Source organism: Equus przewalskii, chromosome 1, assembly GCF_037783145.1.
Source record: "Equus przewalskii isolate Varuska chromosome 1, EquPr2, whole genome shotgun sequence".
NCBI lineage: Eukaryota > Metazoa > Chordata > Mammalia > Perissodactyla > Equidae > Equus > Equus przewalskii.
Genome location: NC_091831.1, coordinates 33,953,774 through 34,075,843, shown reverse-complemented (window position 1 = coordinate 34,075,843; position 122,070 = coordinate 33,953,774). Strand labels below are relative to the sequence as shown.

At 36.9% G+C, this 122,070-nt stretch overlaps 1 protein-coding gene and 1 pseudogene across 2 annotated transcripts; one reads left to right on the top strand and one right to left on the bottom strand.

Moving 5' to 3' along the window:
• Positions 1 to 14,173: 14,173 nt before the first annotated feature.
• Positions 14,174 to 19,185, top strand: LOC103563729 (SWI/SNF-related matrix-associated actin-dependent regulator of chromatin subfamily B member 1 pseudogene; annotated as a pseudogene).
• Positions 19,186 to 39,842: 20,657 nt separating this feature from the next.
• LOC103563727 (cytochrome P450 2C19) lies at positions 39,843 to 118,173 on the bottom strand. Of its 2 annotated transcripts, none has more exons than XM_070561381.1 (9): positions 118,000 to 118,173; positions 74,531 to 74,693; positions 74,209 to 74,358; positions 61,987 to 62,147; positions 60,738 to 60,914; positions 48,151 to 48,292; positions 45,338 to 45,525; positions 41,138 to 41,279; positions 39,843 to 40,406 (listed from the first exon to the last, which is right to left on the bottom strand). In XM_070561381.1, the coding sequence occupies exons 1-9, from the start codon at positions 118,111 to 118,113 to the stop codon at positions 40,225 to 40,227; spliced, it is 1,419 nt and encodes a 472-aa protein (XP_070417482.1). In that variant the 5' UTR covers positions 118,114 to 118,173; the 3' UTR covers positions 39,843 to 40,224. The 2 variants fall into 2 exon arrangements, with proteins under 2 accessions (XP_070417482.1, XP_070417473.1); XM_070561372.1 differs by lacking the exon at positions 118,000 to 118,173 and adding an exon at positions 81,837 to 82,261.
• Positions 118,174 to 122,070: the final 3,897 nt, after the last annotated feature.

Below are 122,070 nucleotides of genomic sequence, written 5' to 3'. Positions count from 1 at the left end.
GTCTGCCTTGAAACTCCCCATTGCAGTTTTCATTTCAGTCGTTGTATTCTTCAATTCCAGGATTTCTGTTTGGTTCTTTTTGATGATTTCTATTTATTTATTAAATTTCCCGTTTGTTCATGTATTGTTTTCTTCATTTTGTTTAGTTGTCTGTGTGTGTTTTCTTGCATTTCATTGAGATTATTTAAAATGATTATTTTGAATTCTTTCAGACAATTCGTAGATCTCTATTTTGATTGGCTATCAGATCCTCATTAGTTTCCTTTGATGGTGTTATGTTTGCCTGATCCTTCATGATCTGCATACCCTTGTGTTTGTGTCTATGCATTTGGGTAACAAACATGCATTCTGATCTTCACATGTTGGTTTCAACAGGTAAAGATCCTCTTCTATTTGGTCCCTAGGCTGATGGGATTGCCTCTGTGATCTCAGGTGAATGGGGTTGGAATTACTTATTGTGGTTACTGCTGGGTCTGCACTGGGGTCTGTGATTTGTTACCAGGTGCTTAGGGGAATGTGCATCCTGCTTGGTCCTTGGGCTTATGTGATTGCCTCCAAGAACTTGGTTAGAGGGGCTGGTATTGGGACAAAGGTCTGCTTCAGGGTCCAGTGTTGATGGTGTGTCTGTTACCACATGCAAGGACAGGTGTGACTCTTTCTAGTTCCCTTTGATGGCTCTTGCTGACTCACTGAGTGGATCCCTTGGCAGCACTATTCCACAGATTGTGACTGAGAGGGACTAGAAACAAGCTGCAGGGCTGCTTCAGTATCTGCCACTGGACTAAGGTTTGTGGGCCAACCTCTTGGATCACAGTCAGGTGTGTCTTTTGTCAGATCCCTAGGTGCACAGGACTGCTCCGGGGTCATGACTACAAGGGGCTGGAGATGCGTCATAGCCTACTTCGAGGTCCACATTTGGGACAAGAGTTGGATAGCCTGTTACCTAAAGCATGGGAGTGCGGGGTTCCTCTGGGGTCACTTGGTGAATGCTGCTGAAGGGTAGGGCTGTTGCTGATGGTGTTCTAGCTGAGTCCACAAGGAGATGGAACTGTTTTCAGATCTGTTGTCAGGACCATGGTTGGCAAGCCTGCAACACGGGTGCAGGTCTACCTTCTCAAAATGGCCCTCTTCTGTCTTGGGCTCCAATGAGCTTCTGTAACCCCCTTCCTGATTCCTAAAGCTCCTACAAAGGGAGGTTTGTCCATGAATTGCTGCCAAATTATTGTGTCTGTGTTGGGATATGTGTGGGATATCTTCTATTCTACCACCTTGCATATGTCTGGTAATAACTTTTTAGATACAACACAAATGGCACAATTCACGAAAAGAAAGAATTGATAAATTGGACTTCATTAAATTAAAAATTTCTGCTCTGTGAAAGACACTATTGAGAGAATGAAAAGACAAGGCACAGACTGAGAGAAAATATCTGCAAAAGACATATCAGATAAGAATTTTTATCCAAAATATACAAAAAGCTTAAACCTCAACAATAAGAAAATGAACAACCCAACTAAAAGTGGGGAAAAATTCTGACAGACACCTTACCAAGGAAGATATACAGATGGCAAATATTCACATGAAAAGATATTCAATGTCATACATCAATAAGAATTGCAAATTTAATCAACAATGAGATATAGATACACAACTCTAGAACAGCAAAAATTTAAAACATTGACAGTCACAAATGTTGACAACATGTGGAATAAAACGGAGTCTCATAAATTACTGGTGGGAATGGGTACAGCCAATTTGAAAAACATTTTGGCAGTTTCTTAGAAAAACTAAACATAGATTTACTATACAATCCAGCTTCACACTCCTTGGTTTTAACCAAATTAGTTGAGTGAACCTAAAATTGCTCTAAAGAATAAAGTCTATTAATTTAAAAAAATAACAGTCTAACCCACAACTCAAGCCCAGCTGAAGTTTGCGTTACTCTGTGACTGTAGAAGGCTTCACACTGATACTCTCCTGTTCATCCATTTGGTCAGCAATGGAAAATCTCTTCAGTGTGAGAAGTTACTGAACTGGGAGTAGGGAAAACTGGATTTTAAGACAAGATCGTGAACGGATGCATTAGTGACACTTCACTTCACTGAGTTACGAATTGCTCCTTCCTAAAAATAAAGATCACACTAGCTGACCTCAGAGATATCTTCTATCTCCAACTTATCTATGACTCTTTTCTTCTAGTAAGTAAGGCCAGGTAGGACCCCCAGCAGAGAGAAGGAGGAGCAGAGCAGGCATATTTGTCTCTCTTGGAACAAAACAATTACTCTAAAGAGTAATTTATCTAAAATAAGCTAGTGAATATCTCTTAGAGTTTAGACCTTTGTGAGTCAAGCAGCAAATTACTGCTTCTCTTTTTCCTAGATAAAACATTCACCAAGACCTGGACTCATTCAGGGTTTAAAGGTTACAATAGTAAACTTTTCTGAATGCCATTTTCATCAACAGTTGCTGTAATTATTAACTAAATTATTATTTATTTTTAACATGAGTTTTTAGAGTGAATCACAGAATGCCGAGTCATAGCGCACACTCAGGAAATGTGGGGAACTTGCTTGAACTCAATGTTTTGCTTGGAGATAGCATGCGGGACTCAGGGGATATGGGGCCTGAGCTCTATCACCTGCAGTCTGTGTGTCCTTAACCACGGTGCTGAAACTCCAAGGCCAGCTTCCTCATCATTAAAATGGGAATAATTTTACCTTAAGTAAAGTTAATTTAGAGAACCAAAAGAGTTATGATGGGTGTGAAAATTCTCTACTTGTCAGTCTCTCTGTAAACATGAGAACTAAAACATTTTGTAACTGAGGTCTTGAAAAATCTTATTGTTTCCCTTCCTAAAAGAGTTTAGAATGCCTTTATACAAGCATCGCCATTAGTTATCCACTAATGTATACCATTACAGTAATATTTAGATCCTCATGAACACTAAATGTCATCTCCTGTCAGATCTACATGTTGTGGTGGTTCTGTACTGTGGGTCTGTTTAATGAAGTCCCTGCCTCCCATCCTCCGCTGAATCTACACCTGTTGTTCTGTCTACACTCTCCATCTGCATGCTGTACTTCATTTCATTATTTCGGACAAGCACAGGTCAAAAAAGCACAGAGGCAGCTGTGTCTGGAGGTGACTGGGAGGCAGGGGAAGCCACAGTTTCTCAAGCCCTCCCCGACTAAATTCTCTGAGATTGACTCTCCCCTCAGTTATGCTGAGCAAGTTTCACTGCTGCAGTGATAGAATCTATGGTCCTTTTATCCTTGGAGTCAAATAAGGGACATGTATTTAATGTGAAACCTGTTATTTTGTGAACAGGGTCAATGGGGTATACATTCAGAGTAACTAATATTTTGGAGGTTTTGCTTTGTTTCTATACAACTTTTCTTGAGGCAGCTTTGGTATAAGCCATAGTGCACCACAATGGACATCAGAAAGTCTCAGTTCTAATCTCAGTCCTACCACCTATGACCTGTGAGATCTCAGAGTCTCCCTTTACCTATTTTAAAAATAAAAGATAATAAACTCTATTTTCCTGTGATTTTTAGGAGGTTTAATGGTAAAAGGTGTGTATATTTACTCAGCTATTTACTTGATATATATATATATATATATATATATATATATGGCTATTCAAGATGTGAGTTATGCTAGCTATTTTATGTTTAGGTGACTATAATCTTTGTACAGTACATTAAAATATTTAAAAGGTTTCCATTTTAAAGGAGAAAGTATATTAGTGTTTGATAAAACATTACAAGATACACATCTTTTATATACAAGAAATAGAGGGCACTGATTTCCCCTAATGTAGTAATTTCTCAACTGGTCATCAATCTGAGAATCTAGAGTATTGTACAATATTAAGGACCAATCATTTACTGCAGTGGCTCTTTATCTTGGCTGCACTTGAAACCACCTGAGGATTTTTGTTTGTTTGTTTTTTGATTACCACTTCCTGGTCCTATCCCAGACAAACTAAACCAGAATCTCAAGGATAAGAGATTGGAAAGAAGAAGAGCAAGACCAAAGAACACCTTATTTTTATGTTTATCAGTGGGGCAAACATCCAGTCAGAACGGATATGAGTTGATTTAGCTGATTGATTTGTCACTTTATACATCAAAGAGGCACATATTGAATTAGGAGGAAGTGCTATAAAACTTTATATTTCATGCTCACAGTTGTCTGACTAAGAAGAGACAATGGATGTGGTTATGGTCCTGCTGCTCTGTCTCTCTCGTTTGCTTTTCCCTTCACTCTCAAACTAGAGCTCCGGGACAGAGAAGCTCCCACCTGGCCCCACTCCTCTCCCTATTATTGGAAATATCCTGAAGTTAGACGTTAAGGACAGCAGCAAATCTTTAACCAATATAAGTAGGTTTTATGATCCTTCTGTGGCTTGCAAAGGTAAGTAAATTAATCTTTTTTTTCTTTTTGGTGAGGAAGAGTGGCCCTGAGCTAACACCTGTTGCCAATCTTCCTCTTTTTGCTTGAGGAAGATTGTCCCTGATCTAACATCTGTGTCAGTCTTCCTCCATTTTATTATGTGGGATGCCACCACAGCATGGCTTGATGAGTGGTGTATAGGTCCACTCTTGGGATCCAAACCCACAAATGATAGGCCACCAAAGTGGAGCATGTAAACTTATCAACTATGCAACCAGACTGGCCTCTTAATCTTCACCTTTAAATAAAATATATTCCTGATGGCAAATGATTAAATAGATAATTGCACGGAAAATACTCACTGTGCATTCCATTTTTTCCATTCCTTATTTTTAGTTTGTCATTGTCAGATTGTGGAATGAAGTAATGCATTTTGGAAAAGGAGAAACATTTAAGTCGTCATAAGATAGGATCAAAATAATAAAGTGGAAAATGTCTGGAGTGCTGCTGCCCTTGTTTCATAGTCATTTGCTGTGATTTTTTGCGTGGAGGTAAAAAGGATTAGAGATTTTATTCAAGGAGTTACCTTCTTTATGAGCTGTGGGTTTTGTTCAGATTAGCCACGAAAATTAAGCTTCTCTGAAGAAGAAAGTCATGTCTAATGTCAAGAAATAGCTATGGGCTCAGAATCAGAAAAATTGAGTGAAATAATGAATCATTCAGAATGAATTTGATGGCAACACAGTCCTTTTGGATTTTCACAAAGCTGTTGTCTGTACCCTATCAATGCTGCAGGATAGAAGAAATTGTTCTTCCATGATATGCTATATGTTCATGCATTGCCTCTGTGATGCTTCCTCTCCTTCTGTGTTAGTAATACCAGTGGTTTCAAACTGGGGTAGGTGTTAGATCATCTGGGTTCATTTTCAAAAATATAGATTTCCAGTGTTCATTACAGGCATACTAAATCAGAATTCCCATGAGAAGAGTTCCACAGGTAATCCTCAAGCTAACAACTTTGCATTGTTCCAAAGGTGGGAGGCATTGGGGACTGATAAATTGCTCAGTCATCAGATGTCAACAAGACATAAATTCAAATTTGGAGCTTCTATTTGTTAATCGTGGTACACTGCAAAAGATTTATAATTCTCTGACTTCAGTTTCTTCATTTGTGAAACAGGGAAAATAGTGTTGTGTGAGGATTATATGTAATCTGTGTTCTCATCAGAGGACATGTGTCAAGTGTGAATAATCTTTCACAGCCTTATGTTGGTGAACCAACTGATGTTCTCTCACCTAATTGGACTATATTTGTACGGTCATCTTCACTGACAAGTCTGATGGTTTTTTCCAATGTCCTTGCCTACAGTTCTCACCAGTGACAATGTTATATATGGTTTATAATTTAATATATGATTTTAATTGCTTTGGATTATTTCTGTGCAGTTCTCATTAATTATAATTTTCATGTAAACAAAGCACGATTTAAAAACTACCAGCATGAATTATTTCATGATACCCACTACTTGCTATATTGAGTTACATATATCATGAATAGACATGCCACAGAATAATTCTGCAAAATATCAAGTAGTAAATGATTTATTTAACTGGAGTTTAACTATTATTAATCCCTCTCCCTAACTATAATTGGCTCTGCTTTCAATTTTGCTTATTTTTTCCCCTTCTTTATTAGACTTTGGATTAGAAATAAACGGTAATTATTTACCTCCCACTACCACCTCTTGTAACCTATGAAGTGCTTTTCACAATTACTCTGATTTTATGCTTGGATTCCAAATTGCCCTCTTTTAAAATTTATCTTCCAGTGGAAAAAAAGGACTACAAATCAGATTTTACCTGTGAATCTCTCTCTCTCACACACACAAACACACACACACACACATCCTCTAGGTGTTGCAAATTACTCTCCACGTCCTTAGCAAAAACAAAACTTTTTTTATGAAAGTTTAGAATACTGGACTGTGTGAAGGAACCTGTCATAGAAGCAGATAAATCAGCAGATTTCCTATTATTCAATGCCCAATTACTTCTTCACGTCATTTGTGATTCAAGTTACCTTTAAATCTACAGGTATGAATTTGGGAGCATTTTACATATAAAGTTTATTGATCATTTTATTGCAATTTCATTTTACAGTTCCCCACCAGAAAGAAAACCTTTTCTCTACTTTAATTTCTTTATCTATAAAATGATAGAATTGACAAAATGATGGTCAAATTTTAAAATTTATTAATATTCACTGTACTGTTGATGGCTACGCAGAATAATATCCTAGAAGTCCAGAAGAGGGCGGTTTTGCCCAGATAAATTTGGGGGCTAATTGGAGATGGTGGACTCTACTTCCTAAAGTAGAAAATTATTTTTGTTTTCTATATATGAAATAAAGAAATAAAAGGACATCATTTATCAATTTAAACTTTTTTATTTGTCTTACCTGAGATTTAGTTTGAAATAAAAATTTTTTATTTTACTTTCATTTTAGACAAACATATCTACCTTATTATTTTTTAATTACTTTATTAAGGTATTACTGAATTATAACATTGTGTAAATTTCAGTTTCTGTATAGACTGCAACATGCTCACCGCAATCATTTAGTTGTTATCCATCATCATACATATGTGCCCCTTTACCCCTTTTGCCCTCCCCCCAGCCACTTCTCCTCTGACAAGCAACAATCTATTCTCCTAAATATGTGTTTTTGTTTATCTCCCACATATAAGTGAAATCATCCGGTATTTCTTTTTCTCTGTCGGACTTTCCTTAGCATGATACACTCAAGGTCCATCCATGTTGTTGCAAATGGTACAATTTTGTCTTTTTTGTGGCTCTGTAGTATTCCAATATTTATATATACCATATCTTCTTTATCCATTCACCCGTCGATGGGCACTTGATTTGCTTGTGAATAACGCTACAATGAACACAGGGATGCATAAATCTCTTTGAATTTTATTTCATGTTCGTTGGATAAATATCCAGTACTGGGATGGCTGGACCATATGGTATTTATATTTTTAACTTTTTGAGAAATCTCCATACCGTTTTCCATAGTGGTTGCACCAGTTTGAATTGCCACAAGCAGTGTATCGATGGTTCCCTTTTCTCCACATCCTCTCCAACACACTCTTTCTTGTCTTGTTAATTATAGCCATTCTGATGAGTATGAGGTGATATCTCATTGTAGTTGTGATTTTTATTTCCCTAATAATTAGTGATGTCAAACATCTTTGTATGTGCCTGTTAGACAGCTGTTTGAATATATATATATTTAATAATTTTATATGCTTTATTCAGACTTCTTCTGCCATACAAAACATATCTATGTTTTATAAAGTTCTGTTAAGGAAACCAAATGTAATGAAGTAAGAGACTAAATGTTTTTAATATACTCAATAAGAGTATTGGAAATTTCCAATTTATTTCATGTAATATCTGCTCTGGTAATTACTAGTAGTCAAATAATACCATTATATAAAATGTTTACTGTTCAATTATTCCTTAATAACTAAATTGGCTTGTTTTCAGTGTCTTTTTTTATTTTTTTAATTAAGGAAATTTTATTTTAAATCTGGCTTACTTTTCTTTTTTTGAGGAAGATTAGTCCTGAGTTAACATCCACCGCCAGTCCTCCCCTTTTTGCTGAGGAAGATTGGCCTTGAGCTAACATTCATGCCCACCTTCTTCTACTTTATATGTGGGACACCTGCCACAGCATGATTTTGGGATCCTCATTGACAAGACAACTGGGTTAGGAATGACAAAATGATTGGGTTTTATGGTGTATGAACCCTAAACAAACAGAATTTCACCCTATGCTAAGCTGACATGACCTGTGTTCTGTCTAAAAAATAATTGTGTGATCTTAGAGAGGTCATTTAACTGCTCTTGTGCACAGTTATTTTATGCATAAAATGCTCAATTGTATTTATTGGCATTTTAAAGACTCTCTCCATTCTAAAGTACTGATTCTGTCTGTGAGGCTGCTTGATGCAAGTGAGAAATAGCAGAGCCTAGCTTATGCTCTTTATCAAGTTACTCAAACTCCCTTAACCTCCACCCTCACCTACAAAATGTGAATCATAGCAATTCATGCCACCGTGTATTTCCAGGTTATAGGGAAGACTTGATGTAAAAAATGAGAGATTTGATATAAACACCTTTTTTATTTTTGAAAATAATGTATGAGTTTAGGAAATAATTATCATCTTCATCCTCTGGTCATAGTTCTCTTCCTGAAATCTTTGTAAGCAAAGAGAATTACTATATATGTGCAGTGAAAATGCTCCCTTTAAGGTAGACACCACATTTCATTCATTTTTATAGTAAACATTTCTACCCAGGACTCTGCATATGAAATACATTGTCTTTATTAAGTGTTATTTATTTATTTATTTATTTTTCGCTTTCAGGTCTACAATACTTTCCCTGCTGTCAGGGATTATTTACCAGGGAGTCATAAGAAACTATTTAAAATTTTGCTTATATAAAAAGATATCTTTTGGAAAAGTAGTCTCTAAAAAAGGACCTCTAGACATTAACAATCCTTGGGACTTCATTGATCATTTCCTGATCAAAATGGAACAAATAAAATGTTAACAACAGGGGCTGGCCCAGTGGCACAGCAGTTAAGTTCACACATTCCACTTCTGTGGCCCAGGGTTCGCTGGTTCTGATCCCGGGTGCGGACATGGCGCCACTTGGCAAGCCATGTAGGCATCCCACATATAAAGTAGAGGAAGATGGGCACGGATGTTAGCTCAGGACCAGTCCTCCTCAGCAAAAAGAGGAGAGTTGGCGGCAGATGTTAGCTCAGGGTTAATCTTCCTCAAAAAAAAAAAAAAAAAAAGAAGTATGCTTCACTTAGAAGGCAACATTCCTTGAAATTAATGCAAAAAATTAAACCATCTTTTAAAAAAATGTTAGCAACAGCTCAATTATTTGATTGCTTGTGCCATTTGTGGTTCATTGATTAATGCTGTAGTTACTAGGGATGTTTAAATGGTCAGGCAAGAAATGCTTGACAAGCACTTTAAGCACTTATTGTAAGGATGGATCTGCACCAAGCATCAGGAAAATTTAAAATTGAATTGTTAAATGACTAGAATACATGGACCCTGTTTTTAGGTCCTAATAATATACTTGAAGAAGGACAGGATGTACAACTCAGATGAAATGGATACAATTACAAAAATGTTACAAAACAAAATATTGAGCCATAAAATGAAGACGGAAATGATTATTTGTCCTCAGTATATGGATGAATGAGAAGGAAAGGTTTGACCAAGGTGGGCTTCCTGAATGTTAGGTTTGAGGAGATCTTGAAATGTTTTCAGTGAGAGACAAGGTAGGGAATTTCAGGTGGGCTGAGAGGTGAATGCAGAAGTTCAGAGGTGTGTGTTGGCAAAAAGATTAGGTAGATAAAAGAGGGAAGCCTCAACTGAGTGTAGCAGAAAATGAATTTGGACAGATAAGGTGTCAGAAGTTGGTGTTTCTCAAGTAATCTGTAAGCATGAATGCTGATATGGAAAATTTTGATTTGATCAGGAGAAATATGAGCCAAAACAAGAATGGAATTCAGATAATTATTAGGAAAAATTATCCTGCATGTCCTGCAGAGGTATCTATATGATGAGAATGGAGTTCAAGGACTAGTATGGAGATTTTTCATTTCTTTAAACTTAAGGCTTCGTGGCACCCTGGACCATAGAAGTGGAGAGGAGTCTCAAATAAAATCAACATTGTCTATCTTATCATATTCTCAGAGGTCTAAGAAAAGAAATAAATTTGGCTGTGCCACAGAAGTCAAAGTAGAAGCAGCATTTTAGAAGAAATGAAACAGATAAAATTTGGAAATAAAGAATGCTGTCCTGGGAAAGGTCTTGGATTTGATTAGACTTTGTGTCAGAGGAGTTCTATAGACAGTGGTTTTAGTAGAGAGGGAAGGATTGGAGACAAACTGTGTAGGAAATTTCAGGGATGAGACCAAATGTCTCATATGGGAAGTTCAACCAAGGTGGGAAAGATTTGAATGGTGAATTTAAATAGAGGAAGAGGCAAGTTGAAAAACTGAGTAAAAAAGGTAATAGATACCATGAAGACACTTGTGTTGATACAAGGTTCTCAAGGCTGTGAGGTGAGGTAGACTCCAGAATAACTTGAAAAAAGCTAACTTTAGAGAAGAAAATTGTTCCCCCTGAGCTCACCATTACTTTATTCAACCACCTTGTAGAACTGAGAAGATATGAAAAATCAGTTACTAAGGCAAGATGTGAAGTGAGTCAAAGATGCTGAAGGGGGTGATATTCAAAGAATTATCCATATAATTTGAGCTAGACCTTCAAATTATGTGTTCTAGATGCAATAAAGTGAGAAGATAAAATAATTTGAAGAAACTGGAAGAGGGAAAAAGCAAATTACTTTTACTCTCTGCCTTCTCTTCTGTTAGAGCAGTGACTCGTTCTTTTTGGGGTCCTGTTAACTTGAGAATCTGATTAAATATGTGGACACTTTTCCAGAGGAATGCACCTATGTGAGTTCATCAGTTATGGGGGTTTCCTTGATGCCATGAAGCCTCTTCATTAATCTCAGGTCAGGGTGAGCTCTAAGATCTCTAATACTTCTATTTCAAGTGGTTATTTCCTGAATACTATATTTAAAAACAATGTTGTTTCTCTGGCCTCAGAATGTGTTTAAGGTCCTGATTAATTTATTTTTGTGACAGACTTATTGATATGTTATTCACATATCAAAGCACTTGCCCACTTAAAGTGCACAATTCAATGTATTATAGTATTTTCAGAGTTCTGAAACTATCATCACAATCAGTTTGGGAACCTTTTCGTCACTCTACAAAGAAACCTCATACTCTTTAGGAGTCATCTCCAATTTTTCCCCAAACATCCCAGTCCTAGGCATCCACTGATCTGTTTTCTGTCTCTGTAGATCTGCCTATTCTGCATATTTTATATCAGACAAATTTACAATATGTGGACTTTCGCGAGTGGCTTTTTTCACTTAGCATAACTGAAAGAATTGCTTCCACTTATAAGTGTTCAAGGTTTATTATCATTGTAGCAGGTATCAGTACTTCATCCTTTTATGGATGAATAATATTCCATTATAAGGGTGGACTACATTTTATTTATTCATTCATCAGTTGATAGACATTTCAGTTTTTCCATTTTTTGGCTTTTATGAATAATGCTTCTATAAACACTACTGTACAGGTTTTTTTGTGAACATATATTTTTATTTCTCTTGGATATATATGTAGGAGTGGAAATGCTGATCATATTGTAACTCTATGTTTAACCTTTAGAGTAAGTTTGGCTGGATCAAAAATCTAAATGGAAGAGCTAAAACTACAAAACTCAAAAGAAAACACAGGCAGAAAAGCAGATGTACCATTTCATATTCCGACTAGTAATGTAGGAGATTTTCAATTCCTCCATATCCACATCAACACTTGTTATTAGCTGTAGTTTTGATTATAGCAATCCTAATGGGTGTGAAATTGTCTTTCATTTTAGTTTTGATTTGCATTTTCTTGATGGTTAATGATGTTGAACATGTTTTCATTGACCATTTGTATATATCCTTTGGAGTCATTTCTCTTCAGATTATTTGCCCATTTATTCTCAAGTTACTTGGTTCATTTATTCTCAGGTTATTTGTTTTTATTTATTTTTGAGTTGTAAGGGTACTTTTGTATTCTAGATAGAAATCCCTTATCAGATATTTTGCCAATATTTTATCTCATTCTGTGGGTTATCTTTTTACTTCTTGATGTTGTCATTTGAGCTTTTTAAAATTTTATGAAGCCCACAGTATCTGGTTTTTTTTTTTTTTTCCTCCTTGGTTGCTTGTGCTTTTGGTGTCACACTGAAGAAAAATTACCTAATACAAGGTCACAAAGATTTATTCCTATGTTTTGTTCTAACAGTGATATAGTTTTAGCTGTGTCATTTAGGCCTACAATCCACTTTAAATTGAATGTGTATATGGGCAGATGTTGAAGATGGTGATGTAAGAAGGTCCTGGACTCACCTCCTCCTGAAGACACCAAATCTACATCTACATTTGGAATAATTCCCCCTGAAAGGAATCTGAAGACTGGATGAACAGAGCCTCCACAACAAGTGATAAAAGGGCAGCATCAAGACAAGTAAAAAAGGCAGAATCAAGGGCTCACCAAAGAAAAACCACACCACAGCTACAGCAATCCACAATTGGGAGAGATCTCAAATTATGAAACACTTCCCCAAAGAGCAAGGTCACCACAACATTTAGATCGTGCACAAGAGAGACAAGTCCCTCAAACACTGGGCTTTGAAAATTAATGGGGATTATGTCCAGGAAAATTATTAAACTATAAGGAATGGGAAACCAGCTCTTAAAGTGCTTGCGTGCAGATTCACTCAACCTGGAAACCAGCTCAAAAACACAAGTTTGAAAAACGCATAGAACACAGGCAAAGGAGACTCATTTACTGCCTTTAAAACATTGGCTAGAGATGCATGAATCAATTGAGACTCCCCATGGGGGCTGAGACACTAACGGGAGCCATTTTTATCATCTTACTCTACATTGCTAATACCACACTGGTGGGTGCTATTTTGGAATTCTCCCTCTAATCTTCTTGTGCCAGTGGGTGCACCACAGTGAAAAGCCCACCCACCAAATCACTGCAGCAGTCACAGACATGCCTCTCAGACAGGCAATGGACCAGTCCTGCCCACCAATGTGTAACAGCAGTCGCAGACACACCTAGCAGACAGCCATGGACTTGCCCCATTAACCAACGTGCCAAAGCAGTCATAGATGCACCTAGGAGTAGGCTTGAGGCCAGCCCCACTCACCATGTGCTGCACCAGGTGTGGATGCAACCAGAAGTTGGGCCAGGGAACTGCATCGCCTACCAATGCACCACAGTGGTCCTGACTCCACCCTGCAGCAGGCTGAAAGCCAGCCTCGCCTACCAACATTCCACAGTTACAGCCTGGCTGCAAAAGCGGGGCTCATGCAGGCCACATAGGGGATGCTTCTTGAGTGCTTGGCTCAGGTGTCCAGGGATGACTGAACTTCAAGATCCCACAGGAAATCTCCTGTGTAAGACCACTCCTTCAAGACTGGGAGAGGTAGTTGATTTAGCTAATATATAGAAACAAACACAGAGAGTTAGGCAAAATGAGGAGACAGAGGAATATGAACCGAACAAAAGAACAAGACAAACTATGTGAATGACTGAAACCAAGTCAGAGGAACTCATGGGCTCCAGGAATCAGGAGACCTCATGAAGGAGAATGGGAGTGCCAGGAAGGGTGCTGAGCACCAGGCCTAGAAAATGTCCATTTCAAAGTGGACTAGGTGAATAAAGCAGGTCTGAGGGGAGACACCAAGAGCAAGAGAGAAGTGGTTGGTAATGTGAAGTTTAAGCATTTGGAAAATTATTACTAGGAGTTTGACACATCTACCTGAGCATTTAGGAATTATCACAAATCTGCATCTAGAAAATAGGAGTGAAATAGGCTTTCAACTCCAAATATGTAAAAAAAGAAACATAATCAAGTTATCTCACCAATGGACAACATTTATGTAGTCATAGTATTGTAAACATTTATTATTGATATTACCAAATATTGTGATGTAAATATATGGGGGAAAATTGAGTAAGGGGAAGTATGTGTGTGTGTGTTGTGTGTATTTCTTGGTTTGAGGGAATGTCTGTGTGTATTTTGGATGGGTGGAGATGGACAAGTAAGTCCTCATATCCCATCAGAAAGTCATTGGATATTGTCTAACTATGGATAAATCAATAAATAGAAATATAATAATTATTTTAAAGCATGAACATAAATTTCAGAAGAATCTGCTAAAATGGGTCAAAGTGGCTCTCTTTGTGAAGTGGGGAGGAAGAGGGTACCATTGCACACTGCACACACTTACACACATACACAAACATACATAGATATACAACTATTGGTAAAATTTAGTTTTTAAAACACTATATATTATTTTAATATAAAAATTTTGATTCCTGTTTTCCTTTCTGCAAGGCAGTGATTTCTTGGCTTAATTATATACCGACCATATTTTCAAACATTTCATCATTTCTATATGTATTACTTATCATATGTGCTAATATATAAGTATGTACAAATATATCTAATGCTTAGCTTGTAGGAGAGTTATATGTATCTTTATTATAGCAATTCTCTAAGTCTAGGTCTACTTCTTGGCATATAAGTTATGCTTATAATGATGTTGGGACACCTTCATAGTGCTTAATGCAACCCTGAATTGCTGTGGTAAGTCGGCCATTTTGTTTCTTTTCCATCAGTCTTACTTGTGTCCTATCAACTAAAGTGCAGGAGGAGATTGACTGTGTGGTTGGCAGACACCAGAGCCCCTGCATGCAGGACAGGAGCTTCACAGCATGCATGGATGCTGTGGTACACAACTTCCAGAGACACATTGACATCATCTCCACAAGCATGCCCCTTGCAGTGACCCATGACATTAAATTCAAAAACTACCCCATCCTGAATGTGAGGTTTGTTTCTCATACAGTGACCTCAGCACTCTTGAAGTTCCTGATTTCACAGTATAGTGCCAACCTCTACCAACACAAGATGAGAGAAGAGCAAAAATCATACATGTGGCACCTTGAAGGATATATATAAAGCTTCATATTGAGTTATAGTTTACCACAGATTTTTGTCCCAGAAGGTTTCTCATCCCTCTAATGCATGATCATTATGTTTATTGAGAATTTCTAGTTAGTATGCTGCAAGCTATTCAATTATGTTTAAGCCAGCACATATTATTATAACAAAAAATAAGATAACTCAAAATTCTATTTAGGGGGGAAAATGGTTGTGAGTTTGTTATGGTTGCAAGTGCTGCTGCATCTTCTAGGGAAGAGACAATTGAGAACTTACTAATAAGTAATGGTCCTTGCCTCAATTAGAGATACAGTAAAAGGGTTAGGACTCCAAGTCCACTCTTTTTTCAACAGAAAACACAACTAGGCAAAGAGTTTTCTTTTTCATGTTTGAGTCTGAGGGGAAGAATTATGACACTTGTTTCTCCCATTTAATTAACTAAATGGCAACTAGACTGAGGAATCAGATAGGGATTGCCCATCTCTTCCATCTGCCACATCAGTTTTGTGGACCTGCTTGAAAGGAGCATTGCATCTTCTGAGCTCACACCCGTTCACTCCTCTGCCCAGCAGTACTGTTTGAGCCTAGAGATGCCAGAGCTTGAGGAATGACCCATTCATTCTCTTCTACATGGGACAAGCCAGTAACCAAATATGCAACACTGGCTGGCTGATTTTACCATTCACATCAGTTCGGGAAAAAATTTCAAATTTCATTTACTACATCTTAAAGCCACTAATATACATGTATATATTTGATGCAATTCATTTGGTGGCCAGATCTTCACTTGTACTGAAGAAGTGTTATTTATATTCCTTTATTTATCCCACTTTGTGTGACTAATCATGTACTTTGCAAAAGAAATATCTATGTATTTGATTATGTGGTACCATCCCACAATCCATCTGGAGGATCATAAAATCCATGGTATATACATAAAAACACCTTTTTTAAAAGTTAAAAAATTGGGTTCCAGGGGCTTGAGATAAGGGATTGATTTCTTACACTTTTGTGAAGACAAATATTCATGTTTTATAAGCCAAAGCAGAAAAATAGGAAAAGGGTAAAATTGTTCCCCTACAGACCATTTTGAAATGATTGATAAAAACAACATTGGGGAAGGAAGACTTTCTGTGAGTAGCACAATGGTTATTTGCATTTCAAGTGCCCAGATTATATGCCTTTTCAGATTTTCAGGTTATTTCCCAGCCAGGAAAATGCTTGATCAGAATCACAGTTGCATGCTTAGGGAAGAGGGGTGGAAGGAGTGTCACTTGTGCAGAGAGGAATGTTTCCTCTTTGGCTTTTGTAAGTGAATCAGGTATCACCTTCTGCCAAATGTGTCCTGAAAGTGGAAAACTCCAGTAGGTTTTCAGAAATGTAAGTTACTTGATATAAAAATCCAGAGGACCTCAGAATGAACACTAGCTCTGCTAGTCTAAGCTATTATTTGGGGTAAATTTATTATCCCTTTGAGCCTAAGTTTTCTTATTTCTAAATTGTCGATAATACCTATCTTATTTATCTCTGTAGGATGTGGCAAGAATTAAACCAGGCAACAAATGCAAAATGCAAGCTAAAACTATGAGATGACATTTTCACCCTTTAGGTTGATGAAGACAAAAAAGGAGAAAACATTGTGTTGTGAGGATACGTGGAAATAAGTACTTTTACATACTGCTGGCAGGATTATAAAATAAATCTATTTTATAGGACAATTCGACAACATTTATAAAAATACAAAATGAAACTTCTTATAATGCAAGAGGTCAAAGTCTTGGTACCTACTCCATGTGCAAATGAAGACATGTCCAATTTTTTTTATCACTCTTAATAAAGAAATGTTGCAAACTACCTAAATGTACATCAGTAATGTATTGACACATTCATATAATGCAACACAAATAAGGCAGATGTATATGTGCTAATATCAGCAATATCCAAAACAGTGCTTGTCATTTAGGTAAAAAAAAAAAGAGGAAATATATTTTCCCCCACTTTTGTCCACGACTCTCCTTCCTTAACAGACACCAAATTACCAAGCATATTTGCTAAGTGATTACTTTCATATTTGAAAAAATTTTATGCTTCATATCAGTATAATTATTTTAGATTTAAAAAAAGAGAAATGACTGTCATTCAGTTAACATATATGACAATTCTCCATTAATACTGAAAGTATATTACACAACAGTTTAAGGGAGGCATTGGATATTTTCAAACAGAAAAATGATAATGCTCTACAACTAGAGTTTAAAGCATATTAACATATTTTAAAATTAAGAAATAGACAAAAGTTTTAGTGCTTTTCACAGCTTAATTTTCAATTTATTTAAAAAATTGCCTTCCTACCTACACACAATCTAGACTTTGTAAGTCATAGTTCCCACTAAATGGTCATCATATATGTGACCTGTCAGTGGAACCAAGACTTCTGGAAGCTGAGACTTGACAATTTCAGACTTTGTTGCAAATGGCAAAAAAAAAAAGGATTCTGAATGAATAGTTTTGGTAGGACCATGCAGAGAGAGTATGACATGAGCTGATAGTTGAAAAACCTGATTCAAAAGTTTGTATGTGAAACACACGGATATGTCAAGGAAGTGAGGAAACCAAGTCTATACGTTTGAGGTGCACATGACATAAAGAATAAGTGTTGTAGCTGATGGTATGGCAAAGCAGAGAAGGAAGATAATAAGTAACTTGTGCCCAAAGTCACCTTAAATGTCCTTCTGTTTGGAATGCCCTTTCTGGACAAAACTTTGACCTATTAAATCAGGAACCTAAGGTGGGAAAACATAGTCTCTGCCAATTATTCTTGTAAATGCTTTTACATCACTTCTTACCACATATACAACTGTTATGTGTTTCTAAAGTCTGGAAGAAGGAAAAAAATGGACATTATCTTTGAACAAAAGACATAAGGAGAGGCCAGATAGAGCTATCAGGCAAAAAAATGAGGTGATCAGTGCCAGCAGTTACCATGAGGCAGAGAGCATTAAACCAAGATCAACAAAACTATAAGCCATCATAAAGGCAGCATAGCACACAAAAAAAATTGTTTTCTCTTTACTTTCTCCAGTGAGATCTAGTAATTTCTCATTCTAGCTTTATTTACCTTGTCAGAACCAAGGACCCTCTGTAATATCTGATGATGCCCACAGCACTGTGATGAACAAAAATTGGGAGTAGTCATTTCTGACTTCCATATTGATATCAGGGAAAAGGTAAATTTATGTGTTTCTTGTACATAATATATAAATATGGCCATTTTAAATATATTTTTTATTTAACAAAGGCTATTCCAACTATTACTTATCTATCCCTCTCCAAAAAGAAAAAGAAAATCCATCTACACCATTTGTTTCTCTAATTTCAAAAAGTCAGAAAGATCTCAAAGGTATTTTCTGAAATTCTCTGTACAAAATATATCCCTCATTCTGGAGGCATCTAGCTAATGTGGAAGCAAATAGTTGTGTTGTCACACAATCATGGATGCATGATCCTGGCCACCAGCGTAACTCTGTTAAAAGCCTCAGGGGTGGAAGAGATTCTGGACAGCAAAGATGAGAGTACAAGGTATGTGTCCATCAGCACAGAACTCCCCACCTAACTCAGGTTACAGAAGACCAAGAGGAACAGCCAGTAGGTACCCACCCTGCCCAACAGCACTCACTGTCTGAATGCTGTGCCCTGCTCCAAGACCATCAACAGGAACCACATGGGCTGGGGTAAGAAGAGAAATTTACCTCTCTGCTTCAATGATAATGTCCTACCTGTGATCCATGAAAATGTGTCCAGGCTGAGGTGATGGTCCCCTTCCAGCAGGATCTGGAGATGGATAGGCTGAAGTTGCAAGACACCTTTACCTGAAACATGAATGAGGAGCTTATGACTCCTGAGATGTTTTCAGAAATTCTCTGTGACCACCTTGATTTGAACCCATTCACATTTTTCTCAGCCAGCAGATCCAGTCCAACCCACGGACAGCATCCTAGAGGACCAGTCAAACCAGTTCATCATCATCAAGCTGAAAATCCTGGTGGGAAATATTTCCCTGGTGGACCAGTTGAGTAGGACAATAAATAATATGTGATAAACTTAGAAGATGGAATTTTCCCTACTCTGGATTTTAAAATGTATAAACAAATTGTAACAATATAAATATGGTTACATAAAATAAATATGAAGGGTGTATATATATAATTTTTATATTTATGAATCTATGTGTCTATTACATTTAACATCTAAATATTTAAGTATGTCTTTTCAAAGAACAAAGTATTTCTTCTACATAACAATAATTGCATTTACACTAAAGGAATTATGATCCATTCAATAAAATCAACAGTATACTTGAAAACTGGGTGAAATCTTCAAATGGCAATGTACTTAAAGAAAACAAGTAACAAAAGAAAGGGAACTGTTCCTGATTACAAGATATTAAAGTGAAAAGATAAACAAATTTAATATTTGTTCCTTGGTTGGACACTGAGTTAGAATTAAAAAAACCTTTAAGGAATATTTTATGAGAGTCAGGAAAATTTAAATAAGGCTATGTATTAGATTTTAAAACAACAAACACTGGGGAAGAAGGAAAATATGATTTCCAGAGACCACATTATAATATCAAATGTTCAGTTTTCAAGAAAAAATCAGAAGGCATACTGAAAAAGAAGAAAGAGCAAAATATGGCCCACTGAGATGAAGAAAGTAAGTTGATAGAAACTTTCCCTGAGGAAGTCCAGACACCAGACATACAAGACAAAGACTTTTTTCCCTGCTTTTTCTCCCCAAATCCCCCAATACATAGTTGTATGTTTTAGTCATGGGTGCTTCTAGTTGTGGCATGTGAGATGCTGCCTCAGCATGGCCTAATGAGTGGTGCCATGTCTGCACCCAGGATCCAAACCAATGAAACCCTGGGCTGCCAAAGTGGAGCATGGGAACTTAACCACTTGGCCACAGACCTGGCCCCAAGACAAAGACTTTAAAACAACTGACTTATATGTGCTCAAAGAGCTAAAGGATAACAGGGGCAAAGAACTAAAGTAAATCAGGAAACTATATATGAACAAAAGGAGACTATCAATAAAGAGAAATTATAGAAAGCTACTACACAGAAATTCTGAAGATGAAAAGTGCAATCATTGAAGTGAAAATTTAATAAGGGGTTTAACAACAGATTTTACTAGGAAGAAGAAAGGAAAAATGAATGTAAGATAGAACAATTAAAATCGTTGAGTCTGAGAAACAGAAAAAAAAGAATGAAGAATAATGAACAGAGTCTAATAGCCCTTTGGAATACTATCAAGCATACCTACATACACGTTATGGGAGTCTCAATCAGTGAAATCAGAGACATAGGCAGAAGAGATAATGAGCAGAATCTTCTGTAATTAGATGAAATACATGAATACAAAACCAAGAAGCTCAACAAAGTCTAAGTGGGATAAACTCAAGGAGATCTGCACTAATCCACATTATAATCAAACTGTTAAAAGACAAAGATGAACAGAAAATCATGTAAACAGCAAGAGAGAAGTGATTGTCATGGACAAGATCAACATGCAATTTCTCTTCAGAAACCACAGAGGCAAGAAAACCGTGTGAGCACATATTTAAAATACTGAAAGAAAAAAAATACTTGTCAATAAAGAATTTTATATTTGACAAACCTGTTCTTCAAAAATTATAGAGAATTTAACACATTCCCAGATAAACAAAAGTTAATAAGCTCATTACTACTGGAATTGCCCTAAGAAAATGCTAAAAGGAATCCTCCAAGTTGAAATAAAAAGACATTAGACATTAACTCAAAGCCATATGAAGAAATTAAGATCTCAAATAATGGAAAATACATGAGTAAATTATTAAAAGCAATATTATTGTATTTTTAGCATGTAAGTATACTTTTTATTTTATACAAAATGTAAAAGATAAATGTATAAACATAATTATATATCTATTTTCCTGGGCATAAAATGTATAAAGACATAACTTTTGACAATAACAGTATAAGGTGGAGGATGGAGTTGTAAAGGAGAACAGTTATTGAAACTACATTGATATCAATTCCAACTAGATTGTTATAGATTTGTGATGCTAAATGTAATGTCCATGGTAAACACAAAGTACATAGCGAAATATATATACAAAAGGAAATGAGAAAGGAATTAAAATATTTCCTGCAAAAGAATCACTTAAACACAAAAGAAAGCAGTAATGAAGCAAATGAGGGGGAAAACTAATAAAACATATAGAAACCAAATAGTAAAATGGCAGAAGTAAGACCTTAATTATCTGTAATTACTTTAAATATAAATGGTAAAACTTCTGAGTGAAAAGCAGAGATTGGAGAAATGGATAAAGTTTTTAAAACATAATCCTACAAAATCCTGTCTATAAGATGCTCACTTTAGGTCCAAAGACTCAGAAAGATTGAAACGGAAAGGATGAAAAGATATATTCCATGCAAATAGTAACAAAAATAGAGCTGGGATGACCTTACTGATATCCGATAAAATAGTCTAAGTCAAAAACTGTTAGGAGAGATAAAGAAGGACATTATATATTGATGAAGTATTCAATTAATCAAGAAGATAGGCCAATTATAAACACATATGAAACAAACAACCAAGCTCCAGAATACATGTAGCAAACACTGACATAATTGAAGGGAGAAATAGACAGCCCTACAAGAATAGTTGGAGGCTTCAATACACCACTTTCAATAATGAATAGAACATGTAGACATATAAATAAGGACATAGAGAATATGAACAATGCTGTAAACCAAATAGACCTAATAGACATATACAGAACATTCCACCCAACAAAATATACATTCTTCTCAAGTGCACATGGGACATTTTCCAGGATAGACAATATGTTAGGAAATAAAGCAAGTCTCAATAAATTGAAATGAATGAAATCATACAAAGTATCTTCTTTAACCACAATGTAATGAATAATACAAGAAAAACTAGAAGATACATAATTATGTGGAAATTAAATGACACACTCTTAACAATAAATGAGTCAAAGAAGAAATCACAGGGAAATTACGAAATACTAAAAAGATGAATGAAGACAACACCACAAGCCCCTTCTTTACCTTAGAATGTGAAGTAATATATGTAGAAGAAATGATAATGTTAGGAAATTACCATTTTGCCACCATAAGAGTAATAATCAATTTAGACAATTATCTTTAATAAATCCTAAAATGGAGAGAAAATTTCATGTGGTACAGGATATTTATAGAGTCTCAAATCCTTGAAAGAAATGAAAGTGGGAAAAAAATCATACCATAAACTATGGGATACAGTTAAAACAGTACTAAGAGGAACTTTTAGAGCAATAAATAGCTACATTAAAAAATAGAAAGATATCAAATAAACAACCTAACTTTACACCTCAATAAATTAAGAAAAATATCAAGTAAAACCTAAAGTTAAGCAGAAGGAAGGAAATAATAAAAATCAGAGCAGAAATAAAAGAAATAGAGACTAAAAAGATAATAGAAAAGATCAATGAAACTGAGAGCTGGATTTTTGAAAAGATAAACAAACTTGACAAACCTTTAGCTAGAGTCACTAAGAAACGAAGAGAGAGGCCTGAAATAAATAAAATCAGAAATTAAATAGGAGACATTACAATGATTACCACAGAAATACAAAGGATTATAAGAGAATACTATGAAAAGCCATATGCCAACAAACTGGATAACCTAGAAGAAATGGATAAACTCTTAGAATCAGACAACCTTCCCAAACTGAATCAAGAAGAAACAGAGAATTGGAATAGATCAATCACTAGTAATGACAGTGAAACGGTAATCAAAACTCTCCCAAAAAAACAAAAGTCCAGGGCCAGACAGCTTCTCTGGTGAATTATATCAATGAGTCAAAGAAGATTTAATATCCATCCTCTTCAAACTCTTCCAAAAAATTGAAGAGGTATAGACACTTTATAATTCATATCACTAGCCCAAAATTACCCTGATACCAAAACCAGACAAAGAGAACAAAATAAAAGAAAATGACATATCAATATCATTCATTAAACACAGATGCAAAAATCCATAACAATCTACTACCAAATTGAGTACAACATACTTTAAAAGGATCATACACCATGATCAAGTGGGATTTATTCCAGAGATGCAAGGATGATTCAACATTCACAAATCTATCAATGTGCTACACTACACTAACAAAATGAAGATAAAAATCACACGATCATCTCAATAGATGCAGAGAAAGCATTCAACAAGATTTATCATCCATTTATCATAATAACTCAAGATAAAATGGGCACAGAAGGAAAATACCTCGACAGAATAAAGGCCATATATGACAAACCCACAGTTAACATCATACTCAATAGTGAGAAAATGAAAGCTATCCCCTTAAGAACAGGAAGAAGACAGGGATTTTGACTCTCATCACCCTTATTCCACATCATGCTCAACAATATGACACTAAAAACTATTCTTCTAAGATCGGGAATAAGACAAGGGTCCACTTATGCCACTTTTATTCAACATAGTACCACAAGTCCTAGTCAGAGCAATTTGGCAAGAAAAAGGGGGAAAAAAGCATTGAAATTGGAAAGGAAGAAATAAAACTGCTTCTATTTGCAGATGGCACAGTTTTAGATATAGAAAACCCTAAAAATTCTACCATAAAGCTCTTAGAAATAATAAACAAATAGAGTAAAGTTGCAGTATACAAAATCAACATGCAAAAATCAGTTGTGTTTCTATACACTAACACCAAACTGGAAGAAAGAGATATCAGGAATAAAATCCCACTTACAAACGCAATAAAAAGGATAAAATATCTGGGAATAAACTTAACCAAGGAAGTGAAAGATCTATACACTGAAAACAATAAGACATTATTGAAAGAAATCAAAGAGGACACAAAGAAAAGGAAAGATATTCCATGCTCATAAATTGAAAGAATTAACATAGATAAAATGTCCATATTTCCTAACACAATCTACAGATTGAATGTAATCCGTGTCAAAGTCCCAGTTCCATTTTTTATGGAAATAGAACAGAGAATCCTAAAATTTATATGGAACAGCAAAGGACCCTGAAGAGCCAAAGCAATTGTGAAAGAACAAAGCTCAAGATATCACACTCCCTTATTTCAAAGAATAATACAAATCTGTAGTAATCAAAACAGCATGGTACTAGAAGAAAAGCAGACACACAGTGGAATAGAATTGAGAGCCCACAAATGAACCCACACATTTATAGATGGTTAATTTTCAACAAACAAGCCAAGAACATACAATGGAGAAAGGAAAATTTCTTCAATAAATGGTGTTTGGAAAACTTGAAAGCCACATGCAAAAGAATGAAACTAGACCACTATCTTACACCATACACAAAAATTAACTCAAATTTTGTTAAGGACTTGAATATGAGACCTGAACCTATAAAGCTCCTAGAAGAAAACATAGGTAGTATGATCTTTGACATCAGTCTTAGCAATATCTTTTTGGAAATGTCTCATCTGGCAAGGGAGACAAAAAATAAATGAACAAATGTGACTACATCAAACTAAAAAGCTCTTCCCAGAAAAGGAAACCATTAACAAAATGAAAAGACAACCTACAGATTAAGAGAAGATATTTGCAAATCATCTATCCAATAAAGGATTAATATACAAAATATACAAATAAATCACACAATTCAACCAAAAAAAGCCCAAACAACCCAACTGGAAAATGGACAGAGGATCTCAACAGACATTTTTCTAAAGAAGCTATACAGATAGCCAACAAGCACAGGAAAAGATGTTCAACATCACTAATTATTAATAGAAATGCAAATCAAAAGTACAATGAGATATCACCTTATGTCTAAATGTTAAATGTATTTAAAAGACAAGAAATAAAAAGTGTTGGAGAGGATGTGGAGAAAAGGGAACACTCATACACTACTAGTGGTAATTTAAATTGGTGCAGCCACTATGGAAAACAGTATGGACATTGCCCCCAAAATTAAAAATAGAACTACTGTATAATCGAGCTTTGCCACTTCTATCCAAAGAACACAAAACCGCTAATTTAAAAAGAGATATGTATGCCTATGTTCATTGCAATATTATTTACAATAGCCAAGATTTGGAAACAACACAAGCGCTCATTGACAGATGAATAGATAAAGACAATGTGGTGTATATATACAATGAAATGCTATTCAGCCATAAAAAAGATGAAATCTTGCCATTTGCAACAACATGGATGGACCTTGAGGAATTATGTTAAGCAAAGTAAGTCAGATGGCAAAAGACAAATACTGTGTGATTTTACTCATACATAGAAGATTTTTAAAAACCACACACAGAGCTACAGAGGATACATTGGTTGTTACCAGAGGGGAAGGAGGGCGGGGGAGGGAAAAAAGGGTAAAGGGGGAAGTTTGTACATTGACAGGTGGAAACTAACATTTGGTGGTGAACACAATGTAGTATGTGCAGAAGTCAAAATACGATGATTTACACCTGAAATTTATATAGTGTTGTATACCAATGTTACCTCAATAAAAATTACCGATAAATAAATAAATAGCATAGCCTCTAAAAAGCTCTTTGGTCAAAGAAGAAAACTGATATTACAGAATTATTCGACAGCAGTGACAACCAGAATGGTATACAATAATTTTTTTAAATTTTTCTTCCAAAATATGCATAACCTGAATCTAAAATGTTAAACACAAATTGAAGGACATTATGCAAATGCCAGGTTTGTACGCATCAAATTATAGTTCTATTCTAAGGGGGAAGATGCCATCCCTGAGTGGTACATTCCCAAGAAAATCCAGGTTTCCAAACTCATTATTTGACCTCAGCTTTGGCCTAGGAGCTTCTACCAGGATTGAGGCAGAGGCAAAATATTAGATGATCAGGTGCTATAGAAATGGCCAGACAAAAGGATGCCTGCTAAATCATTGCATCTGTCCATGCACGCTACCTTCCCCATAGAGATGTAATGACCTAATCTATCTGTTGACAAATTGTTTCCTGAGAACTATTCAAAAATACAATAAGACAGAAATCATCTGTGGGAATATCATCCCTCTTTAACTGATTATAGTAAAAATAGAGCTCAAGGCATTCTTTGATATTATTGGGACATTTGAGGAAGTTTGAATAAAGACTGAGTAAGAGGTAACATTAGGAAATAATTAATTTTTATGATGATACAGTACTAGGGAAAGGTCCTCATTCTCAGATGATTCATGCTGAAGTCTCTGTGGGTGAAGTGTCATTTTTTCAAATGTTTAAATTCAAATGATTCAGTAAAATCATTATATATAAAATTATGTAATATGTAACTATACAATGTACAAATTTACACAGACTTGAATATTTACATTTATCTATATACATATGTGTATTATGAGAGATAATGTATTATGTGAGATAATTAAAGCATATATGAGAAAATATTAACAAGTGTTGACTCTGATCAACTGAAAATATTAACCGTTTAATCTAGGTGGGGGATATATGATGGTCATGATATTCTTTCAACTCTTCTTTAGGCTTAAATTTTCCAAAATAAAAAGTTGTAGGTCGCTAGAGTCCTCTCCACAATGTTTAATATTTTTATGCTGTTTCTGAAATAGCAATTTTCAGAAGTACTATCATTTATATCCGTTTTGCCCTGGTTTACTATGACCCCAGGCAGCACGGCGTCCATGAAAGGAAGACAGCCTCTCTTCTCAAGGAAACTGTTACAGAGAATCAACCTCAAGTGATGTCAAGAAAAGAGAGAGTCCTGTTCATACAATATTAAGTGAAAAAGGAAATTTACACAAAACTAACTGCATTAATCAGTTTTGTTTTCATGATAGTAAAGAAAACAAAGAAGCTATATCAAAAGGTTAACTATTATTATCTGTGTGCGATAATATTATCAGTGGTTTTTAAAAAGTGTTAATCTGTAGTAAATGCATATTCTACTTTCAAGGAAAAGAATTAGGGAAAAAAATATTGAATCAGGCTGGTGGGCTTTATTCGTAGCCCAGGCAGCCTCCTAGAACTCTAGTGTACACAACAGCAGTCCTGAGAACTAAGCTCACTTACATCTCCTGTCTACATATTAGCCCTTTCAGTGCTTCAAGGATGACTACAGGGGTATAAACTTGGATCAGAAAATAGCTCAAGAAGTTGAAACCCTACATGCTACCTACTTTCCTCCTCCTACCAGCCCCAATAACTCCTCCAAATAGGGTAAAAATATGTGTTTCTTGAGTTTTTGTCAGTTCAAACCTCACTTGACAAACCCACATAAATTTATCTCATTTTAAAAAATGTGATAATCCCTAAAATGGTTCAAACAATTACGTGAGACAAGCATTGTTAAAGAGATGAGAAAATTTACCAAAAAATTATCTTTTTTTATTTTTAACTCCCCCTCCATTCCCTAGATTTTCTCTGGAACTCAGTCCTCAATACTCCTCTTCCCCATCCTGCAAATCCACAGGGTTATGACAGAAAAGTTTTGGAATTTGCTTCCTTCTCTCTCTACTCCTAAAAATCATTTCAACCAAGGACAAGAATACCAAGTAAAATTCTCCAAAATAAGGAATTACAGAAGGTAGATGCTTGGAAGGGGAAATTTTATTGACACATAAGACAGCAAGCCAATATATCGTCCTCATCAACCTTAGTCTTAATATTTCCATGATTCCTCCCAGTTGAGTCCTGGAATCTCTTTCCTTGCCTACTACCCTTCCATCTCTCTCCCTCTCTCTCTCTCTGTTACATACATACACACACACCCTAAATGACAGAGACATAACCATACAGACAAAAAAATAACCAAGAGATTTGTATTAGTATTTATATGTCTTTCTCATTCACTGGTTCATTTGAACATCATAGTCTGGAGTTATAATACCCATGTGACAGCTGAGGATCTGAGTGTGGAGAGTAGTAGCAGAATATAGAAAATAGCAGATAAATCTGTTCAGTGAAACTCAGGAAACTCTTTTTAATGGAGGTTGGATACTCACTGGATATTGAAGGAATGGGGAAATGTGATGGGAGAGATCAGAGAAGGCATTCCTGGGAAGGTGATGAAGTAGGAAGTAGACGAATGATGCCTCTAGATGAGAGGGAGTTGCAGATGACTGCAGGGTTTTCCAGATTTACTGTACATTAAATACCCTACCATATTCCCAATATTTCCCTTACCCTATATTTAGTTGACAGAAAGTTCTTCCTCCTTGGTCTAGAGCAAATGTCTTACTCCTGTGGTCCATTACCTCCTTAAAAATGTCCTTTCTGGGACCGGTCCAGTGGCATAGTGGTTAAGTTCATGCACTCCATTTTGGAGGCCCAGGGTTTATGGGTTCAGATCCTGGGAATGGACCTAGCATCACTCATCAAGCCACGCTGTGTCATCATCCCACATAAAACAGAGGAAAATTGGCACAGATGTTAGCTCAGTAACAATCTTCCTCGAGCAAAAAGAGGAAGATCAGCAACAGATGTTAGCTCAAGGCCAATCTTCCTCACACACAAAAAAAGTCCCTCCTTCTCTACTTTCCTTTCTCTCTGCCCTATGTGAGGCAACTCAAATATCATTTATCTTATCAAAATGTTGCTTATTCCAGAGTGACGTAAGCATCATAGTGGAGTGAGCTCTTCCCTTAGTCACTCTCTCCTAAGACACAACAAAAAAGACATTCATAAACCAACAGAGGACATTCACATAGCACAATGGGCATTTGAGAGATCCACACAGCCATTAATCTGAAGGTTGGGGTGCTTGACCCACCTGGGAGGCAGTAGGCAGAGGTAAGGAGACCCTCTCTCACCCCCTGGAAGGCAGTGATCTAGGGCAAGGGGCTTTTCAATGACCAGCACAAGACACTGAGAGTAGAATGGGAAAAAGGCAGCCCTCTGTGGGAACACTTTTGTTCTCTGAATTGCCTCCCAGCCTGTGGGAATGCACCACACCAAGGCAGCTAAGCAATTGCAGGGGTGGCCACACCAAGCTGAGAAGCCAAATCAGGCAGGCAGTGAATGTAGAGTGGGGGGAGGTGTGGGATCATGCATGCGAAAGAAAGTGTTACTCCCCCCTCCCACCTGGTACCAGTACAGCCAGTCAGCCAGAACAACGGATCCATGCCAGAGGGCCTGCACATACGTGTGTAAAGCAGCAGCAACCAGTGGGCAAACACAGGGGGGCTTAGTCAGCACAGTTTCCAACAGACAGGCACATCTTCCAGGGGTCACAGAGGGCTCAGAAGACACAGCTGGTGTCCCCCTCCCCCAGTGGTGGCAGGTGGAAACTGTGATCAGATACTACCACTATGTGACAGTGCAAATCCACCCCACCAAATAGTACGAGAAGGTATATTACCACTCCAAACCAGAAGGAAAATGACAAGTACCCAGAAATCAATCCTGAAGTCACATAAATTTACAATCTAAATGACAGGGAATTCAAAATAGCTATCATAAAGAAACTCAATGCATAACAAGAAAACTCAGAAAGTTTCATGATCTCAGGAATAAAATTAATGAACAGAGGGAATTCTTCACAAAAGAGATTGAAATTATATTAAAAAAATCAGAAGTGTTGGAGATGAAAAACAATGAATGACATAAGGAAAATCTTGATTCCTAAAAAATAGAGCTGATATTATGGAGGACAGAATCAGTAATTTAGAGAACAGAAATATAGAAATGCTTCAGATGGAGGAGGAGAGAGAAGTAAGACTAAAAAGAAATGAAGAAATTCTCTGGGAAATAGCTGGATCAATTAGGAAATGCAACATAGGGGGGGGTGAATGTTGCTTATTCCATTTTATGCCTCACCATGAGATTGGACTAATCAGAAAGGAGGCAGTTTTCACCTCATGTCCCCAGAGAACCCTGTTTTTCCTTCTCTCATAGCACTAGCTGTACCGGATTACAATGGTCTGTTTACTCTTCTTCCTCACTAACAGGGATGTGATCCTCTGGGGGCGCCTATTCTGTACTTCAAGATGCTTGTTTCCCCAGATCTCCTCAGTGAGAAGATCCAGGTTTTGAGTTCACTTTAGATTGCGGATCACTGCAAGAAGGGTGTGGTTTTTGGTGACATTGTGTCTCAGTCTCTCCTACACACTTTGACATGGGTTTTCTCTCATTTGCGTATTGTGTAGGAATGGCTTAGCTAGCTTTCAGGGCTTTTTTCAGAGGATTATTGTTCTGTATGTAGCTGTAGATTTGGCATGCCCATCGGAGCAGGTGAGTTCAGGATCTTCCTACATTGCCATCTTGAACTGGAACTCTTGGGAGATTTTTGATTACTCAATCAATATCTCCTTTATCATTTCAAACCTGTTCTGACTTTCTGTTTCTTCATTGTTCAATATTGGTAGGTTATATGTGCCTAGAAATTAATCCATTTCTTCTAGGTTATCCATGTTGCATGCATATAATTGTTCATGATAGTCTCTTACGATCCTTTTGATTTTGTGGCATCAGTTATATAGCTTCGCCTTCATTTGTGATTTTATATATTTGAATCTTCCTTTTTTCTTAGTCTAGCTAAAGATATATCAATTTTATTTTTTTCAAAATATCAACTCTTACTTTCTTAGGTTTTTGAAAATTCTGTTTCTATTCTCTGTGTTGTTTATTTCTCTTCTAGTCTTTATTATTTCCTTCCTTCTGCCAACTTTGGATTTAATTTGATATTTTTTCTAATATATTGACTGTAAAGTTAGATTGTTTATAAAGTAACTATTGCTATAAGATTTCCTCTTAGAAGTACTTTAACTGCATCCCATAATTTATGTTGTGATTTCCATTTTCATTTATTTCTCCTATTTTCGTGTCAAAATTTGAGTGAAGATTTATTTCTGAGGGTGTTTGATTACAAATGCTTTTTCTTGCAGTAAGATTGATTATAACATTGTATAACTTTCAGGTGTAGATCATAATAAATTTCAAATTCTGGGTAAATTGCATCATGTTCACCACCCAAAGACTAATTACAATTCATCACCACACACGTGTGCCTAATCATCCCTTCACCATCCTCCCTCCTCCTTTGCCTCAGTTAACCACCAATCCAATCTCTGTTGCATTGTGTTTGTTTGTCATTGCTTTTATCTTCTACCTATGAGTAAGATCATATGGTACTTTACTTTTTCCTCTGATTTATTTCACTTAGCATAATACCCTCAAGGTCCATCCATGTTGTAACAAATAGAAGAAATGGATTTCATCATTTCTTATGGCTGAGTAGTATTCCATGGTGTATTCATACCACATTTTCTTTATCCATTTGTCCCTTGATGGGCACCTGGGTTGCTTCCAAGTCTTGGTTATTGTGAATAATGCAGTGATGAACGTAGGGGTGCATGTGTCTTAAGGCATTTGTATTTTCAAGTTCTTTGAATAAATACCCAGCAGTGGAACAGCTGGATCATATGGTAGATGTTCGTAATTTTCTCAGGAAAATCCATATTGTTTTCCATATTGATTTCAGGAGTTTGCACTCCCACCAGCAGTGCACAAAGGTTCCCTTCTCTTGACATCCTCTCCAACACTTGTTGTTTCTTGTCTTGTTAATTATGGCCATTCTGACAGAGTGAGGTGATATAACATTGTAGTTTTGATTTGCATTTCCCTGGTAGTTAATGATATTGAATATTTTTTCATGTGCCTGTTGGCCAGCCATGTATTTTCTTTGGAGAAAGCTCTGGTCAGATCTTTTGCCCCTTTTTCATTGGGTTGTTGGATTTTTGTTGTTGAGACATATGAGTTCTTTGTATATTTTGGATATTAAGCCCTAATCTGAAATATGGTTTGCAAATATCTTCTCCCAATTGTTAGCTTGCCTTTTCGTTTCGTTGATGGTTTCCCTTGCTGTGCAGAAGCTTTTTTAGTTTGATGTAGTCCCATTTGTTCATTTTTTCTATTGTTTCCCTTGCCTGGTCAGACATGGCATTTGAAAAAATGCTGCTAAAATCGACGTCAAAGAGCGTACTGTCTATGTTTTCTTCTAGAAGTTTCATGGTGTCAGGTCTTACATTCAAGTTTTTAATCCATTTTGAGTTGATTTTTGTGCATGGTGTAAGATAATGGTCTACTTTCATTCTTTTGCATGTGGCTGTCCAGTTTCCCCAACACCATTTATTGAAGAGACTCTCCTTTCTCCATTGTATGCTCTTGGCTCCCTGTCGAATATTAGCTCTGCATAGAAGTGTGGATTTGTTCCTGGGTTCTAGATTCTGTTCCACTGATCTGTGCATCTGTTTCTTTTTTCCTTTTTCTTTTCTTTTTTCTTTTTCTTTTTCTTTTTTTTTTTTTTTTGCCAGTACCACGCTGTATTTGTTACTATAGGTTTGTAGCATATTTTGAAATCAGGGAGTGTGATACCTCCATCTTTGTTTTTTTCCTCAGGATTGCTTTGGCTATTCGGAATCTTTTGTTGTTCCATATAAATTTTAGGATTCTTTGTTCTATTTTGTGAAAAATGTTGTTAGATCTTTTATAGGGATTGTATTGAATCTATAGATTGCTTTAGGAAGTATGGACATTTTAACTATGTTAATTCTCCCAATCCAAGAGCACGGAATATCTTTCCATTTCTTTGTGTCTTCCTCAATTTCGTTCAACAATGTTTTGCAGTTTTCAGAGAAAAGATCTGTCATCTCTTTGGTTGAGTTTATTCCTAGGAATTTTATCCTTTTTGTTGCAATTGTAAATGGGATTGTATTCTTAATTTCTCTTTCTACTACTTTATTGTTAGTATATAGAAACGCAACTGAATTTTGTATGTTGATTTTGTATCCTGTGACTTGACTGTATTCTTTTCTTATTTCTAGAAGTTTTTTGGTGGATTCTTTAGGGTTTTCTACATATAAAATCATGTCAGCTGCAAATAGTGACAGTTTCACTTCTTTTTTTCCAATTTGGATCCCTTTTATTTCTTTTTCTTGCCTGATTGCTTTGGCTAGGGATCCCCATACTATGTTAAATAAGAGAGGTGAAAGTGGGCATCCTTGTCTGGTTCCTGATCTTAGAGGGATAGCTTTCAGTCTTTTGCCATTGAGAATGATAGAAGCTGTGGGTTTTGTCATACATGGCCTTTATTATGTTGAGGTGCTTCCCTTCTATACCCATTTTTTCAGAGTTTTTGTCATAAGTGGATGTTGTATCTTGTCAAATGATTTCTCTGCCTCTATTGAGATTATCATGTGGTTTTTATTCTTCATTTCATTAATGTGGTGTATCACGTTGATTGATTTGCAGATGTTGAGCCATCGCTGCATCCCTGGAATGAATTCCACTTGATCATGGTGTATGATCTTTTTAACACATTGTTGTATTCTATTTGCTAGCATTTTGTTGAAGATTTTTACATTGATGTTCATCAGTGATATTGGCCTGTAATTTTCTTTTGTTGTTACGTCCTTTTCTAGTTTTGGTATCAGGGTAATATTGGTTTCGTAGAATGTTTTAGGAACCTTCCCCTCCTCTAAAGCATTAAGTCTTCTTTGAATATTTTGTAGAATTCACCCGAGAAGTCATCTGGTCCTGGACTTTTATATTTTGGGAGGTTTTTCATTATTGTCCCAATCTCCCTACCGGTGATTAGTCTATTCAAATTCTCTCTTTCTTCTTGATTCAGTTTTGGAAGGTTGTATGATTCTAAGAATTTATCCATTTTTTCTAGATAATCCAATTTGTTGGTGTATAACTTTTCATAGTATTCTCTTACAACCTTTTGTATTTCTGAGGTATCAGTTGTAATTTCTCCTCTTTCAATTCTGATTTTATTTCTTTGAGTCTTCTTTCTTTTTTTCTTGATGAGTCCAGCTAAAGTCTTGTCAATTTTCTTCATATTTTCAAAGAATCAGCCCTTGCTTTCAGTAATTTTTTCTATTTTTTGTCATGATTTTATTTTTATTTTTTTGCTCTGATTTTTATTATTTCCTTTCTTCTATTGATTTTTGGCTTTGTTCTTCTTTTTCCAGTTCCTTTAAGTACACTGTTAGATTGTTTATTTGGGATTTTTCTTGTTTGTTGAGATAGCCCTTTATTGTTATAATCTTCCATCTTAGAACTGCCTTTGCTGTATCCCATAGATTTTGGCCTGCCGTATTGTCATTTTCATTTGTCTCCAGGTATTTTTTTATTTCTCCTTTGATTTCTTCATTGACTCAATAATTCTTCAGAAGCATTTTGTTTAATCTCCACATTTTTGTGGCTTTTCTGATTTCCTTCGTGTAGTTGATTTCTAGCTTCATACCTTAGTGGTCATAAAAAATGCACAGTAATATTTCAATCTTATTAAATTTATTGAGACTTGTTTGTGGCCTAATATCTGATCAATCCTGGAGAATGTTCCAGGTGCATTTGAAAAGCATGTGTATTCTGCAGTCTCTGTACAGAAGGTTCTGCATATATCTCCTAAGTCCATCTGGTCTAATGTGTCATTTATGGCAAATGGTTCATTATTGATCTTCTGTTTGGATGATCTATCCACGGGCATAAGTGGAGTGTTAAAGTCCCCTACTATTTTTGTGTTACTGTCTATTTCTCCTTTTATGTCTGTTAATATTTATTTATTTAGGTGATCCTATGTTAGTGCATGGATATTATGTCTTCTTGTTGGATTGTTCCTTTTATCATTATGTAGTCCACTTCTTTGTCTCTTGTTACAGTTTTTGTTTAAATGTCTGTTTTGTATAAGTATTGCTATCTTAGCTTTCTTTTCTTTGCCATTTGCATGAATTATCTTTTTCCATCCCTTCACTTTCAGTTTGTGAGTATCTTTAGGTCTGAGGTATGTCTTTTGTATGCAGCATGTATATGGGTCTTGTTTTTTTAATCCAATTGGTCACCCTATGCCTTTTGATGGGATCATTTAGTCCATTGACATTTAAAGTAGCTATTGGTAAATATGTACTTATCACCATTTTGCTAATTGTGTTCTGGATGTTTTAGTAGTTCTTCTCTGTTCCTTTCTTCTTCTTTTGCTCTCTTGCTATGTGATTTGATGGTTTCTTTAGTATTATGTTCAGGTTCCTTTCTGTTAATTATTTGTGTATTTATTATAGGTTTCTGTTTTGTGATTACCATGAGGTTCATATTTAATAATCTACTTTAGCAATCTATAGTGAGTTGATGGTCTCTTTAGTTTGACTTCTTTCTAAAAGCTCAATTCTGTTACCCTCTCTCTCACATTTTATGTTTTTGATATCTAACTTCTTTTTTGTGTTTGTGTATCCATTACCCTCTTATCATTGAAATAGTTAATTTTAGTACTTTTGTCTCTTGACCTCCATATTATCTTCATAGGTGGTTGATTTGCTACCTTTACTGTATTTTTGCCTTTACCAGTGATTTTATTGACCTTTTTTTGATAATTTTCTTATTCCTATTTGTAGTCTTCTCTTTCCACTTAAATCCCTTTAGTATTTCTTGTAAAACCGGTTTCTTGGTGATAAACTCCTTTAATTTTTGCTTGCCTGAGAAATTCTTTCTCTCTCCCTCCATTCTGAATGATAACCTTGCCAGGTAGAGTATTCTTGGCTGTAGGTTTTTTCCTTTCAGCAGTTTAAATATACCATGCTAATCCCTTCCAGCCTGTAAGGTTTCAGCTGAGAAGTTGGCTGATAGCCTTATGCTGTTTCCTCTGTATGTAACTTGTTGCCTTTCTCTTGTGGTTTTTAGGATTCTGTCTTTAGTTTTTGACATTTTAATTACAATGTGTCTTGGTGTGGGCCTCTTTGGGTTTATCTTGTTTGATGCTCTCTTTGCTACCTGTACTTGGGTGTCTTTCCTTCCTTAGGTTTGAAAGTTTTCAGCCATTATTTCTTCAAATAGATTCTCTAGCCCTTTGTCTTTCTCTTCTTCTGGGACACCTATAATACGAATGTTAATGTACTTGATGTTGTGCCCGAGTTCCCTTAGACTTTTCTCATTTTTTAAAATCTTTTTTCTTCTATCTGTTCAGCTTGGGTGATTTTCTCTAGTCTTTCATACCACTTGCTGCTATGTTCTTCTGTATCGCCTACTCTGCTATTGACTCCCTCTAGTGAATTGTTCATTTCTAGTATTGTAGTCTTCATTTCTGATTGGTTCCTTTTTATATTTTCCAATTCTTTGTTGACATTCTCACTGTGTTCATCCATTCTTCTCCCAAAACCAGTGAGCATCCTTAGGACTTTTGGCTTGAACGCTTTATCAGGTAGATAGTTTATTTCTGTTTCATTTAGTTCTTTTTCTGGGGTTTTGTCTTGTTCCCTTGCTTGGATGTATTCCTTTGCCTCTTCACTTTGCCTCTTTCTCTGTACTTATATCTATGTATTATGTGGGTCAGCTATGTCTCTTGATCTGGGAGAACTGGCCTTATGTAGGAGACACTCTTTGAACCCCAGCAGTGTATCTCCCTCTCATGACCAGTTCCAAATGTTCCAGGAGTCACTCCTGTGTGGGCTATGATGTGTGTCTTTCTGTTGTGGCAGGGTTGCTCTTGCTGCAGATGCCCAGGGAATCTAGGCTGTCCCCCTGATCAGCTGGTTGTAGTGCTCAGCTGTGTGTGGCTGCTATAGACCCTTCAGCCACTTTATTGGGTTTGGGGAGCCCCAGCACAGTTGGATGCAAGGTCTAATAGCACATTCTTGTTGCACTTTTTCTGTTAAGTGAGTAAGCTCCTAGCATGGCTGGTTGTAAGGCTCAGGGGCTTACAATTGCTCTAAGCCTCAGGTCTACAAGGCAGTTGTCAGCTCTCTCAAGATTGCAGCTGAGTGAGGCTGCCCCTAGGCACAGGAGTACCCAATTGTTTCAGGCTTTGGAAGGTGGTGCCATCCCCTAAGTAGTCATTTGAGGAGCACAAGTCTTCTGCCACTGATAAGCCCCACAGCCCACAGGTCCACATGGACCATCAACACAGCCCTGGCCCATGCACATGTCCAGTCCCCTGGAGCATACCCAGTTGTCCCACTGCAGTGGCCCCACAATTTCCATTGATTCCTCACACTCTCCACCCACTCCTCACACAAACCCTACCACACAGAGGCAGGCCCACTCACCTCCCTGCAGAGGACCCAGGTACCCAGTCTATGCAGAACAGAAGTTGCCCCAGTGCTTGCTATTCGGTGAGGTCAGTCCCTGGGGCTGGCTGTCTGCCCTGGTTGAGCTGGGTTAAATTGTTGCTCTAGTGGGGAGGGCAGACCCCAAGCAAAACTAAGAGACCAGGGAAGTACTCCAATGGTGTCTACCAGTGTCTGTGTCAGCACACCTGCACTAGGGCTGTGTTCTTGGAGAGGTCTCACCTCTCACCAAGATGCACCCAGAACCTACCAGGTGAGTCTCTTTTTACCAAAGGGCTGTGTACCTTCCTTTATGGTGATTTTATGTTGCTTTCTGAAATGTGTGAATTTGTGCATGGCTCCTTTAAGAGCTGGCTTTTTCCCACTTATGTCCAATAACTTTTCTAGGGGTATTCCTTGTTGTAGTTAATAGCCAGTAAAGCCAGATATTATGACACTCATCTCAGTTGTGCTGAGTCTGAAGGATGCTTATAGCAGCAACACTCTCCTGCGCAGGTCCCCTACTCCTCCAAGGAAGGCTGCATATCTTAGATTGACCCCAGCTGGCCAGCCATGAAACTCTATGGCTTGTGAAGTTGTCATTTTTCTCTCCATAGAGAAACTTATGCTTCTTCTGCCTCAGTCAGGACTATTCCTTGTTGTGGGGATTCCTTTTCATGCAGTTTTCAGCTCTCTCTTAGGGTAATTGTTCCAAAAATAGTTTTAACCTGGTTGTGTTCATGAGAAGAAGTGAGTTCAGAGTCCGCCTATGCCACCATCTTGACACCCTCTCTCTCCTTCATTTTTGAAGGATAGTTTTGCTGTGTATAGATTCTTGGTGTTTTGTGTTTTTTTTCTTTCATAACATTGAGTACATCATCCCATTTTCTTCTTTCCTGCAAGATTTCTGCTTAAAAATCTGCTGACAGTCTTGTGGGAGTTCTCTTGTATGTGATAAGTTGCTTTCTCGTGCTGCTTTCTCTCACTGTCATTGACTTTTGATAATTTGATTACAGTGTGTCTCAGTGTGGATTTCTTTGATTTTTTAACTATCTGAGGCTCTTTATACTTTCTGGGTCTGTATGTCTACCTCCTCCCTGCTTTGGGAAGTTTTCTGCCATTGTTACTTTGAATAAGCTTTCTCTTTCTTGCTTCCCCTTCTAAGACTTCTATAAGGCATATATCGGTCCACTTGATGGTGTTCTGTAAGTTCCCTAAGCTTTCTATCCTTTTTCCTTCTTTTTCTTTTTGCTCCTCTAATTGAATAATATACAGTGACCTGAATTTTGGTTGAATGACCCTCTCTTCTGCTTGATATAGTCTGCTGTTGAACACTCCAATGACTTTTTCAGTTCAGTTATTGTATTCTTCAGCTCTATGATTTCCGTTAGCTATTTTTGCATTGTCTATCTTTTTGTTGAAATTCCTACTTTGTTTACTTATTGTTTTCCTGAACTCAGTGATCTTTATGACTGTTATTTTGAATTATCTTTCAGGTAAATCATATATCTCCTGTATCTTCATTTTTCTTTATTCTCCATGTTGCTGTCTGCACATTAGACAAAATAGCCATCTCTCTTAGTCTTCACTGACTTATCTTGTCCAGCAGGAAATCTTCACCAATCAGCCCAGCCAAAGATTCTGTAGTTCTCTCAAACCTGCATGTTAGTCCAGCCTCCTTTTTCTGTTTTAGCAGCCACCAGCTAGCTAGAGTATGTTGAGTCCTGTCAGTGTTCCAAGCAAGCAAGACAGAAGCCAGTTCCTCATGCATCCCAAAACAGTTTTGAAAGTTTTGAATGCCAGATGTGCATTACAACTCCTTTGCTCCTCAGGGAGAGGCTGGGAGCTACAGGGTTCCTGACCAATTATACAGGATTTTGCTAGGGTTGGTATTTATGGTAAGAGTAAGTATCTGCATTTATTTGTGGCTTTCATGTGGCTGGATTCACATTCACTCAGGGTACAGCAATTTTTCAACTAGTTTCTGGACTTTTTACAAAGGGAATTGATTCATGCGTGTTGTGAATCAGTGTATCCACTGGGGGAAGGAGAGTCTAGAGCTTTATACTATGCTATGTTGCTTATGTTACCCCTTATTGTGTAAGTTTTTACAGATTGAGTACTTAAAGAATTGGCCCATTTCATCTAAGTTATCAAATTTGTGGACAAAGACTTGTTTATAATATTCTTTTTTATGCTTTTAATATACATAGTATGAAAGTGATGAACCCTCTTTTAATTCTGACATTAGTAATTTGTGTCTTCTCTCTTTTGGGAGGGGTAGCCTAAGTATGGTTTTATCAATTCCTTTGAACTTTTCACAAAAAACTGCTTTGGCTTCATTGATTTTTTTCTATTGATTTCCTGTTTACAAGTTCATTGATTTCAGCTCTGATTTTTATATGTAATTTTCTGTTGTTTACTTTGGATTTAGTTCCTCTCTATTGCTGATCTCAATATTTCCCTAAAGGATGATGGTGCTCCTGAACACAATTTCTCTCATTTTAAAATCCAAACTCAAGCAACTCTAGGTGATGTGCAGCCAGTAGACCATTTCTGCTCTTACTTTGTCCTTCTCTGTGCTTATCATCATCAGGACCACCATGACCTCTTAAGATTATTTTCTTTCATTTCTTACTGTATTTGCACATAGGAAGGAAAGTCTGAAAACTGGATCATCAAATTATATATTTTATTTAGAAAATGCAGAGGAGAAATGGCTTTGCATTGGTATACACTAATCATCTTGCTTTATTTCATATTGATGACATAGCACTACTCAATATTAGATAGGTATTAGCATATATGATGGCCAAAACAAACGTTGCAGAGTATAGAGAATAGCAGATAGAGTATGGAGTATATGCAGTGAAACTCAGGAAATTCTCCTTTAATGGAGATTGGATATTCCTGGATCTTGAGAGAATAGGATGATGAGGAGAGAAGAGGTCAGCGAAGGTATTCCCAGGAAGAAGGTGACGAAGAAAGGAGGTGGACCATGTCCCAAATGAGAGGGAGTTGCAGACATCATCATAGGAAAAGTCAGGTGTTCAGACAGTCTCACACAGGAATGAAGTAAAGCTGATAAGAAGGTGGCACAGAAGCAAATCCATTTGCAACAGGTGTGGTGTCAATGTCCTTTGGATCAACCACAGATTTCAAGTTAAATTTTTGTAAAATGGTGGTCAGGAATAAAAACAGCTCCATGCGGGCCAGGCCCTCTCCTGCACACACCCGTTTTCCTGAAAATAAACATAGAGTAGATACTCCTTGAACACTGTGTTCTGGCTATCATAAAGAGCATATGCAGTAACTATTTGATAAATGGTTGAATGGATGTATGGAAGGCAGGATGGCTGGATAAACAGATGGACAAATAATGGGCACACATGCTATACAACTAATATTTTATTTTAACAGATATCCTTTTTTCAACAAGTATTTATTGAGCATCAGTACTATTCCAACCATTTCATTAAGTATTCTTACATTATAACTGCTCTTTTGATATTTCAAGTTGCCATCAAGCTTTCCCAGAAACACGCACACATTGGTTGCACTTTCTGTTCCTAGTCATACGTTCCATGATCTTTCTTTCCATTCTTCACATCCTCTGTTCCCTGCTTTAACTATACCTACTCTTCATTAATCTCCAACACACAATGAAGTTTCAATTTTTATGTCACACTCCTAATTTTGGCTAAGCTACACTTCTCATATTTTTTCAGTACCTAGCTCAAATTTCTTTTCTGAATTTGGAAGAACTGGGTCAACTCTTCAAAGCTCCCATGATGTGGCCCAATAATGAGGATATATCATGAAGAGGGAAAGTGCATAAGCATTGAGATTAGTACTCCTGACTGTGAACAAAGTGCAATTCCACCAACCCCAGGGTGGGTACTATGTAAGTTACAACTGATCACATAAAGCTATCCTGTCTTTTGAAGTACCAAAGGAAATAAACTTTCATTACCTGCTGAGAAAGCCATGAAGTAGTCGCTCTTCTTAAAGTTGCCACTCTCATCCAGGAAGTGACCAGGGTCAAATACTTCTGGATTGGGGAATTCTCTGTCATCGTGCAGCACAGAAGTCAGTGATATTAATATGGTTGTGCCCTGGAAAGAACAGATAAAGATAAATAGAGTTATCAAAAAGTCACGGAGCTGGAATATATGTAAATAATTTAGTGCAATCTTATGATCTATAGAAGAGGAATCCTAAGTCTAAAGAAACATAGTGGCATTTTGAGCCAGACAGAACAAGGAGTAAACAAGGATAAGTTTAAGTTTAATGGCAGTGATGTTGCTAAAGTGAACTCCAATAGCATTTGAAATACTGAGTATATGGATCCTATGGTACCAGACCTTCTGAATCCATTCTGTTTATCACCACGTGTGGACACTAGTGTATGTCCCATCAGCTCTTTATTTTATCTTTTCATTTTTCACTACTCTCATATGTGGATTATGGTTTAAAGTGGAAGTGTCTGTTGGAGCTTGAAACACCTGGAGTTATCTGTTCATAGGGCTTTTGTAAACAGACATCTGATCTAATTAAAAATAATCTCTTCTGAGGTAATAACAATAAGTACAGTAACAACTATTAGTGCATATCATTGCCAAGCAGCTTGTTTGTCTTAATTTAAAAATATGAAGTAGACTCCATTACAGATTAATCCTAGCTTAGAAACACAGAAACGATGATAAAATTAGAACAATCATTTTGTAATAGTTCAGCTTAGGATCATCAATTGAGGCAAGTTTTATCAATTAATGTTAAAACTGTTGGGTGAATGAATGGAAAGCATGATATTCAATAATCCTAAATTAGTATGCCATAGATTTTGATTAATTAAATGCAAAAACAGAACTTCTGCCTTGGAGAGATCTGCCAGATACCACTTTATTGTGTGAGAAACATAGCACAACCAATAATGGGATAAGTGACATTATGTGACCCCCGCCTCACCAATGACCTTCAGTGGGACATACAAAGCACACTTGTGTAGTTCTCCTGCCAAAATCAAAATGTAAAAAAATATCACACAAAACCAGCCTGAGGAATATTTTACATGACTCATGGCCTTGGCTCTTCACAAAGTTAAATATACTGAAAGAAAACCTAGCAAGGGGAACTGATAATAGGAGACAAAAAGAAAAGAAAACCAAATTATGTGCTTGTTCCTTGGCTGGATACTGAATTGCAAAGAAAGAGAAAGCTATAAAGGATATTCTAGGAAAGTTGATAAAATTTAAATAAAAGCTGTACATTAGATAATATTATTGTATCAATGATAACTCTTGAGTGTGAATGCTATTATTAATCTGTATACAAAAATTATTCCTATTGAAATATACTGACTGAAGTATTAAGGTGTTGACAGATAAATAGATACATGGATATAAAAGTAGACATGTATACAAATTTATATACTACATATATATGCACATGTTTTAATGTTTTTAGATTAAAAAAATTTTAATGACATGTTGGGGTGAAATTACACCCATTAAATTTATCATATAGAAGGTCTAAAACTTTATTTTTAAAATTATTTGGTTGTATATTTTTTAACAATATAGGAATTTCTTTCCTTAAGATATAAAAGCAAAAAAGAAAGATACAAAAGCCAATATATTTTTATTAAATCACTTGAACAATTGGATATTCACAAAGAAATAAAAGGAGGCATGACCATTACTCTGCACCATAAGTAAAATTTACCTGAATGGATCAATGATCTAAGTATAAGTGCTAAAACTGTAAAGCTTTAGAAAAAAATAAGAGTAAATCTTTGGGATCCTGTGCAGGCAAATATTCTTTAGATAAGGCAAAAAAAAGTGCGAATAAACCTGACATCATTGCAAAGTGTTCTATTAGACTGATTGTTTTATAACAGACATCAACAAAAAATAACCCCTGTGGAAATCCAGCCTACTACCTGTTTTTATACAGTGCACGAGCTAAACATTTTAAATTGAAAAGATCAAGGAAGAATAAAATTTTGTGACACTAAAATTACGTGAAATTTAAATTTCAGTTTCAATAAATATTGAGATATAGCCTTTCTCATTTGTTTGCATATGCTCTATGACTGCTTCCATGCTACAATGGCAGATTTTAATGCTGCATCAGACACTTCAAGGCCCATGAGGTCTAAAATATTTACACTCTGGCTCTTTATATAAAAGGTTTATCAAAACTTGTTTTAGACCATTATTTCCACCTAGCTCAATGGTCCCAGCCTACGATAGAAGAAATCACTTATCTGATTCATAAGAAGGTAGAATCAGCCACGCAATGTTGCATATTTTTCTACTGGGATGCCCTATACAGGATGGAATGCTCATTTCCAAATCTGATGTAATGGATAGAAAAGATAGGCAATCTCATTCTCATATCTACTCCATTATTTCCCTTTTACTTAGAAATACAAGGAAAAATAAGTTTGATTAAGTATTTCCCTTAGACCCCAATATTAAAAAAGAAAAGTCTTCTCCTCATTGTGTTCTTTGTTGAAAAAAATGAGTGGGCTTGAAATCCTAACCCTTGTACCAAATCTATAATCATTGAGGTAAGTTTCAACACCTCTTGGTAAAGTCATCAATTCTGTCTTCTCCAAAGATTGGCATTAGTATTTGCAGCCTTAGCAAAGCCATTGCTTTCTTTCTTCAACAAAAACAAATTTTGTAATATTATTTTTTAAACATAATAGTAATATGTCCTGGTTTCAAGTGAACTGGAGTAGCTTGTAGTATATCAACTAAAAAGTCTGAATATATACAGAAATTGTAAATCTGCTGAGACAAAAATTTGTCTCAAGATTCCATAGTTGGGAGAATCTCAGAGAGGTAAGCTGATACCTACAGTTGATTTTAAGTCTGTGTCAATGTCCAAATTTTAATCAAAACAAGAGTGTTCCATCATTCTGACTGCCTAGTAGGAGAGGGATAAACCCTTTCTGGAAGAAGATAAAAACATCATCTGAAACTGCATTTTTTCATACATAATAATTAGCACCTAACTAAAAGTTATTAAGCATTTTAAGAACACAACTAAGTGGCCAGCAGAAGAGGATGAGACAATAAAAATAAATCCATGTTAGAGAACATTTCTCACCTACTTTATAAGGCCAGCATTACCTTGACACCAGAAATGTGACAAGAAAATTTTGATGAAGGAAAACTGCAGGCCAAAAATCTCTTATGAATATAAATGCAGAAGTTCCGAACAAAATATAGCAAATTAAATCCAGCTGTGTGTGTATACTGATAATATGACTATTTAGTGGGAAAAATGAGGCCAATGCATACAATCATACTAGTAGATGCAGAGAGTCAACATGAAAAAATTATATACACATTCATGACCAAAAAATCATAAAAGATAAGAGGGTAAACTTCCTAATCTGAATAAGAATATCTACCAAAGTGTACATAAAACATCGTTATCAATAGCAAGACGTTAAACCTCCGATCTCCTACAGATCAGAAGTGAAACAAGGATGAAACAGGAATATTAACTCAGGTAACAGAATGATGTATATAGAAATTGCAAATTAGTCTAGAGACAAATTATTAGCAATGATTTTAAATTTAGCAAGTTTGCTACATACAAGGTCAACAAAATAATAAAATGGATTATATTTCCATATATCAAAGAATTGGAAAAGCCACTTTAAAAATTTACAACAATAATATTAAGTATCTAGGAAAAACCAAAGATTTGAAAACAAATGCATTGAAAAAATTATTGAGAAAATTAAAGAAAGCCCTCCAAAATTGGGAGCATATAACATGCCCATTAATTAAAAGATTCAATGTGTCATGACGTTAAGTTTTTCCAAATTGACCAAATGTCACCTTGATAAAAATTTCAGCAGAGTGTTTTGGTAAATTAACAAACTCTTACTAACATTCATTTGGAAACGTAGACAGCTAAGATTAGCCAAACAAAGTTAAAGAAGAACACATTTGGAAGACTTAACACTGCCAGCTCTCAAAACCCACTATATAGCATATAGTCTAGACGTGAAGCAAATCAAAATCCATAATGCTGCCACACAGTTGACTTTTGTACTTCTCTCATCTCGTATTCATAGAGGACTGGACCCATACTGTGAAAATTGGAACTTCAAGACCACTAGGGTCAGTATAAGAGAAACAAATGTTACCTTAGGGATAAAGTAGTTTCTGAATTTAACGTCACGAGTCACTGCATGGGGCACATTGGTAGGGAGGAGGTCAATGTATCTCTGGATCTCATGCACCACAGCATCTGTATAGGGCATGTGGCTCTTGTCCTGCATGCACGGGCTCCGGTGTCTGCCAATCACACGATCAATCTCTTCCTGGACTTTAGCTGATAAAACACAAAGAAGACTGATGGAAAAAGAGAAAAATGCATACCACATTTTCATGTCAATTCAAGGATACATGAAGCATTAGGAAAGTGTCCCAAAATCATTATAAACATCAGTTATACACCCAGGAATACACCTAGACATAGAGAGATAATTGCTATAATATAGATAGATAGAACTCTCCCACAAGCTAGGTTTAAGATCCATCTATAAATACCTATATATCAGCATACATGATAATACAAACAGAAAAGATGAAATGTTTCAAAATATAAATGAAACATAATTGTCAAGAAATTACAGTCCTTGCATAAAGAAAAACAAAAGCAAAATATTAATTTATACCAAAATAATATATGCATTGAAAAGTTAAATTATAATCTATGTACCTTTGTGTATGTGTGTGTGTATAACTTGCAGTGGTGCTCTCTTTCTCCAAGTTGCCAAATGCTACCACTTTGAACATCCTAGCACTTTCTTAAATTTATGTTCTATTTCTAAATAATGACTCTCGGTTTCTATTTCTTACTTACCTCTTTTTAGACAATATTTGACTTCCTGGTATGAGAGGTGAGAATTTACATCTCCATCCCTGCCTCATACAAAATACACCCACACACACACACACAAGTCCCCTTGTTCTACTTCCCCTATATATTTAGACCTCAATTTTTGACTGTTAGAATATTTATTTTGGTATCATTCTGACTATATAAACAATGTTCCCTGGTAAAACAACTATGCTTATGTTTCATTTTGGGTACTTTCTTGGACTTAACCATGTTTCTAGTTCAATTGTTAATTGTCTATATCTCAATTTAGAATTATTCCCAAATACTGAGGTAGGTGTTTCCAACTCTTAATAATGACTTCTCTATTGTTAGGACATTTCAGATAATTCACTGCTTCTCTTTTGTTCTTGGTGTCTCCCCTCACACCTACTTTATCCACCAAATCCATTTTGAAATGGGTATTTTCTAGGCCTGGTGTCTACCAACCTCCCTGACAATTTGATTCTCCTTGATGAGTTCTCCTGATTCCTTGAGCCCATGACATCTTCTGACTTGACTTCAGACATTTGGATGAGAAAGGGGAAAGAGGGTGTAAAAATTTTGTCAAACATATAGGTCTGAAAATACCCTCTGTTTATTAATACACAATTTGATAGTTGCTCTCAAGAATTCTGATACTCTTCTGAATCCTCTCCTTACTTATCACCTGAAAAATCTCTCTGAAAGTTTTGGTGATTTTATTAGTGGTGTTCTGAAATTTTATGACCCTGTGTCTTGGGTGGATGTTTTCATTTCCTTCACTCTGCTATTGTCAAGAGAATTTTCTACCTGAGTCGCAAAACATGGAGGGTTTTTTCTCCAGAACTGTTCACAATTAATCTGGCTTCTAAATTTCAGAAAGCAGGATGGAAAAAGGAGCTAAGACTCTCAGAGCTCAAGAAATAGATTCTTACTTAACCTTTCTCTTCAGCCCTACAACTCACCCTTTCCCTGTCACTGCCCAGTGTCCCTGAGTGTAGGGCCTCTTAGGTTCATTTTCTCTGGAGAGTAATCCTTCCTCATCCTGTTGGGGAAAAACAGTTACCTGATAAAAGGGCATGTTGAAGGGTCCCAGGCAGGGGACCCTTCTCCTTCTATCTTCTTTGACACTTGGTACTTCCAAATACCAAACCTTATAGGGATGTAAGGACACAAATGACTTGTCCTCACTATATAGCTTCCTCTTCTGACATTCATGTTACAATTTCATCCTCTCTACTGAGTTCATTTTCACCCCTCAATATGCTCTCTCTGTTTCAGAAATTTGTTGAGGATTTATCGGCTGTTTCTTGACCTCTTTCTGTGCAACTTTAAAAGGCTAAATCTCATTTGTAACAGGTTATAGTCTTTTCATTGGGACCCTGACACAGGACAAGATGATGTATGTTTCTAAATTGCTGTTCATAACCGTAACTCTTGAAAGATAAATTTCTAACACAAAATTTTTGGTAAAAGATAAAATCATTGACCCTGTAAAATTCTTAGCTTGGCAAACACCACTTTTCTGGGAGCAGTCTTCCGGAATAACAAAATTCCTTTATGCACATCTTAAGACTGAATAGCAACACATTTCTTGTGAATCTAAGTTTGTAGAACACTTCCTAGAGTATGGAAATTATCTCAGGAAGTCTCACGAAATCTCTAGGATTTCCACTTATGCGTCAATAGGCACTTTCCATTTCTCTATCCTGGCTTTAGAAACTGCATTTTCCGAATGAGAAGCTCTCTGCAAGAAAGTACCTACTGTTCAAAGAGGCCTTTTATAATAAAACCAATATGCAGTCCCAGGCCAATACATGCTATCTGTGCCTGCCACAAATAACCTCCCATGAAATCCAGACACTTCTTTATTGATTTTGCTACTGCCCACATTGTTCTTACTCCTCTCAGTCATTCTCCTGTATTATATGAAGATGTCCCATTATTTTATGTTCTCTAAATTTGTAAAAATTAAGCTGGTTGAATAGATATTTAAATAATGAAGGCTTGCTAGGGAGAACAAGATAGAATATACTTGCAGAGCCTTTCCAACATCTTTTCTGAAATTCACCCTGCTCATTGTGTTGGTCATACCTATGACCTCTGGGTGCTTCAGCAGGAGGAGAAGTCCATATCTCAGGGTGGTGCTCGTTGTCTCTGTCCCAGCTCCAAACAAATCAGATACAGTGATTTTTAAGTTTTCAAAAGTAAACTCCGACTGTTGATTTTGCTTTTCCTACGAATGATTTGATAAAATTATTGGGCAAATTAATTTGCCAGAATTACACTTAATCCAAATAACTCACATTGTTATAAAATTAAGCCAACATATAAGCTGCAGCGTGCAACATTAGAATAAACTATTGTATGGTATGGCAAGAGACTGTAGATCAGATGACTTAAGCATCATTTTATACTGGTTTATCCCTCACTTGCTTAAAGTGAGCCTCTTTTATAGATTGGTTAGCTATGCAGCATAGTTTTTGCCAGTGAAATGTAAGGAGAAGGCTGTGGTGCCACTTCCTCTATTTTTCCTTCTTATTCAAAACAAAAATGTGAAGGAGGTAGAAGAGACATCATCTTGGGACAAGAGGGTTGAATCATGAAGTTAGCTTGTATACTCTGTATAGGTGAAGAAAAATGGAAGGTCTGATGTTTCAGGGCTCCTGGTGTTTCAAAGTTACTGTACTGCACTACACTGACATATCACAAGATTCTTAGTATGTGAAGTAAATAAACCCACTATTTGTTAAAGCCATTGTTAATAGTTTTTCTCTTATTTGTAGACAAACACAATCTTAATGAGTCAAAACAGGTAGATAGGGTTATATCATGAAAGATGTTATAAGGCTGAATCAAGATTTTATAATGCTCTTCTTTGTTAAAAATTTATATGAAATCAACATTGTCTGTAGACTATGAAGGTGAAATTGTGCAAAAGCTAATATTGCAGCTTAACCTGAAACAAATCATAGTCAAAGAGAATGGATTCACAAAGACAATATAGAGTCATCACTATAGTATTCCATATGCAACGAAATAGGAGCTTAGTCTAGCAAACAAATACAGGAATGAAAAGGAATATACAAATTGAAGAGACACTACAAACATGAATACAGAGTTTCCATAGGGGAAAAAAGAGATAGTAGGGATAATGCAAATTTCAAGGCTGACACACTAGTTGAATACAGCTCACATAAATTGGAAGTTGGGAGAGAGACAGCAACTGATAAAGTAACACTGGTTTACAATTGAGGAGACGACGTGACACAGAATAGAAAACAACAACTGGGCAGTTTTAAATACTGAATAGAAGGATCATTAACATACAAAAAGTACGTTTTTTGCAAACATGTCCCTAGGCTGCATTAATTTCTATGATGCATTTATAATCTCCAGGGGTCGAGGGGCATGTCTAATATTATGTAATAAACACAATTAAGACAGACTAAACTCTCTGAATGTTTGCACTTGTTAGACAAAGACTCATCCCCTTTGGTAACATTGGCTTCACATAGTGTTTTAAGATTGTCAATTAAAAAGTATTCCAAGTACTAAATTCAGTAAGAAGAGCAGTGTACTCATAAAATAATATTAGTATTTCCATTTCTTGAAGTGTATTTGGAGACACAGTGGTTACATGCACATAGCCTATCATTATTAAGCTGTACAAAGCAACGTTGAAACAAATTATATAAAACAATATTGAAAGAAATTAAAGAAAACCCAAATAAACAAAAAGACTTTCCTTGTCATAGATCCAAATACTCAGTATTGTTATGATGGCATTCTGGGAGTACTGGCACAAAGATGACATAGAGGATGTTCCAGGAACCAGTCCCTCCACTGAAACAACTATTGGCCATGCAAAAACTTTCTTAGCAACTATTTTGGCACCCTAGAGACTAGTTATCCACTTGAAGCATCCAGTGGAGTACTTAAGTAAAAGTGTCTGGTAAATATGACATCTCACATAGTGGCTAACATTCCTCATAACCTAGTTCTAAGTCAGACAGTTCTGGAGAGTATGGACCATGTTCCTCATGCAACTTGCATGTTCCAGAGTGAGCAATAGGGACCACATTCTTCAACAATCAGTCTTGCATGTTTTGATCACAGAGAGGCTGGCACAGAGAATAGCCAGTGTTCCAGTCTCCTCACATTCAAGCAACGTCCACAACAGCTTTCACTCAGGAGATAAAGAAACAGAACAACTTCTTTTTCTTTTCTTTTCCTTTTAGATTAAGGTATTTAAGAGAATATCTGTAAGGTCACTACCTGACTATGGAGATAATAGAACAGAGAGTCAAGTGATCACACAGGAAAAGAAAAATAGTCTTGGCAAAAATAATTTGGAAAAGCTGCCAAACAAATGGATGAATGCAGTCTTCATCAAGTAACAGCAACTGCTGGGAGGCAGAAAAATCTTATTTCCAGAGTTACCACATTACAACATATTAAATGCTCTGTACTCAACAGCAACAAAAAAAATTAAAAGGGATACAAAGAAACAGGTAAGTATAGCCCATGAACAGCTAAAAAAAAAGTTGATATAGATGATTCCTGGAGAAACTCAGACATCAGACTTACTAGATAAAAACTTAAAGATAAATGTCTTAAATACCCTCAAAGAGCCAAAGGAAATCATGTACAAAGAACTAAAGAAAATCAGAAAAGTTTATGAGCAAGTAGGGAATATCAATAATGAGAAAGACGTTATAAAAAGGAATCAAATAGAAATTCTGGGGCTAAAACATACGATACCTGAAATTTTTTAAAAATCCCCAGAGGTTTTCAACAGTGGAATTGAGAAAGCCCAGAAAAGAAATAGAAAACCTGGAGACAAGAAAACAGAAATTACCCAGTTGAAATATCAGAAATAAAAGGGAAGGAAGAAAAATGAACAGAGCCTAAGGGACCTATGCAACTCCATCAAGTGTATCAACATCTACTTTATGGAAGTCTCAAAGAACAGAGGGAAAAGGAGCAAAAAAAGTATATTTGGAGAAAGACTGGTTGAAAACATCCAAAATTTAATGAAAGCCATGAATCTATATATGCAAGAAGCTGAATAAATTCCAAAGGATAAACACAAAAACACCCATGCAAAGGCTTATTTTAATCAAATTGTCAAAAGACAAAGACGAGAGAATGTTTAAAATTTCAAGAAAGAGGTGACTCATTATGTACAAAAGGATCCTCAGTAGAAGAAATTGATGATTTTTTAAGAAACTGTAGAGGACAGAAATCAGTGTATGTGTATATGTAAAGTCTTGAAAGAAAATAACCCAACCAGCAATTTTATATCTGAAACTATTATCCCTCCATAATAAAGGGGAAATTAAGACGTTATCCAAATAAACAAAAGATGAGGGGTTCCTAATTAACAGATCTGACTCACAGGAAATGCTAAAGAAAGTCAGCTTTCAGGTTGAAACCAACTGGACGATAACTCAAAGCCATATTAACAAATAAAGATCCTTGTCAAGGATAACTATGTAAGTAAACATAAAAGCTAATATTATTGTATTCTAGTTTGAAACCGTCTTTTTATTTTCCATGTTATTTAAAAGAAGAATGCATAAAATAATCATTATAAATATATTTTACTAGGCACACAACATATAAAGATGTAATTTTGGACAACAACAAAATAAAGGGAGGGTGAATTTGGATGGGAGCAGAGTTAACTTATGCAATTTGAAGCTCCTTTGGAATTAAACTAGACTGTTATAGATTTAGGATGCTAACAGTAATCTCCATTGTAAGTACTAGAAAATTAACTAAAACATATACAGAAAAAGAATTGAAGAGGGAACAAAAAAACATACACTTGAAAATATTGATCAAATAAAAAATAAGGCTATATTGGAGTAATTGAGAAACAAAAATGACAAAAGGCATCAGAACAAAAAATAACAATGGAATGAAATCCTTCAATATGACTAACCACCTTAACTGTTAATTGATTTAAATTCACTATTTAAAAAATAGATATTTAAAAAATAAAATTTTTAAAAGCTGTATATATAAAAATAATAGAACATTACTTACCCTTGAAAAAGAGACACATCCTGTCATTTGCAACAACATGGACTGAACATGAGGGCAATAGGCTAAGTGAAATAAATCAGATAAAAACAAATACCACATGGTCTTACTTATTTGTGGAATCTAAAACATACCAAAAAATAAATAACTGAACTCACAAATACCGAGAACACATTGGTTGCCAGAGGTGCGAGCTGGGGGAATGGACAAAATGGGTGAAAGTGGTCAAAAGGTACAAACTTATAGTCATAAAACAAGTAAGTCCTGGGGATGTAATGTACAAGATGATGACTATAGTTAGTAATACTGTATGTATATTTGAAAGTTGCTAAGAGATTAAACCTTAAATGTTCTTATCACAAGAAAAGAAATTTGTAATTATGGGTGATTATGGACATTAACAAAACTTACTGTGATCGTTTCACAATATGTACATATACATATATTGAATCAGTTGTACACCTGAAATGAATATAATGTTACATGTCAATTATATAGCAATAAAAAAAACTGTTATGTTGTCTGCAAGAGACTCACTTTAGACCCAAAGACACAAATATGTTGAACAAGAAAGAGGGAAATTTATCTTTTAAGCAATGAATAGCCAAAGGGAGTTGGAATGCCTATACCAATAGAAGAAAGAATAGATTTTATTTAAAAACATTTTTTAAAAAACCATTGAGAACATTTTATACTGGATAAAAAAGTGAATTAATCAAGAATCTATAACATTATACACATTTATGTACCAAGCAAAAGAGGCCAAGATATATGAAGCAAACATTGAAAACACTGAAGGAATAAATAGAGAGCTCCACAATAACAGTGAGAGACTTCAGTACCTTACTTTCAATGATGGATCACACTTCTAGGCAAAAGATCAATGAGCAAATATAAGACTTGAAAAACACTAGAATCAGCAATACTAATGAGCATATAAAGAAAATGCTAATGAATAACAGAATATATATTCTTCTCCAGTGCACATAACAACTTTCTCCAAGATAGACCACATGTCTCACTAAACTGAAAAAGATGAAAAATGATACAAAGTATCTCCTCTGACCACAGTGGAATAAGGCTGGAAATCAATAATAGAATAAAAACGAGAAAATTCAAAGATACTTAAACATAAAACATACATCTGACAGTTCTGCATGTGTGGAGTTTGGAAGTTGCAACTCCAGCCTAATAGCAAGTATAAAGCTGAGCAGAATGCAGAATCAAGAACTCTTCTAACATCTATAAGAAAGGTGAGGACAAGGGAAAATCACAGCCCCAAAATTAGAGAAGTGGACCAGGGAACACAGGGAGCCACAACTTAGAGAAGACACTCATGAGTGGAAACCACCATGAAAACCGGTGTGAGGGTAGGAAAACCTGAATTGTAAAGGAGAAATTACTGAAGGCTCAGTATGGACAATTCTCAAAGAAAATCTATGAGGTGACCCAGTCATAGAGGGGTCCCCACAATTTTATGAAATTTACACCAAGAGCTTAAGCAAGTTCTCACAGTAAATATTTGAGAAAAATCCCACCATACTTCCACCAGGAGGAGGGCAAAATGTACCATTTTTAAATATACCAGAACATTCTATTCTTCTTAAGAAGACCTGGATTCAGGACAATCTAGTCGACTAGAGCATAACATGCTAGAATATTATCAGAGTCAAACTGACTTAGGGAAAGAGGAACACTAAATCCAGTCAACTCTAGCCTTCCATGTGGGAGAAGGGAAATAGCCACTCTAGCTATCCTCTCCCACCTAGGGAGGGTAAGAAACACTTGTGAAGTTCACAGTCCAGAGGCATAGGCTCAGTGAAAGTCTGAAATCAAATCATAAGACTATAAAGTGCTTTCCTTCCCCCCACATCTCACCACCATATTACTAAATGCCTATTTACAAGAGTTCCTTTTACTCGGTACACCATATCCAGATAGCAAGAAAAAATCCAGCATTCCCAAAGGTAAAAACACAATTTGACAGAGAAAGCATCAAACCAGGCATAGCAGAGATGTTGGAATTTTCAGATCAGAATTTAAAACAACTATGATTAATATGCTCAGAGATTTAATGGATAAAGTAGAAAACACTCAAGAACCAGATGGGAAATGTAAGCAGAGAGATGGAAATCCTATGAAGGAACCAAAAGGAAACGTGAGAGATCAAAAATACTGTGACAGAAATGAAGAACGTTTTGATGGGCTTATTCATACACCAGACACAGCTGAGGAATGAACCTCCAAACTTGGGGATATCTCAATAGAAAATTCTAAAACTGAAAAACAGAATAAAGAGTTAAAAGAAAAACATATCTAAAGACTATGGGGTAACTACAATACATATAACATAGATGTAACGGGAATAAAAATAGAAGAAAGAGAAAAAAGAAACAGAGGAAATATTTGAAACAATAATGATGAAGAATTTCCCCAAAATTAATCTCAGACACCAAACCATAGATCTATGAAGCTCAGAGTACACTAAACAGGATAAACGCCCAAGAAAACCCAAAACCCTACACCTAGGTATATATTTTCAAACTACAAAAAAATCAAAGATAGAAAAAGTTTTGAAAGAAGCTAGAGGAAAAAAGCACCTTACCTATAGAGGAACAAAGATAAGAATTACATCTGACTTCTCCTCACAAACATACAAGGAAGAAGAGAGTGGAGTGAAATGTTTAAAGTGTTAGAGAAAAACACACCAACCTAGACTCCAAACCCTACAAAATTATCTTTTGAAAGTGAAGGAGAAATGAAAACTTTCTCAGACAAACAAACTTGAAGGAATTTGTTGACAGTAGAACTGCCTTACAAGAAATGTAAAAAGAAGTTATTTAGAGAGAAGAAAAACAACATAGGTCACAGCTCATATCTACATAAAGAAAGAGCTACAAAGAAGGGATAAAGATAAAATAAAAAGTTTTATTTTCCTTAATTGATATAACATAAAATTTTGTTCAAAATAATAATAATGATGTATTAGATTATGTAATGCTTATAAATATATCATATATAAATATAAATGCTTATAGAAGTGAAATAAGTGACAGCAATGATAGAAAGGATGGTAGGGAAGAATTAGGATTGTTTTGTTATTATAAGATACATTAATCATGAAGTAGAATAGTGTTGTTTGAAAGTGTATCAGAACATCAAAATACGTAAGACAAAAACTGACAGAACTGCAAGGAATAGCATCAAAAAGAGTAAAATACTTAAACTTCACCAAGGAGGTGAAAGATCTGTATGCTAGAAACTATAAAACATTGATGGAAGAAATTGAAGAGGACACAATTAAAAGGAAAGATATCTCATGCTCATGGATCAAAAGAATTAATATTGTTAAAAATGTCCAAACTATGCCAGAAATCTACAGATTCAATGAAGTCTGTATCAAAATGTCAATGGTGGAGCCAGCCCCCTGGCCAAGTTTTTAAGTTCGGGCACCCTGCTGTGGTGGCCCATGGTGTTGCCGGTTTGGATCCTGGACACTGACATGGCACTGCTCATCAGGTCATGCTGAGGTGGCACCCCACATAGCAGAACCAGAAGGACCTACAACTAGAATACACAACTATGTACTGTGGGGCTTTGGGGAGAAGAACAAAAGGAAAAAAAGATTGGCAACAGATATTAGCTCAGGTGCCAAGCTTTAAAAGAAAAATTCAAATGGTATTTTTCACAGAAATAGAAAAAAATCCTAGAACAACGACAAGACCCTGGATATCCAAAGCAAATTGTAGTCCATTTAGTGTCACGGGCATGCTTTAGGGAAGTTACCAAAGTACTTTATGAACACTGGGCTTTGAAGTTTAGTGGAAAAAACACTGGACAAGGTCAATGGGATTGAATCCCAGTTCTGTATTCTGGACATGTAAAGACATTGAGTCAGTGATCAAAAACCTGACAAAAAAGAAAGGCCCAGGACCAGATGTCTTCACTAGTGAATTCTACCAGATATTTTTAGTACAATGAAAACCTTTCCTCCTTAACCACCTCCAAATACAGAGGACAAAAGAATACTTCCTAACACATTGCATGAGGCCAGCATTACCAAGATACAAAAGCCAGACAAAGACATCACAAGAAAAGACCAATCTCCTTTATGAATATAGATGCAAAAATTCTCAATAAATTACTAACAAATCAAATCCAACAGCACATTAAAAGGATTACACACACATAAAAATCTGATTTTAAAATAGTCAAAAGAATTAAATAAACATTTCTCCTAAGAAGAAATGACAAATTAGCCCATGAAAAAGTGCTCAGAAACAATAATCAATAGGGAAACGCAACCCAATTATAACACCTCACACCCATTACATAGCTAGTATCAAAAAAAAAACATACAGAAAATAAGCATTGGCATGGATATGGAGAAATTGGAATACTTGTGCTCTGTTGGTGGGATATATAATGATGTAGTCACTGAAAAAGAGTATGGCTGTTCCCCCCAAAATTAAAAATAGAATTACTATAAAGCCCAGCAATTCCATTTCTAGATGTACACCCAAAATAGTTAAAAGCAGAATATCAAAGAGATACTTGCACAACCATAAGAATTATTCACAATAAACAAAAGGTGGATGCAGCCCAGGTGTCCACTGACAGTTGATTGGATAAGTGAAATATAGTATATAAATGAAATGGAATATTATCCAGCTATCAAAATGAAGAAAATTCTAACAAGTGCTACAACATGAATGAATCTTCAGGACATTATGTCAACCGAAATAAGCCAGTTACAAAAGGACAAATACTGTATGATTCTACTTAAATGAGGTATATAGAGTAGTCTAATTCATAGAGACAGAGAGCAGAATCATGATTTCCCAGGGCTAGGGAGAAAGGAAATAGGACTTATTATTTAATGGGTACAGAGTTTCAGTTTTGCAAGATGGAAAGAATTCTGGAGATAGTTGTGATGGTTGCACAACAATGTGGATGTACTAAATACCACTAAACTACATACTTAAAAATGGTTAAAATAGTGAGTTTCATGTTCTGTGTATTTTACACCATAATTTTTTTAATTTGAAAATTATACACCATGACCAAGTGGGATTTATTCCAGAAATGCAAAGGGGATTCAATATAACAAAATCAATCAGTGTAATACAACACATTGTTCGGATGAAAAGAAAACATTTTCACTTCAATAGATACAGAAAAAGCATTTGACAGAAATTAACATGATGGTAAAAAAAACACTCAGAAAACTACAAATAGAAGATAACTTCCTTATCCTGATAAAGTGAACTTATGAAAAGTCCAAAGCTAAATGATACTCAGTTGTGAAAGACTAAAAGGATATCCCCAAAATCAGAGGGAAAACAATGATGTCCACTTTCACCATTCCTGTTCAATAGCCCTGGAAAGGCAGAGATGTCAGCAAAATGGCAGAGTAGGAAAACCTACCTCTCACTCCTCCACAGAAACACTGATAAAACAATGATTTTGCTACCAAAATACCTTGAAGAGAAATTCGGAATCCAGTAAAGAAGTAGAAACACCCTAGAGGAGCACATACTGAGAGTATTCACATTTATACCAGTAAGAGCAAGTTTGCTTTACCCATCTCAGTTCCTCTCCCAGATAAGCTTAGCTCAGCACTGAGAAGATCCTCAGTCTATGATTTCTCTACAGGAGGAGAAGTGAGTGGAGTGTGTGCCTGGCTGCCTGGCCTCCTGGCCTACAAGGCACCCTCCATAGGGGCAGTTTTTATCTTATCTCATACTAGGCACTGAATCATCTGCAGAGCCCTGTGCCCAGGGACAGCTGGAAAAAAACAAAGGAGAAGGATAGCCCTTTACAGCCAGCAATACTCCAAGAGATTGCGAAAGGGGCAAAGATCTGAGGGTTTTCCTTCACAAGGAAAGGAAGAAAGTGAAGAGGAGCTTAAAGTCAGCAATTCAGTGCACTCAGAAGGAGGAAGTTTCTGTGTGGCCTCAAACTGAGCACTGAATAACCTGTAGAAACTGGTCCCTAGGAACAACTAGGTGAAAAGTAAAGGGAAGCGTGAGTCATTACAGGCAGCACTGCTCTGAGAGATTGGGAATAAATAGGTGCAGAGCTGAGGTTTTTCCTTCACAAAGAGGGAAGTAGAGGGAGCCTTATCCCAGCATTTCAGAGTGCCTTCCATGAAGCCAGTTTCTATCTTGCCTCATACCAAGCACTGAGCAAACTGTAGACTCAGTTTCATAAGACAGCTAGCAACAAAGAAAAGGGGCAGAGATCCTCCTGAAGGTGGCACTACTTGTGTATTTTGAAAAAACCACAAAGCTGAGGTTTTTCCTCTAGGAGTGAGGAAAGGAGGTGAAGAGCTCTTTTCCCCAAGCCTTACAGTATTGTCTCATGGGGGCAGTCTCTATCTTGCCTCATATCAAGTACTGCTCACTAGTGAAAGTCTTTCCCAGTCAAAATCATTCCATAAAGAATAGCAAAGACTGCTGCTTCATCAAATGTGCAGATAACAAAGCAAACCTACAAGAAACATGAAGAATCAATAAACACAACACAATCAAAGGAAGAAAATAAATCTCCAGTAGCCAACCTGAATGAAACCTTCAGGTATCTGTGAACTGCCTGACAAAAAAATAAAAAATAACCATCTTCAAGAAGTTCATTGAGTTACAAGAGAACACAGACACTTAAATAAAATCAGGAAAATCATAAAGAAAAGAGAAGCTCAAAAAGAGTGACACAAGGCTGGCCCAGTGGCGTAGTGGTTAAGTCCACATCCTCTGCTTCAGCGACCTGTGGTTCATGGGTTTGGATCCTGGGTGTGGACCTACACACCACTCATCAAGCCATGCTGTGGCAGCGTCCCACATGCAAAATGGAGGAAGATTGGCACAGATGTTAGCTCAGTGACAATCTTCCTCAAGCAAAAAGAGGAGAATTGGCAACAGATGTTAGCTCAGGGCCAATCTTCCTCACCAAAAAAAAGAAGGTGATATAAACAGTAAAAAAATACAAACAGAAATACTAGAACTGAAGAATACTGAACTGAAAAATTCACTAGAGACATTCAAAAGCAAATATGATCAAGCAGAAGAAAAAAATCAGTGAACCTGAATACAGGTTACTTGAAATTATCCAGCTAGAGGAGAAAAAAGAGAGAAAGAATGAAAAAGAGTGAAGAAATCCTTACTTAAGATTTCCCATTGAGCAAACCAATATACAAATTATGAGAGTCACAGGAAGAGAAGAGAGAGAGAAAAAGAGAGAAAGACTATCTCAAGAAATAATAACTAAAAACTGTCCAAATCTGGGGAGGGAAATCCAAATTCATGAAGTACAAAAGAATCCAAACAGATTGAATTCAAAGAGCTACACACCAAGACACATTATAATCAAATTGCCACAAGTCAAAGACAAAGAGAGAATATGGAAAGCAGCAAGAAAAAAGTGACATATTACATACAGTGGAGTCCCCAAAACACTGTCAGCAAATTTCTCAGCAGAAACTGTGCAGGCCAGGAGAGAGTGAGATGATACTTTGAAAGTGCTGAAAGACAAAAACTGCCAAACAAGAACACTCTGAAGAATGTTCTGCTAATGTATTTGTGCTCTGATGTTGGATGCATATATATTTACAATTGTTATATCCTCTGGATGAATTGATCCTTTTACCACTATATAATGACCTTTTTTTTGTCTCGTGTAACAGTTTTTGACTTAAACTCTATTTTGTATAGGCTGTAATTGAAGGAATGGAAAGAGATATTCCACGCAAATGTCAATCAAAAGAGAGCAGGGGAGGATTTTCTTACATCATACACTCTATGGCCTGCCTATGCCGGGAAGCAAGTCAGCAGCCCTACCCAACTGCTGAGCCCAGCCGCTAGCATATGTATATCAAAAAAATATGTTGTATACTTTAAATGACACAGTTTTTATGTGTCAATTATACCTCAATAAAGTTTGGAAAACACTATTTTTTTAAAATTGTACTGGAAGATCTAGACAGACACGAGGCAAAAAAAAAAAAAAAAGATAGAGAAGGCATCCAATTTGGATAGGAAGAAGTACAACTATGTCTATTTGCAGATAACATGATTCTGTATATAAAATCCTGCAGAATCCACAAAAAATTACTAGAGATAATAAATTAATTCAACACAATTGCACAATACAAGACCTATGGAAAAATCAGTTATGTCTCTATTCAACAGCAATTAAACACAAATATCAGTGTGTCTCTACACCAGTAATGAACATCTCAAAATGAAACTAAGGAAATAATTTCATTTACAGCAGCATCAAAAAGCATGAATAACTAATAATCTATTTAAAAAAGGAGGTGAAAGGCTTATACACTGAAAAATAAAAACCATAGCCAAATGAAATAAAGAATATCTAAATAAACGGAAGACTATCCCATATGCAAGTATTGGAATATCTAATATTATTATGGCAATACTTCCTAAAATAATCTAACAGTTTAATTTTATATCTTCCATAATGCTTAGAGTAGATTCATGCATACAATGGGTACTTAAAATGCTTGTCAGCATTACTTGCCTGACCATCAAAAGATCCCTGGTAAATACAGAACTATTTAATGAACCACAAAATACACAAATATTCAAATAACTTAGCTGCAGTTAACATTTTACCTGCTCCATTTTAATCAGGAAACAATCAATAAAGTCCCGAGGATTGTTAATGTCCAGAGATGCCTGGTGTTCCTTTACTTTCTCCAAAATATAACTTCTTACATAAGCAACATTTTTAAATAATTTGTCAGTACTCCCTGGGAAATACTCAAGGAGAGCAGGAAAAGCATTGCAGATCTAGAAGAGAAAACAATAGCTTATTAAATAAAAGGTATTTAATGGAGACATCTACCATCTGCCAAGCCCTGGTTAGAAACTGCACTATAAATATTAATAAAATATGGTGCCTGTCTTGAAGAGAAATTTTTATTTGACACATACATTATTTTCTATGCTGATAAATGCATTTGAGGCAGAAAATTCTGACCAGAGGATCAAAGATAAATATTTCCTATACTCATACATCATCTTACAGTATAAAAACATCTTCATTTCAATTCACTCTTTTTACATCAGTTCTTCCCTACAATTTTAAAATATGAAATGGCATGAAATGTTATGATTCACATTATGCAGATGCCACACACAACTCAACATTTTCTGTATAAAGTAAGTGTGCAACAGAGCAGTTAAGTGACTTCTCTAAGATCACACCATTTTCTTTTAGGCATAATGCACAACATGTCAGCTCAGCCTAAGTAAAATTGTGATGTTTGGTTATGATTCATCTACCATAAAACCAATCATTTTGTCATTCCCCCAAAAATTACCTGGTCAGTTAGAATGCGAACTGAAGCATCAAACACTTCTACCCTAGATAGTGTTGCCTGGCAACATTTGTGGTCCCAGACATTCTCCCTATTTGAAGGAGATATTCTCTTCCTTCCCAAATGCAGAAATTTCTGCCAACAAATGTGATGAAGTCGTCGCTAAGTGTTGATTGAATGATGATACTTGTGTGTAATGGAATACTTTCAAGAAGGGCCTGGAAGTCCATTTAGTGTCATGGGTATGCTTTAGGGAAGTTACAAAAGTACTTTATGAACACTGGGCTTTGGAGTTTAGTGGAAAAAACACTGGACAAGGTCAATGGGATTGAATTCCAGTTCTGTATTCTGGACATGTATTTTCCTGTCTGTCATTAAAGGGCTCAGCCATCTTTTTGACATATTCACTCCATGACACTAAGTTCGGGGCAGCACTGTAGCATTTACAGATTCACTTCACAGCTTGGTGCATATATAGATTTGGACTTTTTGGAGAAACAGAGCATAAATGATTCCTCAGGAAGGAAGAATCTTGGCCTCACCTGCATCCATGGAGAGCTCAGAATCTTGAAATTTTCATCAAAGACTTTCATTATGTTTAGAAAATTCTGATCTTTATAATCAAAACGATTCTGGAATATGATGGAGCAGATCACATTGCAGGGAGCACAGCCCAGGATAAAAGTGGGGTCACAGGGTGAAGCTAAAGAATCAGAAGCAATTTTAAAACACCATCAAAATATATGTATGAAACCACTTGTCTTTGAGATAACAGGTAAAGATAATTTTAGACACTCTAAATCAAAATCTTACCAACAAATTCCTTAACAGCAAAATATTCAACATGCATAAAATCAACACATCACTTTTACCGTAACTTATGTAGACCATTTCAACATAGCTAATTAAATAATGTGATTTTTTTTAACATTTATTCACATCCATTGCCTTTATTTGTACCCTTTTCAGCCAAAGTGCCTGTTAATTGGGAGGGAAAAAGAAAAAAACATTTAAAGAGGCCATTTTATATCATTTGATATCCTTTAAAAACTAAAGTTATCAGTGCTGAAAGAATTATTATAAGATGGATTTTTTTGTCTAAATTAAAAAGAAAATGAGAAATTTTTATATCAAGCATAAATCCCATGCAAACAAAAATGGTAAATGGATAAAAGGGGTTCTTTTATTTTTTCATTTTAATGTTAAAAAACAATCCCTCCTTAGGAAGTAAATTTCCAGTATTTCCAATCACCATCAAAAAATAATTTATTTGGGCAGCTGCCCTATGGAGATTTCTGGGATATTTTTCTGTATAGCCAGCCACAGAACAGGATATTTTAATAAATTTTAAATTTTTTCCATCATGTAAATCAAGTTTATCATGTTTCTGGTAAAGAAATTACACTAAAGAAAAAGTTTTCTTTTTTGATAGGGAATCCATAAAATAAAATTGTTGCAATCAAATTATCAATAAAATATCATTATATGTAAAAAGATTCAAAATTCACATCTATAGCTGTAATTAAAGATGACTTGAATCAAAAGTATTGTGGTTGAGTGCCAACAGGAAGATGGTAGACTAGGAAGTCTTAGCCTTTGTTCCCCATAGAAACACTGATTAAGTAGTGATAAACGGACTAAAACTACTTTATGAGATTTTCAGAATCCAATTAAGAAGTTGCAGTACCATAAGTGAGCACAAAGCTGACAACAGCCACATTAAAACTGGTAAGAAGAACAATTTCACTCTACCTGCATTACCACCTCCCCCAAGGTGGCACAACTAAATGCTGGTAAAGAATGCCCCAGGTTGTGATCAGTCCATCACAGGAAAGAGAAGGATGGAGCATGCACCCCATGTACCAGCCTGAGGGACTAGTATCTGTCTTATTTCACGTGGAATGCTGACAGAACTGGCAGAGTCTGGATGCCTGGGACCACTGAGAGTAAAGGAAAGCAGAGGGTAGTGGTTTGCAGTGGCCAGCATGGCTTGGCAGGATCTACAGATGGTGCAGAACATTAGGCCTTTCCTTCAAGGGGAAAGGAAGAGAAGTGGAGCATGCATAAAGTGTTCTGGCCTTTTGGAGGGCTACCAAAGAGACTGATATCTGTCTCATCTAAATCAGGGCACTAAAGGGAAGCTTAACACCTTTGGATGCCACTGAGAAAAAGGTGAGTGGGCAGCTTGTTTCTCTTGAACCAGGGAACTTGCAGTACTGCAGACACATACAACAAAGGGAACAAGAGATTATCAGCGCCTGAGAAAGAACTTGGGAAGCCTCTTTAATTACGAAACTGTATGCACAGGCCCAGAGAAGTTGCATCTACCAAAAGAAGAAGGCTTCAGAGGACCCCCAAATCTCTAGCCTGGATAACTGGTGAGAGTTTTGCCCTACACAAAGCCAATCTATAAAGACTGGAAGAGGTGGCTATTTTTTCAAATTCATGAATCCCAACACAAAGTTATGAAATGCACAAAGAAGCAGGAAACATGGCTCAAACAAAAGTACAAAATAAGTCTCCAGAAAATGAACAAAATGAAATGGAGTAACATCACTTACCTCAACAAAGAATTTTTTAAACAGTGATAAAGATGCTTTATGAGCTCAAGAAAATGATGCATGAACAAAATGAGCATATCAACAAAGTTATACAGCACAAAGAAAAAGAACTATACAGCTGAAATCTGGGGGCTGAAGCACACAATAACTTACCTAAAGACTTTACTAGAGACTTTCAACAGCATACTTGATCAAGTAGAAAAAAGAATCAGCAAATTTAAGGACAGGTCATTTGATATTATTCAATCAGAGGAACAAAAAGAAAAAAGAATGAAGAAGAATAAAGAAAAACTAAGGGACTTATGGGACAATACGAGGATCTATATAAGCATTATGGCAGAACAGAGAGAGAAAGGAGCAGACAGATTATTTGAAGAAATAATGGTAGAAAACTTTCCGTATCTGGGGGAAAAAATTAAGAGCCAGATTCAAGAAAGCCAACCGACTCTAAGTAGGATGAACAAAAGAAAACACAGTGAGACTATTATAATCAAATTTTCAAAAGTCAAAGACAAAAAGAGAATTTTGGTAGCAGTAGATAAAATTGATTTGTCACAAATAAGAGGACCACCACAAGACTATTAGACTTCTCAGTGGAAAACTTGCAGGCCAGAGAGAAGTGGAATGATATATTCAGAGTGTAGAAAGAAAAATGTTGCCAACCAAGAAGACTTATCTGGCAAACCAATTCTTCAAAACTTAAGGACAAATAAAGATTTCCCCAGATAAAGAAAAGCTGAGAGAGTTCATCACCACTAGACATGTCTTAAAAAAAAATACTAGAGTCCTAAAAGTTGAAATAATAGGACACTGAACAGCACCACAAAAGCATATGAAAGTACAGAGTCTGTTGATATAAGCAAAAATTTGGACAAAAACAGAATATTGTAATAATGTAGACGTGGTGTATAAACCACTATTGATTCTGATATAGAAGGTAAAAGACAAAAGTATAAAAATAGCCCTAACTATTAAATATGTTAATGGACACAATATAAAAAGGTATTTTTTATCAAAATGGTGAAATAGTAGTTTTCTATCACCTTCCCCTCAAAGAACACCAATTTTGACAATCAAGTATTAATGATAGTGCCTTTGTGGAAGCCTGGAAGTCCAGCAGAGAACTTCCAATACCATTGTAGTAAAAGCAAAAAATCCACTGAAGAGGGTAAAAGGAACACTTTCACTTTACCTGCATCACCCCTACCACAAGTGGCACAGATCAGTGCCCAGAGCGACCTTCTGCGTCCATGATTTCTTCCGTGGGAGAAAATGAAAATTTGTGCTTGAGGGAAAAGCTTCCCTGGGTGTGCAGGATGCTGACAAAGAGATTCACTTCCTTCTCACCCTGTCAAGAAAACTAAGGCATACTACACAACAGGAGGGCAAGAAGTGGATGGGAGAACTTCAGCCAGGGCTTTCAAAGGGCAACAGAGGGAAGCAGATCCTATTAACAGCTTCAAGGACTCCATTAGGAAGCTTGTCAATGAGCCATGGGGGACACCTCACCTGTGGATTATCCCAGTGGACCGATGGGCACTTCCAACACTCTGTGCACCTCACCTACGCACACATGCAAAACTACGGCTGGCTCTCTGTGCATGCCTCCAAGGCAACAAGAGTGAGCCTTTGCAGACAGCTTGTGAGCATGCACAGAAAACCAGCACAACTCTGTGGGATTTGGAGAATCCACACAAACTTGAGCATTTAGCACCACCCCAGGGAAAGCAAGCAACTGGGAAGCAGTCAGCACTTTGCTTGGCTTGTCAGGATCAAGAGGCATATAGTCTTAAGAATTATCCCCCAAGAGGGAACAAGAAGTGTGCAGCAGGTGTCGCCATAGAAAATGTCTGAGAAAGCCTCATAATGCCTAAGAGGGCTGACAGAAGCTATTTCTCTCCCAAATCCCATCATTAAAGACAGAGGAGGTAACTACTTCTTCAAATGTGAAGACAGCAATGCAAGACTTCAAGGAAAATGAAAAATTAAAGAAACCTGACACCACTAAAGGAACACAATAATTTTCCAGAGCTGACCCAAAAAATTGGAGATTTGCATTTTGCCCAAAAGAGAATTCGAAATAATTGTTTTCAGGAAGTTCATTGAGCTACAAGAAAACACAGAAAGACAATTCAACAAAATTAGGAAAACAATATGTGAACAAAATGATAAGTTTAACAGAGAGATAGAAATCAAAAAAGGTTTCAGAGCTGAATAATACTATCAATGAAATGAAAAATGTAATAGAGAGGATAAAAAGAGAATGGATCAAGCAGAAGAAAGAACCTGTGAAGTAGTACGCAGATCATTTGAAATTATCCAGTCAGGGAAGAGCAAAGAAAAGAGAACAAAAAGAGTGAAGAAAGCCTATGTGAGCTATGAGATATGACTTAGAGAAACAATCTACACAATAATAGAGTCCCAGAAGGAGAACAGAGGGAGAGACGGGGCAGAAAACTTCTTTAGAGTAATTGTGCCTGAGAACTTCCCAAATATGGGCAGAGGTTCAACCTCCAACTTCATGAAGCTCAGAGATCCCACCAAAATTTTACCCCAAAATGATCATCACCAAGACACATTATAATAAAACTGTCTAAAAACTAAGACAGAATTTCAAAAGCAGCAGGAGAAAAAAATATCTCATATGCAAAGGAGCCTCCATAAAGCTATCAGCAGATTTCTCAGTAAAAACCTTGCAGGTCAGGAAGAGGGGGATGATATATTAAAACTATTAAAAGAAAAAAACCTACCAACCAAGAATACTTTACCTGGAAAAGTTTTCCTCCAGATATTGAGAGATAAAGACTTTCCCCCCAAAAAAAGTAGATGGGGGAGTTCATCACCACTAAACTTGCCTTATAAAGTTAAACACACATCTGCCACATTACCCAACAATCCCACTCCTAAGTATTTATCCTACAGAAATGAAAATTTATGTTCATATAATGAATGCTTATAGCAGCTCCATTTATTTATAATTACTCAAAACTGGAAACGTCCAAGTGTCTTTCAATAGATGAATACATAACAAGTTGTAGTACTTCCAGACAATGGAATAGTCCTTTAGTAGATAAATGCATAAACAAACTGTAGTACTTCCAGACAATCGAATACTACTGAACATTAAAAAGGAATAAACTATTGATATTTGCAACAACGTGGCATTATGCTCAGTAAAAGAAGCCTGTATCAGAAGGCTACATACTGTATGACAACATTTATAGTCATGCACCACATAACGTCATTTTAGTCAACAACGAATCACATGTATGAAGGTGTTCTCATAAGAGTAGTACCATATAGCCTAGGTGTGTAGTAGGTTATACCATCTAGGTTTGTGTGAGTACACTCTATGACGTTTGCACAGCAATGAAATTGCCTAATGGTGCATTTCTTGAAACATATCCCAATCATTAAGCAATGAACGACTATATATGACATTCTGGAAAAGGCAGGTCCACAACAATGAAGAGCAGATGAGTTGTTGCCAGCGATTAGGAGTGGAAGAGATTTGACTACAACGGAGCAGCTCAAACAAGATTTTTGGGGTGATGGAATTGTTCTATATTCTGATTGTGGTGGTAGTAGCATGAATCTATAAATGCAATAAAACTCATAGAGCTGAACACACACAGAAAATGTCAATTATACTGCACATTAATGTTTTAAATTATAATAAAAATGTATTTTCCATAATTACCATTAAAATATGCAAATGTATGGCAAGGATATTCACTGCAGCCTATAGCCACAAATTGGAAACAATACAAAGTTCATGAATAAGTGCATGGCTAAATGATGGTTCATATATATAATGAAATATTTTAAGTATGCATGGAATTATGTTCTTGATAAAATAGGTGAGGAAAAGAAGACGCAGAACAGTATTTATGATTTCATTTTTTCCAAAATATAAAGGTAAACCTAGAAGTCATACAGTAAACGGATAACAGTGATACCTCTGGCTAATGAAATTGCCAGGCTTAGAGATCAGGGCTGGGTTGAGGAAGAAGGCAGATGTTCATTTACTGCTTTACATACTTAGTATTGTATTTCTTTTGTAATTTTAAAATAAATATTTTTTATTTACACAAAAAATGAATAAAGAAAGATATCAAATAAACAGTGTAACTTTACATCTCAAGGAACTAGAAAAAGAAGAACAAACTAAGCCTAAAGTTAGAAGGAAGGAAATAAAGATCAGAACAGAAATAAATGAAAGAGACACCAGAAAAACAATAGGGAAAAAATCAATGAAATTACGGCTGGTTTTTGGAAAATGTAAACAAAATTGACAAACATTTAACTAGGCTAAGAAAAAAGAGAGAAGACTCAAATAATTAAAATCAGAAATGAAAGAGGATATATTACAACCGACACCACAGAAATGGAAAACAAATTGGAAAAGACTGATGGACAATTATACACCAACAAATCGGATAATTTAGAAGAAATGGATAAATTCCTAGAAACATACAACCTACCAGCACTGAATCATGAAGAAATAGAAAATCTGAACAGACGAATAATGAGTATTGTACTTGAATCAGTAATCAAACCTTCCAACAAATAAAAGGCCAGAACCACATGGTTTCACTGGTGAATTCTATCAAAAATTTAAAGATCGGCAAACATTGCCAATCCTTCTCAAACTCTGTAAAAATACTGAAGAGGGGCCAGCCTGGTGGTATGGTGGTTGAGTTCATGCACCCTGCTTCAGTGGCCCAGGGCTCATAGTTTCAAATGCCAGGCACTACCTACACATCACTCATCAAGCCATGATATGGCAGTGTCCCACATACAAAATAGAGGAATATTGGCACAGATGTTAGCTCAGGGACAATCTTGCTCAAGGAAAAAGAGGAAGATTGGCAATAGATTTTAGCTCAGGGCCAATCTTCCTCACACACACAAAAAAATACTGAGTAGGAAGGAACATTCCCAAACTCATTTCATGAAGCCAGCATTTTCCTGATACCAAAGCATATAAGGACACTTCAAGAACAGAAAATTGCAGGCAAAAATTTCTGATGAATAAAGATGCAAAATTCTCAACAAAATACAAGCCAACCAAATTTAACAGCAGATTAAAGGATCATATACTTTGATCAAGTTGGATTTATCCCTGGGATGCAAAGATGGTTCAACATAAGCAAATCTATACATGTGTTACACCACATTAATAGAATGAAAAATAAAAATCAGATGATCATCTCAATAGATGCAGAAAAAGTATTTGAAAAAATTCAACATCCTTTCATGATAAAGGCACTTCTATACTCCTTTACTTAACATAGAAAAGATCATATATGACAAACCCACAGCTAACATCATACTCAAAGGTGAAAGGATGGAAGCTTTTCCTCTAAGATCAGGAACAATATCAGGGTGCCTATTCTCACCACTCCTATTCAACATAGTGCTGGAAATCCTAGCCAGAGAAATCAGGCAAGAAAAAGAAATAAAATGTATTCAAAGGAAAAAGAAGAAGCAAAATTGTCTTGTTTGCAGATGCTATGATCTTATAGCATAGAAAACCCTAAAGACTCCACCAAAAACTGTTATAACTAATGAATAAAGATAGTAAAGTTGCAGAATACAAAATCAACATACAAAAATCAGTTGTTTAGAGGCAGGCCTGGGGGTATAGTGGTTAAGTTCGATGTGCTTTACTTCAGCAGGGGCCGAAGTTCACAGGTTCGGATCCTAGGTGTGAACATACACCACATCAAGCCATGCTGTGGTGGCAACTCACATACAAAATAGAGGAAGATGGGCACAGATGTTAGCTCAGGGTGAATCGTCCTCACCAAAAAAAGAAATCACTTCTGTTTCTATACACTAACAACAAACTCTCTGAAAATAAATAAAGAAAACAACTTAATTTTAAAGAGAAACAAAAACAATAAAATACTTAGGAATAAATTTAACCACGGAATTGAAAGATCTGTAAACCAATATCTCATAAGACATTGATGAAAATAATGAAGACACAAACATGGATCAGAAAAATTAATATTTTTAAATGTACATACTTCCCAAAGCCTTCTATACATTTAATGCAATCCCTATCAAAATTCTAATGTATTTTTTAAGGAAATTTTAAAAATGATCCTAAAATTCATATGGAACCACAAGGGATGCAGAATACCCAAAGCAATCTTGAGAAAGAAGAGAAAAGTTGAAGGCATTAAACTACACGTTTTCAAATTATACTATAAAGCTATAGTAATCAAAACAGTATAGTACTGGAATAAAAATGATGCATCGACCAGTGGAACATAATTGAGGTCCAGAAACAGACCCACACATGTCCCATCAACTAATATTTGACAAGGGAGCCAGGAATACTTAATGGAGAATGGATAGTCTCTTCAATAAACGGTGCAGGGAAAACTGGATATTCACACGCAAAAGAATGAAACAGAACCCCTATCATACACCACTCACAAAACTTAACTCAAAATGGACTAAAGACTTAAATGTAAAATCTGAAACCATAAAAATCCTAAAAGGAAACAGCTCCTTGACATGGTCTTGACAATGATTTTTTGGATATGCACCAAACGCACAAGCAATAAAAGCAAAATGAAACAAAGGAGACTACATCAAACTATAAAAGTTTCTGCACAGGAAAATAAATGATCAACAAAATAAAAAAGCAACCTAGGAAATGGGAAAAAAATTTGCAAGACATATATCTGATATGGGGTTAACATCAAAAATATGTAAAGAACTCATACAACTCAACAGAAAAAGGAGATCTGATTAAAAATGAACATAGGAACTGAAGAGACATTTTTCCAAAGAAGATATACAAATGGGCAACAGGTACATGAAAAGTTGCTCAACATCACTAATTGTCAGGGAAATTCAAATCAAAACCACAATAAGATATCACCTCAAACCTGTTAGAATGGCTATCATCAAAAAGTCAAAAGATAAGTGTTGGCAAGGATGTGGAGAAAAGGGAACCCTTATGTACTGTTGATGGAAATGGAAATTGGAACAACTAAGGAAAACAGCAAGGAGGTTCCTCAAAAAATTGAAAATAGGATTATCACATGACCCAGTAATCATACTTCTGGGTATGTATCCAAAGAAAATGAAAGCAGGATGTTGAAGAGATTTCTGCACTCCCGTGTTTATTGCAACATTATTCACAATAGCCAAGATATGAAAACACCCTAAGTGTCCATCAGTGAATAATGAATGAAGAACATGTGATTACATATTTACACACACACACACACACACAGAGCAATACTATTCAGCCATGAAAAAGAAAGAAATCCTCTCATTTGCTTCAACATGGATTCAACATTGGGGGCATTATGCTAAGTGAAATAAATCAGATAGAGAAAGACAAATATTGTATGATATCTGATATCACTTATAGATGGAATCTAAAAATGCTAAATTATAGACACAGAGGGTAGAAGAGTGGTTTCCACGGCCTTGGGGCTGGTGGAAATGGGGAGATGTTGGTCAAAGAGTACACACTTCCATTTAGGAGAATGGATAGATCTGGGGATCTAATGCACAACATTGTGATTACAGTTATCACCACTGTATTGTATACTTGAAAGCTGCTAAGAAAGTAGATCTGAAATGTTCTCCCAGGAAATGGTAATTGTGTGACCTAATGGAAGTGTTAGTCAATACCGTGGTGGTAGTCCTATTGCAATACATGAGTGTATCAAATCAACACATGTACACCTTAAACTTACACAATGTAATATATCAACTATATCTCAATAAAGCTGGGGGGGGAATATTGAGTGTAGACCACATCCTTTCAAAAAGGTTGATTTTTTTTTATCCTGTATATGTAGGTATAGTTACAGACACAGTGTAGGGAAAATGTGTGCTTCATAGGAAAGCTATGCATCATCTATAACTCCCCCTTTTGCTTTAGCTGACTGATGCTATGGGAGCTATCTTTTCAACTTTGTAAATTATCAACAACTGATAGCAGTGCAAAATAATTCCTGTCTATAGATATACAAATTCTGTTCTGTCCAGTAGAGGTTCAACTGACTTTTCAAGATAGTTTTGTCTTCATTTGCACATTCACATCAATATTCCTTCACCTTAAATAAGATTGCACTTTTTGACTCTTCTCTTTTGAACTGGTTGTAACACCTGACTGATTTCCTCATTAATGAGTTAAATAATGTATTTAACTTGTGTTCATTTAAAAAATAGAAGACATACAAATGGTCAACAGGTATATGAAAAGATGCTCAACATCACTAATTATTAGGAAATGCAAATCAAAGCAATGAGATATCACCTCACAGCTGTTAAGATGGCTATTATCAAAAAAAAAAATAAAGGAAAAGAGTTGGAGAGAGTGTGGAGAAATTGAACCCTTGGTCACAGTTGGTAGAATGTAAAGTGGTTCAATTTATGGAAAACAGTATGGAGTTTCCTCAAAAAATTAAAAGTCAAATTACCATATGACCCAGCAATCCCTCTTCTGGGTATTTATCCAAAATAACTGAAATCAGGATCCCAAAGAGATATTTGCACTTCCATGTTCCAATATTGTAACATAATTCACAATAGCCAAGAAGTAGAAACAACCTAAATGTCCATCAGTGATGAATGGATAAAGCAAATTTAGTAAATACATACTCTGGAATATCATTCAGCCATAAAAATCAAAGAAGTCTTGACATATGCTATAACATGGATGAACCTTGAGGACATTTTGCTAAGTGAAATAAGTCAATCACAGAAGGACAAATACTGCATAATTTCACTTATATGAAAGGTCTAAAGTAGTCAGCCTCGTAGAAACAGAAAGTAGAATGCTGACTGCCAGAGCCTGAGGGAAGAGGAAACGGAGAGTCACAGTTCAATGAGTAGAGTATCAGTCACGCAAGATGAAAAGTTCTAGAGACCTGTTGTCCACAGGGTGATTATAGTTAACGATAATGAGCACTTAATAATTTGTTAAGAGGGTAGATTTCATGCAATGAGGTTTTTTACTACAAATTTTTTTAAAGCTTTGGGGAGAAATGGTAGGACATGGAATACAAGGAAATATGTTTAGTTAGTGGCTTCTATGCCAGACTCCTTTAAAGGTTCCAGGACTCTAACTGTTAAAACAACTTTTATTTTAGCTAGATTGGTAAAGAGTAATTTTGGAAGTCTTGGGGATTTCTTAGTGTGTATGTGATTCACAGGTAGAATCTGAGTCTCAGGCTTTCCTTTCATTTCATACGGAAGAAAGAATTAAAAACAGTAATTTGCACAAGCCAAAAATCAGAGTCATTGTGACAAGCACTCTACAGGTAATTACACCTGGCAGTGGTAGGTAAATAATTACTGTACCATGAATTTGTTACTAAAATCCAATAAAGATGGGGCAAAGTTTAGCAAACTGAAAACAGAGCCAAATTTCACTTAAAGAACACAGGGTATGTAGTTATTGATAATGGTTGAAATCTAGTCAAATAAAACATATTGTTTTGAAGAAGAATGTAGCATGTGAAGAAGTACAATGTAGCATATATTTATTCAAAATATATAAATCAATACAGTGAGTAGTAACAACAAATAATTAATGCTGACATTTAAAAAGTAGTTCTGTCTTTACAGAGGAATCATAATTGATGAGAAGTGCACTAAAATTTGCATAAGCGATTAAAACCATAGATGGCACTATTATTGGCCAGAAATGCAGGCATGGACCCTGGAAGAAACTCTCAGACGTGTCTGTGAAGCTGAATATGTAAATATAGTCCATGTAAGTAAAAGTATTTGTCACTTGTTTCATGCTCCATGAGATGAGGTCACTCCCACCATGTTCACTTGACAACTGTTCCCTGGTGAAATGCTCTGGAAGAGGTAAACCAAATTCATGCTATAGGAAAAACATTGTTCTTCAACTCTTTCAGAAAATGACTCAAAACTGTTTTCATGATTTATGATTTGAAAGCAAACAGAGCTCAGGAAAAACTAGGATTAAATGACCTTTTATACACACATAGTATGCACAATCATGGGTATACACACACAACAAACACACTATATGCAACAACAGATACACAAAAACTCTTCTTCTTGCACATGAGGGCTGGTAGCCACTATGCATAACGAAAGATTTGGTCACCCAGGAAATGTTTCCAAGGACATGATTAGAAAGGAGAACAGCTTGTTAAGGTCAGAGTTACAGAGCACAGAATCACCTACCATTGGTTTTTCTCAACTCCTCCACAAGGCAACGGGCTTCCTCTTGAACTCGGTCCTCAATACTCCTCTTCCCCATCCCGAAATTTCGCAGAGTCATGAGGGAGAAGCGCCGGATCTCTTTCCACCTCTTTCCATTGCTGGAAATGATTCCTACCAGGAGGAGAAACAGAAAGTCAGAAGGAGATCCTAGGCAAATGGGAGGAAGCTGACACTTGACAGCCTTACAGCTAGTCCAAGATTTGCTAAGGAGCTCTAAAAATTCCTGTTTTCCATCCTCCCCACCCCCATTATCAATGCTGAACATGTGCACGTGCACACCTACCATGTCCTTTATTAACTCTTTCAGTCACTGGGAAACGGCCTCTCCCGGAAAACTCCTCCCCCAGATCAATCAGGGCTTCCTTCACTGCTTCATATCCATGCAGCACCACAGTGGGCTTCATGCCAAAATACAGAGTAAACACAGGGCCATAGACTTTTGAAAGCTGGGAAAGGAGATGCAAATAATATCAAAAGAAGTCACTGCTTGATACTAAATTGTGCCTGATTCAGAATGATATTATCATTCTATTTTTATGGGGTTTTTTTCTGCCCCACACAGCCTAAACCATTTCTGAATTTAATACATGGATATGAGGTGATTTTTATAGCTGCCATTTATGAATGGCCTGTGGTGTGCCGGGCAATGGCCTAATTGGTACACAGATTACAATTAATCCTCATATCAGCACCTTCAGCAGGTTTATTTGCTCCACTTACCAATAACAAAACTGAGGTCAGAGATTTTCAATTCATTTACAACGTCCCACAGTTACTATAGAGAAGATCCAAAATTGAACCTTTTTTTATTTGACCTCTGATCCAAACCTCAATGCCCACCTTTGGACCAATAACCAGCTGACTATTTCAGGATCACCAGTAGAGCTCTTCCCATGGGAATTCTGATTCAGTAGTCCAATGATGAATACTAGAAATCTGTATTTTGAAAAATTATTCACATTATTTTAATGCCCAGCCCTGTTTGTAATCCACTGGTATTACTAACACAGAAAGAGAGTGAGCATCTCATAGGCAGTGCAAGGACAGGCAATATCTCATGGAGGAACTACTTCTTCCACCCTGAAGTATTCACAGGGTACAGACAGCAGCTTTGTGCAGAATGCAAATCAATGCTGTTATCACCAATTAGGCCTTGACTAATTACTTCTTTCTTTCATTCACCCATGCTGGTGCTGAACCCATAGCCATTTCCTTGACATCAAGTACAATTTGCTTCTTCAGAGAAGTTTAATTATCATGGCTATCTGAGCAAGGCACACAGCTTATGTAGTAGATGATTTGAGAAATGAAATATCTTAACTACAAAACACTTCCCTTACCACTTACCTTCAGCTGGAAACAGAAAATGGCTACAAAGGAAAGAAGAGAAACAACACTCCTGGCTTTTGCCACTTTATTATTTTGATTCTACCATACAAAAACCTAAATGTTTCTCTATTCACAAAACACATTATTTCACTCCACTATTTATGATAGTAATAGACCAGAAAAGGCAAAAGAAATAAAATTTATAGGAAGTAATTTGCTTTACAATGACCTAGTTTAATTGCATGCCCCCAAGAATGTATTTTCTTTTTAAAATTGGCTTTAATTGGCAAAAATGGTGGGGTGAGCTGACCCGGGATTCTCTCCCCTCCAAAATACAACAAAAGATTGGAAGAACTGAATTTCAGAGAATAAACATAATGCCAGCTCGTTAGAGACCTACAATACCAAGAAGGCGGAGATCATAAACCTTGCAGACGTCCTAGGAGGCGCTGGAACGGTAGGAGAGAACATCGCTCCCTCCCCTAGAGTCTGCGATTGCTGCGGCGCGGGTCGGGAAGGAGCAGGGGAGGGGCCGCGTGACCGGGGGATCATCCAGGACTCCTGCCGCTGAGTCAGTGGAGACCTGCTGATGGGGGGAAAGCTTCTGTCCGCGGGGACCCTATAAATCAAGGGCCTTGGGAGACCAGAGAACAGAACTGATCTGAACCCAGACCGGCGCGTGTGAGTAACAGCCCCTCCCCCCTAACAAAGCCAGTGGGCGCAGCCATCTTGCCCCCAGGTGGAGAGCTAACAGGCCGCTCTCGACCCCCATCTAGTGGCGACAGGCTGTAACTGCAACTGAATTCTACCACCATGAGAAAAAACCGCTCCTCTACCATCCAGCAATTTATAAGAGCCCCAGACCAGAAGGAAAACAATAAAAACACGGAATTAAGTCCTGAGGACTTGGAATTAGGTAAACTAAGTGATAATGAATTCAGAGCAGCTATAATCAAAACTCAATGAGGTAGAGAGAAAGATAGAGAAACAAGCCGAGTTCTGGAGTTACTTCACAAAAGAGATTGAAATCATAAAGAAGAATCAAACAGAATTACTTGAGATGAAAAACACAATGGACCAGATAAAACAGAATGCAGATTCCCTGAATGCCCGTGTAGACAACATAGAGGAGAAAATTAGCATAATCGAAGATAGACAGGCTGAATAGTGCCAGACAGAGGAAGAAAGAGAACTAAGAATTTAAAAAAATGAGGAAAATCTCCGAGAGATAATGGATTCAATGAGGAGTAAGAACATAAGGATCACAGGAATTCCTGAGAATATGGAAAAGGAAAATGGAGCAGAAAGTGTGCTTAATGAAATTATTGAAGAGAATTTCCCAAATCTAGGGATCAACAGAGAAATGTGTGTAGAGGAGGGTTTTAGATCTCCTAGATTTGTCAATGTAAAAAGACCCACCGCACGGCACATAATAGTAAAGTTGGCAAATAGGAATGATAAGGAAAGAATACTCAGGGAAGTAAGAAAAAAAAAGAGAATAACCTATAAAGGAGCCCCTATCAGACTGTCAGCGGATTTCTCTACAGAAACCCTACAAGCTAGGAGAGAATGGAGTGATATATTCAAAGCTTTAAAGGATAAAAACCTTCAGCCAAGAATACTCTATCCAGCAAGAATTTCCTTCAGATATGAGGGAGAAATTAAATCTTTTCCACACAAACAAAAGTTAAGGGAATTTGTAACTAAAAGCCCTCCATTACAAGAAATCCTCAAGAAGGCTCTCATACTTGAAAAAAGAAAAAAGGGAGAAAGGGGACACAAGCCACAGACTAGGGAGACTGATGGATAGAACCAGAACAGGATAGCAAATAGTCAACTATAGCTTTAGGGTAAAAATAAGGAAACTACCAAAACAAGGACGATCTTAGCACTCTAACTACAAATTAATAAGACGAGTTGGAATAATAAATGAAAATAATTATTTAGGAGGGGAAGACCAAAGGGTCTAAATCAGTATTGGTCGAGTAAGTAAGAGACCACCAGAGAATACACTATATTATACACGAGATTCTAAATGCAAACTTCAAGGTAGACACTAAAATAAAGTACAGAACAGAGTCACAAATCATAGATAAGGAAAAATCTAAGAAACCCAGCATAAGAAATTGCAGTATTAAATGGGTAGTCTAAAGCACACAGGAAAAGAAACACAGGAAAACAAGATAATGAGCGACAGATTGACAGCATTAGGTCCACATGCATCAATAATCACTCTGAATGTGAACGGATTGAACTCTCCAATAAAAAGACACAGAGTGGCAAAATGGATTAAAGAACAAGATCCAACAATTTGTTGCCTCCAGGAAACACACCTCAGCCCCAAGGACAAACACAGACTCAGGGTGAAGGGGTGGAGGACAATACTTCAAGCAAATAGCAAGGAAAAAAAGGCAGGTGTTGCAATTCTCATATCAGACCAAGTGGATTTCAAAATAAGACAGGTAAAGAGAGACACAGAGGGACAATATATAATGATCAAAGGGACACTTCATCAAGAAGAAATAACGCTTATAAATATCTATGCACCCAAAATAGGAGCACCAAGATTCATAAAGCAACTATTAACAGACCTAAAGGAAGATGTTAAAAACAACACAATAATAGTAGGGGACCTCAACACCCCACTCACATCAATGGACAGATCATCCAGACAGAAAATCAACAAGGAAATAGTGGAGTTGAATGAAAAACTAAAACAATTGGACTTAATAGACATATATAGATCACTCCACCCTGAAGGAGCTGAATACACATTCTCAAGTGCACATGGAACATTCTCTAGGATAGACCATATGTTGGGAAACAAGGCAAGCCTCTACAAATTTAAAAAAATTGAAATAATAACAAGCATCTTCTCAGATCATAGTGCTATAAGGCTAGAAATTAATTACAAGAAAAAAGCTGAGAAAGGCACAAAGATGTGGAGACTAAACAACACACTACTGAACAAGCAATGGATCATTGAAGAAATTAAAGAAGAAATTAAAAAATACCTGGAAACAAATGAAAATGATAGCATGCCATACCAACTCATATAGGATACAGCAAAAGCTGTATTAAGAGGAAAATTCATCGCAATACAGGCACATCTTAACAAACAAGAAAAATCCCAAATAAGCAACCTTGAAGCACACCTAACTGAACTAGAGAAAAAAGAACAAATGAAGCCCAAAGTCAGCAGAAGGAGAGAAATAATAAAAATCAGAGGAGAAATAAATACTATTGAAACGAAAAAGGCAGTAGAAAGGATCAATGAGACAAAGGGCCGGTTTTTTGAGAAGATAAATAAAATTGACAAACCACTAGCCAGACTTACAAAGAAAAAAAGGGAGAAAGCTCAAATAAACAAAATCAGAAATGAACGAGGGGAAATAACAACAGACTCTGCAGAAATGCAACAGATTATACGAGAATACTACAAAAAACTATATGCCAACAGAATGGATAACCTAGAGGAAATGGATAAATTCCTGGACTCCTACAATCTCCCAAAGCTCGCTCAAGAAGAGGCAGACAATTTGAACAGACCAATCACAAGGAAAGAGATTGAAACAGCAATCAAAAGCATCCCAAAGAATAAAACCCCAGGACCAGATGGCTTTCCTGGGGAATTCTACCAAACTTTCAGAGAGGATTTAATACCTATCCTTTTCAAGCTATTCCAAAAAATTAGGGAAGATGGAACACTTCCTAACACATTCTATGAGGCCAACATCACGCTGATACCAAAACCTGACAAGGACACCACGAAAAAAGAGAACTACAGGCCAATATCACTGATGAACATAGATGCAAAAATTCTCAACAAAATTTTGGCAACCAGAATTCAGCAATTCATCAAAAGAATCATACATCAGGATCAGGTGGGATTCATACCAGGGACACAGGGATGCTTCAACATCCGCAAATCAATCAACGTGATACACCACATCAACAAACTGAGGAATAAAAACCACATGATCATCTCAATAGATGCAGAGAAGGCATTTGACAAGATCCAACAGCCATTTATGATAAAAACTCTGAACAAAATGGGCATAGAAGGAAACTACCTCAACATAATAAAGGCCATATACGACAAACCCATAGCCAACGTCATACTCAATGGGCAAAAACTGAACCCCATCCCCCTGAAAACAGGAACAAGACAAGGATGCCCTCTATCACCACTCTTATTTAAAATAGTACTGGAGGTCCTGGCCAGAGCAATCAGGCAAGAAAAAGGAATAAAAGGAATCCAAATAGGGAGCGAAGAAGTGAAACTCTCGCTGTTTGCAGACGACATGATCTTACATATAGAAAACCCCAAAGAATCCATTGGAAAACTGTTAGAAGTAATCAACAACTACAGCAAAGTTGCAGGGTATAAAATCAATTTGCATAAATCAGTAGCATTTCTATACTCCAGTAATGAACCAACAGAAAAAGAACTCAAGAATACAATACCATTCACAATCGCAACAAAAAGAATAAAATACCTTGGGGTAAATTTAACTAAGGAAGTGAAGGACTTATATAATGAAAATTACAAGGCCTTTCTGAGAGAATTGGATGAGGACATAAGGAGATGGAAAGACATTCCATGTACATGGATTGGAAGAATAAACATAGTTAAAATGTCTATTCTACCTAAAGCAATCTACAGATTCAACGCCATCCCAATCAGAATCCCAATGACATTCTTTACAGAATTAGAACAAAGAATCCTAAAATTCATATGGGGCAACAAAAGACCCTGAATTGCTAAAGCAATCCTGAGAAAAAAGAACAAAACGGGAGGCATCACAATCCCTGACTTCAAAACATACTACAAAGCTACAGTAATCAAAACAGCATGGTACTGGTACAAAAACAGGTGCACAGATCAATGGAACAGAATTGAAAGCCCAGAAATAAAACCACACATCTATGGACAGCTTATCTTTGACAAAGGAGCTGAGGGCATACAATGGAGAAAAGAAAGTCTTTTCAACAAATGGTGCTGGGAAAACTGGAAAGCCACATGTAAAAGAATGAAAATTGACCATTCTTTTTCACCATTCACCAAAATAAACTCAAAATGGATTAAAGACCTAAAGGTGAGACCTGAAACCATAAGGCTTCTGGAAGAAAACGTAGGCAGTACACTCTTTGACGTCAGTATTAAAAGGATCTTTTCGGACACCATGCCTTCTCAGAGAAGGGAAACAATAGAAAGAATAAACAAATGGGACTTCATCAGATTAAAGAGCTTCTTCAAGGCAAATGAAAACAGGATTGAAACAAAAAAACAACCCACTAACTGGGAAAAAAATATTTGCAAGTCATATATCTGACAAAGGCTTAATATCCTTAATATATAAAGAACTCTCGCAACTCAACCACAAAACATCAAACAACCCAATCAAAAAATGGGCTGGAGACATGAACAGACATTTCTCCAAAGAAGATATACTGATGGCCAATAGGCACATGAAAAGATGCTCATCATCACTGATCATCAGGGAAATGCAAATCAAAAATCAAAACTACACTAAGATATCACCTTACACCCGTGAGAATGACAAAAATATCTAAAACTAATAGCAACAAATGTTGGAGAGGTTGCGGAGAAAAAGGAACCCTCATACACTGCTGGTGGGAATGCAAACTGGTGCAGCCACTATGGAAAACAGTATGGAGATTCCTCAAAAAACTAAAAATAGAACTACCATACGATCCAGCCATCCCACTACTGGGTATTTATCCAAAGAGCCTGAAGTCAGCAATCCCAAAAGTCCTGTGCACCCCAATGTTTATTGCAGCACTGTTTACAATAGCCAAGACGTGGAAGCAACCTAAGTGCCCATCAACATACGAATGGATAAAGAAGATGTGGTACATATATACAATGGAATACCACTCAGCTGCAAAACAGAACAAAATCATTCCATTTGCAATAACATGGATGGACCTTGAGAGAATTATGTTAAGTGAAATAAGCCAGCGAGAGAAAGATAATCTGTGTATGACTCCACTCATATGAGGAATTTAAAACTATGGACCAAGAACAGTTTATTGGATACCAGGGGAAAGGTGGGGTGGGGGTGGGCACAAAGGGTGAAGTGGTGCACCTACAACATGACTGACAAACATTAATGTACAATTGAAATTTCACAAGATTGTAACCTATCAATAACTCAATAAAAAAAATGAAAAAAAAATTGGCTTTAATTTACTTACCCTTTGAAAGCCACTTGAGGAACATAAAACATACTTACATTACTTAAGGATTTGCTGATGTTCTTAACATCTAACTGTAGGATATTTCCAATAATAGGGAGAGGAGTGGGGCCAGGTGGGAGCTTCCCTTTCCTGGAGCTCTCTTTCCAGAGTAAAAGGAGAAGTAAACAGGAGAGACAGAGCCCCAGAACCACAACCAGATCCATTCTCTCTTCCTACTCAGACAATTGTGATCCTGAAATCCAAAGGTTTTATAATACCCCATGTTAATTCGACTTGTGACTCTTTTGCCTACAAATCGATGTCAGCTAGATCAGCTCCAATCTCTTCTCAGTGGACTTTGGCCTATTGATAAAGGTAAAAATAGAATAATCTTTGACCATGTCCTCCTTTTTTTCCAATGCTCCACCATGGAGATTCTGGCTTAATTGGTTATGAATGGGGCCCAGGTATTGGTAATTATGTTAAGAATACACCAGAGATGATTTCAATATGCAGCCAGGATTAAGAAATACTGAACTAAATTATTTGATCCAAAAATTGCTCAACATTCTAGATTCTCAGATTGATGACCTGTTGGGAATTTATGACTTTGTATTGTATTGCAGTATATTCTGTGGCTTTTATAAAAAAAAAAGGGGGGGGATAATCTTTAATGCTTCGTCAAAAACTACTATACTAAAATGCATAAAGACATTTGGACCAATGAAGAAATGGATATGATGGTAGTCCCATATATTAGTACATATAGCCTAGATGTGTAGGAGGCCTGCACATATAGCCTAGATATGTAGGTTTGTGTAAGTACTGTAGATGAGGGAGACATTTTCCTCTGTGCTTCCAGGTTCTCTTGCCTGGTCTAAGACTTAAACTGACATGAGACAGATTAAAATGAGAAAAACAAAGAAAAGTTTAATAACATGCATAGATGGAAGAAACCAAGTACTTGCCAAAATGGCCAAAGCCCTCAACTTAAATACCACTCTCAACTAAACATGAAAAAAGATGTTGGAGCTGGGGAGAGTTAGGGATTTCAAAGGGAAGGAAGGCAATTCACAGATAGGTGAAAAGGAGCAAACATTTGGAAAACAAGTCTTTGTTTAGCAACACAGAAACAGAATAACAGAGGGTAGCACAACAAACAGGCTTTTCTAAGTTCCTCCCTATCTGCCACTTAGTTCATGTTATGCTAAGGTGATAGCTTGCTTCCTGAGACAGGTTTTTTTAATCTGAATTTTTTTAGGCAATTGAGGGGGAGGTAACAAGAAAAACTTTCTGAGTCTTTTATTTCTTAAAAATAATCAGCCTAGGGGCCAGCTCCATGGCCTAGTGGTCTAAGTTCATGTGCTCTGCTTCAGGGGCCCAGGGTTTCGCCAGTTCAGATCCTGGGCACGAACACAGCACCACTTGTCAGGCCATGCTAAGGCAGTGTCCCACATAGCACAATCAGAAGGACCTACAACTAGAATATAATAGAATATAGCTGTATATTCTAGTTCTGGGGGGCTTTGGGGAGAAGAAGAAGAAAAAAAACAAGATTGGCAATAGATTTTAGCTCAGGTGCCAATCTTTAAAAAAAAATCAGCCTAAAATAATCTTCATGTTAATGAGAGACATTTTGGGGTGGCAAATTTTGTTCCCCTTCAGTATACTCCATGATATTTGCACAATAACGAAATCACCTCACAAAACATTTCTCAGAACATATTCCAGTCAGTAAGTGACATGTGACTGTACTATAATTCAATAGTTCAGGATTTACCATAATCAGTAACTTCAAAGTAAATATTGAGTTAATAATTGCAGCACCTGTTTATTAATACGATAGTTAAGGTTGTTTGGTTTTGTAACCTTTGGACTTGAGTGAACCCAGGTATCAGTGAATCTGTTATCCAGGACAGAGAAGTAGTAATTTGGTGAGTGGCTCAAAGCCTTGAACTCTGAAAGAAATGCACTAACTTATGGGATGAAATAAGCTTCATGGCTCTCTTTAGAGCAATAATTTTATTACTGAAGAGATTGTGTCTCTGTCCTTCCCTTTCTTCGGGAAAGGCTCTTGCCTGGCCCTTTCTCTTTCCATAGATGAAAGAGCTGTAGATATTTTTAAGGTATAAGTCATTTCAGAGATCCACTAGATTAATCCCTACTTTATTTTTACAAATGAGGAATTGGTGACTCACTGAGGTCAAATGTCTCCAACACATTAGTAAAAGATCTTGAGTTAGAATCCTGGTTTCCATTTCCAAGGTCAGTAACCTTTCACATTGAAGATATTTCCGATCACTGCCCAGATGGATGGCAGGAGGGTATCAGCATGAAGCCCTCCCTAGTCACAGAGTAATATATTTCAAGTAAAATGAATCATATTTTTATTTAGTATCTAGCTTTTTTCAGCTATTATGTCTCTGATATCATATTATGATATTATTGTTTGTTTTGTTAAAAAAGATAAATTTGTCCTAAAGCACTATGAGGGAAGAAAGAAAGTATGGGATAAATTCTGAATGTGAAAAAGAAAGTTTTCTTGAACTTTTAGTCTACTCTTGAGAAGGAGATTATAAAAGATTTTTCTTTATTTTTGGGTAAGTCTACCTAAAAGACAAAAATTCTGTTTTGTACAAATAATCTCCTATGTTCCAAAAGGCTGAAATCTCTCTATTAAGAGAACTTAAGGGTTTTTTTTTTTAGCTATTTGATTTTGTGTGTTTGCCTTTAACATCTTCTATTGTAACTTTCGTTAAACGGAAAACTAAGAATTGTTTCACAGTGAGCATTGTTTCCTATCTGATCAAGTGTTTTAAAACCTTTTGATATTTTTGACAAACTTCCCCAAAATTCAAACTTTGAGAATTTCCAATGGTGCCCTTGTACCTCTTGAATAATTCATTCTCTCTTTAAAGGGGGAGATAGTGAGCTAATTAGGCTTATTTGGTATGTTAAATTACATGGAAGTCATTGTCAAATAATTGATGACAAACCTTCTTAGGTTATATTGTATGGGTGAATGTCATTAATATGTGTTTTAAAAAGTTATATAACATTCCTAAAATTCTGATCTGTTCTGGTTGTCAGCCATAATTCTAGCTGTTATTTTTAAGTGTTGTATATCACAGAAATAGCCAAGTTTCTTTGTCAATTGCCATTTTTGAGTCTTTTGTCACTTGCAGACTGTTGTTGTTTTACTCTGATGATTTTGCAGATGTTTTCAACTTCAGAGAGATTCATGAAAAGGACTCTGACACTTGCTCTACAATGCAGGTTTCTGATAAACTTTCATATTATAACACAGAGCTGGGTAATAAATTACACAACTGTAGCAGAGAAACTGATGGCCTCATAACTGCTAACAGAAGATTAAGATCAAGAATTGATTACATGGGGCTGAAAGAACTGATAAGGATGATTATAGTTTTTATGGCTGTTCATTTGAAACATTGATGATTTTTAATGTTTTGTTTTTCCATATATAAGGAAATTGTTTTCTCTTTTCTCTTAAGCTAACCATGATGTACAACCATCAGGTAAAATTATACCTTTGTAAGCAGAATTGAAACATTTATTTTTTTCTCCTTACCTGATTCCTCCACAATTTGGAAACTCTTGATGAGTGAGTATTCTTAGTTTCATGGCAATATAGTTATTTGCATAAGTTCAAAAAGAATCTGGTCTCCTTACAGTAGGACACAATTGGAAACATTGGTTGTAATATCAAGACTTTGACTGCAATGTCTGATTTGAGAGAAACATGCATAGACTCAGATATAACCAGAGAGCTTTGAGGAATAAAGATTGACAGAATGGAATAAAGCCACTTGGAAATATTGGCCTGGTACCTTGCTTACAGGTTTCCCAGCAACCTTACCAGGTGAGCAAAGAAGGTCACTTCCCTGGCAGGTACAAAAACCTCAGGATATTTTGTGGAAACTCAAGAGAAGAGAGAAATTCACCCAAATCTACAGATATTGTGATGGAATCTGAAGGTAAGTCCTTCCCCTGGCCTGGTGTTTTGAGAGGCCTTTAAAGTTGAACCTGAGATTCCTTATGAAAAGATCCAGCAAGGCAGGTTTAAAAGAGCCGATGTGATCAATTGCTATTCTTGCTGTACTTATGTAAATATGTAAATTCTGTAAATAACTGGGCCAAGTTTATTGAACCTAGACTTATTTTGCAAACCAGTGAGTTTTAATTTGGCTATCTTTGGTAAAAATGAGGGTGATTTTAGAGAGAAAAATTATGGTTCAGTAAAAACTATAGTAAATATTCATGGATATTAGATTCTAGTTCTGTTAATTGTCTTCAAGGTTTTTGTTTTCTATCTGTAAAATGGACTGGATCTGGAATTATTCTAGTCTCCTGAAATATCTGGCTAAAAATGTCTAAATTAACATTTTCAATTTTTCCCATGATTTTCATTTGGAATCACTGTGAACTGAAACCACCCTTTTTCCTGAAGCCCTCTAAACTGAAGCTGGACAACTTGATATAAACTTATGAAAGATTCATATCTGTTGCTGTGTAAGCCACTCAAAAAGATGCCTGAATACTCAATTACATCATCAGAGACATTTCAAACTGCAGGAGATTCTTCAACTCTGACTTCTGAAAATCTTCTTCACTGGCTATCCCCTGGGCTCAGAAACTGGTTTATAATTTGCTCCAACCATTAATCTTATTTTTCTTTTTGTTTCTCTTGAAATGCATCTTATTAAATACCTGGTTACTTCTTATACAATATAGGCCTAACTTTGGGATCCCTGTTGCATCACCATCTTACTAAAAGAGTGGTTCAATGAGATGGAACAACCTACACCTCTTATCAGCAGGAAGAAGCTAGGGCAGTAATCACCCCATTTCCCTCAAGGTTGAGGAATGAACAACAAAAAATGGAGAATTTGTAACTGTGGGCTCTCTAGGACCAGTTCAACTGACCCCATCTTATCAACAGAGTAATTGAGTGGTTTTTCACTAACTGAAACCCCTTGTCTGGTTTAGGCCAGTTGAGACCACAAACGCATCAATCTGGCCTACATAAATTCCCGGTGAGTGACCTTTTTGGTGTCATAGGGCTGAAAAATTCTAACTCAGATCATGCTAACACCACTACTTTTTGAACAAGCCTCCTGTGAAGACCCATGAAGTTTGACTATACTTCCGCAGATCATCAATTCTTCACTTCTTCTTACCTCTAATCATCTATCTCAACACTTCAGACAGCTCAGCTCTTCATCCCATAGGTTTTGCCTCTAGCACTGCACCAAGGAAACAGATCTGAGAGCATATGCCTCCTGTCTCCTTGTAGATTGATCTCACAGATAAAGCTACTTTTCTTTTCCCAAAGTTAGATGCTGTAACAATTGGCTCTTTATTCACAGTGGGTAGTAAGCTCTTGCTCCATAACATTAGCATGTATTTCCTAAATGCAAGATGATTCTTCTACATAACTATAATACAACTATCAAAATCAGGAAATTAATACTAATGCATGACAACCATCTAACCTTGACTTTGGTTTTGTATTTCACCAATAAATCCCAATGGCATGTTTGTGTCCAGTTCAGACACCAATGCAGGTCACATGTTACAACACATTTTCATATCCATTTTGTTGACTTTAGTCTGGAACAATTTCTCATTCTTTCCTTGAATTCCCTGACCTTGCCTCTTTTGAATGATGTAGACCAGATGTTTGAATAAAGTTCCTGAAATTCAATTTGTCTATATTCCCTCATGATTAGATTCAGGTTATGTATCTTTGGCAGAAATACCACAGAATGATAATTCATCTTCTGTCTGCTTCCTATTAGGTGACAAACAATTTCAGTCTGTCATATTATAGATGATGCTCACTTTGATTACTTAATTAAGACAGTGACTGGTAGTCTGTTCCACTGTACATATATTCTTCTCACCTTTGTAACTGGGAAGCATTTTCTGTGTATATCCTTTGAAATATGTAAATATCCATGGATCATACAGTTTTTTTATTTATTCATTATTTATTTGTTTATTTATATCAAGTTGGAACTATGTATTCAACTGTAGTAGATGAGTTATAATCCATTTCTATTATTATCTGTTTTGATGCTCCAATTATCTACTCATGATTGGGTTTTTTATCCTCTTGACATGTGTCCATCAATCTTTGAGCAATTCCTTGATTTCTAGCACAATGAGAAGCCACACTATGCAGCATGCCCTGAAGAAATCCAGAGTATTATCTTGGCCTAACTGGTATCTACACAACCTCTGTAGGACCCATCACGGGATGGACCAGCTGAAGTGAGGGACCATATGGAAGTGAGAGGTCAACAAAGTTCCACCAGGCTTCATCCCTGGCCCAGCCACTCCCCAGGTTTGCTCCGCTTCTCCAGCACTCCTTTCCCTCATTTTGAAAAGAGCCACATACTCTTATCAGCTGTTGCTCCTAAAATGACCTGCAGAGGGTGACTGCTGGGTTCTTAATAGAGCATTCAAGCCATGAAAGGACATGAAGGAATAAATGCATATTGCCAAGTGAAAGAAGCCAATCTTTAAAGTCTACATACTGTATAATTCCAACTATATGATATTCAGGATAAGTCAAAACTATGGAGAAAGTAAAGAGACGAATGGCTTTCAGGGGTTGGAGAGGAAGGGACAGAGGGGTAAATAGGTGGAGCACAGAGGATTTTTAGGACAATGAAACTATTCTGTATAATATCATATTGGTGGATACATGACACTATGCGTTTGGAAAAATCTATAAGCCATATAACAAAGAGTGAAACCTAATGTAAACTATAGGCTTTAGTTAATAATAAGTTATCAATATTGGCACATCAATTTTAACAAATGGATCACATCAAAGCAAGATATTGATAAAAGAGGAAGCTGTGGACAGACAGAGAAGGAGTATTTGGAAACTCCCTAGACTTTTGGATTGGTTCTTATTTAAACCTGAAACTGTTCTAAGAAATGCAGTCTAGAAAATTTTAAAAAAAAAACAAAAAGAACTTCTGCAAATTAAATCTGACACCAGACTTGGACAAAAGAACACTCAGCATGAGGATAGAATATAACTTTGACAAATTATATGAACATATGAAGTAAAGTAAAATAGAAAAGGTAAGAAATGTAGAAGACCATCCAAAAGTTCCAATATGTGAATGATAAAAATTCCAGATACTGAGATAAAAAGAAGAAATCATTCTCACAAAAAAATGTTCGAGGAAATATCATTTAATTAAAGGACATGAGTTTCCAGATTGCAGGGGCTCAGAAAGAGGAATTAGGCATGTCATAGTGAAATTTTTTAAGACTAAGTTGAGAGAGAAGATATTTTAGGATTTCAAAAGAAAAAATTGGCTCCATAGAAATGATGAAGATTCAGGAGGGGATGCAACTTTTCATAAGCAACACAGCAAACCATATTTCATTAAAGGCCTTAAACATTCAAAAAGAAATTATTTACAATCTAGAAACCTATTTCCAGCCAACTTTCAACTAAAGGATGAGCAAACTATCTGGAAGTTGACTTCCCATGCACATTTTTTTCAGGAAAAAAACCTGTGCTCTGCTAAACAAAAGAGTAAAACCAGAAAAAGGAAGACCTTATGTTGATGTAGAAGATCGAACAAGAGTCAAAAGGAAAACCTCAGATGATGTTGAAGGCAGATCTTAAGAGGTGAGCTCTTCTCAAAGTCTCCAGACCAACTAGAACATTTTGGAGTAAAGAGAAGTCTGGGAGAGTTTTCTTCAAGAAGATAAAATTGATAGAATGTGTCATGTATTCGATTGTATTGGTAGTTGATTTTCACAGTTCAGGCAGGGTTTAGAGTTGAGCCAATGATAAGTATCTAGATTCATCTAGAGAATTAAGCAAATAGGAATAAGTGGACATTTAATACTTCCAAAGAATACAAAATTTTGTAAATAAAGGAATAGTAATCATCATATACATCACTCAGCTCTTCAGAGAATGATGTTTACATAGTCATGACAGTATAAGCACTGAATACTGACCTAACCAAAATTGTGTTCCAGCTCTATTGGGAGTATTTGGGAGGGTAGCAGGGCATTCTCAGTGTGCTGATGTGGTAAGATGAAGTAAGAGAGTACTCTTGGATATTTGTGCCTGGTTTCCTCTGACCTGTATATACTTGACTCCAATCGGTGTCACCATCTTCACATGGCATAATATTTAACATTTCATCCTGGGCATGGGCTGATTACTTAGGCATCCCTTAGGGCACCAACACATGCCCAGCGATGGTCAGGCAGGGCTCACCCAGCCTCAGCACCTGGGCATAACCAGGACCTGTGGGACATTGCCTCAGAACTAAGTGAAGATGCAACTGGGTTCCGGAAGATCCTGAGGCCTCTCCCTGGGACAGTCTCTTCACAGTGACTTCAGCAGCAGCTCCTTCTAGAGGTTGCCTCTGGGTTTTATGATAACCTTCAGCTCCTCCCTTCTGAGGATCTATGAAGGGAGTTCCTGAAACTGAAATCCTTTTCTCCCTGGGAACCTGTGACCAACTGATTCTTCTCTGTGTCCTTCAGAGACTTCTCCCCATTCATGTATCTCTGAGAAGTGGCCTTCTTAGTAATGGCCACTTAACTACTTAATGACCACTTATCTCTCTATGCCCAACGGTCAAGCTCCCTCTTTTGTTATTGTTGCACGTTGATTATGAACTCCCCACCCCCCGGCAGTGGCTTCTCTCCCAATATATGCTGACCCAGAATCCCTACTGACTTTCTCTAAAGAGGCCCAGCTGAGTGAAGACCACAGGAAGAAAAAACAGACCATACTTTTTAATGGAGGAGCTACTTTCTGAGATAGGAGTTGAAATGAACTTAACCTCTTTTTAAACACATACATACACTCCCATACTTATGCACACAATCCCTCATACTTAGACACTCATGCACATGCACACTCACACACACATATAAACAAAAATACACTTTCCATTTCATGTTGTGCAGAATCGTGGTCTTTATGAAATCTCTTGAGTCTCTCTCCATGTTGACACATTCTGGTGTTTAGCATTGCATGGTTGTGGAGGAATCTTCCTTATAAACCTCCTGTCAGGTTGGAGGAGAATATCTATACCCTAAAGCAATAGAGAATGGCAGGGTTTCGGCATGTCCAGTAGAGAAGAATTTCATCTTTGATTGTCTGACAATTAGAAAAGTCAGACGTCTGAACTGCTTTCTTGGGTGGTAAGATTCATGTTTGTAGAGAGCAAGCTACAGATGGATGTATTCTTCATGAGGATGTATCGAGCTGCCGTATTTCTAGTCTGTACTTTTTAACAATGGAAACAATACATTAAACAGTATATTATATGGATCCACAAAAAATTTAAAAATCACTGAAAATGGTGTTTCATGTGTAAATGATTAATCCTAAATTCAAATTTACAGATTTATAGACAACTAGGGAGGACACTTGGGCTGATCCAATGAACAAAAAGTTTTGATATAGATTTTACAGATGATGTCTGCTGCCTTATATCAGCCACCGTATCCAATTTAGTTCTGACTGCTTTTATTTGCTCAATATCAGGAGAACATCATTGCTATGGATGAAATTGTAAGCGGCAAGTGTCCCTTCAAAGCTTTCCTGTTATCCCATACCATTCTCTGGGACCTCCTACCCATGAGTCCCACCATCCTAATCCTGTGACTCACTCCCTATTCTACCCCTTCTCCCCTACACACCTGTAGACTTCAGTGACATAGGCTGGGAGAACTAGAGATTGGATGGGGAGCCTGGCTTCAGAACAATTGAACCCCTATAAGTGGACTCCTTTGAAAAAAAGTGGAGCTGTGGTCTCTACACAGCTCACAATCAACCAGGAACCAAATGTAGCTGAGGTTGCAAAGGCCCTGGAGATGGAACAGCTCCAGGAAAAAGAGAGATGGAGACACAACCTTCTAAGTGCTGCTCTGCCTATTTGCTCTCCAGACACTGGTGTCGAATCCTGCTCATGTTGTTTTCTACTGGTGGGCATGGAAGGTTAGTGACGCTGTGACTATTGATATGTCATCAGCCAGGCTGCTGTGTCCTGGGAATGAGAGGGCTCCCTTCCAGATATGCTTCCATCTGTGCCTGTCTACAGATGTCTAATGCTTCATTCTGGGGAAGCTGAACTCGGGTTGAGAGGCTGAGTGATCCCCAGACTGTGGTAGGTTCTCTAATTGCATACATGGAGTTTCTCATTCTGATCTCTCTACAAGGGTCTGAGTGCCCTCTGGTTGGCAGGCTTTCACTAACTGTGGGTAAAATGAAATGAAGGATAGGTGGATGAGGAGAAGAGAGAAGAATGAAAAAGACAGAAAATAAAAGACTGGGTGGGCTCCAAAGGAGGGCAATGGAGAAACGGAAGGCCAAAGATGGCAGTGTCAGAGACTGAGAGAGTCTCTGAGTGGAGGTAGTAATGTGGGTAGAGTGGCACCAGAGACTCCTCTGTACTCAGTCCCAGGCTTCAGGGACCTAGGCCACAGTCAGTCAGTATTGAGTCCTTCAGAGGATTCTCAGGAAAGCCTACAGGGTTGTGTGACTTCAAGTGGAAGCCAAAGCTAGTGGACATTTGGTCCCCTGCAGCACCACCAGGACCCAGGAGAAGCTCACTTTCCTCATCTACAACTTACATCAGTTTTCTGTTTAGAACAAGAGAGGCTGGAGCTCACCCTAGACAGGTGAATTCAGGGCACATGCACCATTGTCCCCCCCATCTTGGCCCCACCTTGAACGCCACTCACTCTCAAGTCTCAGAGGCCTTCTGAGTACCATGGGTCAGTCCCCATCCACTGACCTTTGTCTATGTGTGTGGGTTACCCAGAAGCAGATACTGGGCCCAGGAAGAGAATTTGGGCCCAGGAAATGACCAGTGATAGGGGAGTGGGTAGTGAGCTCAGAGAGGGAATGGAAGCACTGCAGAGTGGTGGTGTGGACAACTGAGGACCTGTGTCCAGTCTCCTGCTCTCCACAAACTCCGACCAATCCCCATGACCAGCCAGTCTATAAATCAATTGTCATTTGTGAAGGCCCAGAAATACCTTCTTTTTCCGTTTACCATGATGGGACAGAAAATATAAGAGGAAAGCATGTTTTGATATTTTAGATTAGTCTGGTGGCTGAAGTGTTCTAACTTAGGGAAGAGTGGACAAGCTCGACTAATTTTTTTTTTCTTAGATTGGCCCTGAGTTAACATCTATTACCAATCTTTTTCTTTCTTTCTTTCTTCTTCTTCTCCCCAAAGCACCCCCCAGGTCATAGCTGTATATTCTAGTTGTAGGTCCCTCTAGCTCTGCTACATGGGATGCTGCCTCAGCATAGCTTGATGAGCAGTGCTAGGTCTGTGCCCAGGATTGGAACAGGTGAAACGCTGGGCTGCTGAAGCAGAGCTCACAAACTTAATCACTAGGCCACAGGGCCAGCCCTAGGCTTATCTAATTAAAATTTACCACTTATATTATCCAGACGGTAGAATAGAATGAGAATAACTTATATGATGTTTATTTAATAAAGCTATGCTAAAATATTAAAATACTAACAAGATGCAAAGTGAGCAAGAGGAAAGCAACTCACCCAAAATTTTTAATTGAAAGTAAATAAATAGCTTACAATAATATTTTTGAACAAGGAGATACCTAGTGATAGGATGCTTTCTTAGTTTAGGATTTTGATGACTAGGTGCAAGTCTGGTTGAGTGAACTTAGGAGGTACCTCACTGCCATTTTCTGGAAGGGGATATCCACGGAAAAACCAAGGACAAAAAGGAGGACAAGGACCCATAGGTGAGGACTCAGGCTCAGACAGCTGCACCCAAGCTTCTTGGGGAACTGAGGGATTGATAACATCCTCTTGCCAGGAACTCTCCTTTTAGATCACTGAGAAAGGTGGATGGGGAATGGAGGAGCAGAAGGATCTTGGCAGCCAAGGGGAAGTTCTGAGGAGAGAGGCAATGGATCCTCCTGTCCCAGAGGAAGCAGTACTCTCTGCAGAGACATAAGGGAACAATGCTCACTGAAAAATACTCCCCCATAAACATCAAATGTCTGATGATCCAGTTCTGGAAGCTCAAGATTAATTGCTATTTAGGTAATTCTTTATCTTGGGTCTGCAACCTTCTGTTTGGAGATCATGAGGTTTCAACCTTGAACCACCTGACCTCTCAAGCGATGATCATGAGATTTTATTTCCAGGGACAAAATTTGTCTCAGAAAAGATTAAATTGTTCTTTCCACCTGTCCTTCAAGATCTTTGAATCACTTTCTGTATGTCTCCAGCTCATTTTCACAGCTCAAAATGAGCTCATAGCTCATTTTCATAGCTCATATTGAATATACATTCAATATATGTATATATCACATCTTCTTTATCCAATCAACCATTGCTGGACACTTAGGTTGTTTCTATATCCTGGCTATTGTGAATAATGCTGTAATAAACATCACAGTGCAGATATATCTACAATAAACTGTTTTTACTTCTTTTGGTTACGTACACAGAAGTTGGAGTGATGCATAATATGGTTGCTCTATTTTTAATTTCTTTGAGGGAGCTCCACAATGGTTTTGATAGGGGACATACCAATTTACATTCCGACCAATAGTGCACAAGCATTCCCTCTTCCCCACATCCTCACCAACGCTTATCTCTTGCCTTTTTGATGATAGCTACTCTAACATGTGCCAGGTGGTATCTTGTTGTGGTTTTCATTTGCATTTCCCTAATGATTAATAATGTTGAGCATCTTTTCATGTACCGATTGGTCATTTGAATGCCTTCTTTGGAAAAACGTCTATTCAGTTCCTCTGCCCATGTTTAATAAGATTGTTTTGTTGTTGTTTTGATGACTTGTATGTGCTCTTTCTGTATTATGGATATTAACCCCTTATTAAATATATTTTTTGCAAATATTTTCTCCCATTCTATGTGCTGTCTTTTCATTCTGTTGATTGCTTCCTTTTCATGTGAAGGAGCTTTTTAGTTCGATGAAGTCCCACTTATATATTTTTGCCTCTGTTGCTTGTGCTTTTGGTGTTATATCTAAAAAATAGTTGCCAAGACCAACGTCAAGGAGCATTTTCTCTATGTTTTCTTCTGGGAGTTTTACCATTTCAGCTCTTAGATTTAAGTGTTTAATTCATTTTGAGTGAATTTTTGTGAGTGATATAAGATGGAGGTCCAAATTCATTTTTATGCAGGTGAATATTCACTTTTCTCAGCACTATTTACTAAAGAGACCATCCTTTCCCCCACTGAGTATTTCTGGACCCCTTGTCAAATACTAGTTGACCATATATACACAGATTTATTTCTGGCTCTTGATTCTGTTGCATTGCTCTATGAGTCTGTTTTATGTCAGTACCATACTGTTTTGATTACCATATGCTTATAACATTGTTTGAAACCAGCAAGTGTGGTACCTCAACCTTTGTTCTTCCTTCTCAAGATTTCTTTGGCTATTTCGGGTCTTTTGTGGTTCCATACAAATTTTAGGATATTTTTCTATTTCTGTGAAAAATGTCATTGGAATTGTGATAAGGATTGCATTGAATCTATAGGTAGGTTTGGATAGTAGGGACATTTTGACAACATTCATTCATCTGATCCTTGAACATGGGCTATCTTTCCATTTGTTTGTGTCTTCCTCAATTACTTTCATCAATGTCTTATAGATTTGGGGGCACAGATATTTCCCTACCTTGCTTAAATTTATTCCTAAGTATTATATTGTTTTTGATGCTATTGTGAATGAGACTGTTTTCTTTATTTCTTTTTCAGATGTTTTATTGTCAGTATCTAGATATTCAACTGATTCCTGCATGTGGATTTTATCTATCGCAACTTTACTGAATTTGTTGATTATATTTAAAATCTTCTTAACGAGTCTTTAGGATTTTCTGTTTGTAAGATTATATCATCTGCAGATTTAAAAAAGTTTACTTCCTTCTTTCAAATTTACATGTCTTTTATTTCTCTGCTTTGCCTGATTGTTCTAGCTAGGATTTGTAGTAATATGTTAAGAGTGGTGAGAATGGGCACCCTTGTCTCATTCTTGATTTAGAGGAAAATCTTTCAACCTTTCACCATTGAGTATGAGGTTAGCTGTGTGGAATTGCCACATACTGCCTTTATTGTGTTGAGGTATGTTCCATTTATAACCAATTTGTTGAGAGTTTTTGTCATGAAAGGATGTTGAACTTTGTCAACTGCTTTTTCTTCATCTATTGAGATCGTCATATAATTTTTATCTTTCATTCTATTAGTGTGGTTTATGATATTTAGTGATTTACATATATTGAACCATCTTTGCATCCTAAGGATAAATCCTACTTGATCATGGTGCATGATCCTTTTAAATGCTGTTGAATTTGGTTTGCTACTATTTTGTTGAGAATTTTTCTATCTATATTCATCAGCTTTATTGGTATGTGGTTTTCTTTTTGTAGTGTTCCTATATGGTTTTTGTATCAGGGTAATGATCTCAAACATAAAATGAGTCTAAGAGTGTTCCCTCCTCTTCAAATATTTGTAAGAATTTGAGAAGAATTGGCATTAATTCTTCTTTAAATGTTTAGTATAATTCACCAGTGAAATCATCTGTCCATAGGTTTTTCTTTGTTGGGAGGTTTTTGAATACTTATTTTTATGTTGATCCCAGCCTATTGATAAGGATGCTACCAGCTGGGAATGCCTGAATTTCTCACCTGGACTTGTATTACTTGTACTGAGCCCCCCAGACATTTCCACCACCAGGGCTAATTTTGCAGCTAGACTGACCCTTGTGGTTCTTCTTATGGTCACAGGATAAACTTCTCAAGAAACATCAGGAAATTTTGAGGTACAAGACTTATTACTCACAGATCTTGGATGTTACATGGCATGCCTGGGAGCCACACAGCTAAGCTGCATGTAAAGAGAAATAGTTAGGACCTAGGGTCCTGCCTTTCTTAGAGTCCAAGTGTCTGGTGTATGTGGTTTTTCACAGTCACTCAGTCACTGGGAAACAGGGTGAGGGAGACTGGAGGCAGGGTCACCCAAATGGTCAGTTATCTAAGTTTCCCAGAGTATTCTGAAAAGGGAACTCTATGGATGTGGGGTGTCTAGTTGATATCTGTTTGTTTTGCAAGTGGCTGCATCATACAGCTGGCAATATGTTTGTTCTAGATAGATGGCTCTTGAAATGGATGGCTCAGCAGTCAATAGCTTGTCAGGTACTCACACTATATTGATTCAGTATCCTTACCCGTTATTGGTCTGTCCATATTTTCTATTTCTTCCTGAGTCAGTCTTGGTATATTGTATGTTTCTAGGAATTTACCCATTTCTTCTAGGTTAACAAATTTGTTGGTATATAATTGTTCATAGTAGTCTCTTACAATCCTACATATTTATGTCATATCAGTTGTAATATCTTGTCTTTCACTTCTGATTTTATTTATCTGAGTCTTCTCTCTTTTTTTCTTAGTCTAGCTAAAGGTTTGTCAATTTTGCTTATCTTTTTTAAAAAATCAAGTTTTAGTTTCATTGATCTTTTCTATTGTTTTTCTCTTCTCTGTTTCATTTTTTTCTATTCTGATCTTTGTTTTCTCCTTCCTTCTGCTAACTTTGGTCTCAGTTGGTTTATCTTTTTCTAGTTTTGGAGGTGTGAAGTTAGGTTTTTTGAGATCTTTCTTTTCTCTTCGTATCAGAATTTATGTCTAGAAACTTTCCTCTTAGAACTGCTTTTCTGTATCCCATAGCTTTTTGTGTGTTGTGTTTCCATTTTCAATTGTTTTGGAAATATTTTTATCTTCCTTGTGATTTCCCTTTGAGCCATTGGTTATTCAGAAGTACGTTGTTTAGTTTCCAACTACTTGTGGATTTTCCAGGATTCCTCTTGTTGTTCATTTCTAGTTTCATACCATTATGGTCAAAAAAGATACTTTGTATGATTTCAATCTTCTAAAATTGGTTAAGACTCATTTTTGTGGCCTATCATATGATCTATCATGCAAAATATTCTGTGCATGCTTCAGGAAAATGTGTATTCTGCTGCTGTTGGATGGGATGTCTTATATTTCTCTTAGGTCCATTTAGTCTAAAGTATGGCTCAAGTTCAACGTTCCCTCGTGATTTTAGATGTAGATGACCCATTCATTGCTGAAAGTGGAGTATTGAAGTCCCTTTCTATTACTGTACTGTTGTTTATTTCTCTCTTCAGATCTGTTAGTATTTGTTTAAAATATATTGCTGCTCCAATGTTGGGTGAGTATATATTTATGATTTTTATATCTTCTCTTTTTTTTAATTTTTTTTAAAGATTTTATTTTTTTTTCCTTTTTCTCCCCAAAGCCCCCCGGTACATAGTTGTATATTCTTCGTTGTAGGGCCTTCTAGTTGTGGCATGTGGGACGCCGCCTCAGCGTGGCTTGATGAGCAGTGCCATGTCTGTGCCCAGGATTCGAACCAACGAAACACTGGGCCGCCTGCAGCAGAGCGCGCGAACCCAACCACTCAGCCACGGGGCCAGCCCCTATATCTTCTTTTTTGATTGAGATATAATTGATATATAATATTAGTTTCATATGTACAACATAATGATCTAGCAGTTGAATATATTGCAAAATGTCACCCTACTAAGTCTAGTTAACACGCATCACCACCCATAGTTACAATATTTTTTCTTGTGATGTTGTTATATCTTCTTGATGAATTTACTCCCTTGTCATTATATAATGATCTTCTTTGTCTCTTGTTACCATTTTTGGCTTACTGTCTATCCTGTCTGATAGAAGTATAACAACCCTTGCTCTCTTTTGGTTTCCACTTGTATGGAATATCTTTTTCCATTTCTTCACTTTGAGTCTATATGTGTACTTAAAGCTGATATGAGTCTCCCATAGGTAGCATACACTTGGGTCTTTTTTTTTTAAATCCATTCAGCCATTGTCACCTTTTGATTGGCGAAATCAATCCACTTATGTATAAAGTAATTTTAAATATGGAAGCACTTACTGATTTCAATGTACTAATTGCTTCCCGACTATTTTGTAATTCCCTTGTATTTTTTTGACTCTCTTGCTGCATTCTTTAATGAGGTAGTGATTTTCCATGGTGATATGCTCTGATTCCTTTTTTTTTTTTTCGCTTTTGTGAATCTACTATACGTTTTTGCTTTGTAGTTAGCATGAAACTTACATAACACCACATAGATATAACAGCCTTTTTATGCTGTTTACTTTGATTGCATACAAAAACTCTACACTTTTACTCCTATCTTTTATATTCTTAATGTCACTATTTACCTCTTTTTATATTGTGTATTCACTAACAAATTGTAGTAGCTATAGTTATTTTTGATACTCTTGTCTTTTAATCTTTATATGATAGTTAAGTGGTTAACATACCACCATATTACAGTATTAGAGTTTTCTGAATTTGACTACATATTTGCCTTTACCAGTGTTTTTATGTTTTCATATGTTTTTATGTTACTAGTTAGCACCTTTTCATTTCAGCTTGAAGAACTCCTTCCAGCATTTCTTGTAAGGCAGATCCAGTGGTGATGAAGTCTCTCAGATTTTGTTTATCTGGGAAAGTCTTTATTTCTCCTTTATTTCTGAAAGATAATTTTGCTGGATAGAATATTCTTGGTGGCAACTTTTCCTCTTAGCACTTTGAAAATATAATCACTTTCTCTCCTGGCCTGAAAAGTTTCTGCTGAGAAATTCACTGATAGCCTAATAGGAGTTCTTTTTAGGTTACAATCTTCTCTTCTCTTGCTGCCTTTAGGATTTTTTCTTTGTTTTGATTTGTGACAGTTTTATTATATTGTGTCTTGGAGAAGATTGTTTTGGATTGAAAAATTAGAGCGGTCTATTAGCTGCCTGACCTTGGATGTCCAAATCTCTCCCCAGGTTTGGGAAGTTTTCAGCCGTTATTTCTTTAAATAAGCTTCCTGCCTCACTCCCTCTCTTTTCTTCTAGAACTCTAATGATAAAGATATTATTTCTTTTATGGTGTCCCATAGATCTTGTAGGCTTTCTTCACTCTTTTTCATTCTTTTTTCCCCCTGATAGGATTATTTCAATCTTCCTATCCTCTACTGTAATATTTTTTTCTGTTTGTCTATTCTGCTAGTGATGCTCTCTATTGAATTTTTCACTTTATTCATTGACTTATTCAGTTCCAATATTTCTGTTTGTTGTTTTTAATGATTTCTATCTGTTTAATTTATAATTTTGATCCCGTATAATTTTCCTGATTTTGCTGAATTGTCTTTCTGTGTCTTATTGTAGCTCACTGAGTTTCCTTAAAATAGCTGTTTTGAATCTTTATTGAGTAAATCATAGATAGCCATGTCTTCCGATTTGGTCACTCTAAGGCTATTGTTATTGTTGGTGATATCATGTTTCCTTGATTTTTCGTGTTTCTTGGAGTTTTGCATTATTGCACTTGCATTTGAAGTACCATGTACCTCCCCTAAATTTTATTAACTGCCCCCAAGGTAGAAATACCTCGTCAGTCCTGATAAGATTCTGAGGCTTTTTTAGACCTTGCATGGATACACCTGCTCCAGGCTTGTTCCTCCTTTTTGAGGCATTATTCTTAAGCTTATATGTCTTCTCTCAATCCTACAATGCACCAGGTTGGCTGTTGATAGCAGCTCTTTTGCTTTCCTGAAGTGGTTAATATGGCTCAAGTTTGTAGCTTCTCCTTTGCCCACAGACACTGGCTTGGCTTCTGCATATGCTCTTGAGACTTCTACAAAATCTAGCTCTCACTATTCCCGTGGGGAGCATGAACAGGGAGCCATCTGCAGAGTGGGGTGATGTGGGTTTGGCATGAAGTACACTAGAGGCACCCATGGGCCGTTTTGGATGATCTGTCAGTGGGGTTTTCCACAGCTCATGGACAAACTTCCTGTTGGTGTAAAGTATACAATTTACAGGAACTATATCCCTTTAATGCCTTATCTGCTACCTACTGCTGAGTCATGGAGCTCCCAATTTAATACTCTCGATGCTGCAAGAGAAAAAAGAAGTCTCTTTGGCAGCATCTTGCACATCTGAGGAAACTAGGCATTCCCTCACTCTCTCTCCCTTTCCCCGTGGGAGAAATCATGGGCCATCATATTTAGCCCTCAGCTATGCCACCTTGGGGAAAGAGTCATGCCGGCAAAGTCAAGCTATTTCTCTTCCCCACTTCCAAACTGTTTCTTCCTCCAGCAAAGGGTTGAAATTCTGTTTTCCTGCATGCTTTGGGTAGGTCATCAACAATCTCTCCATTTCTCAATTCCATGTTTTCACCTGTGTTCTCCTTCCTACTCCAGGAAAGCTGCCAGGAATTTGGCCTTGAGCCAGTGACCTGCAGAGACTTGATTTCACTCCTGCTCAGGCTCCAGAGCTCATTGTGAAGACCCTGAGCCTTTTTTCAGTCACCCATAATAGTTTTAATTGCATTTTAGCTTCTATTTGTGTTTTAATGGAATTGCTTTCATTTTCACACCCTGGATCTTTCTCGCAAGTGTGAGCATCAACTGCTCTTGCTCTTAATACTGAGAATTTTTTCAGTGATGTTTGCTATGGTACATATCATGTTCACTAGCACGACAGTGGGAATGTTCAGGTTATCAGCCACTCCAGCTTTTGTATCTTCCTACACTCCAGGATGAAACTTGTCAAGGGTGTCATATTTTGCTATAGCTGATGCTGAATTGCTACTGGTAAGTTACATTTCTCCCTGTAGAGATTGAGTGCTTGAAAAATTCTGCCTGAAAGCAAGAGCTAAGAACACTTGAACTATCAAAACACCCTCCACCATCTCCCACTGATACCTAGGGACAGTGAGACTTTGTGTCTCATTAGTGGATTCTGCCATGAAACTTTTCAGCATTTCCAAAAGTTTTCCACAAGTACAGATCCCTGGCAGGATGAAATTTTTCCATAGTGGCTTTTGCAGACACTTGGTCTGTTTGCCTACCCAGACCACAGAGATCACTGAGCTAATTTCCACCAGTAACTAACCCTATGCCAGACAACTGGGAAAGACCATGGAATGTGTATTGTGGTGGAGGAAAATAAATACAACAAGGTTAATAGTAAAATGGTTAGCAACCTCTACTTTCCACCCAGATTGCCCTGGTTCATCTCCTGGGTCTGCTACTTAAATCTTTGTGACCTTTAACAAGAAACAAGATACATAACATAGCATCACCTATACATCCTAATCCTTGGAACTTCCAAATATGCTACTCTATATAATAAAATAAACAGTGTAGATGTGATTACATTAAGGATCGTGGCATGGGTATATTGTCCTGGATTATCCAAGTGGGCCCAAAGTGATCACAATAGTCCTTATAGCAGAGAGATAAGAGGATAAGAATTAATAGTTAGAGATGTTATAACTGAAACAAGAGGCCTGAGTGATGCAAAGAAGGAGCCATCAACCAAGGAATGCTGAAAGCATCTAGAAGCTGAAAAGGCAGAGAAATAGATTCTCTCCTAGGACCTCCAGAAGGAACTAGTCCTCTGACTCCTTGATTTTAGCCCAGTGAAACTGATATTGACTTTTGAACTCCATAACTGTAAGATTATAAATTTGTATTTTTAAGCCAAGTTTGTGGTAATTTGTTATAGCAGTAATGGGCATTAATACCAACACTATATACCCCATGAATTTATGAGAAAGTTTAAGTAACATAAAACATGCAAACTACCAAAACCAATGTAAGGGGAATCAGAAGATGAACAATGGGGAACGTAGTAATGGAAGAGAGATTATAAATTTCAATAAGATCCTCACCTTCACTTCACTAAGAAGGTGCTACAAATCAATGTATGGGACTCTATGTTTGCCCAGACCTTTGCCAACATAACATATTTTCATTTCCAATCAAGATGGCTTAAGGTGTATGTAATGTAGTTTTAATTTGTATTTTTTATTTTTAATCTGTTTTCATATGCTTAACATCCATTCCCATTTTGTCTTCTGTAAGCTGTTCTTTGAATCATTTGCCAAAGTTTCCAATATCTTAGAGGTTTTCCCGGCATATTGTGTAGAAGAAAAACAGCAAGTTGTAGAATAATGTGTTATATGAACCCAACTTTACAAAGAACCACTTTTAATCCCTTATGTATGTGTATGTTTACATAATGTATATATTTATAAATATATACTTGTGCACAGATATATGTATAGATACGTATGAACATCTGTACACATATACATTATCTTAAATATGTATGTCAAAATGTAATTGGCTTCCTCTTGGATATGACCTGGAGAAATTTAATGGGTGATGTTATTTCTCATTTCACACACCTCAAGAAAAACGGAAACAAAGAAACGACTATAGTTTGACATGTATGCAATATTCAGTTGTCCATTCTTTGAAGATGACACTAGACTAATCATTTCAGGACCATAGAATGTAATTATCTTTGCTCTTATGTTAATTACAAAGCAATGTAGTATAAACTTGAGAAGGAATAAAATCTGGTAATATCTTGCAGGAATTTTGTCCTTGTTAGAGGAAAACAATAATACTCAGAATGTATGATTAGCACTGAGAAAAATGCATAGTATACATAAAGCCAAATTGGAAATATGAAATAATAGGGAAATGAGGACATTTAGGTCGAAGAGTACAAAGTTGCAGTTATACAGAATGAATAACTTCTAGAGACCTAATGTACAGTAGAATGACTATAGTTAATAATAGTTTATTATATACTGGTGATTTGCTAGAATAGTAGATTTCAGGCGTTCTCACCACACACACCAAAAAATGATAAGAATGTGAGGAAATTAGTATGTTAATTAGCTTGACTTTAGTAATCATTGAACTATATATTTATATCAAAACATCATATTGTATATATACAAACTTAATTTTTTTAAATATAAAACGTGAAAGAATAAGTAATAATATTTCAAATTTTTATTTAGTGTTTTCTATCAGAGCCGTGATTGCTAACACTTAATGTTTATTCCTCACCATCACTGATGTCATTTACCTACAGACTGGAGCTACTCCTGGAAGCAATTCTCTCACTTTCACATACAAACCATAAGTAACTCTGTGTGACACTCAACCAAGAACTCAACCAAGAGACTCTCATCCCTTTTATCTCTTTTGTTGATTATCATTATGAGGCCCAGAATGACCTCTTTGGACTCTACGTTCTTTAATTTTTTAACTGCATTACGTACAAAAGAGGGAAAGTCTGAGAGCTAACCCAGAAAATAATAACATTATTTAGAACATGCAGAGGAGAAATGACTGTCAATTGGCATATATTAATAAAATTTGGGGAAGTGATATCTATAAGATGATGGACTAAGAAGTGCCCTGTTCATATCCCTCCTCAGCAACAATAATTTGGTAGCCATTCAGAAAAAAAGTGTTTTGGTTTGAAGTTTGGGATCCAGCTAGGAGATTTGGAAACCTGGTAGAATTCACAATTGAGGAAAGCCATTTTGAAAAGGTGGTTCCACACCCAGGAGGCTGACTGCCTGACCATGGTCACAGTTACAGACCCAGAAACAGCTCCATACCTCAAGGACTTGGATACAGCCTCATTTGGCCTTGATCTTGTCACAGTCACCATATTCCAAAGGAGCTGGAAACAGTCATGCTCACCCATACCTTAAATGATAGGCACATAGAGGTTGGTCCTGGCTATGAACACTGCAGTGGCCCAAGAACCAGCTCTAGTGCCTCTCTATTACAAACAAGAACACCCTGGAGGTAAGCCCATCAAACTCAGTCTGACTATAGATTATAAAAGGGCACTATAAATTGGCTACAACTCCACCCATCCCAGCCCTGCCATCACAGGGATCCAGCAGAATAAACTCCTGCCTCTGCTTACAGAAATCCTGAAAGGGCACTATTCTCAGCTCCAGTCCCTCCAGTTATAGTAAGAGAGCAGTTCAGCCTACCCAGGGACCAGCAGGAGACAATCCCATTTTTGCCCCCCAGAGATCCTGAAAGGACCCTATAATAGGCTTAAACTGCTACAGCCATGGTCAAGGAGCAGACCAGCCTGCCTAGGGACCCAGAGAAGGACATGCCCATCCATTCCTCCAGTACCAAATCTGCATATCTCAATCTTGTCTATAGACCCAAAGCAGCACTGGGACACAGTTCCAGCCTCTCTCAGCCACTGTCCAAGGCCAGATCTGCCCATCCAGGGAGCAACTCAGTGACCCAGCATGAGCCCTCCCAGGGATCTCCCAGGATGCACACCCATCCATGCACCTGATAAGAAGCCTGCTGTCAGTGGAACCAAATTTGGACCCTGAAGCAGGCCATTGTCCCAACAGCACCCTACTGATTAGGGGTGGTCCCATCCACCTGGGGATCCATGCCTTTCTGAGCTCCTGATAACAAGCCCACCAACAACAGAACCCACAGCAGACCCAGCAACAGGCTCATAACCCAACTTCCCCTCATACCACTCTGATTCTGGAGATAATTCCATAAGCCTGGGGAATGAACAGGAGAAGGTATTTATCTGCTGAAACTAGACTGTAAAGACTGGAATTGAAAAATTCAACACAGAGTTTCCACAGCAGACTCAAACATGCAGAAGAAAAAATTAATGAACATGAAGACAAGGTTTTGAAACTAGCCAGTTAGAGGAGCAAAAAGAAAATAGAATTTAAAAGGGTGAAGAAATTCTGTGTGAAGTATAGGACTGCATCAGAGGAAAGGATAAAAATTATATAGCCTCTCAATAGACACAGAAAAAGCATTTGACAAAATTAAACACCCTTTCATGGTAAAAACTCTCTACAAATGGGATATAGAGGAATCATATTTCAACATAATAAAGACCATAGGTGACAAACAGATCGCTAGAATACTCAATTGTGAAAGATCAGGAACAAGACAAGAGTGCTAACTTTCACCACTCCTATTCAAAATAGTAGTGGAAGTTCTAGCCAGAGCAATTCAGCAAGAAAAACAAATAGAAGGCATCCAAATCCTAAATGAAGAAGTAAAATATCCTGTTTGTAGAAGACATGATCTTATACGTAGAAAACACTAAAGACTCTGCAAGAAAATTGTTAGAACTAATCAATAAATTCACTAAAGTTGCAGAATACAAAAATGAACATAAAGAAATCAATTATATTTCTAATTACTAACAATAAAACATCTGAAAAAAATGAAGAAAACATCCCATGTACAATAGCATCAAAAACAGTAAAATACTTAGGGGTAAATTTAAGCAAGGGGGTGAAAGATTTGTATATTGAAAACTGTAAGACTGTAATAAAATAAATTAAAGAAGATACAAATAAATGGAAAGATATTCCATGTTCATGGATTGGAAAAATTAATATTGTCAAAATGTCCATGCTATCCAAAGTAATCCATAGATTTGACGCAATCCCTATGAAAATTCAAGTGGCATTTTTACAGAAATAGGAAAAAACCCCAAAATTTGTATGGAACTTCAAAAGACTCCAAATATCAAAGATATTCTGAGAATGAAGAACAAAACGGGAGGCATCAGACTTCCTGATTTCAAACTGTATTACAAAGCTCTATTAATAAAAACATTATGGTACTGGCATAAAAACAGTTACATAGACTCATGGAACAGAACTGAGAGCCCAGCAATAAACCCATTCATATACTGTCAATTAACATTTGATAAGAGAACAAAGAACACTCAACATAGAAAGGATAGATCTTCAACAAATGATGTTTGGAAAATGGGTATTCACATGGAAAAAAAGGAAATTGGATCTCTATTTTACACCACTCACAAAAATTAATTTCAAAAGGATTAGAGACTTAAATGCAAGACCTCAAACCATAGAACTCCTAGAAGAAAACATAAGAGAAAACCTCCTTGACATTGGTCTTGGTAATGACTTTTTGAATATGACACCAAACACACAAGCAATAAAAGCAGTAATAAACAAGTGAACCTCGTGTGCATGAAACTGGCCTGGGAGCTTCCCAGTATAATCTGAAACTGGTCTTTGTATGTGGAGGGCAAGGAGAGACTGAAGAAAAAGGCAGACCATTCCAGGTGATTGGTAGGTTGCAGGTTTAATAAGCAAGGGAACTTATTTATAAGCTTTTCTTGGGTGGCCACAAGATCAGTAATTATCCATACCTGCCCACCAAATCTTAAAAGTTTATAGAGAAGCCTTAACTGGATTCAATCACAAACACAGTAGTCCTTAACTGGGTTCAGTCATTTACCCAGTCCAGATGGTCTCAACACCACATCACTATCTCCAAGTTGTATCCATGGGGAGCTGCTAGTACGGTAAAGGCAAGCAGAGCACACATTCCAAGGACAGGGGAAGGGAGAAGAGCCTCCAGTTGCCTGGGTCCAGCTCTCAAGTCAAAGGGTCAGTCACATCTACTTGACTACCTTCCCCAACAGTACTAAATCACACTAAAAAGATTCTGCACAACAAAGGAAGTGATTCACAAAATGAAAAGGCAACCTATTAAGTGGGAGAAAATATTTGAAAACCATATATCCAATAAGGAGTTAATAGCCAAAATATATAATGAAGTCATACAACTCAATAGAAATAAAATAAATACAGTAGTCCCCCTTTATCCACTGACAGAGGCATAAACTGGGCACATAAAATACAAATGACCATTCTATAACTCAGAGGAAGTCATCCTTTCCCAAAAACATTTTATCAGCCATCACAAGATTATCTCTAGGCAGAAAATTTTATCCTGTTCCTACTTTTCTGCTTCAGCTGATTAAAATTGAACATTTGGTTTCTTCAAGGCATATATATACAATCCCTTACATGAAACCTATGGATTCTAATGTATTTCCACTTTCAGAATTGTTTGATATTTTAAAAAGGAGTATTATGTATACACTATAGAATTTATAATACTGCCAAAATATTGTAGAGTGATGCCATATAATCAAGCACATGGATATTTTTGAGCAAAATAAAAATATTCAAACAAAGTGGAATAAGTAAGAATATAAACGATTCACTTCAGTTCAAGTCAGGTTTTGACCGTCCAATGAAACTGCACCAACCTTAGATTTTATTTATATTTCCAGGAGTTTTAGTATTGCAAAGCTGCGGATGAGGGATTTCTAACCCCATATTAGGAAAATAAAATTAGAAATGCTATCCAATGCAGTAGCTATAGGCCACAGATTTTTCTTTATATTTAAATTGAGTTAATTAAAAGTAAATAAAAATTTAGCTCTTCTGGTGCATTAATCACATTACAGACACTCAATAAGCCTATGTGTCTAGTAGCCACTTTATTGGACAGCACAAATATAGAACATTTCCATCACTGCAGAAAGTTGTCTTAGACCAGTTGTCAGCAAACCATGGCCCATGCAAATCCAGTCTGCCACTTGTTTTTGTACAGCCCATAAGCCAAGAATTTTAAAATTGAAAAAAAAAAACAAAAGAAGCGTAGTATTTTGTGATGTAAAAATTATATGAAATTTAAATATCATGGTCCTGAGAGGGGTGTCAAGATGGTGGTTTAGGCAAACTTTGAGCTCACCTCCTCCTGTGGAAACAACCAATTTACAACTACTCTGGGAACAATTATCCCTGAGAGAGAACTGAAAACTGGATGAAAAGAATCCCTGCAACAGGGGACAGTGCTGAATGAGGTGGAAGAGGCAGAAATTCCTTTTTGGAGAGGAAAAAAACTGTCTTCACTAGCCATGGTGTCTCATGGATGGCCAGAAGCAATCCTATGGTATTCAGCCTTTCCTGGAGGAGTGGGGGACCTGAGTGGGGGAGCATTATTGCTATGAGCATCCTTTGGACTCAGCACAACTGAGAAGAGTCTCATAATATCTGGCTTTGCTGGCTACTAACAACAATGGGGAATACCCCCAAAAGAGCTATCAGACATAAGAGGAAAAAAGCTTGCTCTTAAAGGGCCCATGTACAAATTCACCCACTTTGGAAAGCAAACTAAAATCCTCAGAAAGAAAGGTGCACAGTCGTTTGGTGAAAAGAAACTCACCTGATAGGCTCTGGGTGCTACTTGGAGAGAGGTGAGACCTCTCCAGGGACTGAGATATTGGTGGTAGACATTATTGTGACCTAGTACAAGAATGCTGACACAGACTCTGGCAGGTGCCCTTGGAGTTCTCCCCTTGGCCTGTCAGCCCAGGGTCTGCCCCACCCACTAGAGCATCAATTTAATCCAGCTCAGCCAGGGGAGGCAGCCTGTCCTAGGGAGTGGCCCCATCCAACAGCAGGCCCTCAGGCAACTTATAGGCCTGCATAGGCTGGGTTCCTGGATCTTCCGAAACAAGGCAAGTAGGTCTGCTTCTGTGGGGCAGACCATGTGTGATGAGTAGGTGGAGTGTGTGGGGCCTTTGCTGTGAGGCAACTGCTTCTACTTCAGGGGATCAGGATGTGCACACAGGGAAGGACTGCGTTGACAGTGTGTGTGTGACCCTATGGGTGGTGGGAGATGTCAGCTGCAGAAGGCTTGTGCTTCTCAAACAGCCACATAGGGGATCAGTCCCACCTTCCAGAGCCTGAAAAAATTGAGCACTCCAATGCCTGGGGCTAGCCCCACTCAGCTGCAATCTTGAGAGAACTGACAACAGCCTTGTAGGCTGGAGGCCTACAGCAATTGTAAGCACCTGAGCCTCAAAACCAGCCACATTGGGGGCCTACTCACTTAACAGAAAAACTGCAACAAGAATGTGCTATTAGACTTTGCAGCCAACTGTGCTGGGGGTCTGCATGCCTGAAAAAAAAAAGAGAAGGGTGCAGAGAAGCCACACACTGCTGAAAATTACAACCAGCTGGCCAGGGGGATAGCCTAGTCTCCCTGGGCATTTGCAGCAAGAGTAACCCTGCCACAACAGATGGACAAACATAGCCCACACAAGAGTCACTCCTGGAACATTTGGAACTGGTGACAAGAGGGAAGCACACTGCTGGGCCTCATAAGGTGTCTCTTACATAAGGCCACCTCTCAAAGATCAGGAGACATAGCTGACCCATCTAATACACAGACATAAGCACAGAGAAGAAGCAAAATCAGGAGGCAAGGAATATGCTCTGAGTAAGGAAACAGGACAAAACTCCAGTAAAAGAACTAAATGAAAGAGAAATAAACAATCTACCTGACAAAGATTTCAAACAAAAAGTCCTAAGGATGCTCACTGATCTTGGGAGAAGAATGGATGAGCACAGTCAGAACATCAACAAAGAATTGGAAAATATAAAAAAGAACTAATCAGAAAAGAAGAATATAATACTGGAAATGAAAAACTCACTAGAGGAACTCAATAGCAGAGTAGATGATACAGAAGAATGGGTCAGTGAGCTGGACTAAAGACCAGAGGAAATCACCCAAGCTGAACAGATAAAAGAAAAAAGAATTAAAAAGAATGAGAACAGTCTAAGTTACCTCTGGAACAACATCAACCACACTAACATTCATACTATACGTGACCCAGAAGGAGAAGAGAGAGACAAAGGGGCAGAAATCTATTTGAAGAAATAATACCTGAAAACATTCATAACCTAAGGAAGGGAAGAGTCATCCAGGTACAGGAAGCACAGGAAGCATCAAACAAGATAAACCCAAAGAGGTCCACAGCAAGACACATTATAATTAAAATGTCAAAAATTAAAAATGAAGAGAGAAACCTAAAATATGCAAGATAAAGGAAACAAGTTACATACATAGGAAACCCCATAAGGCTATCAGTGGACTTCTCAGCAGAAACCTTAAAGGAGTGGCATGATAAATTTAAAGTGCTGAAAGGAAAAAAGCTACAGCCAAAAATACTCTACCTGGGAAGGTTATCATTCAGGATGGAAAAGGGATAAAGAGTTTCCCAGACAAGCAAAAATTAAAGGAGTTTAGCCCCAAGACACCAGTTTTACAAGAAATGCTAAAGTGATTTATTTAAGTGGGAAAGAGAAGACCACAAAAAGGAATAAGAAAATTATCAAAAAAAAAAAGAGGAAAAAGAAATAAAATCACTGGAAGATATTCAGATGGCCAATGGGCACATGAAAAGATGTTCAACATCATTAGCTATCAGAGAAATGCAACCAAAACTACAATGAGCTATCACCTCACTGCCATCAAAATGGCTAAAATTAACAAGACAGGAAACAATAAGTGTTGGAGAAGATGTGGAGAGAGGGGGACTCTCATACACTGCTGATGGGAGTGTAAATTGGTGTAGCCACTATGGAAAACAGTATGCAGAGTCTTAAAAAAATTAAGAATAGATCTACCACATGATCCAGCTATTTCACTTCTGGGTATTTATCCAAAGAACATGAAAACACAAATGCATAAAGATACATGCACCCCTATGTTCATCACAGCATTATTCACAATAGCCAAGACTTGGAAGCAACCTAGGTACCCATCAAGGGATGAATGAATAAAGAAGATGTGGTATATATACACAATGGAGTACTACTCAGCCATAAGAAATGATGAAATCCAGCCATTTGTGACAACATGGATGGACCATGAGTATATTATCCTCAGTGAAAAAGTCAAAGGGTGAAAATCAAATACCGTATGATCTCCCTCATAAGTAGAAGATAAATGAAGGAGACCTGGCATGAAATGTGGTTGTTCTTGCACGCGAGGCATCCACAAGACTGGCTGGACTTTTCTGCAAACGGAATGTTCTGCCTGGTGAACTCACAAGGCCCCAGGGAAAACATTGCTTGCAAACAAGAATGTTTTATCAGCTTCTCAAAAGGAGCAAGCCTGGGACCTTGGGAGTTTGAAACATTATGAAGGAACCTGTTATGAACAGATGTGTAGGGGAAAGGTCATTATTGTGGGATGCTTGCGCAGGTTTAGGTCGCTGACTCACTGCTTTGGCAAAAGGCCGGCTTTGTTTAGAGGCTATAATAATAAAGAGCTCAAGGAGCTCGAGGGGGAGAAGACTACTGCACAGCAACTGGTGTTCGTGTTTTCATTTAGTCGGCAGCAATAAAAACAACAACAAACACATAGAAACAAAGATTGGATTTGTGATTACCAGAGGGGAAGGAGGGAGGGGGAAGGGTGAAAGGGGTGATTAGGCACATGTGTGTGATAATGGATCGTAATTAGTCTTTGAGTGGGGAACATGGTGTAATCTACACAGAAATTGAAATATATAACGATGTACACCTGAAATGTATACAATGTTCTAAACCAATGTTACCACAATAAAAAAATTTTTTATATAAAAATGAGAATAGGAGGCAGCCCCATGGCTGAGTGGTTAAGTTTGTGTGCTCTGCTTCGGTGGCCCAGGGTTTCACTAGTTTGGATCCTCAGTGAGGACATGACACCACTCATCAGGCCATGCTGAGGTGACGTCCCACAAGGCATGACCAGAGGCACTTACAACTAGAATATACAACTATGTACTGGGGGTCCTTGGGGAGAAGAAGAAGGAAAGGAAAAAAGAAGATTGGCAACAGATGTTAGCTCAGGTGACAATCTTCAAGAAAAAAATTAAAAATAAATAAAATTTAAGCATCGTGTTTCCCGACATGTGGTCCATCTTTGAGAATGTTCCATGTGCACTTGAGAAGAATGCTTATTCTGCCATTTTGGGACAAAATATTCTAAATATATCTATTAAGTCCCAGCTGGTCTAGTATTTCATTTAGGGTCACTGTTTCCTTGTTAACATTCTGTTTTCATAATCTACCTATTGATGTAAGTGGGGTGTTAAGGCACTCTACTATTATTGTTTTGGTGTCAATTTCTCACTTTAGTTCTGTTAATAGTTGCTTTATATACTTTGGTGCTCCTGTGTTAGGCGCATATATATTAACAGGTGTTATGTCTTCTTGGTGTAAATCCCTTTTATCATTATACCCTGCCCCTCTTTGTCTCTCATTGACTTTTTTATCTTGAAGTCTGCTCTGTCTGGTATAAGTATGGCCACACCCACTTTCTTTTGCTTGCCATTTGCTCGGATATTCATCTTCCATTCCTTCACTCTGAGCCTATGTTTGTCTTTAGGGCTGAGATGTGTTTCCTGGAGGAAGTATATTGTTCGGTATTGTTTTTAATCCATCCAGAATTCTGTGTCTTTTGATTGGTGAATTCTATCCAGTCACATTTAGAGTGATTATTGATATGTGAGGGCTTCATATTGCCATTTTATCTCTTGTTTTCCAGTTCTTTATTTTTATTGTTTCTTTTTCCTTGTATTTCTGCCTGCCATTTCTGCTTGGTGGTTCTCTGTGATAGTTTTCACTGTATTTATGATTTGTGACTATGCTCTGATTTTTTGTTTTGTGGCTACCATGAGGTTTGTATAAATAATCTCATAGATGAGATATTCCTTTTTCTGATAGCCTCTTATCTCCATTACACTATGCAGGTTCCATCCCTTTCCACTTCCCCATCTATGTTTATGTTGTCACAAATTATTTTTATTTGTGTTGTGAGTTTGTGACCAAATTAAAGTGGTTACACTTATTTTTTTTTTTAAGATTTTATTTTTTTCCTTTTTCTCCCCAAAGCCCTCCAGTATATTGTATAGTTGTGTATTCTTCGTTGTGGGTCCTTTTGGTTGTGGCATGTGGGATGCTGCCTCAGCGTGTTTTGATGAGCAGTGCCATGTCCGTGCCCAGGATTCGAACCAACGAAACACTGGGCCGCCTGCAGCAGAGCACACGAACTTAACCACTCGGCCACGGGGCCAGCCCCATGTTACACTTATTTTTGATGTTTTCTTTCCCTTTATCCTTTAGATTATAATTAACTGCTAACCTATTTTGATATATAACTGAAATTTTCTAGTTTTTCTGTCTGTCTATCTGATGGATCAAGGCTTTGTAAACATTTGTAAACCATTTCCTTTTTGTTTCAGGTAGGAGGGCATGCCTAGTGAAACAGAGCATACCAACTCGTATGGTATGCAGCAAAAGCAGTACAAAGAGAGAAATTTATAGCAACCCTGGCCTACCTCAACAAACAAGAAAAATCTCAAATAAGTAATCTTAAACCACAACTAAGAGAACTAGAAAAAGGTGGGGAAAACCCCCACAAAGTCAGTAGAAGGAGGTAAACACTAAAAATCAGAGGAGAAATAAATTAAATAGAGATGTAAAAAACAAAACAAAGGATCAATGTAGCTAAGAGATAGTTCTTTGAGAAGATAAACAAAATTGACAAACCCTTTGCCAGATTCATTAAGAAAAAAAGACTCAAATAAAATCAGAAATGAAAGAAAAGAAATTACAATGGATACCCCAGAAATAGAAATGATTTTAAGAGATACTATGAAAATTTACATGTCAAAAAATTGGATAACCTAGAGAAATTTATAAAGTCTTTGAATCATACAATCTCCGAAAAATGAATCAAGAAGAAATAGAGAATCTGCATAGACCAATCACAAGTAAGGAGATTGAAACAGTAATCAAAAACCTCCCAAGAAACAAAAGTCCAGGACTAGATGGCTTCTCTGCTGAATTCTACAAAACATTCAAAGAAAATTTAATACCTATCCTTGTCAAACTATTCCAAAATATTTAAGGGGATGGGACATTTCCTAACTCATTCTACAAGGCCAACATTATCTTGATTCTCAAACCAGACAAGAATGACCAAAACTAAAAAATTATAGGCTAATATTGATGATGAACGTAGGTGCAAAAATCTTCAGCAAAATATTAGCAAATTGATACAATACATTAAAAGGGTCATATACCATGATCAAGAGTGATTTGTTTCAGGGATTCAAGCATGTTTCAACATCTGTGAATTAATGAACGTGAGACACCACATAAGCAAAATAAAAAATAAAAAAATCACATGATCATCTCAACAGATGCATAGAAAGCATTTGACAAGATCCAAATGATATCCTAACTCCCAAAACTTGAAATAAAATGCGTGTAGAAGGAAAGAACCTCAACATAATAAAGGCAATATATGACAAACACACAGCCAACATCATACTCAAGAGTGAAAACCTGAAAGCCATGCCTCTGGGAACAAGAACAAGACAAGGGTGCCCACTCTCACCACCCTTATTCAACATAGTACTCGAAGTGTTAGAGCAATTAGGCAAGAAAAAGAAGTAAAAGGGATCAAGATTGGAAAAGAAGAAGTAAAACTCTCACTGCTTGCAGATGACATCAATCTATACACAGAAAAGTGTGTGGAATCCACCAGAAAACTATTAGAAATAACCAACCACTACAACAAAATTGCCAGGTACAAAATCAACATACAAAAATCAGTTGCATTTCCATACAGTAATAATGGACTAGCAGAAAGAGAAGTAAAGAATACAATCCCATTTACAATTGCAACCAAAAGAATAAAATAACAAGGATAAATTTAACCCAGGAGGTGAAAGACTTTTACACTGAAAACTATAAGACATTATTGAAATAAATTGAAGATGACATAAGCAAATGGAAAGATATTCCATGTTCATTCTTTGGAAGAATAAACTGAGTCAAAATGTCCGCATTACCCACAGCAATATACAGATCCAATGGCATCCCAATCAGAATCCAAATGAGATTCCTGACAGAAATAGAACAAAGAATCTTAAAATTTACATGAAACTACGAAAGACTGAATAACCAAAGAAATCCTCAGAAAAGAGAACAGAGCTGGAGGGATCACAATCCCAGACTTCAAAGTATACTACAAAGCTATAGTAATAAAAACAGCATGGTACTGGCACAAAAACAGACACACAGATCAATGGAACAGAATTGAAAGCCTGGAAATAAAACCGTGCTTCTATGGATAGCTATTCTTCAGCAAATGAGCCAAGAACATACAATGGAGAAAGGAGAGTCTCTTCCATAAACGGTGTTTGGAAAACTGCACAGCTCCATGCAAAAGAATGAAAGTAGACCATGAGCAGAACAAAAAGATAACCCACCAACTAGGAGAAAATATTTGCAAATCCTGTGTCCAGCAAGGATTTATTTCCAAAATATATAAAGATCTCATACAACTCAACAACAAAAAACAAACAACCTGATCAAAAAATGCACAGAGCATATGAATATAAGTTTTTCCAAAAAAGATGTACAGATGGCCAACAAGAACTTGAAAAGATGTTAAACATCACTAATTATCAGGGAAATGCAAATCAAAACTACAATGAGATATCATCTCAAACCCGTCACAATGGCTATAATTAGCAATACAAGAAATGACAAATGTTAGAGAGGATGTGGAGAAAAGGGAACCCTCATACAGTGCTGGTGGGATGCAGATTTCTCAAAAACTTGAAAATAGAAATACCATGTGATCCAACTATCCTACTACTGGGTATTTATCAAAAGAAACAGGAAATCAACAATTCAAAGAGATTTATGCATCCCAGTCATTAGTCACAATATTGTGAACATTATTCACAATAGCCAAGATGGGGAAGCAACCCAAGTGCCCACCAACAGATAAATGGATAAAGAACATATAGTGTACATGTATACAATGGAATACTACTGGCCATGAAAAAAGACAAAACTGTGCCATTTACAACAACATGGATGGACCTTGAGGGTAGTATGCTAAGCAAAATAAGCCAGACAGAGAAAGGTAAACACTGTATGATTTCACTCAAATGTGGAAGATAAACAAACTCAGGGATAAGGAGAACAGATTAGGGGTACCAGAGGGGAAGAGGCTGGAGGAAGGGCGAAAGGGATAAAGGCGGATATATGTACAGTAACAGATAAAAACTGGACTATTGGTTGTGAACAGGATGCAAACTATATGGAAACAGATAATAATGTACATGTGAAATTTACACAATGTTATAAGCCAATAACACCTCAATAAAATAAGTTCAAAAATTTAAACATCATTTTGGTTAATTCTGTTATTTTATAGGTAAATTAAAGCAGAGGAAAGGTTTTCTTTTCATGGGGATCTGAAAAATGAAATTGTAATCAAATGGTCAATAAACTTTATACATAAAAAGACCCCAAATTCACTTCTATAAATTTATTTAAAGGTGACTTGAATAACAAATAATGTGAGGAAACAATAAGGTATTGAATAATGGGAAATCTGTAGAGTTATCTACTTCTATGGCAGGCTCCTTTACATATTCCAGGGTCTAAGCTTTCAAAAACAGTTTTATTTTAGCTAAGGAGGTGTAGACTTATTTGCAACATCTAGGGGATGTGTGCGTGAGAGAGAGAGAGAGATTTACAGGTAAAATGTGACTTGCAGTCTTTCCTTTCACTTCATTTGGGAGATAAATGGAGATAAACAGGGCAATTTGGAATCCAAGCAGAAAATGAGAGTCACTGTAACAAGCACTTCATAGGTTAGCAGAGCTCACAGTGGGAGGTACATAATTACCATAAAATTTTAACACAAAATCCAATAAAGAAGGGGAAAAAGCTAAGCAAAACTGGAAACATAACCAATTACAGTCAGTGATAGGGATTAATAATAGTTGAAGTCTACTTAAATAAATCATCATACAACTTGGTATTTGTGTATTTTGCAGAATTATGCTGTAGAATATATATTCACAAAATGTGTAACTCAGTATAGTGAGAAATGGGTAATATGAAATGGGTAACTTTCATGCTGACAGTTTTTAAATCATACTTTGTTCATGCAAACATTATAATTGATGAGTACTGCACAAAGATATGCCAAAGCAATTAAAACCATATATTAAATTACAAACCACAGGTAGCACCATTACTGGTAACGTGTAGGCAGGGACATTGAAAGAAACCCTCAGACTTGTCAGTGAGCCTGACAGTACAATTATAGTCTAATTATGTGAAAGCACATGTCAGCTGGTTCATCAATATAAGGATTTGCAAGATTATTCTCACTTGACAAGTATTCACTGATGAGAAGTTCTGATACGGGTAACCCACAGTTATGCTATGGAAGAAACGATGCTGTTTAACTCTTTTGAAAACTGAGGCTCAAAACTTTCAACTCTTATAATGCCATGACTTGAAAATAAACAACAGAATGAGATTAAACAACCTTGTATACCCACACTGGATGCACAGTCATGATTGTACACACACAACAAGCAGACATACACACAAGAGCTCTCTTGGCTCCCTGCTACATACACTCCCTCCTCTACCTGAGGGCTGGTAGCCACTACCCATAATGAAAGATTTGGCTACCCATGAAATATTTTCAAGGATGTTGTTATACAAGAGAGCAGACTGTTAAGATCAGAGTCACAGAGTATGGAATCACTCACCTTAGTTTTTCTCAATTCTTCCACAAGGCAGCAGGCTTCCTGTTGAACTCGATCCTCAGTGTTCCTATTTCCCACCTCAAAATTCCTCAGGATCATGAGGGAAAAGTGATGCATCTCATTCCATCTCTTCCTATTGCTGAATACTATTCCTATCCGAGGGGAAAGAGAAACTGAAAGGGAGATTCTCGTCAAGGAAGGGAAAGCTGGGAGCTGGCCCCGTGGCCAAGTGGTTAAGTTTGCGCATTCCTCTCAGTGGCCCAGGATTTTATCTTTTGGAATCCTGGGCAGGAACATGGCACCACTCATCAGGCCATGCTGAGGCAGCGTCCCACATGCCACGACTAGAAGGACCCACAACTAAAATACGCAACTATGTACTCGGGGGATTGGGGGTAAAAAGCAGAAAAAAAAGAAGATTGGAAACAGTTGTTAGCTCAGATGCCAATCTTTAAAAAAAAAAAAAAGAGGAAGCTGATACTTGGCAGCCTTGGGGCTGGGCAAAGCTCTCCTGAGAAAATCTTTAAATTCATGTTTCCCCACCCCCATTACCAATACTGAATATGCACACATACACTTATCATTTCCTTTATTAGCTCTTTCACCTGCTGAGAAATGACCTCTTCCTGAAAACTCTCTCAGATCAATCAGAGCTTCCTTCACTGCTTCATATCCATGCAGCACCACGGCAGGCCCCAAGCCCAAATTCAGAGTAAACACAGGGCCATACAGTTTTGAGAGCTGGGAAATGGAAAGAAAATGCAAATCTTAGTAAAAGAAGTCAATTCGTCTATATTTTTGCATGATTCAGATTGATATTATCATCGTATATTTTATATTTCTATTCAGTCATCACAGCTTTAAATACTTCTGAATTTTATTCATGAGTATGATGATGATTATAGCTGCCACATACGGATGGCCTATGAAATGCCATGCAATGACCCAGGCCATTGGTACACAGATTATATATAATCCTCACATCTACACATTCGCAAGTTTATTTGTTCAGTTTTACAATAAAGAAACTAAACTCAGAGAATTACAAATTCTTTTGCAGTGTACCATGGCAAATAAATAAAAGACACAAATTTGAACTTCTATTTTGTCAACATCTGATGCTTGAACAATTTGTCAGTCCCACTGCCTCCCATCTTTGGAACAATGTGAGGCTGATTGCTTCAGGATCACCTGTAGAACTCTTCCCATGAGTATTCAGATTTAGTAGTCTTGTAATGAACACTAGGAATCTATATTTTTTTAAATGAGCCCAAATGATTCTAACACCCACTCCAGTTTGAAACCACTGCTATTACAAATACAGAAGGAGAACAAGCATCACAAAGGCAGTGCCAGAACATGCAGCATCTCATGGAAGAACAATTTCTTTTACCCTGCAGCATTCACAGGGTACAGACAGCAGCTTTATGAAAATCAAAAAGGACTCTGTTACCACCCAATGTATCCACAATGATTATTTCTTTCACTCATTTATGCGGATCCTGAGCCCATAGCTATTTCTTGACATTAGACATAATTTGCTTCTAGAGAAGTTTAATTTTCATGACTCATCAGAACAAAATCTTTAGCTCATAAAGCAGATAAACATTTTTTTCTTTCTGTGAGGTAGATTGACCCCGAGCTAACATCTGTAGCCAATTTTCCTCTTTTTTTTTTCTGCCCAATGCCCCAGTACGTAGCTGCATACCCTAGTTGTAGGTCATTCTAGTTCTTCTATGTGGGATGCCGCCACAGCATGGCCTGATGTGTGGTGTATAGTTCCGCAACCAGGACCCAAAACAGCGAACCCCGGGCCACCAAAGTAGAGTGTGCAAACTTAACCACTAGGCCACAGGGCTATCCTCAGATAACTCCTTGAATGAAATCTCTGATCAGAAAACATTTCCATTACCATTTGGTTTCAGGGAGAAAAATCACAGCAAATGACTATGAAACAAGAGCAGGAACACTCAAGACTTTGCCACTTTATTATTTTGATCCTGTCTACAACAATTTGATATTTCTCTTCTCCCAAAATGCTTTACTTCATTCCACTATCTGACAAGGAAAAACTGAGAAACAATGGAATCGTTGGAATACATAAAGAGTCTTTTCTGTTTGATGGTCGATTTTAATAATTTTGCCACTAGGAATATACTTTGCTTGAAAGGAACTGTCAATTTACCTACACTTGCAAGTCACAAAGGGAGCATAAAACATATTTACACTGATTAAAGATTTCCTGATGTCCTTAACATCTAACTGTAGGATATTTCCAATAGTAGGGAGAGGAGCGGGGCCAGGTAGGAGCTTCCCTTTCCTGGAGCTCTGGTTCCAGAGTGAAAGAAGCAGGAGAGACAGAGACCAGATCTATTGTCACTTCTTAGACAACTGGGAGCCTGAAATCCAATGCTTTTATAACATGCCCTGCTAATTCAACATGTGCCACTCTGAGGTATAAAGTGACCAGTCAATCAGCTAGGTCAACTCTAATGCCTTCTGAGTGGACTTTTGGTCCACTGATAAAGATAAAAACAAAGTGTTCCTTAGCCTTGCTCTTCTTTCCAATCTCTTATCCTTGAGATTCTGAGATACGGCCCAAGAAGTGATCATTAAAACACAAACTCAAAAATCCTCAGTTCATTTCAAGTACAGCCAGGATTAAGAACCACTGAAGTAAATGATTTGATCCAAAATATTGTTCAATATTCTGGATTCTCAGACTGATGACCAGTTAGAAAATTAGAACTTTAGGGGAAATCAGTGCATTCTATTTCTTACATATAAAAAATTTTATCTTGTAATGTTTTATCAAAGACTAAGATACTTTGTCCTTGAAAATGGAAGTCTTTTAAATATTTTAATATACTGTGCTAACATTATAGCTGCCTAAACATAAAATAGCTAGCATAACTCACATCTGGAATAACCAACATATATCAGGTAATTATCTAAGTCAATATACACACCTTTTACCATTAAGGCCCCTAAAAATCACAGGAGAATGAAGTCTGTTATTTTTTATTTCTAAAGTGGATAAAGGGAGACTCTGGAATCACACAGCTCATAGGCAGCAGGACTGAGATTAGAACTGAGACCTCTGATGCCCACTGTGGTGCACTATGGCTTACACCACAGCTGCCTCAACAACAATTTAAGAAAAGGGAAAAAAACCCTCAAAGTATCAATTAGTCTGAATTTACACCCCATTGACCTTGTTCACAAAAGAACAGGCTTCACATCAAATAGATGTCCCTTATTTGATACTAAGGATAAAAGGGCTATAGATTCTGCACTCTCTCTATCACTGCAGAAGTGAAACTTGTTCAGTGTAACTGAGGGAAGAGCCAATCCCTGAAATTTAGAGGGAGCAGGTCTTGAGAAAGTATGGTTTCCCCTGCCTCCCAGTCACCTCTAGAAACAGCTGCTTCTGTTGCTGTTTTGGACTGTCATTGTCAGAAATAATGAAACGAAGTAGAGTACGCAGATGCAGATCATAGACAGAACAAAAAGCGTAGCTTCAGTGAAGGATGAGAGGCAGGAACTTCATTAACCAGGCCCACAGCACGAACCACCACAAAATGCAGTCCTGCCAAGAGACGGCATTTAATGGTCATGAGGATCTAAATATCACTGGAATGATATATATTGTAGATAACTAAGGGCAATGTTTATTCAAAGGCATGTTCTGTCAAGATATCATTGTGTTTGTTCTAAATTAATTAGTGTAGTTATTTCTGAGCTCTTTTAGGAAGGGAAAAATTAAGATTTATCAAGACCCTAGTTACAAAATAGTTTAGTTCTCATATTTACAGGGAGACTGACAAAGAGTTTTCACACGCATCATAATAGTTCTGGTTCTCTAAGTTATCTTTGCTGAAGATAAAATTACTCCCATTTTAATGATGAGGAAGCTGGCTTTGGACTTTGGGCATCCTGGCCAAGGACATACAGACTACAGGTGGTAGAGTTCAAGCCCCACATTCCCTGAGTCCTGCATGCTATCTCCAAACCAAACTTTGAGTTCAGGCAAGTTCCCCAACAATTACTGAGTGTGTACCATGAGTCAGTATT

Excerpts from the sequence above, each read along its gene's own strand:
- LOC103563727 (XM_070561372.1), bottom strand. The coding sequence starts at position 82,004 with ATGGATCTGGTTGTGGTTCTGGGGCTCTGTCTCTCCTGTTTACTTCTC. Across the intron at positions 60,915-61,986 it reads TGAGCTCTCCATGGATGCAG|ATCTGCAATGCTTTTCCTGC; the intron begins GTGAGGCCAAGA and ends TTTCTCTTCTAG. Across the intron at positions 41,280-45,337 it reads GAAACTACTTTATCCCTAAG|GGCACAACCATATTAATATC; the intron begins GTAACATTTGTT and ends TGTTCTTTCCAG.